This window comes from Catharus ustulatus, chromosome 10 (assembly GCF_009819885.2).
Source record: "Catharus ustulatus isolate bCatUst1 chromosome 10, bCatUst1.pri.v2, whole genome shotgun sequence".
NCBI lineage: Eukaryota > Metazoa > Chordata > Aves > Passeriformes > Turdidae > Catharus > Catharus ustulatus.
In genome coordinates this window covers 18485490-18629353 of record NC_046230.1, presented here as the reverse complement: position 1 = coordinate 18629353, position 143864 = coordinate 18485490, and the positions used below count along the sequence as shown (strand labels likewise).

At 39.7% G+C, this 143864-nt stretch overlaps 3 protein-coding genes and 1 long non-coding RNA gene across 13 annotated transcripts in view; 2 read left to right on the top strand and 2 right to left on the bottom strand.

The window, feature by feature from the left end:
- Window positions 1-29855: 29855 nt before the first annotated feature.
- Window positions 29856-32613, top strand: LOC117000715. The gene is made up of 3 exons (XR_004418849.1): window positions 29856-31511; window positions 31662-31761; window positions 32190-32613. It is a non-coding gene; the product is annotated as an uncharacterized LOC117000715 (long non-coding RNA).
- A 2315-nt stretch (window positions 32614-34928) lies between these two features.
- Window positions 34929-99425, top strand: ATP11B (ATPase phospholipid transporting 11B (putative)). Of its 9 annotated transcripts, none has more exons than XM_033068644.2 (32): window positions 34929-35010; window positions 49809-49925; window positions 50744-50833; window positions 53668-53748; window positions 57873-57980; window positions 58123-58251; window positions 58376-58479; window positions 59693-59740; window positions 61340-61404; window positions 61947-62028; window positions 62881-63031; window positions 65021-65218; window positions 65534-65692; window positions 66026-66198; window positions 66580-66648; window positions 67598-67671; window positions 67757-67860; window positions 68016-68197; window positions 68910-69113; window positions 69387-69540; window positions 72150-72252; window positions 72484-72629; window positions 73445-73504; window positions 73780-73907; window positions 74734-74872; window positions 76677-76700; window positions 78087-78152; window positions 78434-78537; window positions 79180-79345; window positions 90587-90720; window positions 96967-97040; window positions 98688-99425. In XM_033068644.2, exons 1-31 carry the CDS (start codon window positions 34984-34986, stop codon window positions 96998-97000), a joined length of 3423 nt encoding a protein of 1140 aa, XP_032924535.1. In that variant the 5' UTR covers window positions 34929-34983; the 3' UTR covers window positions 97001-97040; window positions 98688-99425. The 9 variants fall into 9 exon arrangements, 8 of the variants coding, with proteins under 8 accessions (XP_032924535.1, XP_032924532.1, XP_032924534.1 ...); XM_033068641.1 differs by lacking the exon at window positions 98688-99425 and adding an exon at window positions 83132-83217 and having other exon boundaries at window positions 96967-98067; XM_033068643.1 differs by lacking the exons at window positions 96967-97040; window positions 98688-99425 and adding exons at window positions 83132-83217; window positions 87412-87531 and having other exon boundaries at window positions 90587-90672.
- A 1107-nt stretch (window positions 99426-100532) lies between these two features.
- DCUN1D1 (defective in cullin neddylation 1 domain containing 1) lies at window positions 100533-118963 on the bottom strand. Its single transcript, XM_033068646.2, has 7 exons — window positions 118843-118963; window positions 110703-110919; window positions 109241-109409; window positions 108639-108769; window positions 104602-104684; window positions 104269-104365; window positions 100533-103283 (listed from the first exon to the last, which is right to left on the bottom strand). Exons 1-7 carry the CDS (start codon window positions 118843-118845, stop codon window positions 103204-103206), a joined length of 780 nt encoding a protein of 259 aa, XP_032924537.1. The 5' UTR covers window positions 118846-118963; the 3' UTR covers window positions 100533-103203.
- Window positions 118964-126340: 7377 nt separating this feature from the next.
- MCCC1 (methylcrotonyl-CoA carboxylase subunit 1) overlaps window positions 126341-143864 on the bottom strand; it is a 19202-nt gene continuing 1678 nt past the window's right edge. The window contains exons 3-19 of one of the 2 annotated variants that reach the window (XM_033068592.2): window positions 143300-143439; window positions 142791-142886; window positions 142517-142638; window positions 141455-141602; window positions 140550-140671; window positions 139450-139561; window positions 138915-138996; window positions 137999-138126; window positions 136895-137078; window positions 136279-136388; window positions 134849-135065; window positions 134035-134121; window positions 133433-133482; window positions 131273-131410; window positions 130492-130599; window positions 129435-129506; window positions 126341-127916 (exon numbers count right to left, since the gene is read on the bottom strand). In XM_033068592.2, coding sequence (XP_032924483.1) covers window positions 127797-127916; window positions 129435-129506; window positions 130492-130599; window positions 131273-131410; window positions 133433-133482; window positions 134035-134121; window positions 134849-135065; window positions 136279-136388; window positions 136895-137078; window positions 137999-138126; window positions 138915-138996; window positions 139450-139561; window positions 140550-140671; window positions 141455-141602; window positions 142517-142638; window positions 142791-142886; window positions 143300-143439 — 2036 coding nt within the window. In that variant the 3' untranslated portion in view covers window positions 126341-127796. Of the gene's footprint in view, window positions 127917-129434; window positions 129507-130491; window positions 130600-131272; window positions 133080-133432; window positions 133483-134034; window positions 134122-134848; window positions 135066-136278; window positions 136389-136894; window positions 137079-137998; window positions 138127-138914; window positions 138997-139449; window positions 139562-140549; window positions 140672-141454; window positions 141603-142516; window positions 142639-142790; window positions 142887-143299; window positions 143440-143864 lie in introns of those variants that run through there. The other variant, XM_033068593.2, reaches the window with a different exon arrangement.

Here is a 143864-nt window from a genome sequence, read left to right as displayed (position 1 = left end):
ATTAGCTTGGGGCATCGATGAACTGTTCAAATCTTGTAGATGACCTGACTCTGACCCTTTTAGCAGCTAGAGAATTTCTTTTAGGTTTATCTTCATTCTCTGCTGGCTTTGGAAAAATTGCTCAAAGTTAGGAGGAAAATGATGGAGACAAAATTCCTAACTAAAGCAAAGGAATTCTGAAAGTCTTGCTGGAGAAGCGTAATTTGGGGAATTGTCTGCTGGCTGCTTTTGCAAATGGAGCACATTACATCCAACAGCAATAGAGTTGGAAAGGAGTTGTGATTCCAGGCTTGAAGCTGCAAAAATTCTCTTCCAGGGCTCTGTGTTTCAGCACTGCTAGAGGAAAATCTCCCTCCCTCTGCAGTGAAATTCCATGTAGGGAAAAGCATGACCCAATGTGTTTAAGTTTAAATTTTGACATGGCTTATGTGGAAGATAACCTTTGACTGCAAGGGCCCAGGAAAGCACTCACTGCAGGGATCATCCAGCTGAAATCTCAGTGGTGAGTTTGCTTCCCTCTGAGTTTTGAAGACTGTGACTATAATTAGGAGGTGCCTCTGATGGATTCCACCAACACCTGTTCCCCAAAAGGACAGAAGTCAGACTTGTGTGGCTAGTGGGAGATCAAGTGTAAAAGCCAAGACTCCAACTCTACTGCACTGCAAAACAACTAGGAAGGGGTCAACATCATCATTAATTTCAAATTATTTAAAGTGCTGATATCAAGATACAGAGAAAGAATTGGTACTGACAAAAGATTGTTCTTCAAAGACAAGTTAGATTTTCTGCAGTTTTCGTGACAGGAATTGCCTTGCTTTGGGGAACTGCTCTTCAATTGTAGAGTACAACACTTTTGAGTGATTTAAAGAAAACAACACCAGGGAAAAAACAGTTCTCTTGGCCCTTTGCATAACTGCACATGTCCAAAGTCTGGGTGGTCAGTCTAGGGTAGAAGAGTTGACCATTGAGCAGAACTGAACAAGAGCAAACTGCTGGACACTCTGCAACCACCTGTTGTTTTATAAGGGAGAGGAGATGCCTCTGGATTCATTCCCCTGGGTGTAGTATCCAGAGTTACCTGATTTCAAGGAACGTAGAAAGGAAGAAAAAAGTTGTGCCTTATTAGATGCTCCATAAATACCTTCCTGATTCCACCCTCACCCTTCATATTGATGTTGCTCTCCCTACAGGCAGCACAGGTTTTATGCAGGTCTAGCTTTTGCCCTTGGCCTTTGCACAAAATTTCAGTGCTGAAAAACATGTTCTTACCCAACTGTTCTGGTTAAGGTGTAAACTAACTGTGATTGTCACTCCAGCCTGGACCAAGATACTTCAGTTTAAATCTGTGTATAGCAACCCTGGGTGCCACCACCAAAAATTATGTGCATGTGGTGTGTCAGAGAGAAGGAACATGTGACCAGGACCTTCCTTAGATGGCAGATTTTCACATTACCAATTTCAGCCTTAAAAACACTTCTTCTGAAAACAATTAAAAGGCACTGAGAACAATAAAATATTGATCATTACTAAGAAGGTAAAATCATTTCCCAAGGGGCATCTTGTGGTGCTACAGCTTTGCACAGTTTCCTATCTCACACTTCCTTCCTCATTAGGTTGGCATTGGGATAAAAGAGCAGAATGGGTCAGGAGGTCCTGTTCCAAGTAATTAGAGAGTTGCTTCTTTTATCTAAGTGTACCTTGTTAAAGTATATCAGTGTCAGCCAGGTTAATTGGAACTTTAATACATAATTGATGCTAATTTATGGTCGTTTTTGTTCCAGGATGCTGATGCAGACCCCAAAGTCAGGATACAGTTTTCTTGCTATTAATTATATACTGAAAACCAATATCCCATTGGAAGGAGACCTAAAACTTATTATATTCTATAGATTTTCTGTCCCAAACCCCTTGGTTCACTGTTTTATGTTTGTTTTAAAAAGCTCCTATTTAGCCTCAGGAAAAAAAAAGTAAATGTGTATTTATGTTTTCATTCATCAGCTTATTCAGTAGAAATGTTCAACTGTGCTGCTGTGAGGAGGGCAGGACTCCAACTCTGTAGCTGAACTGTCATTCCCAAAAAATGCTTTTCCTCCTCAAATTGATAAAATGTTCATGAAGAAGTAAATGCTCTTGCTGCATTCTAATTAATTTTAAAAGTGAAGTCAGAGCCATGCATTGGTGGATCTATGGGGAGGAAACATCTAGAAAAGGCAAATGAGAGCCAAGTGCCCTGAACCTTTGAAGCACATGGGATGGGGGTAGTGTGCTTGGAGAACTGAGATTTTTGTGGTGGTGTTTCATCTGAACCACCTGGGAGCCTTTTGCAGTGACCAGGAAGTACAACAGAGGGATGTGGGTCAGTCTGCAGGTCCCATGTAACAAGAAAATCACAGGAGATTTAGGATGGCCAGGCATTCATTCTCCTCATAGTTTGCACATCTCAGATTCAATATCTATGGGCTTTCAGAACTTGTACAAGCAAAAGATAAGGGATGTTTTCCTCTCTTGTCAGTTTAGCTGAGATTTTAGTCAGATTTTTTCTAAAGAGGGTTCTTGTAGCATCTAAGTACAGCAGGGATTGCACAGATAATATGCTGTTATCAGTGGTCCCTGCTTAGACATATCCAAAAATAATGCTGTTGCTGGGGTTAGCAATGGTCCTACAAGTACACTGGAAGTTCACCTGCTCTTGTGTGTTGCCAGATATTTGAACTGGTTAGATCTGATACATGTACAACTGGTTCCTCCCTTAATTTGTTCCTCAGTTGATTTTGTTCTCTGGAAACCAGATGTGGCATAACATGATAAAATACCTGTAGTGGGTTATGCTGGAACATGACACAACATGTGTCAAGTTTCTTTCGAACCTTTCTGAGATCAGGTATCAGTCAAAAGGAGGTCATTTTAATTACCAATGATTAATTAATGAGATGATTGTTGGACAGATGAATCCAAAGATTATATAGCACTCTTAATCAGTGTCTGTAACCTAGAAGAAAGATTTTTTTTTTTAAAGAATGGAAGGATTGTTGCTCAAAATTTCAGTTATTTGTGTGATGCTGGTGTAGCATTTTAAAAGTAAAGAAGTATCATCTCTCACTAAAACCTCATGAACAGTGGCAAATAATTAGGAATCACTCTGCATTTCAGAAACTACCTCTTGATTTAAATATATTCCTACCCCATTTTGGTTTTTAGATGTCCAAACTGAACTATTTTTATTCATGCTGCTATTTAGGGATTTGAGTGCTGTGCAGAGCTGGGCTGCACCAGCAGTCCTTGCCCAGTTATTCCATGTGGATCCTCCTGCTGCTGCTGGCTGGGATGGCTGGGGACCTGCAGGGTGAGGTGATCCTGATCAAATCAGTTTAACTGTTTTGAGAATCAGCACTGATCACAGAAGGTGAGGTGCAGACATTGGAATGGGGGTGCTTAAGCAGCAGAAAAATCCTTTTGGTCAGATTTGCTGTTTTCAAGGATGCCTTGTGTGTTCCACAGCTCTATAAATGCTGGTGCTCCTTGCTGAGCAGGACAGGGGCCAGTTCAGCCCACTCATGAACACAACTCAAGTGCTCCTGTGCTCAGCACTGTGCACAACCCAAAGTGTGGCCAAACTTTGGTACAAGAGCAGTGCCTTGACAGGACAGCCTTTTGCAGACCAGGGAGGAGTGAAGGGGATTTTAGCACTTTGCTTCCTTCAATATTTCACTGATGTAGCATTTGCTTGCGAAATGTCCACATTAGACAAAGGTCCACCACTGCCCCAGTCATGGTGCAAAGTGCAATGGGAGGGAGCAAGAGGAAAGTGTGGAGGCCAGTCCTTGTTTTCCATCAGCAACAGGAAAATACAGAGGCACCACTGAGCTCCAGCTGCTGAAGAGTTTGGACCTTTCAGTAACAAAACTGCATTTGTAAGTGCCCAGTCAGCAGAAATTGTGGTAAAGAGGAAAGGGAGTTTGGCAATTTGATTGAGCTCAGTGTTGCCTGGATGGCTCCATAGGTCAGAGTTTAACATGCCAATTTCCATGTGTCTGTAACCATTTAAATATCCTTGCATTCAATGCTGTTTGCGTGCCAGGCTGTACAAGGTAAATCTCTTCACAAGGTTTTGGGATCTCGAGTGGTTCTGGTAACTCACATGGTGTTGCACTGTAATTTGCTTTGTAGTACTTCAAATATGGCACAGACTGGGTGGTCTTGGCAAATTGAAAGTGCAGCTCAGTATTTGGGGTTCTTTATTTAAGCAGCAATTTGAGTATCTAGCAGCATACTTTCCAAAGATGGTGAGACTGACACAAACACCATTAAAAACTGAAGCAATCTTGAGGCTATAAGGATTGCATGAAAATCTCCCTTGGCTTTTTATCTCCTTATTCTTTCTTGTCCGAGGATTTCACAAGAGAGGACTGAGTGGAATCGATTAACCTCACAGAAACTCCAGCAAGACTTAATATTCTCAAAGGAAGGTCACCAGGTTTCAGTTTGTGCCAGCACTCACTGTCCCGAGGTATTGAAGGCTGGGGAGCTGGAAGTGAACCCTGGTCTCCAGCAAAAGAACTGGAGAAATGTGCCAAGCAATTTGAATAGAAATTGATGTGGCAGTATTTTTTTTTCTTTTTTCGTTTTTTTTTTTTCTTTTTTTTTTTTTTAATTTTGGATGTTGTTCCTGTTTTCAGGACTGTGCTCACCTCAGAAAGAAGGCTGGGAAATAAGGGAATAATGCTTCACATGGCTGATTGTCATTGCTTTGGTGGCAAAATAAACAGAATGGGGAAGGCAGCAAGTGCATTAGGGCAGGGGAAATAAAGAAGCATTTCTAACCTCTCACAGCAATAGGCAGCAGGGCACATAATGAGCTCTGCTGCACTTGTGTGAACTAAGCGAGGTTGTTCTTTCCCACCTCCCTCCTGATGGCACATCTACTCGTGCCCTGTGGAGAGCAGTCAGCCAGGGTTAGCAGCAGTAACCCTGTCTTGTTAAGTGCAGGGTCTGATTTTAGGGGTTTTTTGTTGGATCTGATTGGAGGATTTTATTGTCCCTTATGGGTGGCTAAGTAATGTTCAGACCATCAACTTGGAGTTGGCTGGGGTTTTTCCAGAGTTGGGATAGAAACTGTCCCTTATCTTCATTGTAGCTGCAGCTGCTCAGGTGAGGAGCCAGAGCTGGAGTACATAGCCCTCAAGGAAAACAACCCCCTTTTTTCCCTGTAAATGCTGGCAGTAATTACAAACAAGTGAATCATGAGTTGTCTGGAATAGCCATAGCTTTGCATCTATACAGGCACAGGCTAGGCATGGCAGACAGGCTAATGGTGGGAATATCCTTCCTCTCAGACATTTCTCAGCTCTTTCTGAGAGTGCCTGCTTGCCCCTGCTGTTTTCTGCACCATATGTATTGCTTTACATTAACTAAATAGTGATCATGAATATATTATTAACTTGTGCATCTCTTCAAGACAACATGCAGAAAGTACCTCAAGGTCACCTGTTTCTAAGCAATCCCCCAAAGAAGTCCAGGGACTTTTTTTTTTTTTTTTTTTTTGGTAGGAAAAGACTGTAGAAAACAAGGTATTTCACATCTTCATAAACACTGAACTCCAGCAGTTACTGAACAAAACTGGCTAATCAGAGCTCCCTCAGGAGGGCCAGCAAAATTAGGAAAGGAACCACTGCTCATACCAGAAGAGTAGCTTCATCACCTGCTAGAAACACTTGAAGTGAGAAATATTCTCCTGCCTGGTCCCCAGCCCTTTGAGCAGCCCATCCCAACCATACAGGTGTTGATTTTTTCCTCAGGGACACTTGAATTCGGAGGCTGTGCTTGCCATGCAGCAGATGCTGTTCCCTGAGGGGTTTTGCTGCTTGGTGTTTAAATCACACTGCCATTGCAAGACAATTAGGTCTCTTTTTTTTTTTTTTTTTTCTCTGGTGGTGTTTTCCTGGTCTCAAGAGTCCGGGGTGTTTCTGCTGAATTGCCCTGCCCTGTGTTGCAATGTTTTGGGCACTGATTGCAGTGATGATGCCACAGGGATCCAAAGCTGCTGTGTTCTGCTGTGAAAGGGTGATGTGAGGCTCAGCAAACACTGCCTTTGTGACTGAAATATTCTGGTGTTGTACAGCACCTCTTCAAAGCCAATCACATGAAATCAGTGGAGGTAATTTATTTCAGACGTGTTTCTGTTGTAAGCTGTATGTGATGCGTAGCTATGTTTCTAAAATCTCAGGCTTCAAAAACTGATGAGCAGTACTGGGGCTTTATTGGATCTCTCTTTGCAAGCTTAGGCGGTAAATACTTTTTACAGCAATTACAGAATTCGGGTCAAAAGTACAATATATCTTGAAGACATTTCCAGGAAATACCCAGTGAAATGATGCATATCTCACGTTTACTCACGGTGTGCCCAGCTCCCCAAAGCGTTTGTAGCTGCTGTGTTGCAAACCTGAAGCGCAGGAGCAGATTTACATTTCGCAAATGACCCTGTAAATGCCCCATTAATTCCGTGTACCTGGTTAGTGGAGGAGGGAAGAGAACGGGTTGGGTGACATTTGAAGGCGGAGGCAGAGCCGAGCTCTGAGCCTGGAGCTCCCTTTAGCGACCGCGGCGGGCAGTGCAGGGCTGCGGCAGCCGGCTCGGGTCCGGCACCCTGCACAGCTCCTGCACCCAGCCCTGCTCCGGCACCCTGCACAGCTCCGGCATCCTGCACAGCTCCCGCACCCAGCCCTGCTCCGGCACCCTGCACAGCTCCGGCACCTGCACAGCTCCGGCACCCTGCACAGCTCCGGCATCCTGCACAGCTCCCGCACTCAGCCTGGCTCCAGCATCCTGCACAGCTCCGGCAGCCAGCCCGGCTCCGGCACCCTGCACAGCTCCCGCATCCTGCCCGGCTCCCGCATCCTGCCCGGCTCCCGCATCCTGCCCGGCTCCCGCATCCTGCACAGCTCCAGCATCCTGCACAGCTCCAGCACCCAGCCCGGCTCCGGCACCCTGCACAGCTCCGGCATCTGCACAGCTCCCGCACCCAGCACAGCTCCAGCATCCTGTACATCTCCTGCACCCAGCCCGGCTCCGGCGCCCAGCCAGGAGCTGCTCACAGAAACCCTGGCCCTCAGCTGTGCTCACACCAATCAATCTTCAGGGCAATCTCACTTTGAGACGGGGAGATGTGCCAGGGCTCCCAATCCTCACCTGGTAACAGGAGACCAGCCAGTCCTTTATTTAAAATGCTCTGGCGAGGCAAAAGGCTGGACTCCTTCAGAGGCTACAAGTCTGGACTTGAAACCCCCAGCCAAGCTGGTTCTCCTGTTGGGTTTGGACAGCAAGTGCCTCTTTATTGCCACGCTCTCAGAGCTGGGTCTGGTGGGAGTTGAAATGACTTCTTCCTTCTTTGATCAAAAGAGTTACAAAAACAAGTGTGCTGTTGTTAACTGTGGGCTCCAGCCATGGGTAATGGAAAACCTCAGTAGCAAGAATTTATCTGTGGAGAGTAAAAGAGGACAAATGACCATCAAAAGCAAAAGATGGGTGACAGGGAAGGAATAGACTCCTCTCTCCACAGAGTGTGGCCTGTCACTACAAGGACACCCTGTAGGACTCTCACATCTCAAGTGCTGAGTGTGTCACTCCCTGGTTTCACCTTCCCTCTCCCCCTGGCTGAGGTGGCTCACCTTGGCCATTTCTACTTTCTGTATCCTATGCTCTCTTTCCCTCTTTTGACCCCAGGGCAGGCTGTGCTGGCTTCTCTGGAAAAGCAGGTTATGGTGGTTTTCTCTGGCGTGTGAGCTCTGCTCCCCAGAGCCCCTGCTTTGGGACTGGGTGCTGTCAAACCTCTCCTGTACCCCATGCCTGTCAGAGTGGTGAGATGGGGCAGATAACAGCTTTGTACTCCAGCCTCTTCCCAGCAACTTGTGTGCGTTGTCCTCAAATCCTTGACGATGTCCTTTTGTTGCAGCACTGCAATCTATGGCATCATAGATTTTCAAGGAAGTAATCTATAGCTCTGATAACAAATATTCAGAGGGCACTGACAAGTTTCTTCCCTGAAAATGCATCTTTATAAGGAGACTCTCAGACCAGACTACATATCCATTCAGTACAGATAAACAAAAACCACTGTTCTGCATTGCTGGCAGCCTATTCTGAACTTAGACTGATGGTCTGGATGTAAAAGGTTTGATTTCATATCAACTGGTAGTCTGGGCTGCAAAAGCTTTTCTTTGCCATCCTTCACAGTGATGTGATGGAAAAGTCCTGATAACATGCAGAGATATTAGAGTAAAAACGCGAATTTTAACCCCCTATATTACAGAATTTGGTGTGTTTCAGAAGAAGATAAAGAATGAATGGCTTCCTCAGGAGCAGGAGCCAGTGTCCAGCTTTGGAGCAAAATCTAAATTTCCTGAATTCCAGGAGTGGTCAGATCTCGTGTTGCTCAGCTTCCAGCACACTTCAGGGTAGACAAGTTGCATGGGGTAGCACATTCAACAAATGGGCAGGAAATCAGCAGCAGGTGTAATTGGTGACTTTTAAAGATGGGGAGCTGGAAGAAAAGAGCAAGAGATAAGATCTTGACAACATTGCAACTTTCCATAAACTTGTTTTGTTTAATTCTATGATTTTGAACGTATGTCCGTCAACTTCTCACAAGCATTTGAATTTCATTTCCTAGTGTGACTGAGGGATAGTTATTAATGCAGGATGGCAGGAGGTGTGTTCAAAAATCCGTTTATCAGATAATGGGATTAATATGAATACCTCCCGAGCCCTGCTTTAGAAACTTCCTTCTAAATCTACATATTCAGTGACTACAGCAGCCACATTACAGCACAACAAATGAAAGTGCTGGACAAGCATTTTAAGGCCTTCTCTCAGTTCTGATAATAAAGCTGGGGCCCAAGAGAGGGACAAACTCTCTTCTTACTAAGTGGGTTGGAGGATGTGAGCTCCTCTGCTACTGATAAAGTGAAACAAATGCAGAGGAGATTGCAGCTGTGCTTGAAGCAGAAAAGAGCAGCACCCAAACACTGTCCTGGCTGTACCTGTATCTCCTTTGCTTCTTATTTCAGCAGGAGACATAATGGGCACAGGCAGAGAAGAGGAAAGATGTAGATGATTTAAAGATAAGACCAGACCTAAACTGTTCTGTATGTTTGCATGCACTGGCATATTAAGACTTTTCGTGGTTTCATGTCTTCTCCCACACAAATTCTAGGCTTTGGGGGTTTTTTCCTACTTTCTCCCATATCTTTACAGTTAAGTGCTTTTTTTAAGACATAAATTGGAGTTTGAGGTGTTTCTTCTCTGCAGAAAAGTCTCATCTTTAGAAACAGTTCTTTGAGTCTCCACTGCATTTTTACTATTGCAAGCATTTTACTTTCATTTAAAATAAAAGTACAGGAAAATGCATTAGAGGTTCTCTATGTGAATAAGCAGAATTCTGTTCTACAGGGAGAACACTCACTACTTAAAGTGAACTTCTGTTTTGTATTTGACCCAAAGCTTTGAAAAATTATTTCCATGTGCATGGACAGTTTAATTCAAACATTCTCTCTCTTTAAAAAAATCCTTGAATAGAAAAATACTATGGTGGGGTTTATCTCAGGAAAGGAATAGCAAGTTTCTCTTTATCTTTGCTGGCAGAGACTTGAACAAAAGTAAAACTGACACTGTGAACCTGTAAGTGTTGTCAACACAACCTGTGGCTTTGTAGCACTGGCCTTTACAGTTCTCTCTCTGCTTGTTTCATTTTTGCAAAGCAGAGATGAAGGAGCAGTTTCAACTCACAGAGAGCATTCCCTATTTGCAGAATGAGGTGTTTTTTAAGAGATGCTGGTTTCTGCATATATATCATCCTGGTTTTGGTAAGAAAGCCCTGTTAAAAATTCCCCTTCCCTCTACAACCTGCTGCATCTCCTTATGCCCCTGCTGCAGTTCCTGCCCCAGCCCTGTGGTGCTGATGGTGCTGGTGGGGTGGGCATGGATGGAGGAGACTTGTCTTACCCTGGCTTTGCAGCTGAAAGCAGCACATCCAGCATCCCCTAAATGCAATGTTCTCCCAGTGCTTGTGTTAATGTCCACCTACTGAAGAACATGCACCAATTTAAAAGATTAGCAGTAACACAGAAAAGTATATTGTGAGATAGGAGATGGAGTTTTATGGAGGAAAAGGATTAGTAGATATTGCAAAAAGCTTCTGAAGTAAAAGAAGTGCTGAGATTTTAATAACCTAAGGTATTAAGTTTTTATCTCCGTTTTTCTAAAGCTCTGCATCAAGGTTTTTGGAGGCATAGGGAGGATTTACACACATGCATCATCTATTAATGGAACCCTGAAGTCAAGCAGAAACGCCAGGCATCTTGAGAAAAGTCAGGCTCAAACTTAGTTGTTCTTCTCATTATACAAGTCCAGGGTGCAGGGACAGGGTCACTGTTCTGTTTTGGCTCAAATGATAAGGTAGGCTGGATGTGTGTGAGTCCAGCACACACATTTCTCCCTTTGTACAAGTAGAGCATTGAAGCTGTTTACTCTTCTTACTCGTAGAACTAACGCTGTCACTGCATGCCAGAGGGGGCTTTCCTGCCCTGGTCTGATACAGGATCATGGAGCCAAATGAACAAAAGCTTTTCCATAACTCTCCCTGGTCACACTGGCGTGGTCAGCCTGTGCCAGCCAGCACATGGTCTCTACAGAGGAGGGCTGTAAACAGCAGTAACAGCAGGTGAGAAGCTCAAGGTGGATATGGCAGGAGCAAGGGAGAGTAAAATATATGTGCAGGGAGCCTAAATCCTTAAGTCCCAGTAGGTAGACAGGGTTTGGTTTTATTCCTTCCTTCCTAGCCTTAACTTATTTTCTCATATTATTTTATTATACCCTAACTCCCTTGGAAAGAGAAGAGACCATTCCCTAACAGGCAATCAAGTCCATACCCTGATTATTTTTTTCCTTAGTGCATATTACTCCCAATAACCGTGTGTCCAAATCTGACCTTACAGGGATTTATTTTCCACTAGATGGAGCTTGAGTATTTCTTCACCATGGATCCGTGCAGCTCCCTGCATCAGTGCTCTGCTCAGGAGCAGCAGCATCCAGCAGTGCAGTTCTGGCTCTTGGCCTGCACTATTGGTATCATTCTTGCCACACCATATCATTAATAATACATTTCTTTTTCTCTGCTGAAAAGTACGAATTATTTCTTAGTGGAAAGCCAGAGACCCCACAAGTTAATTCCTTGTGGGAGGATTCCTGAAGTCACACATTGTTCACAGCACAGTCCTACAGATAACCTGAGTGCTTTTCTTATGGAAGTCTTCAGTGTAGCTGTGTTTCATTATAAGCTTTGGGTTTTATGGTTTGGGAAAGAAACTTCTGGCTGGATTCTGTTCTGGTTCAGTGCAGTTTGGTTGCAGAATTGTCTGAATTCACAGGGCTGTAGTGGTGATGGTGTGGGCTGAAGCAGCCACGTGGGCTGGTCAGGCTGTGCTGTATTTTGGCTCTGAAGGTCAGTCAGAGTAGGGTTCATGTCACTACTAAATGCACTGCAAATGCTTCTGGACAGATATGAAAACTGTTCTGTGAGGGGCTCTGTGAAGACCAGATAATCACTGGTATTTTGTTGAAGCCTGATAGGAATGAGAAGTTTAATAGTGTTTCCTGAAAAAACATCAGATTTCCCAGTCCACAAAGAAAAATTAAAAAAACATCCCTTTCCTTGTATCTTCTGAAAATCAGCAATAAGCCTACTGGGTAATTTTCTGAGGTTTTAATACTGTGTATGTGCCCTTCTCAGCCCACTCATATGCTAATTTCCACTGCTTTTTTTCTTGTATTCCATGAGCTAAGTCTTTGAGCTCTCTGAATGGGAAAGGAGTTTCTGTTATCGAGGGAGGAGGGAAATACCAGCTGCAGAAAGAGCTCAGTGCTAAGGGGAGTAAAGCTTAAAGTGAAGTTGCTGATTTCCTCAGACCTGGGACTCTACATCTCTGAGGGGATGATATAAATCAGTCTTTTAAACCAGCTCACATAGGTGAAAAATGGTCCTCTCCTAAGTATTGCTTCCCTAGACGTTAGGAAGGACTTAATAATCTGTATCTGTATTAAATCTGTGACGTAAAACTGAGGGCAAGAGATGTGTCTGTAATTTTCAACAATTCTGACTGAACACCTGGAGCGGTGAATAGACTGAAATGTCTCGGAAATCACAGCAATACCAATTGGTAATACCAAATGGGAAGTGTGCATAAACATGAGGTGCACTGAGGAAGCAGGATTCCTTAGGTAAACATCAGATAGAAATATTATATTCAGGCTATTTTGTTTAAATTGAGAAATTTTAGCTGCCAGACAATTTATCAACTGAAAAATTCAAGATGCTCTTCAAAATCAAGTTTGATGGTCATCATTAAACTCTGATAAAGAGCTGTTTTCCCTTCTCCTGAACAGGAAAGTTGGAAGCTTGCTCTTGAAATAGCAGTTATTTTGCAAGTGAAGATTTTGGCCAAAATTACACCAGTCATCCTTGAAAGCTCAGGCAGGTCAGGGGTCTGACAAGCTGCTCAGCTCTGAGCCTTCCCTAGGCACTGGCACAGCTCGATTTGGGTGCCAGTTTTCTGACTCCCCTTGCTATTGTGCTCGAGCCCCAAATGATCAGTCAATTGTGCACCCCAGCACAGGGTGTCATTGTGAACGGCTCCTGCTGCACCAGCTCCCCCAAAATACTGATTACAGGGATAAACAGCGTATGCTGGGAACTACCCAAAGTGATGGGTGAGCTTTTTGGAGTCTGCCTCTGTTGCACGCTTCAGTCACAAAAGGCATTGCCTTTTTATCTCCTCTTGTTCTCTGGCTATTTTGAAAGTGTGTTTGGTTTCCAGAGCTAATGGTGGCATTGTTTGCTTGCCAGTCAGCTGATTAGCCATTGTACTTTTAAATCAGAGGGATTTAAACTAATGCTCTCTAACTGTTCTGGAAAAAATGTCACTTTACAACTAGACTCGGATAGTGGCAGAGAGCAATGCCACTCACTATTGCAGGAGGGCTGTTTTCAGAATGCTCTGTGGCTGCAGTGGGGGAAAAATGTTGACTGGCAGCTGGTAATGCAGTGATCCAGCTGATGTTCAGATGATGCTGTTATAGCTGGTTTGTAAAGGGCACCTGAAGAGTCAGCTATTGCACTGGGAAAGCAATTGAAAATTTATCCTGTGAGCGCTCAGAAATGAATGTATCACCTTTTCAGGGTCATCCTTGCAGTGGTGCTTTGCATTTCCAAGACTCATTTCTGAAGACAAAAGCACTTGGGTGGTATTGCTTGACTTTGGAGTTCCCAAAGGCATGTCAGTGGGTTGGGTGCTGTGTCAAAACTGAGGCTGGCTGTATGATTTAAGCCTCTATAAGTCCTGTCTAAAAGTTGGGGAAACAAGTGCATTTAGGGCTGAAATCAGAAGTCCAAGATGTATTTGAAGGGAGGTAAGAAGTCTGTCACATACCCAGAACACATCCTCCCCGCAGAGCACAGGAGCTGTCAGACACATCTCTGATCTGATTATTTACAGCATTCTCACACTCCAGGCTTTTTTATTTGTATTCACAGAGAGGGACAGAGAAGGGTGCTTCTGCTTCCAAATGAGGCTAGAGCAGGAGAGTAGAAGTGTTCCTAGTGCTGCTTTTCATCTGCCAACTTTCCACCTGCCTGCCTGCAGTAATGATAATGAATGCCCATGGGGATTTGCACCTCTCAGCTGGAGCAGGAGAAGTCCTTGGAGCTCAGGGAGGAGGGGGAGGCTCACTGTTTCAGAAGACACCAGAAATAAAACTGCCAGGCTCCAGGGGAGCCCAGATCACATACACAGATTCGAAGAGTTAGAAGGAGGGGAGCAATACACCTGTGGGGAATAAGGATCCAGCTACAGGCCAACAGCAGTGCTAAGGATGAATGTGGAAGTCAGACAGAGTAGCCAAAGCCACATAGCAGGTCCTTGGGCTGTTTCTTCAAAGGCCATCTCCTCCGGAGGGGAGCACTTCATCTCACAGTCGGTGCGTTCGTTTGTCAGCTGCCTTCACACCCAGCCCTCCCACGCTCTGCTCTGACTTTCTGAACCCTCTGATGCTCCTGTGCTCAAATGTATTTCCTTGTTATTTTCCCCTGAGATGAATCTCTCTTGTCACTGCACTTCAGGCTATGCTCTAAGTTGTTATTTTTTGTTCTGTTACTCTCTGTAAGTGCTGGTGTATAACTGAGCTGTCACAAGAACAAATCAGCAAAATAATTGTCTCTGATGGGGTGTTCACATCATGTAACTGTCAGTGTCTGGCACAGATATTCAAACTAGCCAGAGAAACTTCTCTGAATCACAGAAAGGCTTTCATTTTTGAATGTGTTGTAGGTCTGAGTGTTAACTGCCCATCTTTTCTCACCTTCAAGGTCCCACTCCTACCCCACCCCCCCTCCCAGTCTGGAGGCAGCCTTTGCATTGCCATATTGTCTGACCTGGAATATGAATTGAATCTATGAAAAATTGTGAGAAAAACCACAACTGCCTCAAAACAAGCCTCCCCATACTTACTACCCATAGTCCTGCTTGGTGGCTCCAATTCACACTCAGGGATGGAGTTAAGGACCTGATTTAGGCATGGGGCTGGTTGAGCCCAGGATGGCTGGTGGGGTTCCTGCTGGTGTCTGTCCATCCATTCATGCTCCTGGAAGCTGGGATGGTTGTGGCTGAGCTCCAGCCCATCTTCAGCCTCCAGATGAGCACTGCAAAGCCAGGCAGAACTGATAATACCAGGGAAGAGATGAGAAATTGCACTTCTCACATGGGCATCTTATTTAGGTGCACAAAAATAGGCTGCTTACATGCTGGATTGTAATTTATCCTGTTGTCCATTTTGATCTTAGAAGGAATAAAGACTAAATTTTATGAAGTGTGCTCAGTATTTAATGATGCAATTAGGAAATACAATTTGAAAGTCCCACTAATTGCCTGTCTACACTATTAGCCATTTGAATAGTTTTTAAAATCTATCCCCTAGTACTTGACCCTGTTTCATAAAGGAACTTCCTTCTGCTTGTGCACCCAACCCTGGTTGCAAAGGCAAGTGAGTGACACGGTTCAGGGGAATCTGCCTTTAAGAAAAGGAGTCTCTCATGCAGCCTTGAGGTTTCTTTCTCCTCCCATTTCATCTGCATTCTCACTCCTCTCGTTGCAGACAGATTGACACTAGCCATGAGCAAGGAAAGTACATGGCAGTAAAATAGGGAGGCTAGCTGCAGTGGAAGTGGTGGTGGAGAAATTTAGGAAACTGAAAGCCCTGAGGTTGCTTTGACTCCCATGTAGCCAAGATCATTTTCAAAATCACTGACCCGCAGAACACAGTCAACTACAATGTCCAAATACACTGCCTGAAACCAACACCAGATTAAAAGGAGGGCTCCCTGCATGTGTCCCTCGTTCTTAGTCTCTTTCCCTAATCTGCTGCTGACTATTTTGGAAGACTGATTCAGGCCAGCTGTTCATATGTGTGTATTTATACACAGAAATATTTTCATCTGTGATTGCTCTATGGCTATGCCTGTTAGATTCAAGAAAGCTTGAAGAAAGCTATCAACTTCAGAAGATGTTTATTAAAGGTTTTAAATTAGTGATTTGGTTTAGATTACATAAACCTTGTTTATAGTATATATTGATGAGGAGAGAATTGCACCCAAGAATCATGTATGAAGACATGTAATTTCAGAGTAGCTCAAAATTTGTTCTTAATACCATATATACAGATAAGTTAAGATTTTTTAATGTTATTAGGTAGACTTCAGTACTAGAAAACTGCAAGCTACTAGCTAATTATCACTGTTATTAAATGTCTGTCTTAGTGCAGAATACAGCTTATGAGCTTTAAAGCTTACACTAATCAAGAAGCATGATCAACCAGTGATGTAGGTCACTTACAGCTCAGCTGATACCTATGTGCTCCTCATTGATGTTACTGCTTAAACATTTGTATTGATGAAATAAAAAGTTGCAGTTCCATGATGTGAAGTAAGGGAATAACCATGTTTTGATTATTAGGAAGTCAGTCACCAGTCCCATTTGCACAAACACTTGAGCTGATAGAAGGACAGAAAACTAAACTGATTCAGTGACACAACATCTGAATTGTATCAGTTGTAAAAAGCATTGGAGCTTCCATGTAAGTCTTCATTGCTGTAATACTGTTATTTTAACCACAATTACTCTTTAACACTGCAGAGGTACTTAGAGGCATATGGTCATTGGGCTGTGGGCTACTGAGAGGGAATCTGTCTAAATCTCTCCTTTGTTTATGTAATGCAGAGATGGTCCAACACCAACCTTTTGAAAAAGGACCTGGACACACATCTCAAGTGCATGTCCTGACCCCAGTGTGATATAAACCAAGTGATGACTTGTAATTACTTTCTCCATTCCCTGCATAACTGCTTCATTTGGCAGGCTGCATTCCTTAGGACACTGTTGATAGTCAGAGCTTTCTCCTAGAAGAGAAGCAATGCAGATTTGGGTCTGCATTTCACTTGTGGCTCAGGTTGCTCTCTTCACTTGATTCCTAATGATATCTCCTGTGAAGTGCCTTAACATGCTTAGAACAAAGATCTTGTACTGATGCTTGGAAATGACTAAGAAAGAAATCAGAGTATGTCAGCAGCTCTAGACTAACTCTGCATCCTATCACCTACTGAGCTATGAATTCCTACTCACATTGATTTCCAGGGAATGCAACTTCAGTGGTTTTACGTATTCATCATATTATAAGAACTTATGCCTTAGAAGTTTAGAAACTTTTGTGCATGTTAAGCTGTCATGCTGGTACTTACAGCTTGGTTCTCCTTTCTGATTTAACTGAGGAGTGGTTTGGTGAGAGGGGATGGAGATCAGCACAGCGCTGCTGATTCATAGCCATGGTTTATAGTTCATAGTAACTGTGGCTCTTGCCCAGCAGAGTTACACCAAGGTAAGGCACTACAACTCAGTCCTTGAATGCTTAAAACTGGAGGCAAGTAGTCCATGGCTGTGAGGTCTAGGGCTGCTTAGCACAAGTATAGAAGGAGAATATTCAGGAAGAATTAAAAAGATTGAGAGTTTGTTAAAGCTTAGGAAATCATTCACACTCTTGCCTTGGATTACTTGGATATATATTTTAATACTGTCTCCTTTCTACTTTAAGTAACTTTGAGGTCAAAAACCAAAATAGCAACACCAGGACAGTTCACAGTTCATGGTGACATTGTCCTTAACCAGAACAGGAAAGCAGCCTTCATGATACAGCAGAGGACTCCAGGGGTGCAACAGCAAACTGAACTCATGTTTTGCCTCTGGCAGTGTACAGTATAAGTGTAAAATAACTAACCTGACAAACAGCATGGGTGAACAAATGCCTGATATGGGCTGCTGGGGATACAGCCAGTTTTTATCCTCAGTTCTTCACTTAATGGTGCTATTCCGGACTTGTATTTATGAAATAATTTGCCCAGGGATGAAGAATCTGGTCAAGGCTTGGTTTGCTATTCCTTGTGCTTACCAGTGGATGGTTTTCCATGGAGTGCGGTGAATACTGGATTAGACCCAAAACTAATTAATTTTCCAATAGCTTGTTCTAGAAGTTATTTTTAGTTTATCCTGACCTAGCTGCATTGTCATTTTGTTAAAAGCACGTTGGTAAGGTAATTCAATCAGATGTACTACTACACACAAGAATCCATAAAGCAACATCCTGTGTAACAAGAGAGATGTAACAGGAGTTATCAGGTAGGAGTAAACATTTCCATCTGCTCATGGTATGAGATTCTGTGCAACATTAGACAATCATGGTTTACAAGTTGAAACAATCCATCACTGTGAAACTAAACACTCACCAAGGATGGCAAACCTTAACTCTTGCTTTTAGCTGTCTCTGGTGTAAGAGTACATCTCTGTCTAGGTGAACCCTGTTCCATTTTCCAAGCCTCTGCACCATGAGGTTTGTAAAGCAGTGGCTGCCTGAACCTCTTACCATGAGGCAAACAGTCTTCTCTTTTTCCCAGCTCCATTCTTGTAATTGCAGTTGTAACTGCAGTTGTGTAGAGATGGCTCCCCCCCACCTCCCCCAGCTTGGCCTGTTGCTGATCCCAGTACCAATAGTCACAGTAAAAAATTCAGAGTGGAAAATTTGGCCTCACTTCTTCAAACAATTTGTTAAGATACAATTTTCAAATCCAACTGCCTAGACACAGCTCTCTAACATGTGTCTTTTGAAGCCACCTGCAAGGATTTAAGAAGCAATTGCCTATGTGTTGACGTGGCCTTTCTGACAGCATTCACCACACATCAAGGAGGGCATGAGCCCCTAATTCAGAGGCTCCAGTTCCTGCTATCATACCAACACAGGTAATCTAAATTGATGGTTTCTTTAGGACCAGCAGTGGGAACAACAAAGCTTGAAGTTAAGCATCTACTTGAAGTTGTGCATAATGCCAAACTGGCACCTTAAATCTGTACTCAGGCCTCTTAACGTAAAGCTGAGTGTCTTGTCAAGCTTATGTCCACATTAATAATAAATCCTGGTGACACAACCTCTTTAAGAAGAACAGTAAGAGCTGAAGCATCCTTAAGTGGAAGCAATCTGCTTTGTTGTGTTTCAGTGTAGCCAGAATACTTGGAAGATCTTTCTTATTTGTTCTCTGCTCTCTCTCATTATCAGAGTTTCCAAAACATCATGGTTCAGTCAATACGGTTTAAACTAGCTTGTTCCTTTATCTGGTTAGTCATTTTATGAGCTATCTACTTGCTTAGGGAAGTCTGTATGTTTTGATTTTATTTTTATTCTGAATGACTGCAGTCATCTGGCTGTTTATGTGAATGATTACAGTCTTTAAAAGCTCTGATGGAATTTTTTACTCTCTTGCTCCTGTTACATTCCAGATTTCTGCAAATGCAGAAATACGTATGTCATTCTGTAAAAGCAAAGGCTGTTAACAAACAGTAAATAAACTAAACTGGACTTCTATTATAATGGCAGGCTAATGAGCCGAGTAATTTGAGTGGTATAAATAAGGAATGGCCAGAAGCGAGGGAGGCTGTAAGAGAGTCCATTGTAAGAGGAGACTGGGTTTCCTAAAGCCTTTCAGCAGAGTGATTATTTAATAAAGAGCCTTATAAGCAAAGGTCCCAGGCTGGAGCCTGCTCGTAGCTCTGTATTGCTGGTAACAGGGTAATAACAGTGTTAGCAGGATCTGGTTCTCTTGAGTTCCAGTAGAACTGGGGTGGAATCTGTTCTCACTGATGATCCAGTATGATGCATTTGATATGTGTACATACAACAGATTTTGGAGCATCACAGTATAGGAAATATACAGGCATAGGCCTTGGAAATGACACTAAGGGACAATAATAAACAAGCAAAACACTTTAGGGATTATCATCAATTAGTTGAAGAAATTGAGTGGATCTCATTCCACAGTGCCAAGTCCTTTACAGACATATTGCTGGACAGAGAAGTGTTTCTATTACCTCAGCTTTCAGAGCTGAGGTTTATGGATACCTTTGAGAGAGCTTCTTCCTTGCACAAATCCTGCCAAGGTGTGGATATATCCCAGACTTCTATTTTATAGGGTGAGCTGAAGATGTGTCGGTAAAGAGAAATCCCTGCTATCCCCACGTGAGCTCTTCCTTAGCCAATATTAAATATTTTCCCAGGGTATTGGCTGCCAACAAGTGGCACAGGATACTCTAACTACTTTTCATTCCTGTCTCAGTTTTCCTATAATTTTTTGACTGTGCTTACTTATGACTACGTTGAAAGAAGATGGTGTAAATCAGAGAGTTTTAGTTGTTCCATCTTTCTGTTCTGTATTCAGGTTTTAAATGATTATAAGCTCATGCCTATAAAAATGTCCTTGTTTCCATCACCTGCATTTGGCTCGAGGCTACATACTGAAATTTATAGATATTGTGCAGCTTACACATGCTCTATGGAGATTTTTGAGGAACTCTGGCTCAAAATCTCCTTAGGCTTTGAAACTGAGATCATATTTGGGTGGAAATGACGTTCAGGGAACAGAAAAAAAGAACAGGCTGAGCAAACACAGTTTCTTATGAGCATAATGGGTGGAAATTTAAAGCAGTTCAAAAATGGCTGGGAGAGACTCCTGAGTTATTTCAGGCACTGCACAGTAAATGTTCAGCCCCATTTGTACAATCTGTGATGATAAGAACAGAGATCCATCACCTCAGTTCTGAGGTATTGGTTGATGCCAGGAAGATTCAATTAGCTTTTCAGGCTGCCAGGAACCATTCAGTGCTAGTGAGAATGGCCCTCAGAGAAGGACCACTGAATGGCAGACTGACAGCCAGTGTCTCTTTGGGTTTTGTATTCCTCCAAACCTGAATTTTGTGTCATCCTCTTCTATTTAGATGCTGAATGGCACTAAGCAATGGTCTCTGCAGCACGCAGGGAGTGGTTTGTCTTTCCATGGCATTTCTGAGTTCTCAGAAATTCCTAGAGAGCTCCTGGGACATTGCTGGGCCAAGCAGACATCAGTGCTTTTACAAAAATACATATGACTGACACTGTGCTTTAAACTGAAAAAAAAGGTCTTGTAATATCCTTCAGATATTTGTCGTGATGATCTGAAACTGTAGCTTGAGAAATGCTGATAAAGCAGTTTATAATACAGAAATATTTGTGCTTTACAAATACTCTTCTCTGGACTGGTTCAGCTTGCTTTTGATTATATTTTGAATTTGTGGCATGTTGAGTTTTTCCCTGTAGCAGGTGCAGATGAGCATGAAAACTGAAGCACAGAGCAGCAGTGTGCTGCTTGGGGAAATGGCAAGTGACTCTATAATTTACTCAGTGGTGTGTTTCTCCTTATAATTATTGCTAATTCAAAAAAAATCACTGCGAATTGCATGACAGCATTGTGTAAGATGAGTGTAGAGACAAAACATGAATACAACCCATGCCTTGTAGGCTGACAAATGAAGTGTAAGGTGCTGTTGTTTGTTTACTGGCTGCCTAAGCATGAGATGAACGATTATCTCTGCCTCGAGAGGTAGCCCAAGGTTTCCAGTCGTATCAGCCTGCCTGTCTGTGATTCATTTGTGCAAACGGTAGAAAGCTCGGCGTGTAACTGAAGGCGATTACCCTCTTCCTTCTCTGCCCCTTAAAAATTACATTGCTTGTCCATTCCCTTTGGAAACCCAGGACTGCACTGGAGCAAGGCTGGGACAGCGAGCCCCACTCCCGGACACGATAAGGCAGGTCCAGACTCACAGTCTGCCTGCAAACCTCCCACTGGGAATTGCTGCTGATGTTTCTAATGAGCTCACAGGGAGTGGCAGGAGGAGCTGGACTCACCGAGGTGCATCCAGGGCTGCTGAAATGTGGGAGCACCCTATCACCCCTCCCTGGTGAAGGCTGCACGTCTGTCAGTGTCAGGAGACTGTGGGACCGGGCTGGTTTGAGGGTGTGACATCCTTCCTGCAGTTCCTGCACAGAGGTGTGAGGAAGCTGCAGGGGGAGGCTCCCCAGCAGGATGTGAAACAGGTGGAGTCCTGTGCCTGCTCTGTGCTCTACATGGCCCAGCTAAGAGCAAACTCTATGGGGAAGCTGGCCTGGGCAGTAAAAAGCAGATTAATTAGCCAGGTGTGAGCCTGATGAGTGTTTGAGTCATCTTCCAACCCCAGTCTTGCCAGGACAGGTAACAGTGTTTTCCCACATCAAGCATTTAAGAGTTTGGCCTTCACAGGTGCTTCTTTCTTTCTGATTTTGATCTGTAATACTTCATACATTCCACTTCTCATTCCCCACAAAGCACTGCTTGTCTGCAAATCAGCTGCAGGAGCAAACTGGAAAATGAACAAAGCTCCCAGTGAAAACTGTAGAAAGCTTACTCCATTTTTAGTGGATTAACACAAAGTGAAGTGGTAACTCGACAGTGGTTTGTAAATATTTACATGACTAAGACATCTGATAGTATTGGCCTCTGAAATCCAGTGAATACCTTAAATTAGATTAGGGTTAAAGTCTTGCCTCCATTTTTAACAAGGATGGGATTGAACACTGCAACAGCTTTACAAGGCAGGGCTAGGCTGCTTCTCCTCTGAAGTCATTAAGTAAATACCGTTTGTTTGGGGTTTTTAAATTAAGGACTAAAAATACCTGGTTTCACTAAAAAGTAAAGTCTGCATATGGGACATGCCAACTCCGTGGCCTGTAGGAAGTTTAAACTAATAGGTTTGACTGGTCTGTGAAATTATTCTATCATGAACCAGAATAAATGTTTTTAAATTAATTTAGCAGTTCACCAGCAGCTCTTAAAGAGAGTACTAAAAAGTGAATTGTGAATATGTAATGAAAGCAATACCATGTCAAAACTCAGAGTCTTAATCTCCTGACTCACCAGGCCGTTGAGGACCCTGCAGAGAAACCAGAATCACCTCTTAGTGTGTGAGGAGTACCTCAGAAGGGCACTTCCATGTAGCAGATCCGCTTGCTGGAGCAAATAAAACAGCAGTGACTTAGAAATGTATTCTGCATTGTCTGTGTCAAATGTTGTTAACATTTTTCAGAACCACCTTTCCTGTAAGGCAGTGTTGGAAGGATGGGGATTAATTGTCCCTGAGGAAATGCACTGCTGGCACAGCCAGCTCACAGCCCTATGGACTAATTAGGAACACAAACTGCAAGCAAACATAAATCATTATTTGACCATACTAGTTTCTTCTACAACTCAGTTTGGGTGCTAAAATAATGTGCACTCCATTAACTTCAGTCCTGAATGCTCCCGGTTTGCCCAGTCCTTGTTTGTGTAGCTGAGTGCCTGCAGGAGCATCACTGGAACCTGATGATGATGAAAGAGGTTCATTCCCCTGGATGTGTTGGAACTGATCTCCCATATGATTGACTCTCCCTATCCACACATGATTTTCTTTCTTTCTTTGCTCCAATTCACCGCTGTTCAGCTTTTGTCAAAACTGAAAAAAAAGAGAACATTTTCTGCAGGAAACAGGGATCTCCTGAGGGAGTTTTTTTCTTTTTGGATTTCTCTTAACCTAGCAGCATCACTGCATTGCTATCAGAGTGGAAATGTATACACTACAGGCTGCAGCCTCAGCTATCTGATCTTATATAGCACAGTCTACCCATGTACCAATTTGTAACACATCCAAAGCCTTGTGAAAGCATCCCCATGTGTAGAATTACATGTGTCATATTTATTTAATGGTAGATTTGCTAATACAGCACCTGCTCAACAGAATTGCAGACTACATTGAAATCAATCACCGTATGCTTCTAGCAAATGGGGTAGGATATCTGCCCAGCTGAACTGTGCAGATCTCTGTGTGTTTGGTCATCTTTTTAAACACAACTATTGATCTGGACTGTCAGACTTTTCAGACACATATTAGATGGTTTTCTGTTTCTACTGCATTTAACTAAATGAAAGCTGGTGCTCTCTCTAGACTTGGAACCAAACTGCTGGAAGTCAGTGGGTGTCAGGAGTCAGGTCCTCTGCGTAATTAGGGAGAAAATTCCATTTCCAGCCTAGAGCTCTCTCTAAAGCTTGAGTTTCTTCTTTGTGTGCACGTCCTGGGAGATGCATTTAGAGAAGTTTGAGCCTGAAAAGGCTGTATTTGGGTTACCACTTTCTGGATATGCTTTTCTGGGATGCTTGTAGCTGCAGTGAAGTTCCCTTGGGCTCTGACCTGCTGTCACTCTGGGTCGTATTCTGCTTACCCTCCACATCAGATACGCCTAAGAGATGGAAAATCCCTTTCCACTGTGGTATGCTGACCTAAAACAACACCTGGGGAGAGAGGAATGTCTGGGAGCCCAAGGGTCTCATTCCCATCCCATTTACATCCCATTGTAATTGTAATTCCACTGGTTTATCTAGACTCCTTCCTGGAGGACTAGCACTTCTAAATGCCCCCAAAATACAAAAATAAACATTTGTCTCTTTGCATTTCAACAGAGTTTCCTTGCTTTTGTTTTATTTAATTTGTGTTTTTCATATTCACTTGGAAGCTGGAAGTACTTGAGCTATAAAAGGAGTGTTGTGCACTCAATGCAGCTGGCTTGATTTCCATAATGAAAAATACATGAATCATCAGCTACAGGAGTATGTCTTGAATGTTTCTGAAAGTGTCTCCAAGAAAGATGGTCTAAAAGTTGAGGTAAACAAAAGAAATCTAGTTAGTTTATATGTGGGTTTTTTAAGGCACTAGTACTAATTATAATGTAAATAAAGTGATATTAAAGGAATATTACATTAATGACAATTAATTAATGTTTAATTATTGGTTCAGTAAATAAGTTAATTATTCCATATTCTATCAAAGGCTGACTTGAGGTTAATTCTGGTCATCACCGGAGGGGAGAGCTGGAATCCTCCCATGATTAATTCAATGTCTTTTATTCATGGTTCTGGATGAAAAATGAAGTTTTTATAAAAACTGACAGTGTTTCTTTAGCTTGAGAGGCAACTTTCATATTGGTGTTACAGGCCCTCACTGTCATAAATCAAACAAGATGGTTCATCACTGCTTTCCATATACACTTCTCACTTCTTGGTTAAAAGACTATTTTTCAGACCTGCCACAACAGCAAGCTTTACCCACTAAAGTATTGGAGAGCTTTTCTATAGCAGGAGATAGCAACAGTAAAATTGTTGCTCAGCTGTAAGTGTGCCATTATTGTCACTCTAAAGGGCACTGGCAAATGAAAAATATCTGACAAATTGACAACTTGACAGCGACCCGAGATGGTGAATTAATCCACCTTGGCAGAAGGCTGTTGATGAATATTTAAATAGGTTAATAGTCAACATCAGAACCCTGAAACCAAATACAGGCTGGCAGCAGTAGGGAACAGGTAAATCTGATATCTAAATTATACTGTTAGTAGCGTGCTTCAATCTCAGAATGGAAATCAGATCCTTAAATCTGAAATAAAAAAGTTAATGATCTTCCCTTACAGATAGTTCTTTGAGCAACAGCCTTTTCTATCAAAAGAAGGTGCTTGTTTCTTTAATTTTTGTGTGCCTTTACACAGGCAAATCCCCAGTCCCTTAATCAGCTCAAAGATATATGCATTCAAATAAGAAGATGGATAAGTTCACAAAAGAGAAATATATTAAAAGTAAGTGAAACCCATCTGAATTGGCATTGATAAATTTTGAATATATCCATGAGTCTCTCAATTTCTCTGTTCTTTCTCCCAAAAAACAATGAGAAATACTCCCTGTTCTGACCATATATGACAGATAGACAGGAACATGTCTCTTTAGCATGGGGTTCTTACAGCCAAGATCTGCACTCCTGGGGGTGCCATCAGCCCAGCACCAGAGCTGGAGTTGCAAGAAAATGAGAAGTGAGAAAGGAACATAAGGATGTGTAGCAGTGGCGTAGATGATCCAACCTCAGCTCTTCCCTGCGGTACTTTCTGGGTCACCTGCAGTATCTTTTTGGCAAAATGCAGAAGGGCAAGCTCAGCTGGCACCACACACATTTACCTTGCAGAATAGCATTAAAAATGTACAAGTTGGACAATGCACTTTGTCCGTATCACTTTCAGGTACTTTTGGGTGGCATTCCTCCAAAGGGCTGATGCAGTTCAGTTACAGTGGTTTTTTAGCCATCTCTGGGCTCTGCAATGAATTCTTTGACTAACCCAGAATCCTGTTTGGCTCAAGAAAGGCTCCACAGCAGCCAGGCAAGTTGGGTGCACTGGAATCTATCTGCTGTCTAAGGATAACTCAATTCCATGTTAATAATAAGAGCTAGTGCTGGCCAAATCCTTTTTCATTGTGTAAATCGAAGAGTGGTTCTTGTAAGAGTCTGTTCTTGGTCCAATGCTAATCAGTATTTCCATTAAGCACTGAGATTAGGGGTTATTATATTTGCAGATGATACCAAGATGGGAGGCACTTTGCAGGAGAAAAGATAAATTAAAAAAAAATATTGGTAAAGTAAATGAATAGTCTGGGTGATGTTAAAATAAAAATGGTTATTTTTTAAAAATAGGAATTATTTAAGAATAATTAATTGCATGAACATTAGATCTAAAGTGACTGATTTGGCCTGCCAGAAAAAAAGTTTCAAATGTTACAGAGCATGCATTTGCCAATAGTCAAAAGGGTAATAGCTACAGGGGGAAAAACAACCATTTCTTGTTATGGGTTATACAAATACATGTGAGATAAGTGAAATTATTTTTCCATTGCGTGCAGCACAGATAAGCCGTCAATTAAAGTACCAGCTCTGTATGGTACTTGTAAATTTGGAAAAGAAGTGGCCAGGATAATGTCCAGATGACAGCAACAAAAAGAAAAAACTGATTTTATCAGAAAACTTAAGGAAACTGAATGATCTTCAGGTTAAAGAAGTAGGATTATTTTCATATAGTACACAGGTATTGCTCAGTATTACACTTCATATTTGGGCCAGGATAAGAAGCAAAAAAATTACCTATTGGTGAAGAAGATCTAGAGGTTAGAGGTTCAGAAAAACTTAATGCTTTGGGGGATATTGAGCTTTTATGATTGATTTTTAGGAGCAGCTGGATGAGCAGGATTGGCTGGTGCAGCAGACCTTGGGCAGGAGTGTGGGACTGGAAAACTGCTGCCCATTTTATTTTCTAGAAAAAAAATGCTTAAGTCCCAACTGATGTCAGTGGTACTGAAATATCTGAATATATTTTTGTGGAACAAGCAAAACTGAGGATAAGCAGAACAGAAGGAAATATAGTAACTTAAAAAACATGGAAGACTATTTTGCTTGCTATGGCTCATCATGTAATGGTTTCTTCCAGATATATTTTAACAAATAGATTCATGGGCAGTGAAATCTAAAATATAAATCAGAAAATATTTGGGTCTCATTCACCAATTTATAAATATGAATTTTTTTCTGGTTAAGAATGATTTTTGTTTTAGAAAGCAAGAAGAAGAAAGAATAGTATTCAGATGTGACTAACTTCAATAATGTCTACAGAGTAGGGAAAAACCTCCTGTGGCCCAGCAGCTCCCACTTAAGTCAATGAAAAGCCTGCTATTTTTTTTCAGCTGGACGATCTCAGAGTTATTTTAGCAATTAGGTTCACATAATGAATTAATTACATAAAATTATATGCAATTTGTAGACAAATACAAAGAAATTAAATTAACTGGATAAATTATATACTGTGAACCACTCATCTGCAATACTTATCTTTTGCTCTTGTGTACTCTTAGAAATATTCCAAATAAGAAATACAGTTTAATGAACATGATTTTAAAAATATAATTGTTATAAGTTTGTTTAATTACTATGTGGATAATTTAAAAAAATTTGGGGGTGAAATTATTAAATAAATTCCAAAACACCTAATGGAAATATATCACAAAATACAATCACTAGCAGAGTTTCTTGTTTATCTGAATCCAGCATTTAAATCAGCACTGAATCCTGTCCCTCCTGGCTGTTTTTCATTGAGCCAGTGAAATAATTTCAGATTATAGCAGTGGCACAAATCCTAGGGTAAAATCAGAAACAGGGTCAGGTTGCTCACAGGGAATTCAGTGTTCCAATGCTAGAACTGATTTATTACCAACTAGTTTGTTTATAGCTATCTTTGATATCTTCCGGCTACTTTGAATTATGCATTGTTGACATACCCTCAGCCAACCTCTACTGACATTAATAAAACATTGAAAACAACAGATATTCAACTAAGGACAGAGTAAAAAACGTTTGAAGACCTCTAGATTTGTTCCAACAGGGTGAGGCTTAACATCTTGTAGCAACAGCATCAGTATTGTGCATTTGCTGTGACCAAACAGTACTGTAGGAAAACTGGCAGAAGGCTAAAAACCAAACTTTTCATTCCATCAGAACCATTAGCAACTAAAATTATTCCTTTCAGAAAGGTAGGAGATTGGGAAAGAAAAATAAAAATATGTGAGGAAATTACAAAATATGGGAGATTTATAGATTTACAGCTGGAGCAGGCCTAGATGGAGAAAGTGAGACAGCAGAAAAGGGATTAGGATTAGGATTACTTATGCACTTATATAACATTTGTTCTAAATTTGATTACAGTACTCAGTAAAATGAGAACTCAGTATTCATCATGCACAGCAAAAAACTTCACGTCAGCATCTCCATTTACATTTGTAAAAATAATTAGGAATCATTTGTAAAATGGTTTAATTATGTTAATCAGCTAATGTTTTGCTACACTTTGAAGACATAAAAGATTGAAGGAAGGAGAGTCAGACAGAGCAACCATATGTTTGTTTGCCTCATATGGCTGTGGGAACATCATCTGTCATGTTCTCAGTTATTTTTTTTTTGTCTGCAGAGTCCCCTATTATCCCTGCATGGCAGATTATTGCACCCTATTTCTAGAATACTAGGCCATGAGGGGATTTTAAAAAAATAATAAATATATGCACACACCCTCTCAAATTTTGAGTATCCAGCTTCATATTTAGAAAGCTTAAGTGCTAAATACTTCCTATGGGTTTATTTATTCTGCAGCTATTTCAGAAACTTGACTGAAATGGTCGACAGGTTTTTGAAACTCTGAGCATATGAGATTTTTCTTAAAGCTTAGCTGGAAAGGAGATGTGAAGGTGTTGTGGAATCTGTGGTTCCATGACCTGTCATTAGACTTTACATACTTTTGATGTAGGATACACAACTTGCCTTGAAAGTAATCTCCAACCTAAAGGCCAGGAAAGTCTCATTTCCTAAGAGCAGTGTAAATCAACCCATTTAACTGTATTAATGCCAAAATAAAGAGGGGAGGGAAAAAACCCAACCAAAAGCCTTTTTTTGTGATTGCTGTTCCAAGCCATCAGTGTGAACCAAACAGCAATGCTGTGACTGTGTGAGGGAAGCCTGACTGAGTGCACAGCCCAGCCTATGTGGGGACAGGGAGGGAGGTCAGCAGCACTTGGGAGCCAGGCTGGCATTCCTGGTGGCCACACCTGGGAGATCTGCCCAGAGACATGCAGGGTGTTATTAGCACACACGTGAACACACTTGGTTTGGGTGGGAAGGATGGTGTTGAAAGGAAAGCTGGTGGAAAGACAGGTCCCATCATAAATACCAGCTGGAGATGTGATTAATTTACAATTTCTGAAGAGCCAAAAACTTTATTGTAAACACTGCGTTGGAAGGAAGAAGTGTTTTTGCCAGCTTATTCTGCTTGGTAGATGCTTTTGTAAAACCCTTTTGCTGTATAAAATGCATCTCTGTTAGCAAAAATTGCTTTTACAGCTGCACTAATGAACAGCCTCTCCAGTGCTGAGCAAGTGTAAGTGATTTTGTCTTCATCTGTGAGACCCTCTCCTACCCACTGATATATCTGAAACCTGTGCTCATGGCCAATGTTGGCAGAGCTCTTCTATTTTGTCCTTTGTCACCCAAGGAGGCTATCAGTTTTAGATGAGGCACTGAAATTTTCTTCAGCTCCCCAAGGTGTCTGTCTTGCCTCTCTGCCTTGTTTCCTGAGGCATTTGTGTGACCCAGACAGGCTGGAGCCCGGGGCTTTGTCATGGACACGCCTGTGCAAGGCAGTAACCACCACTCTTTGAGATACCTGTGCAAAGCAGGTACAGGGGTAAAGCCAATGGACACTAATTTAACCTCTCACTCTTGAGAAAGGAAGGGGCTCACCAATACTGGCTAATATCTTGCCACTTACCATTGAGGCACAGGCTTAAATAATGGGAATTGATGGAAAGCACTGAATTATAAGGCTCTGTTAAATTGTTTTCCCTTTTCCCCTAGATGTGTTGAGAGAAAGGAAGACCCTTGAAAAGGAGCCTCTATAATCACAGCTCGTTGCTGCTGGGACAGGTAAGATTCACAGGCATCCAATTTAGGTTTTCAGCATTCAAGCTGGCTACAATCCAGCCAACAGCACAGCAAGGAACACCTTCAGAAAGATCTGCTTCATCATTTGAGTGCAGTATAGGAACATGTTAGCGGTCATTATATGAGCTAACTCAAACACTAAAAAACTGAATCCTGGACACAAAAAATATGTTAGTCATGACAAGCTTACTTCATATCAAAATCCCACAGAAATTTATGTGACTTGTAAAGTGTGAACCAGAAGGTGCTCTCAGAAAACTTCTATCCAGTTCAGCAGTTTGCCCTCCAAGACATGGGAAACTGAAGTTCTACATGAGGGCTTGAAATCCTACTTCCCAGTACCTGGAGAACATTCCATATTGTAGGTATTACAATATTTTGAAACAAGCTATTTAACCTAAAGAGAGTGTACAACCATGAACAGAATCCCCATATTCCTTTCCCACAAAGATCTCAAACTCCTTTCCAAGGTAACATCCCTAGGTGTGTAACTGTTTGTATTACAGTTGTCACGGTAATGTCCCAGGTGACTGGTGTCAAAAGACCTGGATACCAGGCCCTGTGTTAATTCTCCAGAATTCAATCTTTCTTTATCCACTCAGTGGTCTTAACTGAGGAGCTACAAAGCAGGAAAAAAAAAAATCCCTGTAGAATATTATGAGTTTTTTATTGAGATGCATCGTTTTCTGCTGGGCAATTTTTTACAAAGGTTAACTATGAGGAGATATGAATGCCAATATACACTAGGGCTTATAAATTAGAAAAGGAAATTGTTATAAAAAGATCAGAATAAGAATGAATTAGTTGGAAAAGTGTATTTTTATAAATCATTAAATAAAGACTCTGGAGAAAAAAAATCACATGTTATATCCTTGTTTATAACACAGAATCATAAAATTATGTCACTGTCAAGGATATACTAGAAATTAACTGAGTTACCTGAATACATTTTCTAACAGAACTATTGTTTCACAAGAGTATGAGTCCTGCACTTTCCATCAGGACAGGGCCATTGGAGATGTTCCAAACTTTATGAGCCATGGGTTAAAAAAAAGTATCTCTTCCCTTAAAAACAAAACAAAAGAAAGAAAGAAAAAAAATGGTATGAACAATCAGCATTTTATACTTCATCCTGGTCATAGTCATCTTCATGAAGATAAGGGTGGATTTTCAGGATTTCCTATTTCTTCTAATCTTGGACTGCTTCCCCAGGGAAAAAGAAAACAAAACAGCTTTAGAGAAAGCCACAAGCTGAACATTATGACCTACAGGCAACATGTAATTAAAAAGTTAACAGTGAGGCAGAAAGGGAAGATGAATTTTAATGCTTTCCACAGTTTCCTGTTATCCTGGGGCCTTGCAAAGTGAGTAGCACTGATTGTAAACTTTCTCGACTTGCATTTAGCAGGCCAGGCCGTTCCACACAGCCAGGGATGAGGTAAGTGCAGAGCATCTTTTGGTGAACTGTGGTGCCGTGCAAAGTTCTCTGTGCCTGCAGGGGAATGACAGGTTTGACCTTCTGTGTGTCACACGGAGCCCCTCACCTGGCACTGGGGATCCTCCTCGCTTGAGCCTCATGTGTTGGATAGAAGTTCAACACTCTCAACAAAGCTCTCAAGTGAAAAGAAAAAAAACAATGGAAAGGTGAGGTTTTACGTCAAGATCCAGGTTTTAACAATTGAGAGAAAGGGTAAGAAGAAATAAAAAATACTGCATTATTGTGGAGATCCAGTAAGTGTCTTGGAAATGTCACCTTGTGCATCCTGTCATTTAATCTGATCTTATTTCTTTCAGGGCACAAAAAAGGAGTGACAAACTGCACGCAAGGTTTCCCTTTAAAAAGTTCAGTTCGATTTCTAACTCTTACTATTTCCCTGAAGACTAGTTGCTCTAGGTAAGAATACACATGTGTCTTTAGATGAAAAGCCTTGTGACTGAAAATCAGCCACTGATTATCTCTATATAATTGATGCTTCAGCCAGTAAGTGAATGCTTGAGGAATAAAGATGCCTTGAAGAAACCCTGTATCTCTAAGGCAGCCCTTTCTCTCTCTGGATTAGAAACAAAACAGGCATTTTTATAGTTTACATTTTTAATTAACACCATAATTAGCAAGTAAATAATGCATAGATTAAAATACTCATTTAGAGAAATTACAAAATATTTCATTAAAATCAAAGTAATGACTGAGAGGAATTTTCCACCAGGAAAATGATACTCTAAGGACTATTACTGGGTTTTGCTGCACAAATCTACATCCCTACTCTGAACCTACATCCCTACTCTGCATCTCTTTGGCTTTGCTGTTTTTCTGTCCCAAAGGACAAAGGTGTTTTCTAGATGCAACACAAGACTTGGGCTGCCAAAAAGTCAGTGCATCAAATAAGACCACCCCTTTTGCTACCACTTGCCTTGTCTGCATCACAGCAGCCCCTGGGAGCCTGGGATGGGGCTGGTGCATTCAAAACTGATGGAAATGTGTGTCTCTCACACAGGAAAAGCTCAGGGAGCAGCATCAGCAGCCCCAGCGACAATTTGATGGCTGCATGTTCAGACAATGATTCTCTGGTTACCAATGTTTAATTTTATAAACCTAAAAGTAGCACCATTGATTATATAAGAATTACTCATGCACACATAAATAAAAGCTTGCTGGACTGAGCATTTGCATGTGTGTTTTTATGTTTATGTAAATATTTCTTTATCAGACAGGATTTGTATCCTGATCTTGCTAAACAAACATCTGAAATCATTACTCTCATAGAAATATGAGAGTATATAAAGAAATATATATAGAAATATATATAGAGTATATAGAAATATAAAGCTTGGAGTCCAATCAAGAGAGCATAGGCAATGGGTTAAACCTAATCTTCAGAAGGTGACTTTTTTCTTCAGCAGTTCCTTTTTTTCCTGTATAAGCCTGCTGTGTGAATTCAGGTGAGACTCAGGGCACTGTTTTAAAGTGGGGTCTCTGATGTGGGAATCTTAATTCTTAATACAGTTGACCTCTGATTTGAAAAGCGCTGGAGTGTTACTGGCTAATCGATATCTGGCTTGGCTGCTCCGCTTCAATTTTCTTTTCTGAGAACTATTTATCTCTCAAGGGTGAGATGGAACTTCATAAGTGTCTAGTGTGAGCTTTTGAGCAATTTAAAAAATACAAAGTTTTACTAGGCAGGATGCTAGGAAAGGATGTCTTTTAGTGAAATTTTTCTGTATATTTGAAAAGGTGCAGTCGGAGCCTTTGCTGCACACAGCAAAAAGAATTCCTGTCCATCCTGTCAATATACTTTCATCCACTAAAATATTAGACATCTTAGAGTGAAAAATACAAACTGCAGGTTCAAATAACTTGCAAATTGCTTCCAAGTTTTGTCTGGTGAAACAGTATCATTACAGCAAATGTGGAACAGACAGCGCCAAGCAGCTTTATGTAACACAACTGCAAGCCATGGAAACAGAGGCTTGCAGAAAGTGCAACTCATAGTGGAATTTGGCAGTGACAGAGTGACAAATATTCTTGCACTGCAGAGTAACAGCATATGAATTTTAGTGTGCAGTGGTCACATCTGATGATAAAAGAGGAGCACGAATATTAAGTGTATCAGTTCAGCTTCTGGCTTAAGGCCACTCTCCAGGCAAAGTGCCACAGCTATGAAATCACTGTTATTTTCGACTTCACATTAGATGAATAGGGTAGAGCAAGCTGTTTGAAACTCAGCTTTGATGTATTTAAATGTTTTGAAATAATGCCTAGCATTTAATACCGAGTTTTGCTAACATTAGCTTTCCTAAGTGCCTGATAAAAATAGTCTTATTCCCCGCTGTTAAACATTATTTTTCTAATTAAATGCAGATGCTTAAACCATCAGCATTCACCACAAGATTCCCTTCCTCAGACATTAGATCATCCATTTTAAATCTTGAATAACATTCTAAATTTCTATACGAACACTAAAAACTATAGCAGATATGATTATGGTTTGTTGCTAAAAATCCTAATGCCCTAGGAACAAATGGAAGCAGCAGGAACAATGCTCTTCACTCACAGAAACACTTAATTTGAATTCAGAGTCAAAATGGTCACTGACTTCAGTGACAACTGTATTTGGTAGCAAATGCCCAGGTCTTTACTACTTAAAATAATCTCCTTTAGTTCTTAGGCGCAGAAGCTGCAGACTTGTATAGGTGTGTCCAATGTTTGGCGCTGAGCACTGTTTTGTTTCCGTAAGCAGCAGCTGTTTTCAGAACAAATCACAGATTTGTCAAGGTGGGGAGGGACCCCTGGAGATCAGGCAGCCAGCCCTCTGCCAAGGCAGGGTCACCCACAGCAGGTGACCAGGAACGCGCCCACATGGGAAGATTTCTTCCCGTGGAAGATTTCAGAGAGACATCAGCACGTTTCTACACCCGATTTTAACAATCAGCAGCTCATGACAGTGCTGCCAGCAGCAGGGCAGATCCCCCAGCACCTGTTCTTTGGGAGACCCACACACCGTGCACTTGGGCTTTAAATCAGTGATTAGCCGCTCTCCTTTCAAAGTCTTTATTCCAACATGGGTACGCTTTGCGCTTTCTGCAAAGAAAACAAAGATAAAACAATCACGTCGAGAAGTAGCTTCCCTGGGGTGGAAGAGGGGGCCCTCCCAGGCTGAAGCCCCGGCTGAGGGCGCTGAGCCCGGCTGAGCCCGTGCGGGGAGCTGGAGTTTGCCCGAGGGTCACTCGGGCGCACGCACGGCTCTTGTGCCCGAGAAGCCGCCGCTCAGGAGCGCCGGAACAGCCGGACCACCGCAGCCCAGGCCCGGGGCAGGTCACAGCAGCTCCCCCCTCACGGCTCCATCGCTCACACATCGCTCGGGCCCTCTCCCCACCCCGCCACGTCACTTCCCGGGGCGGCCGCAGCCGCCGAGTGTCAGCGGCTGTGCTGTGATGGCGGCGGCAGCCGCGGCTCGGGGCGCCGGCGGGGCTGTGCCGCTCCTGACTCGGCGTGGGCCCCGCGCCATGGGGAGCAGCCGCGGCGGGCGGCTCGCCTGAGGCGGCGGCGACAGCGGAGGGAGGGCGCGGCACTGCCGAGGGAGCCCCGCCGCGGGGGCCGCGACCCGCGCCGCCGGGGATGCTGCGCTGGGTCCGGCAGCAGCTGGTAGGTGCCTCCCTGCAGTCCCGGGCCGGGCGGGCTCTCGGCCCGGCCCCGTCCCGACGGCGCTGCCCGGGCCGCGGGGCCGCGGGGGAGCGGGGCCGGGGTGCGGGAGGGAGGAGAGTCCTTTCCCCCGCAGGGACTGGGGAGACACGCAGGCTGTACTTGGATCGTTATGGATGGGGTTTAAAATTTTATTTTAAACCCGTATCCGAGGGTTTGGGGCGTTTCGGTTTTTTGGCTTTGGTTGGGTTTTTTTGTGGGTTTTTTTTTCCTCGAAACCCCCTTGGCACAGAGGACAGCGCGTTCCCTTTCCTGTGGTCCCCGTTGGGAAGGGCTCCCCAAACTTCCCGGAGAAATGACGGTGCCTTTTTCCCTGGACCGACACTTCAGAGATTCGCAGCTTCCTCCTTCCCGTTGCGAAATGTTTTAAGGCTTTTTCACCCGATCTGCGTCTCTCTCCGATATTTCCCCGTACCTGAGCGCTTTGCAGCCGCTGCGTGCTGAGGATTTGAAAGTGGAAGAAATGGAATGAAAACATCCATGAAATGCTTTTGGCGGGGGAACCACTTGGGAAAGGCAGCAGGGAGGGTGCCCGTGCCCGCACACAGGCGCTGCTTGCTGAGCTGGGTTGGAGCAGGGGAAACCAGGCGGCCGTGGCTGTCACGGCTGTGCTGCTGTCAGGGAAGCACATCGAGCTTCGCTGTTTTGATTTGAAGTATTGGCCGGCTTCCTGCCCCCACCAGCATTATCCTACTTGCATTTTCTCCCTAAGGGAGAGATTCTTTCTAAATGATGTATTTGTAAAATAATTTCCATTCATTGGAGTTACTTTGTATCACGGATGTTGTCCAGGTTAGTGCAAGACCTTACGTTAGTTAGGTTTTCAGATTTTACTTGTTAAAGCTTCTGTCTCACTAACGATTTGTTTAATTTGTTGCATCACTTCTTACCAAAAAAAGAAAAAAATTTTGTGTTTTCTTTTTTCCTCCTGTTCTTCCCTGACCTCGTTTCCCATGGCCCATGGATTTTCCCAGTTCTGTGTCTGAGGCAGTGAGCTTGTGGTGATGGTCTCAGTGCCAGCTTGACAGTGCTCAGTAGTTTGGTCTGACACCAAGAGTTACTGACCTGGAAATTAATTGCTCTGTTTGAGCTCTGACTGCACTCTTCTGTTCTGTTCCAGTCGTACGCATGTTTTTTAGGAAAAAAAAACCAACTTGTTTGCTGTAACATAACTGTCATTTTTTCCACTTAAAGGCGGCTTGAGGTTTGTGTGTGTGATTTTTAAAGGAGTGTTATGCTGTCCTCTGTAGAGTTTAGATTAGGACTGTATCAGTGCTAGCAATTCGTGTATCAAACGTGGTTGCTTTTTTCACTGCAAGTAGTACACTGACCAGCTTTCCAGAAATCTGTTTGTCCTTAATAGAAAGCAAAAGATTAGTGTAACAGGATGAGCAATAAACTTGGCACTGGGAGGTTTTAGTGCTTCTTAAAGGAAACTGGTGGAAAATGAGTGTTTAAAACTTGCACTAGTTTTGACAGGGAAGAACTAGTGTAGTAAAAAAGCGGGATAATAAAAAGTCAAGACTCTTGGCAGACATCTAAATATGGTACTGATGAGAAAAAAAATCATTGCAATGATACGTGTTTTGTGGGTTTGTCCTATAGATGTCACAGATGTTAATGGCTTTGTTGTTTCACAGCTCATAAAGATGAAAAATGGCCTAAGATAGGTACCACACTGCATGTTTCTTCCTAAAGACACTCAGACAACTCATCCCTCTGTGTAATTGCTGGTTTAACATAGATCCCCACCATATGTTTTCTTCTTCACATGGCTGTGATGTTTAGGTTCTGAAAGAATGTCAAAGGGCCAAAAACACAGGGAAGGATGCTGACAAAATAACCAGAATGAGTGGGAAGAGTGAGGTGACAGAAATATTTGGATCAAAAGGTACCAAAATCTGTGTCTGAGAGGAGAGGAGTACGTGGGTTTGGATGCCTTTGGAGTGTGCATTTGTACCTGTACTTGATGTGGCAGTGGATTTTAAAAAAGGGTCCTCATCCATACAGGAGGGTTGGGATCAGACAAACGTGTGGGAGTGATGCAAGTGGGATGTTGTAGTAATACAAAAGAAAAACGTTGGTGTGCAGAAATGCTGAAAAAGTAGTAAGGGATTGGGAAGGGGGAGGCACTGGTACTTTGCTGAAGGTACTTTTAGGTAGTTGCTAAGTACTCTCTGTATGAAACCAATGAATTGTTTTGCAACTTCTTGTTTGCTTAAGAGAACAGTATTTCATATACTGAGTGCTCATGAGTGTATATGGTTTTGAGAACTTGCATTGCTAAGTGGGGGGAGGAGAATGAAACAGGTGAACTTAAAGTAGTGAGAGGACCTGGTATGGAATCCAGACTATTTTAACTAAGTTTTGAAAGTGGTGACTTTGCTGTGCTTTCTCTGTGAAGACCCATGCATGCTTGTAGAGCTGCAGAAGGGATAGAAAGGCATGAGCAGTCCTCTGAGGAGACATGCTGAGAATGTAAGATTTCCTCCATCCTTACTATCATCTTACGAGTCTGTAAAATTTTTTTTAACTGAGGTGTTACATGTTTTTAGTGATTTTTTTATATCTAAGAAATTGGTGACAGTAGTACAACCTTCAGTGCCTATGTGGCACAAATCATCAGGTTGTTTGGTATCTTGGCCTTCAGTCTGGTTTTCCTGCTCTGAAACAGTTCACACCACCCTACAGAGACAGTGTGTCAGTTTTTCTCCATCCAGTGCTGCCTCATGCTAAGTAAGCTGCATAGTAAGTCATTAACTTTCTAGTTAATGTGATGTTACAGTATCTAGCTAATAGTTGGAAGTACTTAGGTTTTATTACATAGCCAAATGGAGTCACAATTCATGGCTTTGAGTAAAATGCCTTGACAAAGACAAGCTTTGGGCAGGAGAGATGTTTGGGTTCCAGTTCTGTTACCTTGAGCTCTCAGACAGCAGTAGGCATGTGGATTTGGAGGGTTGCATAACACCACAGGCACAGCCAACTCTGCTTGAAAAAAACAACTGGATAAACAACAGTTGATAGGAAACATCATTAATATTCAGGAATAGCATAATATGTTTTGTTTGCATTTCCTGATATGATGGGTTAGACCTCATAGCAAATCTGTGTACAAAGTGCTATTGTGGCTCCCGTGGTCTGGTTTGTGCAGAACCAACACAAAACGAGAGTGCACTGACATTTGTAACACCCAGGGACTTTTTGTTCCACTTCTCCTGTGGTGGGTTTAGGACAGTGTTTGGGCTGTGCTGCTCTCTGATGGTGCACATGGAGTGCAGGAGCTGTTGCAGTGCCATTAACAGAACGTACTGACACCTTCAGTTGTCTGGCAGGGAGGCTTCTGAAAATTGTGGTAGAATACCCTTGTATGTATGATTTTAGCTGCATAACTTTAAATTACTAATCTTGTCAATTGGAGAAAGGTCTCAGGATTTCCTGTTGCTGTTATGAGGAGTTTGAGCCTTTTGATCTGTTGTCTAGCAGCTCAGTGAAGTACAAAGGATACTGCATGCAGAAAACCTTAGAGCTGCCTGCCTGGCCCCTCTTTTATAAATGACAGTTCAAGACAAGCGTTGTGCTGGATTTGGCAGAGTATCTTTGCAGTTTAAGGACCTGAATGCTGTAGTGCACAACAGCTTTAATGCTATGGAGAGCTGGATGTTTGGGCAAATGCAGCTTTCTTATTTAACTGTAAATCAAAGATAAAATCTATAGATTAACTGTAAAAGCTAGTTACCAGACTATTTTATTTATTTCATGGCTATAGGAAGGTTCAGACTGGGAGGGATGTCAGGAGTTTATGAAGTCCAGAAGTTCTCCATAGGCTGCATTGAGGGGTGATCACAGGGAATGTTTTTGACTGTTCTGTGTAGGTAGTGCCTGTCACACCTCACACCCTCCACAGCCAGCACAGTATCTGTAGGAGTGTTCTTCATCTTCTACATGTGTTCTAATGAAAAATTTCTACTAATAAGGGAATGTCCTCAAATAGATTAGCACTGGAGGATTGTATGTCTGGGATGGTTTTTTTTTTCCTTTCAGATGCTGGTTACTGTTAAGATGTTCTGAGAGGACAGATGGTATTTTGTAATACCTTGCAGTTACTGGCATTCTGAACAAGGTGGACAGCATTTGTCTCATTGGTTGCACTGACAAGTGTGTATTATTTTCACTTAATCATTTCACTGAATGCAGTTACTCCCTTCCCCCTCCCAATTCTTTTTATTTTCTGAATGCCAAAAATACTTTAAACTAATCCAATGATTGAGAATTTAGTTTCTGAAATCACCTTGCTATTCTGGAGTACAATTGCCCCCCCTCTTATTTGTCAATGAAGCCTCTTCCCCTTTCTGGCTAAAACTAACTGCTTGTTATTTTATGCTAGAAAAATAAATGCATATTTGCTCACAAGTATTCCTGTGGTTCAGACTGTCCCTGAAATACCTTCTGAATTATCACTGAGGGATCAGCAAGGTGTGTGTTGGAACAGCCCAAAGGTTGCATTGCTTTGCTAGAGTAGTTTGAGTGCTGGAGGTCAAGGACTCCGCTCCTGTAACTTAGCACAGGAGAAAATGTGGCCCTCTTTTTTTGCTAGAGATATTCTTTGATTTGCTGGGCTAGTGCTCCCATGTGTTTGGGTCTTTTAACCTTATTTTCTCTTTGTATTCTGTGGCTGCTGAGGACTGATACATTTGCAGCACAGTGTGTTCCAAAGCGTCCAGAACCTGGCCCTGTCCTCAGCCAGCTGTCTGCTCCAAATGGAGACATCCGTTGTGTCCTGTGTGTAATTCATAAGTCTTACCTCATGAAAATTAAACTCTAAGAATTGCATACCAAAACATAATCAAACCAGTCCTGACACTGATTCTTTCAAAGTCTCTTTTCAAAGTGGGAGGATTGGTGTTATCTGATGTGCTGGCTTGCTGTGAGACTTGGATATTTCACCTCTGTCTTGTCCCATCCTCTTTTCTTTTTTTAATCCATGAGCTTTTTAAGCAGCAAATTTTTGTTGTGTCAAAGTTCCACTTACCACTTCATAATAGGACTATTTAATTGATGGTATGACCCCTGCACTAATGGGGTCCCTTAATAATTTCTGTCTGTTTATGGTTTTTATGTGACTAAGAGAAAAGAGGGAGAAAAACAGAGTTTTGTTGACAATGAGCAAAAACTGTTTGTGTTCTGGTCAATAGGGAGTACCTGGTAGGATGGATGGAAGGCTCTGTTTACTGCTAAGAGATTGTTTCTGTACTCTCAGTGGAAGGTAAAGTTTGTAATCTAAGGCAAATAAATACGTGCTGGATTTAGTAACATTCAACATGTGCTTTGAATATCATTGATATTTGTTTTTTAGTTTTAAATGGGTTCCCTCGCTTCATTAAAACTGACATTTGCTTTCTGGGGTGGAGAGACAGAATTTATAGAAGAAAAATATAACAATGTGTTTAAATTTTATTAAGAACATCATGACTAGTGACTTTCATTGACAATCTGCTTTTGCTTTTTCTTGACTGTAATGTGATGTGCTCAGTGGTTATGACTGTTTTTGTAATTATGTCACCAGGAAAAAGTTTACCTCTCAAAAGAATCCTTCCATTTCTAGCACAAAATCTGTTTGTTAAACAAGCAGGTAAGAACTGCAGCAAAGTAGATGTGACAAAGTGTCTCTGTAAATGCAAGGTCATATCTTCTAGCAAAACACAGGTGACATAGTTGCTGCTAGACTTTTTTTTAATACAAACCTCTTTTCATCTACTGTGGAGAAAACCACTTAGCATTAACACAGACCATGATAGAAAAGACAGAAAGTAGGACCGAGAACTACACTGTGATTTAAAAAACAAACCCCTGCAATTCCTTGGCCTCCCACATGCAGTGACTTAAGAGGATTTTTTTCCTTGTTTACTTTGGGTAAAAATAAGTCTGAGAAAAGGGAACTTTCCTGTAAATGGGAAGGAGAGATAATGATGTAGACAAAAGGCAAACTGTTTGTTTTTGTCCTGAAATGTTTTACTGGAGGAAGATGTTTTATATGGTTTATCCCCCAAAATACATGCTGTCATCTGTTGTTGCATTTTGTTACTCCTTTGCAGGTTTTTTTGCTACTTTGTGTGGCTGTGCGAATTTTTGTAGATATTTACATTTCTGGAAAGAGAGTTGCAACAAAATGGAAAGGAAGCTTAAGATTTAGCAAGCTTTAAGGATAGACTAGTCTGTACACATGTCTGAAAGCAGGGCATTAAACTGACACTTAAATCATAAATCATGTTTGAAATGGAATTATAACTGAAAATGCTCTTGGGTGGATGCAGCAGACTCAAAACTGAAATGTTTTAAAGAGCAGGTTTTCTCAAAGCATGTTAGAAGGGCTAGACACTTTCAACTCTGAACAAAATTCTCTTCCTGGGAAGTTTGTTGAGCAGTCACTGTCAGCAATTGTCAGTATAATTTTGGCACACATTTTGAAAAAGCCTTAAGGTTTATTATTTAATGATGATTTTGGGGGAAGAGGCTTTTGGAAAGGATTTGTTGGTATTTTTTCCGTGCTGAAAAAAAATATGAGTTAGACTCACAGTGCAGGAGCTGATTGGCATAAATGGCTATTGCCTACTAGAACAAATCCAAATATTGAGAACAAGGGTTTTCAATAATGACTGTGTGAATAGTCCAGAACAGGAGCCCTTCATGCTTGTGTAAAATAGTTTTATAAATGATTCTTCAAAGAAGAGGATAAACAGCATTTCATTTTAAGATAATAGTGTGTATAGTATGCCAGTATGTGAAGGAATGTATGATTGCTCTGTATTTTTCCTGTCATGGACTTGACAAATGTATTTTTTTATGGTGAAATTGCTATCTACAAAATTTGAGCTGCTTTCTAGTCTTAAGGGAAAGTTCATAGCCTGTCACAGATTTGAATGCTTGAATACTGAAAATCTGCTATAAACCTGCTTAACAAATGCAGGGAATGTACAGAAAGGATGCACTTGGGGGGGCTCTTTTTCTGAGATGCTGTGGTCATTCGAGGTGTGTGAAGGATTTGTGTGTTAAATGTTTCATTTCTTGCATTGGTTCTGTATTTCTTAGTGTGACCTGTTTAGTAGGTGCTGTTTCTGTGATTGATTATTGCAGAATTGTAGCACTTTCCATGCTCAGTAGTTTAAGAAGTCTTTTGAAAAAGTGGCTTGTGATTTTTGATTTCTCAATTCTTATTTTATAAAATGTGATGCCCCATAGTTTTCTCCTGATGGGTGTCTGAAGTCACCCTTTAGCTTTAAAAATCTTGCCTATTCTCCTTTTGTACGTGCCTGACAGGAAGATGATACTGCAGATGAGGAAAACTAAATGCTGGAGCCCACAGAGGAGAACTTCTGCTTCTGAAATTAGAACTGTATAGTTGGAATTTCAAAGGCATCTTAATTTCCATGTTGGAGCAATGGGCTGCTTTGGGAGCATGTGGCAAAAGACCATGCATTTTGGACTACAGACACTGTCAAGCCTCAATGTCTCTTCAACTGCTTGGACTTTACATAAAGCTTTTTTTTTTTAAGAAAAAAAATTTAAAGTGCACTGACTGGCCTTGAAAGGTAACTTGGGAGAAACTAACCCTGCCTTTGGGATTGAGGCTTGCTTCTTAGAACCTGAATATTAACTAAGTTTCTTCCTTCGTTGGAGCTGAAGTCACATTTATTGTAGAGTCTCTTTTCTTCCAAAAAGCATGTGAGCAAAAGTTATTGATTATCTGTGTGTGTGACAGGGAGCATCCTAAAATAAAGTGGACAAGGAATGTATTACAGGCTTTTCCTTGGTTAAGCATATTGAGGGAAGCAGACAAGCCCTGTCCAACCTGGCCTTGAACACTTCAGGAATGGAGCAGCCACAGCTTCTCTGGGCTGCCTGTGCCAGGGCCTCTGCACCCTCATAAGGAAGAATTTCTTTCTTATATCTAATCCACATCTCCCATCTCTCAGTTTAAAGTCATTCCCCTTTGTCATATCACTATATGAACTTGTAAACAGTCCCTCCCTGGCTTTCTTGTAGGCCCTCTTTGGATACTGGAGTAATAACCCTGTAGGAAAAAAGTGAATCTTGGCATTCTATTGAAGACAGTAATGAAAGTGCAGCTGTAACAAGGTCTTAGGTTTGTATTACCATATGAAGTCCAAAATGGATTATGCTTTATAAATACTGTGACTTGGATTGTAGGGGAGGATAAGAAAACCATTTCCTTCATTGATCCAAGTTGGACTATTTTTGAATTAAACAATTTACCTGCATCTCTGTTCAAATCCTTTGCTGCTAACAGGAGCTGGATATGCCATAGCTGCCTTTGAGAATGCTGTGGCAGAAAGTTTAACTTGCCTGCTCAGCTCATTTTTCCTTTCTGATTTTATTGATGTTACAAGACCAGTATGTTTGGCATGGTGACCTGAGCAGGGAAGCTGGCACGGGGCAATATGTTAGCAGTGATAGAGGCCAGCTTACCTTGCTTGTTGTGCTTGCTGATAAATAGAGAAGATAAGTGCTTTTATAAAATTTTAAGTAGGGATTTTTCCAAGCTATTTTTGGTGGGCATCTTGACAAAATAGTATGTAGAGTAAGAACAACTTGAGCTCTGTATGAGCAGGACTTTTAACTTTGTGAAAGGAAGGGTTATTGCCTCATGATTTCCCAGGCCTTATCGCCTAGAGGGTGTGTTTTCACAAAATAATATGATCCTGTTATAGGTCTTTTAGGAGGTTACAACATGATTTATTATCAGATATTTTGCACAGCTGTAGATACAGTAAGAGGGAAGAGGAAGTTGCACGAATAGTGCATGACTTTCAGTAGTTTTATTTCTTTACTGCAGTGATATTTAAAAGGGGAGGTACAAATTGCATGGCACTGTGTACACATCAGGGTGCTTCAGCTGATTCACTATTTTAGTTCTTAGAGCAGTGTTTAAAATTGCTGTGAGAGGCTGTTCCTTCATGCTAACCTTTGATAAGGCAAATTCAGTTTGACTATTGCCCAGTTACATGACTGAAAGAATTATTGGCTGACTGTATGGAGTACTAAGTCACACAGACTTCTGAAAATGAGCGTGGAGTGTGAATAGATCATCTTATCTGACAGAGCGAAAAGTATTCTATGTATATTCAGAAGAAAAGCCAAAGCAAGAAAATGTATTTCCTCAAAACACCTTTAATCAAAATATATCTTGACAGCAGTGTAATAGCAGACTTTTGGGCTGTCTGCCAGCAAATGTGGTGTTCTGCTTCTGCAGCCACAATCAGTCCAGTCACTTCCCTTGGAGAAAGGGTTTCTGAGACCAAGTTTTCTTCTGTTGATTAGCTTTATTAAGTAGTATGTGATATTCAGAAGAGTTTTGGGGGAGCTGCTGCTTTTGTCTGTTGTGTTTAGGGTGGGTTTTGGAAGGAGGAAGAGGCTCTGAATGAGGCTTCCTTCTTTCAAACCCCTTTCACTTTTCAGTGGTCACATAGCAGAAGTTCTTTCAGCAAATAGAAAGTTAGTTTTTCTTCCTCTTCTGTAAAAGCTGTGAGCAATGAATAAGAAACCCTGGGAGATTATGTTGAAGTATATTAAGTTTATGCAAGTTGTAAGCAAAATTTGCCTGTCAGATCATTTGTGGTTATCAATGCACACATTGCAAAGCTTGATAATGAAATGGATGTGTTGTTTGCAGGTCTCATGTCAGTAATCCTTGCTGAAATTTCTGCTGAGTCACCTAACAGTGCTTGTAGAGTGTGTGGGGAGGGCATTGCTGCACACTGCCATGTGTTCATAGTGGCATTGAAGTGTTCAGTCTTGCAGTAGATGTGTATGTTCAGCAACAGGTTGAGTACAAAAGCTTTTTTTTTTCCTTCCTTTGCACTTGCAGGTGTTGGGAGGGTCTTTTTTGTAATGCTGATCCTCATTTGCATCCTGTGTGGTTACCTAGTTTGTTATATGTGTTATTAAGGCTTCCTCAGCAGCAGGGTAAAACTCTTCTTTCATGGGGAAACTTTTTATTATGTCACCAGACAACCGGCATGAAGGTGGGAAAAAAAACCCCAGGACAAAACCAAAAACACAAAAGTGGGAAAATGGATGGATGAATTTTCCTTACCTGATGACCAATGGGCAGGTCTCCAAGTACAGTGGTTGAGATGCAGAAAAAATGTAGGAAAGAGTTGTTTGGGGTAGCTGTTGAATCCCATGGCTTTCATGAAATAAATTGCATAAAATTGCAGTCAAATATTTCTCCTCAGTTCCCCGGGATACTTTTTTTGTGCTGTTTTAAAGGGGCCTAATTTACCGCACAGAGAATATCTTTGTCTAACTTTTAGAGCAGTAATGAAATCACTGCTGAAGAGGTTTAGTAAAAATTACTTAGAGGAGTCATTGAAATTAATAAGAAATGAAAACTATGAATCACTTCTTTATTTTTCTTTTTTTAAAGATTATTTTCATTTGTGCTTTATAAATCAGCTTGACTAGAGTATCTGTATACTGTATATAAATGGTATGCTTTTAGGCTGTTTTCAAAACCAAAGTATTAAGTTCATCTGGGTGCAGAACTTCTGCTGGGGAAGTGTGTATTGAAGATTAAATGAAAGCTGTATTGCAAGGGTAGATAATGCCTGGTTTGTGTTGAAAAATCATCTGAAGGACTGAATTTTAGCTAATAAATCTAGATATAATTTGCAAAATGAAGGCAAGAAAATCAGGTCACTTCATCATATGGTCAAAATTTATTTAAAGGTGATTCATGTAATATATGTGCCTGTAATGTACCTGGTCAAGAAACCTTAAATACTGGGTCTTGTAATATATTCAGCATTATTTATTATGAAGTCAGTGATCTGTGCATTTGGGTAGAAATCACTAGATAACTGCAGGAAAACTAATTTTTTTTTAAAAGCGATTGGTGACAACTTAATCATTTTGCAAGACTCTAATTTAGGGTTTCTCTGCTCATGCTGTTTAGCTGCAGAAATCCTTTGACAAGGGCATGTTACCCTACTTTTGCAGCTGAGTTGGAGAATGACGTTAGAAAAAGAGAGAACTGTCTATTAAGTGAAATTAGGAAACAGTGTGCTTTCTGCACTGCTTTGCTGGCTGCACAGAGTTACTGTGCAAAATCCCTTGCTGGGCACAAATTTGGGCTATGAATCAGTTTAGTGTCAGGAGCCAGCTCTGTGACCAGCCCCATAGTTAGAGAAGAGTTAAAGACATTCCAGCTCTGGAACAATAAAGTTCAACGCCTGTGCAGAGTTTTGCTTGGTGGGATGTGTAATTAAAATTTCTCTGGAAGATCTACTTGGTTGTGGTCTCATCAGCTAATTATGAGATGGCAGAGAGTTGTTGGCTAATTTCAAGTGATTTTTAGTTGTTACAGTGGCAAAACTTAGGAAATCTGGGTTTTGTTCCCAGCTCTGCCACTCACTTCCTGCTGTGGCTGCAGTCAAGTCACTGAGGTTGTCAGGGATGTGTCCTTTTCCAACCACAGCTCTGACAACTGAGAGGTTTTTGTCCCCGTCCTGCCTTGCATGTGCATTGTGATCTGCTGACTGCACAGCTTCTGTGCCATCTCTGTGGCAAATGTCAACAAAACAGAATTAAATCTCCACAGACTGCAAATTTAAACTGTTTTGGCTCCACAACTGTAAACCTGTAAACTTGTATGGCCTGAGTGAGATTCTGATTTATTTGGAAAATAAAGTTCTTGATTTTAATCATCTGAGCCTGTTTCAGCGGAGGTATTCATTCGGATTGAAGTGCTTATGCAGTGAGACTGGAGTTGTACAGAGGTCTTTACTCTTCATCATAAAATGTCATCAAACTTATCAACCTTCAGGTGCTCAGATAGTGGCCTAAAAAGGGCATATAAAAAGTTCAGTGGTATCCTAGTCATTCAGTAATCTTTGATTTATCATTTAATAGCGTTCAGCAAGTGGCATGCAGGTTAACATTTATCACTGTCAGAAAGAAGACTGCAACTTGTTTTCTTTGCTCTTTGTGGTTTTTTTTCCTTGCTTTACATCTGTTTGATTTAGAGTGGAATTTTTTCAGGCTGTAGAGTCTGACTTTCCAAAGTGAGGATGTCTGGCATTTTGTGAGTGCCAGACATTTTCTGAGATGTAGAAGAGAGCTGTGTACGAAGTCTTACTAATTAGGTGCTTTTTTACTTGCTTGCAAAACACTTTTATTTGTGGCATCTTCTGGATTGATTTAGAACTACTGTGTCACTAATGTCAGATATCCAAAATGCTTCAGCTACTAACACTCTTCTCTTTAAATTTTGTGCCAGCAGTTAACAGGTACATTTTTTTTTCATCTTCCTTTCATGCTTGTATTTCTTTTCTTACAGCTGTGAACAGTTCCTTGCATTTTGCTTTTGGTATCCTGTGTATTTTTTGCCATCCTTTCCTCTATCTACTTTTTGCCTCCCTGCTCCACTCTTATCTTTAAACAAGTTTTCACACTGAAGCATGTGACTAGCCCAGCCTTCCACTGCTTGTCATCAAAGTTTATTCTCCTTCAAATCTCTTTGAAAAATCCCTCTTCCTTTCTTTCTCCCTTCATCATTCTGGACCTCTTTTTGTCTCAAGCAGACTGTTTCTGTAGTAATGATGTTAAGCACAAACATTTGTATGTTTGAGAGGATTTTTTAATTATTCCTTTACCTTAAAATGACACCATCCTGAGTGTGAGCATACCTAATGACCTGCATTAGAGATGTTAATGGGTTAAAAAAATTAGTGTTTGGTTATACCAACCTTTTTTTGTCAGTCATTGTGCTCTCTGTTCATCTTCTGTAGTTAACTGGTATGGAGGTATCTTCTTGAGTTCTGTGAAGTGTCACTTTTTATTTGGCATGGATAAAGCTCTGAGCCTCATTCACAAGTGGAGCAACACAACTGCAAATGCAGTTTCCTCACCTGCAGTAGTGGAATTGATAATGCCCTTTCTAGCAAAGGACACCATCAGTTGTCCTTGCACTTGGCATCAGAGAACAAGGAGGTTGTGTAAACTCTGCAAGTTGGTTCTAAGATTAGGAATGTGTGTCATGCTGATGCTGGAATACACCACTTTGCAAACAGTCATTGATTCCCAATCAAACAGCAGTTTCACATTTAATTTCACCAGTTTATTTCATGTCTAAAAGCTTTTAGCCTTTTTCTTTAGTAGTTTTCTTGGCCTGTTATCTGAATTATTAGTGTTTGGTTGTCTCCTGCCATCACCTGCTTCCCCGGGTCAGAACATTATTGCTAGGAAGGGTACTGGTGAGTCATGTAGCCCCAGGAAAGGCTCAATTAAAGATAGACTTGAATGACCCAGATATAAGCCCTTGTGTTACAGACAGTGAAACCTTTCCTCATGACTTATTTTGGTGTTTAATTATTCCTTTCCACAACAAAGGAATTTGTTTGCTTTCCAGTACCCAGACATAAGTTTTCTTACCTGCAACTTAAGCCTGCTCACTTTTGTTCTTTGGCCTTCAAAGCACCCTTCTCAATGGAACAGTCTTCTATGTATCAGGAGATTTACTAGGATATCCCAAGTTTCCTCTCCTCCAGGCTAGATGACTCTAATTTGTTTGCTCTTTGCTTTTTAGATTGTTCAGCCTTGCGTTATATGTCATGTTTTCAGGATCTCTCGGGGCTCATGTTGCACTCCTCTGGGTGCTGTCCAGTTGGTTCACAGTGCTTCAGCTGTGGCTCCCACTCCTCCTCCAGCCTCCTCTGCACTGAAGGCCTTTTTCTCAGTGGGATGATGTGGATGACTCATGTCTAGCCTGTGATCTGTTATAGCCTTTGACATTTTTCTTCAAAATTCCTTTACGGGCTTTTATTCTCTTTTTCTAGATGCAGTTTCTTTGTGCTGGATCTTTGTGTTCTGTGCATCTGGTTGGTCAAGAATTTTCTCTTATTTGGTGTTCTTGCAATCCCAGGCTGCTGTCATCTGCAGGTTTAACACTTGTGTTCCACTTCCTCTTGAAGAGGCAGAGGTTGGAAACATTGACCATTAGACCTGAAACATGGCTTTGATTCCCAGGGACCTCACTTAGATCATCTGTTTTAGCAGGAAATTATTGATAAGTATTTCTGAGTATGCTTTTTTTTTCCCCATGATTTTGCTTTCACTGTTGCACCATTCATGTTTTAATTGGTGATAATGGCAGGAAATCACATTTGAAATGGGACAAAATCTTAGTTCTTGGAGATGGAACTTGTTTGGAAAAAATGCTGCTGTCTGGTCAGATGCATCTGCTTTTGGCTTTTCTCTGGTGAGAATCTTTTCAAAATCCAGTTACCACAGCATACTGGTATAGCTTGTATGTTTTGACCTTTTATTTTTCTCAGTAGTCTGTTTTATTAAGGTTATTGTGAGCATGGCTGTGAGGTTTTGTAAATTATTTATGTTTTCATCTCCATTTCTGTTCCTTTCTTTTGAAGTTTTGCAGGGCTTCAAGTTTGCATGGTAGCAAGTGTTCTCTATCCTTGATACAGATTTGTTTTCTTTTGTTCTTTCAGAATGAGTACACAACCTCAAAATTGAGATTTTGGGGGCTTTTCCCATAGTTTTTGAAAATGGTCTGGACACAGCAGACTTCACTTTTATACAGTAATTTTCTTTACTCTTTGAAAACTGCTGCTTGATACCTGAATGTGCTTTTCCACAGAATTTTACAAAACAGCAGTTAATATAATCTACTTTCTTGATTACTTCTTTTTTATTTTATGTTCTAGGGTTTTGACCCACCGCATCAAAGCGACACAAGAACTATTTATATAGCAAATCGTTTTCCCCAGCATGGCCATTATGTTCCTCAGAAGTTTGCGGACAACAGAATCATATCATCCAAGGTAAGGAACCAATTTGTCATGGCAAAATCACTTGATGTGTTACTTGGGAAGGTGTGTGGCAGATGTGCATAATACAGATGTGTTTATATTATGTCTAGTGGTGCTTGTGCAGTTCAGAATGAAACCAACTCTGAACTGTTTGGAGGAAAAAGCTGGGTTGCTTCATGTGTAGTTTGTCTCACTCTCTCACCCTTCTTTCCAACAACCTCAAGTACAGAGCAATTAAACAAGTTGGTCAGGCTTTCTGATGAAAAGTAGTTTTTCAACCAGTGTTGCCCAAACTACTTAAAAGGCAGGATGAAGCTGGTTATGAGGATTTTTAAAATAGCCAAATTGAAAGCCAGTACTCTGCATAAAATAAATCAGCAGTGGACTGCAGTTGCGGATTCCCTCCCGGTGTGTCCTTGGATTGAAATCAATAGAGCTGATGGTGGGGATGTGCCTCGTGGCTGTAGTGTTGGAGGGAATGTTACAGCTGCAGGAATTAATTTCCTTCCTCCTACCCAGGACACAAGCGGCCAAATGACTCCAGCTGCTCCTGTCCTGGTTGGAGGAAAACATTTTCAACTTGGCCTGTAGAGGAAATGCAGTTGCTACCCCTGCTTCCCTGCTAGCTGTACTTAAAACACAAGGAATTTTTTTAAATGAACAAAAATTGGATACAGCAGTTCTGTATGGGGGAAGAACAAGGTCTGGGAGAGGGGACCTGGGGAATGAGAAACTTTAGGGAGACTTCAATGGGAGTGGAACTGAATTTCACTGGAAAATTGGGCATTGTGTTGTAATTATTCATCTCTCTCTCCTTTTTTTCCCTTCAGTATACAGTGTGGAATTTTGTTCCAAAAAACTTATTTGAACAGTTCAGAAGAGTAGCCAACTTTTATTTTCTCATTATATTTTTGGTTCAGGTAAGTTGAATAATACTCAGGAAATTGCATTTTTTGTTGCAAATTTTGCCACTGATTTTTGTTCTATGAATTTAACTTCTCTACTTATATATTCTGTCTATTAAAAAAATTTTCTAGTTTCTCTAGGTCCAAATTTAAGTATTATCCTTAGGTTAAATCTTCATGAATGCTAATGTATTTAAATGTGCAGTTTCAAAGTCCATTGCACAGTCAGCAAAGGGATTCAATTATCTGCCTCAAATACAACTTTAAATCTCTTAAGGGAGTAATGAAATTCCAGATATGCTTCTTGGTTTTGTGGACGTTGGTGGTGTTTGAATATTTGTATATTTTCACTGTAGGTGGTTGCAAATCAACAGACTATTGTGATATAGTTCTAAGATCCTCAAATTCAATTTGTTGAGATAAAATGAACAGGCATGTTCCAGTTCAGATCAATAGTTTGCCAGTTTTGAAGACCTCAGTGCTATTACAGTTTGTCAGAAATATTGCCGTGGCTTTTGTAGCAGACCGTATTTCTTTTAATTAAGAAACCCACAAGTAGATTAGGACAGTCTGTACATTTTCTATGATCTTTGCCTCTCCAACTCTGTAATGTACCTGAATTCTGTGGAGCTATTGCAGGCTTAGTAGCTGAAGGATAAGTGAGAAAAAGATTCAGAGGAGAGATAGAAGCCTTTGAAAGACTAATTAATATCTGAGGCAGAGATTTTGGGGTACACAAACTTTTCTTTCATTATAATATAGAATTATTTGAACATGTACAGCCCTCCACAGTGATTAACCAACATTTAGAGTGTGCATCTGAAAAAGATGGCGCCTCATTTGACAAAGAATGGGGATAGTGAAGGGTTCATAAAATTGTCTGTGGTTGTGTAAGGTGTCAGTATCAGGGCCAGGTCTGCAGCTTTTAATCCATTGCCTCCTGTGTCCCTTGATCTTGTTCTTTCACATTTGGAAAGAAGGACATTTCTGGACTGAATTCCTGTGCTGGACTAAAGTCATTCAGATCTAACTTGGCCTAACAAAATGTGTTGTCCCTCACATCTTCCTAGTTAAGGATATTGACTGTGTCATTCCTGTTGCAATGTTTCATGCTGTTTAACATATTGTAGCATGAGGAAGATGAGAACGTGCTGAAGATGGCATGTAAATGTTATTAAAGTAATCATGGACAGTGTGGCTTTTATTTCTTTTTAATGCAGATTTATCTTTTCAGTTCAATATTGTGTCACAGTTCTTTCAAATTGTTGCCTTTCAGTAGTATCTAAATGTGACATCCATGAACAAATAAGGATCTAAGGGCAGAAATTCTGTTCTGAGTGTAATCCTGTTCTCTCAGTTTGTGTCAAGTGGATGACCTCGTGTATGGGAAGTGTCTTTGTCTGTGTGTCTGCATTCTTGGAAACAGAACAGCAGAGAAGTTGAAGTCATTTTTGTTCATTTGTTTGAATGGAGTTCTGTTTTTATTCAAATCCCTTTTGGAAATTCATTAATATCTAATATTTTTTCTTTTTATGAGGCAAAGCTGCCTTTTAAAGCTAACCACCATGGTACCTTCCCTGTCCTATGACTCTTGTGTGGCCAAGATGCAGTGTCTGTCATCACCACCTTTTCCACTGGGGATGGTAGAGCTGGGGCAGGGTCTCATTGTGTGATTTCAACCTGCAGCACAGTCCAGTCCACGTTGTTCACCACACTTGTGCATGCCCAAAACAAGGTGACAGACTGCATTTTGGTGGCACAAGGTGTGTCATGGATATGTGTCCAGCTGCATGGCAGGCAGAAGGCCACAGTGTCCTGGTGAAACTTGACAATTCCACCAGCACAAAACCTGCTTCATTTTCATATATGAGCCTCCCTTGAGAAAGAATGAGAAAGTATAGATGGCAGAAATGCCATGATTAACCCTATCCAGCTGAAAATCAGATGCTTTTGGTAAGGTTTTTCTTGGTCAAAATGCTGCCAAACTGGAACTGTAGTGCTACATTTAAAGAACAGGCAGTATTGCAGGCTATGTCTCATTTTTGTTCTGTTCTATAAATTGTCTGTTCCAGTGGAAAAAACTAACCAAAAACCTCATGTGTGCATTGTAAAGTGGCATGATCTGTTTTCTCTGTGAGGTTCTTCCCCTGCAATAGAGTAAACTTCATGTATGACTTTTTTTTCTTCTTTAATGATTCCCAAAGCAATGCCATAAGTCTCAGGTAAAGTGGATCAAATCAGTGTCTGTGGTTTTGAGTAGTTCTTGTGTATATTTCCTTTACAGCACTTGACCATGTTGATTTTTTCCTGCAGCAGAGGAGAACCGCTAACATCCCCCCACATACAGAACCTTAGTGTGTCCACTGCACTTTTGGCATGCCAGCAATAATAGCACAAATTATAAAAACTGCATGTTAACTTGGAGCAACCAGAAAGGTTCAGTCTAAAAAAAGCATTCTGTAATATCTAAATCACTGGAAATTACTGTTCCTAACTTTATTTTCCTTTCTAAAGTGGATGATGTTATAGTCTACGGTGCTAGTAAGCAGTAAATCATATAGAGTGTTGAAACAGTTTCATGAAATGTAGATTTCCTTCCTTTGTAATATGCTTTTGACTTAATTTTTGTAGGATGAAATTATGCCTTCCTTTTAATGAGGACCCTTAAAATTGTCACATGCTTTTCAAATGTGACTAAGGCTGCCCTATGCCCTAAACCATTTTTTTGCATCATTATAAATGTATTATTTAGTTGTCAGAAACCATGTTTTGCTTGAAAAATTCTTCAGGAAATGCAGTAAAAATACTCACAGGTTATAATTTGGACTAATTTTTCTATTTTCTTTTAGCTCATGATAGATACCCCCACCAGTCCTATTACGAGTGGATTGCCATTATTCTTTGTCATAACTGTGACAGCCATAAAACAGGTAAAGGGGAAAAATCTTGCAGCATGAAATCCTACTGAAGTAAAGTTACTTAACAGAGTCTGACCAGGATAGTGCTTAGATACTAAAAATACATACAAATGATGTGATTTTTAGAAACTGTTTTTGATTTAATGTTTCTAGTTAGATGCTTGAGCTTCAGCATTTGGTTGGTTGTCAAGCACTCAGTGACTCACTGCAGTACCCTAAAATGGACAGTGGATGACTGTCAGGCAGCATTTTTGTCTAAACATTACATGTCACTTGTTATCAGACCTTTTCTGAAAGCTCCTCACTTATTCCTTTGGCACACCTCACAGCCTGTTAGAACAAGTTCTCCCACATCACACCCTGAGAAAGGAGCTTGGGCAGATGAAGCAGTGGTACAGGCTGTGTTTGTCAGTAGTCCCAAGAGGCATGTTTTATGGTGTAAAATGTGTATTAACTGTGATCCTGTACCAGGTAAAAGCTCTGATTTAGGAAGCTCCTGATCTTCAGTTGCATAAAACAGTTTGGAGTGTTTCATAGCACTTGAGATAAGAACAATCTTCTGAGCTTTTCAGAAATCTTGTTCAAGCACCATATTACATCCTACTGAGACCTAGAGCCTCTGGAATCAGAATGTAAAAAGAAAATAAAAAGAATAAAAAATCATCTGTTTTCTTTATGCCTTTAAAGCAAGGGGAGAAAGAAGCAAGCTCATAAATAAAGAAGTGATGTGAATAAAAATTATAATCTCTTCTGCAGGGAGGTAATTTTCAGGAACTGTCCTCTTCAAGGAGTTTGACAGCGCTGTCGGGAATAGATGCAGCCTCACAACTGGAAAATAAGCAGGAGACTGTTTCAGAGCTGTAACCAGAATTTCAATTTGCCTTCTGTGCCAGAAAGACCCAAAGCCACCCAGAAATAGGGCGAAAGTAAAAATAGTTCTAGCTTTCAAGCAGATAGAAAGGTGTTTGGGACAAAGTAATATTTGGACTAATATTTCATCTTGTTGCTGTGCAATTTGTATATGTAGAATGGCCTAATCCTATTTAATTGCAGTTGTTACCATCACCCTCCAAAAAAATCACGTGTTCAAAAACCATAATCGTAAGTAGGCAATGGATAATAAAACTGTGTGAACTAAGAGATTATGAAACAGAGTTATAAATATTACATCACTTTGTCCAGAAAGAAACTGGACTTGTATAAGTCTAAAATAGTCCAAAATAACCTTAACACCACCTTGCTTACAGATGTCCAATCTTACACTGGAAAGTTTAACTCTCTTATCATCAATTTCAAAGAGCAGAGATTCTGTCATTCCTTCTGGAAGCTTCAAATCATTCATGTCTTGCCAGGCAGCAAGGGATTTTCTGGCTGTCTCAATATCTCTGCAAGGACTATTGGAGCCACCTAAACTGATCTAATGGACTTTCATGTTTCTACCACCTGCTGCAAAGGAGGCAAGAAATATTCACAGGCTGTTACCTTGAAGGGACAATGAATTTTGCTATTTCCAACAGACTGCCCTCAGACAAGGGAGAAAGATAAATCTGTTGGAGTGCAGAGGGGAAAATCCCCAGTATTGCCTCAAAATAATTTTCTCTAAACCACAAGTGTAATAGGAAGCAGATTTTAAGGAAAGAATCCCTTTTTGAAAGCTGTGGGGCACTGGTTCTATATAAAGTTACATCAGGATAAATGTTAAACTATAATTTAGTATTGTGTCAAAATGTGAAAGAGTAAAATAGAAGCATGAATCATTTGAAGGTTTGAGAAGCTTAGCAGTGGATGGAACAAGTCCCTTGCTTTCCAGAAGACCAGTGGCTGTGGCACCTCTTGCAAACCTCAGAACTCAGCCTTGTTTCAATCTCAGCCAAGGAGACAGAACTTTTTCTACTTGGAAGTGTAATTTCACCTAGGTCAGAAGAAGGGCATACAAAACTGCAAAGTGATGCAGCTCATGCTGTGTCATTTTGTCTGTCTTGTTGGCCAGAACACTTTCCTCCTTATGCCTCTGAAGATCTGTATCCCATCCTCCAAGGAGTTCAAAGTTAGCAAATAAATAAAAAAACAAAACAAAAAGTTAAACAAAAAAACCCCAAAATACAACAAAATAAAGGTATTTCCTAAGGAACTTTAGGAAACAGTGCATTTTAATAAGTTCATAGATATTTAGCTGATGGAACACAGATGTTTCCTTGACTGCCAGGTAAATTATAAACAACTGCTTTGCAGGTTTTGATTAACTATAGACTTAAACTTGTAGGAAAAAAATGCAGATATTTTCTCAAGCACATTGATGCAGTTATTTAAGCAGGACTTAAGAATATAATTTACTTGAGGGATTTTAATCTTTAGTTTATTTTCTTGTAAGTAGGCAACATTCCCTTTATTCCTCTTGAATCTTTCTTTTCACTGTGTTTTTCCAATGTTTTCAAGTGAGGATAAGGACCTCTCAAAAATGCCACAGTAGGTAAATTTGGGGGGAATGTGAACTGACCACACTAAGCTGGCTCTTAAGAATTCCCTGGTGTGAGGTGTCACCCTCGTGTTGGAGGCAGGAGGAGGTGTCAGATGGAGAAAGCGCTGAAATCTGTACTTTCTAAAGAAGGTAAATTTCAGTTCTTTGCCAAGTGCCCACATTGCTCAGCTGTTCAGGTTTGTGAGACAAATGCCCCAAGGTTACTGAATGTTAGTTAAATCCTTGTTTTCTTCTGTCAGTCACCTTTAACAAGGAGCTGTAGGTACTGACTCTTGCTTTTTCATATTGCTTAGGAAGGATTCTTAAAAGAGTCGTACTTAGGGACTTCAGGATTCTCATCTCCCAGTATCTCTCTGTATGGCTGCTACTACTGCACACTTCTTAATTATTGTTTTTGAAACAGATGACTTATTAAGCTCTTTTCTTTTTCCCATTCTCCCTCTCATTTTTCTTTTCAAACACATGTAGTGTAGTTGTGCTGTCCTTATTCATTTGTGCTAGTAACAGTGAAGTGTGAAGGTAGAACTACAAAACTACTTTTAACATGCAAATTTCATCATAGAACTTTTCCTACAATCTCCAGTCAACCACAGTACTCTATAAACCTCATCTGCATTGTACTTGTACTATGACATTGATACAATGTTTGTAGGATGAGTTGGGATTATGCCTGCTGTTTCACACAGCTGACTTTTTCTGTCTGCAGACTTCCAGGGAAACGTTTTTATCTCTTTCACAGTTCTTATACCTACAGAAAAGCATTTTTTAGGAAGTCTCTATTATTGCAGATTAGTTGCAGGAGTCTTGTCTCTTGTTGTAAGAGACAGTTGAACTTCCTGCATGATTGATCCATTTCCTGTGCTTGCTAGTGGGGCTTTCCAAACAGTACCCAGCCTTGGGGATCAGAGATTATCCTACTGTGATCTAATGCTGTTAGATTAAACAAGCAGTGGATTCATACTTTAAGAAAATAGGAGGGGAATAGTATACTTGGATTCACAATCTTGAGTTTTTGCACATGTGTGTGCCTAAACAGGTGTGAAGTGTCAGGTAAAGGAAAGCTGCTTAGTCTATCAGTTTAAAGCTCAGTTGCTGCAGACTGTTCCATTAGGACTCAAAAAGAGTGAAAATCTTCTCAGTCATCTTCTCTTGCTGGACAGAGCTGATATGTCAACAGCATGTCATACAGAATTAAATCCTGAGATTTCATGCATGGGCTCTGTCAGTAACTATGAGAAATGCTATATGGTATGACTTGAGAAAGTAATTTTAAAAAAAAGGAATCCACAAAGGAGCCTGAGGAATGCCTTTTTCAAGTTTTGTGGTGTGTTAATCCATATAAATCAAAGATTTATTGAGTGCTTGGTCATCTGATCTGCAGAAAATGTCATTGCCTGTTTGTTTTAAGAGAACATGGGGCTGTTAAGTTTCTTCACCACTTCTGCTACTTTATTTGCCTTTACGTGTTTATATAAAATGACAAAATTAAGAGGTTCTCAGGTTCTTGAGTAACAGCTGCAGCAGAAACTCAAGAGAAGTTAGTAACTGTATTCAGACAATGCAAGAAGTAGTTTGAACACATTTGTTTAGTAGATTAAATTTACTCTATTTTTTAGTTTTCTTGCTTAAAAATTAAATTTTTTTGTGTTTTCCACAGGGATATGAGGACTGGTTACGACACAAAGCAGACAATGAAGTCAACGGTGCTCCCGTTTATGTTGTTCGAAGTGGTGGCCTTGTGAAAACCAGATCTAAAAACATTCGGGTAAAGGACAAACTGAAAATTGTTTCTATTACACAGCTAAAAGCCTTGTTTTATTGCTAATTGTTAGGTTTGGTAACAATGCTAAAAAGAATTCTGCTCTTTAAACCTCTTGTATCTTTCTGGTCTGTGTTCTCTTTGTTAGGTGGGGGACATTGTCAGAGTAGCCAAAGATGAGACTTTCCCTGTTGATCTGGTGCTCCTGTCATCTGACCGAGCGGACGGTTCATGCCACGTTACCACTGCAAGTTTGGATGGAGAGACCAATCTCAAGGTCTGGGTTACATCTGTGGAATAGAATGTAGTTAATTTGTGGTGCCATTTTTTGTTCAGCCTGTTGAAATACCTGCCCTGCTGCCTGCTAGTGCTGCAGTAACCCAATGGACGCTGTTTTACAGACACACGTTGCAGTCCCAGAAACAGCAGTGCTGCAGTCTGTTGCCAACCTGGACAAACTGGTAGCTGTTATAGAATGTCAGCAGCCAGAAGCAGATCTGTACAGGTATCACTTTATTATTAAATATTTTGAAACAAAATCAAAATGAGATGTTTAATACTCAGAATGTTACAGGTCTTGCAAGGATTAAAATAGCTTCAGCCATCTGCTTGAATTTTAGGTTTTAATAATCAGGTTGTGTTTATACATATGTACTTACTGAAAGTTGCAAGTGAAATTTGAGTACTTGAGTAGTAACCCAGACATTATAATATTTATGTTTGTTATTTTAATTATGTACATTTCAGTTCTAATCAGTTAACTTGTTTCTAGATTTTAAATAATTAAATGACCTACAGTCTGCTCAGGTTGAAGAAAGTTCTATAAGGTTCTGCCAGGAGATTTCAGTATTGTATAGGATATGTTGAAGTGGAATTGATTCAAGTCTAGTTCTAAGGATATGTGTTGCTCATATTTATTTTGCATATGCTCCAGAGAAGATTTGGACTCCATTCTTCAGCAGCAAAACCTTAGATTAAAACCAGAGATATCCAAGTGTGCTTTAACATCAGCAGGCAAGGTCATAGATTTTGTAAAGCAACATCATGGGTAGCAAAAGTTATGTTCCCATCCAAGTTTCTTTTGGATTGTATGATGGAAAATGGTAGCTATGAAGTAGTAGTTTTTAAAATCCAAGTATATTGTCACAGCTGTTCTTAAGTAAGCTTGGAGATCTTTGAGAAGTATAAAGTTTTTTCAAACTAAGATACTCAGTTGGAACAGATGTTCAAATATATGATATTTAGCAAATTAAGGTACAGTCACTATAGAAGTTTGTGTCCCTTTTTGTGACTGGAGTCATGCTAAATATGTGCATGTCAGATTTTTAAACAAAATTGATTGGCTTTATTAAATGAAAAGTTACTATTTCTGATGGATAGTGTGCAAACTTACATTTGTTGAGGAATTATTTCTTACTGAATCATCAAGAAGTCACAATCTGTTTTAAATGAATAGAAATTTAATCTTTTGTGGTAATTAATCAGAGTTAATAAGCTTTCTCAAATGCCTATTCCTTTGAGGGATAAATGCTTCTGTTGCTAAATGTCTCTTGTAAAATTATTGCAAGTTTTGCCATATTGGTTTAGTTTGATTGTTAATAAAAGTTGATTTATTTTTTGCTTATGAACCAATAATGACTTTTTTGTAGCTAGAGAAAAGGGTTTTACATTTTTGAGTCTTTATGTAGATACTTCTAAGACATATCCTTCTTTCATAGATTTGTTGGAAGAATAACTGTAAGCCAGCAAGCTGAAGAAATAGTACGGTGAGTAAAGTTGTATAAGATGATTATTTAGAACATGTGGAGGTTGTTGAATATGTGAAAAGGGGAGGTATACTTTCCTAAAAGTATCAACTACAGCTGCATACCTTGGATGGAGATGATTAAAAATGAGTGAAAGAAGTTCATTATTACCCAGTTTTGCAGATTTAATACAAGAGTGCTGGAAAGCTTGGTTGTTGCAAAGCAGGTGATTTTTTTGCACTGGTAATCAGCTGATAACTTTGTTGTTATTAATTAAAGCTTTTATTGATCTGAAACAATTTCCACTGATGTATTCGCTATACTACAACAGATCTCCTTTCATCAGAGGCACTGAGAAGGAGTTTCTGCAGTTGAAATCCCTAGAAATTCCTGGTTTAATAAAGCCTCTGCTACAAATTTGTAGTTTTTAGTATGTATTTCAAACTACAGCTGGACTGGGCAGATAAGTGCTTACACCTGCCACAGGCAGCACAACTGTGTGCACATAATCCTGTGCTCACCACCTTTCCTTGTGCAGTCACAGCAAGTAACAAACACATATGCAAATATAAAAATAAAGATGTGAAACCATTTACAGTCTTCCATCTTGACTTCCTGGAAAGATTTCTAATTGCTGTGGGTTGGGTAATTTAAGTTAATTTTTGTCTATGGGTTTGGCTTTGGTTGTTTTGAGTAACTTCATGTTATATTTTCAACGGGACTTCAAGTTTGAGAGCTTTGTTTATGTAATAGTGATCCCAGCCTGGATGTGACACAGCTAAAGGAAAAGCAGGGTAAACCCAAGGACTTACATGTCAAAGCACTTAGCATCTGAACTTTTAATTCTTTTGTTTCTACCCAGTATGTCAATCTGGCCACCGCAGTTGCTAAATTTCTGCTTTCATTTGAAATAGTGGGAAAAATACCTTTTTTTAAATTTCAAACCAACCCTGCTGGCACTTTCTAAAGATGATACAGCTGCTGCAGTAGAACATACAGTTCTAACCTTATATTAACCTTGTTTCTAACTAGACCCTTATTTTCACAGCCCTACTTGCAGTGAACTTAGCCAAAGAAATGAGTGTGTTATTGTATTGTTATATTGATAGATGTGAGGAAAAAATATCTATTTTACCTCCTGTATTAGGAAACAAAAGTGGCACTGCTGTGTCCATCTAATTGTTTCTATCTTTGGTATGAATAGCTTTTGAACTTTCTAGATCATTTCAGTCTGACAGAAGGGTAGAGGATTGGTAAATTAGCCAAACCTAAACCAGCAGCAATCTGGGTGGACTGTGAGCTCGACTGCTTTCTTGCCTGCTTCCTTCCCAAGGACCTTGTGGGTCTCTCTGAAGCAGCCATTTAGCTCAGTCAGTAGTTATGGGACATGGAACAGTGGTGGGGGAGTATGGCAGTGACCAAAGGAGACATGAAAGGAAACAGAGCTCTGTGGAGATGTGTGGGAGGTGTGGTGGGAGGGGTAAGATCACTGATTGAGTTGCTGCATTGGGAATTTAGAGGGGATATAGGACAGCTTTGCATAGGAAACTGGATTTCAGTACTTCTCCAGAATACAGAACAGCTGATGTTTTACATGCTGATATGTCTATTTCTTTTTAGACCTCTTGGGCCTGAAAGTCTCTTACTTCGTGGAGCAAGATTAAAAAACACTAAAGAAATATTTGGTTTGTAGACATCTAAATATTTAAAGAGTATTTTCTTCTTAAAGCATGTTGATGAACTGGGTTTTAATTCTACTTGCACTGAAGAAATTGTAATAATCTTGCTGACTGTTACCTGAGGGGATATGGTTATAGATGAAAGTAATGATATTATGCTGAAGAACCTCTAAGGATATAAAGTTCCAGCTCTGCTCTGTGAAAATATTTGAAGTGGTTTGATAAAGAAGTAACTTAACTTCAATGGATAAATGACTGTTCTTACTGTTACCTATTGTTCAAGGCACTCTCCTGAGATTTACCATGCTGATTTCCATAAAATACATATTGAAGAGCAGTACAGTCATAATAATGAACAGTGTTAAAGTAGGTGTTAAAATTACTCTTTTACTATAGAAGAGTCTTGCAAATAGTACAAAATACTGTCTCATAGTAAACACAAAAGTACTACCACCTTTTGTTTTTATCTATATCTCTCAAAATGAAAAATTCTGCAAATTGTATTTATGCAGAAAAGGAAGTCTGACTCTTCCCCCCTTCCTTCCCAGGTGTTGCTGTGTATACAGGTATGGAGACAAAGATGGCATTAAATTACAAGAGTAAATCTCAGAAACGGTCAGCAGTAGAAAAGTATGTTTATTTTCTAATATCTCTCTTATTTGTAGAGCTTTAATTTAGTTTTTCCTGTGTAACCTTAAAACCCTGGTGGTCTCATCGTTGAGTTATAGGCAAAGGGAAGAGAGTGTTAATTGTCTTGCCTTCAGTAGGAAGCTATAAAGATAAAATCCATTTCTTGATATTTCATTCTTTAGTAGTGTACAAAGTAGAAATATCCAAGCTTGCTCTGGTTGCAGGGTTGGTGTTATTATCATAGATATTTATATTGAATCTCATTATTTATTTTAAAAGGAGAAGGAGCTCTGATATGTTGCCTTTATTGCAGTTACTAAAAGCCTGAGAGAGCCCCCTGGCATTCTTGTGCACACGTATAGCTATATACAAACAACTGTATGTAGCACAAGAGAAGTTCAGTCTGGCTGGTTCCAGAAGTAGATGTGACTGTTCTCCTGTGACCTGGCCTGGGTTAAATGCTCAGCTGCACATGGCAGAGGTCTTCTAACTGAGGAAAAGGTGCAGCCCTGGGTTTCTGCTGTGCTTGTTTGTACTACCTGCACAGCCTTGCAAACTCCTTGGGGAGAAAGACGCCCAGTGTGGGACTGCAGGTGTGACACAAGTCAGCTCTTGGGGTGTTCCTGCACCTTAATCTAGTCTTCATATTGCTAGAGAGACAGTTATAGATAGGGAATCTCTTTCCATTCTGTTGCCTGCTTGTCACATGAAAACTTTATATCTGTATCAAGCACAGGATACACTTTTTAAAAATGGTCCAACGAGTTTTTGATCAATTCATGTAACCACATTGTCAGCAGATGAAGTAAAATAAACTGAAGTTTCTTGCTTTATTTTTTTGCTTCTGTATAGGTCCATGAATTCCTTTTTGATTATTTATCTAATAATCCTCCTCTTTGAAGCCATTCTGAGCACTATTTTAAAGTATGCATGGCAAGCTGAAGAGAAATGGGATGAGCCTTGGTATAATGAAAAAACAGAGCATGAAAGAAACAGCAGTAAGGTAACGTGGTTCTGCCCAGTTGCATGTCTGAGGAACTCTCATACAATACACACTCAGTGTCATATATATTATATCTCTATTCTAAGTGTAACTACCACATGGTCCACTTGCAAGTCTGTGCTGTTGTCTCAGTGATTTTTGAGCTAGTCCCGTGTAGCCTCACTACTGTACAGAAATATTTCTACCTCTGTTACTGGTTGGACTTTTTCTTCCTTTATGAACAGACCAGACTTTTTGAAAACTTTTGAAAAGTCTTTGTTAGGACGTATTTCTGATGGTTTATGTTCTAATTATTGTTCTTTAGGATGTCTTTTGTCATTCCATAAAGGAAAAGAGGATGAGGATGGCTGTTCTTCTGTATATTCTATTGCAGAGATTTCACAGCTCAGGAATTTAGTATGTTCTGTGATGTTGAGATGGTTTGGGCAATTTCATAAGGCTACAATTTTGCTCAAGCTCCTGCTTGCCTGCTCAGTTCTCTTTAGAGATTGAAGGGATACTTTAAAGTGTCCCTGAAAAGTGTTTCTTTTTTCAATTAGTCTGTATTTTTCTGTGTTCTCTTTAATTTTTGATTTCTGTATGAGTCTGCCTTTGTTCAAAGCAGTTCAGGAGCTTAATCTGGAATAATTCTATGCAAGTTAGTCTAGCCTATGGAGCCTTTCAGTTCTGAATAGAGCAGGGATAAGTATTTCCTCAATCTTTGCATTCCTTTGCCATGGAATGTAGAGAGCCATGTGTTTTTCTGCAGTGTCATTCTCCTTCTGTCATGTCTTTGTTTTTATGTGTCCCATGTTGACTTCCACAATCTGCTTTGCATTTCTCATCATGCTGATATCCTTACTCAGAGTGTTTTCCCTGTCCATCTCCTCCTGTGTGTGCAGATTGTTATTTCATTGCCGTTGCTTGAAGAAACTCTCTAACATAAGTAATTGTCACTACTTCTCTTAGAAAGTGAGAGCAGTAATTAATCTATCTGTCTTTTCTGGTTTAGTTTGGAAGATGTCTTTAGGCACAGAACTTGCTGAGTTTTTGTCAGCTACTTTAATTATTTATTAAATAGTTAAAACAATACTCCCTAGAGAGAAAGACGTTATTTAGCTTTGCAAATTATTGACTGGTTTTATGCTTCTTTATTTAAAATGTTCTCCTGAACCAATATCTGGTGGAGTTAAAAGAGGTGGCCTGGTTTTTGTCATCTCTAATCTCCTTTGCTCAATACTCAAGTGTTGGTAAGAGTTTTTCCAAAGTACAGTTTAGATACTGAGTTTGTTGTGCAGATGAAAAAGAGATCATGGTGTTGTGTTTCAGGGTTTGTTAAAATTATCATACCTAGTAAAAAGAAGTGTCTCCTGTGACATAGGTGTTTGCCTGGAATATGTGTGTGGAACACAATGATTTGAAGAGGCATAAAAGAAATCCACGTGGTCCCTTTCTTTTCATGCAGTCTGGATCCCCCAAATCACTGGGGAGTGCTAGCAGACAGGAGCCCTCTTGACACTGTGCTGTTCTGAAACAACAGTGCTTGCAGATTCCTCTGACAGCACAGAAAATCACTTGTTTGCCTGCACAATTCAGGGTTCCTTAGAAAAGCTTACATGAGTGATGCTGTTTGATGGAATGGGGAACACATTCGTTTCCTCTGACCAAACTCTGAAAGAGCTGGAAAACAGAATCATAATGACAGTTAATATTAATTGGCAGCCCTCCTAAGAGATTCAGTAGAGAGACAAAAAATTAATGAACTTGAGGATTGAAACCTCCAGTCACATCTTAAGGCAGACTTTTTGCCTCAGTGTGAAGGTGTGTTACTGGGGCAACCTGCAAATGCCTGTGTTGTCACTGGAGTGTTGTCCCTCATGTGAACATGGGACTTGGGCTTCTCTGGCTCTCCCAGTTCCTCATTTTTTATGCATATTGAAGTATAATTAAGTCACCATGTTTCACCTGATCACTGTGGTAATCTTCACATTTTCTTTTTTTCCCTTGTAGATCCTGAGATTTATTTCAGATTTTCTTGCTTTTCTGGTACTTTACAATTTTATCATCCCCATTTCACTCTATGTAACTGTTGAGATGCAGAAATTTCTTGGGTCTTTTTTTATTGGCTGGGATCTTGACCTCTATCATGAAGAAACAAACCAGAGAGCACAAGTAAATACTTCAGACCTCAATGAGGAATTGGGACAGGTAAAAAAATATGTTGTCTGTGGGCTTTTTTTAACCTATTTTCTACTTAGTTTTTAATATTAAAATTATATAATATATTATATTTTATAATATATGTAATAATATTTAAAAGTTACTGCAGGCTTTTTACTACTTGTGATATGATTTCTGATTAATTTTAAAATAAAGTATAAAGATGTGATGGCAGAAGTTAAAGTTCTTATATGATTTTAAAAAAGTGTGTAATAGAAAGCGTGAGTGGAGATTATTGTAACTTTTTTCTTCTAATGAGTACATGTAATTCCAAGTTTGTTTTTTTGTTCTATTTTACAAAAGGTAGAATATGTGTTTACAGACAAAACTGGTACATTAACTGAAAATGAGATGCAGTTTCGGGAGTGCTCCATTAATGGCATAAAGTACCAAGAGGTCAATGGTAAACTAACTCCAGAGGGATTTTCTGAAGATTCTCCAGATGGAAATAGGCGTGGTTTGGTAAGGCTCTTTGGTTTTCCCACCATTAGTCATCCTAGATGGAAAGTGTTGTGTTTCAGAGAAATATTCTTGTACCATTAGCATAAAAAAAAATAAGCAAACAAAAAAACGCCAACAACCAAAAAAACCCCCAACACGAACATAAATCAGAATTTCAGAATAGTTTGAAGCTTTCAAGTGTCACTGAACAAATAATATTTATTAAACATGTTGGAATGTGATTATTTAACATGAAATGCTTGGCAGATTTGTAAGTAAAAACACTTTCCTTAAGTGTGTTCAAAACTGGGTTGATGTGTAAATGTTACAAATCAAGTTTTTTCTTTGTTCTAGGTGAAAGAGGAGGAGCTCTTCTTGAAAGCAGTTTGTCTGTGTCACACAGTGCAGATCAATGCAGATCAGACAGATGGTGCTGATGGTCCCTGGCATGCCAATGGAATCACATCCCCTCTGGAATATTATGCTTCCTCACCAGATGAGAAGGCTTTAGTGGAAGCTGCGAGCCGGTGAGCAGCACTGCCAGGGCTGTCTGACACAGGAATTGCCTGCAAGGGCAGCCTTAGAAATGGCTCAGACATTGGTGAAGCCCAGGGCCTGGCACTGTCACCTTACTGGGAAACCATTCAGATGTAAAATACACAACCCTCTAGGTGTAGTATAAAGTGTTGATTTAAAATATTTATGAAAATACTTGAGAAATGACAGTGGTCAGAGTATGATGTGAATAAAATACTGCAGAAATAGGCATTTCTTAATTTTCCCTAGAAGCAGAGTACAGTTATGGGGTGTAAGAGTTTCTCCTTTTCTTCCCTTACATCTTCCCCTCCCTCCTGTAACAGGCATTTTGTCTAAAGTGATAATTAAATGTATATTTTCTTTACTTTTAGCGTTGGAGTAGTATTTACTGGAATTAGTGGAGACAGTATGGAAGTAAAAAGTCTTGGAAAACCAGAGAGGTATTTGGTTTTTTTCCTTGATTATTTTGAAGAACACAACAGTAGTGAAGATTAATGTAATGTTCTCCTCTTAATCCTCTGTGTTCATGAGCAAACCTTGCCTTTCCACAGCGTGCTCTGTTTAATGCTTTTCCCTTGATGTCTTCAAGACAGCTTGCATCTTATCCCTTACCAATTGTAGCTGAGATGCAAGAATTTTGTGTGAGTTACTCCGTGTAGGTGTGTGTTGTAACAGTTTGTATCTTTGCCCATTCCTCAAAGGCTGAGACTGTAGCAGAGTTAGAAAACTGAATTGCTTATTCAAGTCTTGTTAGTCTTGTTTCAGTTCTAGAAATGCCCAGAATCAGTCTCATCTGTGCATAATCTAATTAGATATTTTAAACTTTCCCAAAGTGAGTACAAATTATTAATAACTGTATATCTGCAATATGCCATAACTCCTTTTACTCATTTGATTTGTGTCAGCTAGTTGGCAGTACTTAGAATTTAAATGTCTAAAATCAATTTTTTAAGCTAGTGGTAACATAACAAATACTAATCTGCTCAGCAGGGCACGCACACTTTTTTGGCAGTCTAGATTTTTTACAAGTTTGTCAGAAACAAAATGTAGTTTTCAAGGTTATACTTGAAGTCATGACAGAAGGATGAGGAAGTAGATGGGAGCTGCTTGTAATCTCCAAATGTCAAGTTAATATTCAGAAAGCTATTCCTGTTGTTAGAAGAACCTTTTATTCTTACAGAATGGAATTAAGCATATATACAGTGATAAAAAGCAATGAACAGGGATTGTTGTTCAGCATTGGTAGCATTGCTTTTGGAGTTTCTATACAAGAACAACACTTTGAGGAAAGGTCTGTGGTGTAAGAGTCTATTTATAAGTAATTGCCTTTGGAAATTTATTTCTAAAAATGTTTCCTTCCCATTCCCTCTTTTAAAACACAAAATACAGGTATAAATTGCTTCATGTTCTGGAGTTTGATCCAAATCGCAGGCGAATGAGTGTCATTGTGGAGAGTCCCTCAGGTAGGGGATCAGAAATTGCACAAGCAGCACTGGAGAACTTCTTAAAGGGCATTTTTTTTAATTTCAGTTTTATCTGACTTTCTAGGGGAGAAGCTTTTATTCACAAAGGGAGCAGAATCTTCCATTCTGCCTCGTAGTAAGAGTGGAGAAATAGATAAAACAAGGATACATGTGGATGAATTTGCTTTGGTAAGTGCATATGCTTGCCCAGCTCCCAGCCTCAGCTGATCAGAGAAAATTCGTGCAGTATAAATTGTGACTTGAAGTGAAAAAATTGCTGGTGACACCTTCTTGTTAGATCAGAATCTTGTCTACTCTGAATGTGGTGTTTTCTTTTCTCACAGAAAGGCCTAAGAACTTTGTGTGTGGCCTACAGAAGATTCACACCCGAGGAGTATCAAGAGATTGGCAAACGCCTTCATGAGGCCAGGACTGCCTTACAGCAGCGGGAGGAGAGATTAGCAGATGTGTTCAACTTCATAGAAAGGGATCTGGAGTTACTGGGGGCTACAGGAGTAGAAGACAAGTATGCCATGGAGTTACTGCTATCTGTGCTCAAACCCAGCGAGTTTAGGATTTGTATTTGAAATATGAAGTGTGAAAATCTCTCCCACTATGACCAAAAGTTCTGTGCTATTCTTGTATAGTACATTTACCTTTGGATTGAGGCACGTTCAAAACAAAACTTGTACCAGCTGGTTCTGTCTTAATAATGATGATGTATGTGTTTCATCAGGAGAGATTTCATGTATGTGAGATGGAATAGTTGCAGCAAGTATTTAGTGTAACAGCAAATTCATTGGGAAAGCTTCTACACACAACTCCTTTGCAAGGCATTGTGCTTCTGCTTGTGCTCTGTAGGTCACAGGGTGTTGTGAGCACAGGGGGCATGAGAAGCTTTTCATGCACCACAGTAGCCAGGAATTACTGTGGATGGTTTTAAAGCTTCTCAAATGCACTGATGGTGCTTAGTTTAAATCAAGATATACTTATAAAAATTTTTTGATCCCTTGGCAGGATTGAAGTTTAGTTTTTGTTTCATCTAGGCCTTTGTTTTGTTGCTGGTAACAGCCTATCATCTGCCAGACTTATGATTCTCTGAAAATACATGTAACATTGGAAAGGCAGACTTAACTCAGCGTGGCAGTGGGGTTACAGTGGTAACATGGAGTTACAGTATGAGCTCTTTTGTTTGTAAAGTGTTCACTTGGTTATTTAAAATTTTTCTGTTTTCCCAGACTGCAGGAGAAAGTCCAAGAAACTATAGAAGCCCTCAGACTGGCTGGTATCAAAGTGTGGGTGCTCACTGGAGACAAGCACGAAACAGCTGTTAGTGTCAGTTTATCCTGTGGACACTTTCACAGAACCATGAACATCCTTGAGCTTGTGCAGCACAAGTCAGACAGTACCTGTGCAGAACAGCTGAGGCAGCTAGCCAAGAGGTAAAATACCTGAGATGTCACTGTCTCAGTGATGATCTTAACTTGGGTTGCTTTCATTTTTAAATTTTATGGGAGTCTGTTTGATGCATCTGCCAAACAAAGAAATTGTCTTTTAAGAAACTTGATTTATTAATACCATAACAGATTGGAAGAAGTAGTCTGTCTGACAGGCTAACTCCTTTGCTTATTGTCTGACCAACAACATAGTTTATAGCAAAGTTGGAATTTTGCTGTTAACACTGGTACAAAGTCAACATTTTTGTCCCCAAATAGAATAAAGGAAGACCATGTTATCCAACATGGACTGGTTGTGGATGGGACCAGCCTCTCTCTTGCACTCAGGGAACATGAAAAACTGTTCATGGAAGTTTGCAAAAACTGTTCTGCAGTGTTGTGCTGTCGCATGGCACCCCTTCAGAAAGCAAAGGTAAGTGAGAGTATAGACAGGATTGCCTTTGAAGTATTTTTATCATGCTTTGAGGTGGCAAGGATTTCTGAAACTGCTTTATTAGGTTATCTGACCTGTTTTGTGACCTCTGAATCCTTGTTAAATTCAGATCTAGAGTAGTTTGCTCAGAAGTTTCTATATGTGTGTTTTTAAATTTGGAAGTGGATGGTGAAATCAAAATACTGCCACCAAGCCCATCTTTATTCTGGTTCCAGAGTGTGCAGTAAGGCAGCTCTCCCAATCTCCTGCATGCTTTTGCCTTAGCTGCTCCATCACTACTCCAAACCAAAAAAGCTAAATGAAAATTCATGAACCTTTTCTAAATACTTGAAAAATACCGAAGTTTGACGAATAAGTAAAAGGGAAGGGAAGCCAAGGCCTAGTCTCCAAGAAATGCCTTAATACTCTCTTCTAATATCATTTTTCCTTCATTTGCACTGAATTTTACTGAAATACATGTTGGATAAGAGTCAAATTCCATTTTTGTGATTTTTTTTTTCTGGAGACTCCAGAAAGCTCTGAAGGACTATAATACTCTTTCCTTTTGAAATTTTCTCTTCATGAAAAGACATTTCTTTACCTTAAGGCACTAGGAAACCCTTCTGTGAGGTATTAGATTCTAGTGTAACACGAGTGTCCTGTTTGGAGGTCACTTTTCCTTCCAGAGTTCTCATGCAGTCTTTAGAATCACTTCAGTATAGAATTGTTCACCTGCTATATTTTGGTTTCAATATAATGTTGAAAGGAAGTTGTAGCTTCACTGTGTAAACCAATCTGTTGGATGTGTCCACTCTGTACATTCTTTTAGCTGAGATTTTTGCCATCCTCTCTCTTTAAGGTGCAGTTAGTTGTCAGTGTCGTATCCTTGCTCTTACTTTGTCATTTAACTTGATCTATTATGTTTTGTACTGCTTTCCTTAATTCCTCTCCTCACCAGCAGGTAATGGAGATTATTTCCTGTCTTGAGTCATGAAGTACAGTAAAATTTTGATTGCAGTGTATTTTTAATTTCAAACTGTGAAGTATATAAATCACCAAGGCAAATGCCATATAACATGAGGGATAGGGAAGGAAGTGCAGGGCAGTTTAGTCTCGTCTTCCACATTATTTTTTGCTGTAGGCAACCTTTTGTGAGGTTTATTCCAAGATTAAGCTGGAACTCAGCTTAATATTTCCTGCACATTTAATTATAATGTGTGTTAATATATGGTTAGCAGTTTCACTACTAATTTTGGTATATTTTATGACTCAAAACCTTTCTTAAACATCATCATGTCAGTCATTTGGAGCTGCTGCTGATTGCTGCTGTTAAAATTTGCCACAGGATTTTTCTTGACCTTTTCACATAGATGTTTGTCTGTTCAAATTACCCAGGCCTTGGGGATCTCCAGAGGACTGATCTGGTTGATGTCCTGTAGCCTTGTTAACTCTCTAAGGCTCCTCCTCCTAGGATCTAATGCTAAATATATTTGAAATAATTACCCCTTAGGAATGGGGAACCTTTAAACTTGAATCTTACTATCTGTAGTTAGGGAATGTATTCCCACAATCAGGTGGATTTCTGTGAGCTGTGGACTGTGGTTTTTAATCACTGTTGCATTCCTCGTGTGAAGTGAATTCTCACTCATGTGAATCAATGTCCTTACACTGGCAGCTACAACTCAATTATTCCAGTGCAGTTTTTTATGTCTACTTAAACTCTTGCAGTTGCTCTGTTGAGATTTCCACTTTGGGGTTTCTGAAACTTGAGGGGGGAGATGATTTTTCATATATACTTATTTTCTTGGTTTTGGAAAACCTCTTGAGGTCTGTGTTCCTACCTTTACCTGCAGCCCATTTACAACTGAATTAGTGAAGCTTTTATCTTAATCTAGAGCTCTGTGGGAGGTTAATGAGTCACTGATTCTCCTTAACCAAAAGCCTCATCTAACTCCTCTGTATTCAGAGTATTATTGACACTTACATTGAAGATCTAATATCACTGCTCCTCTTCTGAGCATTTTAGGACCTTGCATGTCAACAATTTTTTCCTTCATTCTGTCATATTTTCTTCTGTTTCTTTGTCAGTTGAGAATACCCCTTGATGATAATGAAATTGCTTTAGAAAGAAGCTGTTTTCCTTAATAACAGCATATTGATTTTTTAGCTAATGCATTTGGTTTTTCAAATTATTCTTTCACCTGGATTAGTTCCATTAATTATAAATATGAAGAATCTGGGTTTATTAAAGGGCATTAAATCTGTATTACTTTGTAAGTAAATTTTCAGTTCCAAATTTTACTTGACTTTGTTTTGTATGATAAAGCACCAAACTAAGAGTTGAAAAAGAACATTGAAATAAGAACAGGAAAATAGGCTCAAGGCAGATATAATATTTAAATCAAGCTTGTGCTCCAAAACAGGCAGCTTTTCTAAAGAAGGAATTAATGTATGCGATATGCCAAAACTGGTTTTTACCCAAACATGCATGTTCATAAAACATACTAATTATATCTACAGATAGGCAACTAACTGAGATACTTGGGAGTTGGTGACATGGTTTGTAGGTAGACTGTCTGATCTGGAAATGTTTCATTTTCTTTCTGCAGGTGGTTCGACTGTTAAAAACCTCTCCAGAGAAGCCCATAACATTAGCGATCGGAGATGGTGCTAATGATGTCAGCATGATCCAGGAGGCACACGTTGGCATAGGTAACTTCCTTCTGTCTCCAGCAACTGGGGCTTCCTTCTTTGAGTCAGCATCAAATGAGCAGCTTCCTTTAGTTGTGAGGAATATCTTCCTTTGCAAAGCTGCTGAAGTCCTTACGGTGTTGAAGTGCAGGAAAACAGAACTGTAGCTTCAGATGTATGTTGTTGGGTTTTTTAAACTTCAGTTTTTGTTAGACTTAACCTGTTTTGTGCTTTGTTTCCCAAACATTACAGGAATCATGGGCAAGGAAGGAAGGCAAGCTGTAAGAAACAGTGACTATGCAATAGCACGGTTTAAATTCCTCTCCAAGTTGCTTTTTGTTCATGGGCACTTTTACTATATTAGAATAGCAACCCTTGTACAGTACTTTTTTTATAAGGTGAGTTTATTTCTCAGCAAGAAATTTATTTCAGATCTGAGATTTTTGTTAGGATCAGGTTAAATATCTCTTTTTTATTTTATATTTTACAATCAAATGCAGTAGTTTAACTGTGAAACTGTTTAGTCTTTCCACTTAGAAATAGACCTTAAATACCACAGTGAGTTTGTCTAGGCTGAGAGGCTGATGTGTTTGTTTTCTCAAGGCAGGGTGGTTGGTTGGTTGGTTGGTTGGTTGGTTGGTTGGTTGGTTGGTTGGTTGGTTGGTTGGGGTACTTTTGGGTGTTTTTTCACTTTTCATCAGTTTTCGTAGCAAGTCAAAACTGCTATCTTTATTGAATTTTATCTGGGATTTCAGCTTTGGCTCCCAAGTCCCTTTTGAAGTTGTGTTCTTTTGTTTAAAGGCAATAGTATGGTGTTATATTTTGGTTTCTGCTTTGTTTGCTTCCATGCAACAAACTCACATGAGCAGGGCACAGCTTTATTGAATAAAATGTGGAATCTATTCTGCAAAGAAATTCTTAAAAAGAAACTGAAGGGGAAAATGAATGGATTTCTTCTGCTTATACTCCTATAGTGAGATGTGCTCATCAAGCACATACAGTTAAGTTCATACTTTTCAGGTTCATTGTCCCAAAGGACAAACAAAATATCCTCTCAAGCAAAACATCTTGCTTGACTTTGCCAAGTAAAATGCTGAAAGGCTTCGTGCTATCCCTGTGTATTTTTACCAGCTTGTAAGAGTTAGCAATTTCTCTTAGGGCTATGAGACATGTACTGAGGATTAACTATTTCCTTCACTTCTCTTTATTTCAGAATGTGTGCTTTATTACACCACAATTTTTATATCAGTTCTTCTGTTTGTTTTCACAACAAGTAAGTATTGCATGCCTGACATCTTGTCTGTGAAACACTTGATCTCTTAATTAGGAAAATAGGAAAGAATGACACAAGAAGTAGAGGTGTTAAACTTAGCAAATACCCAGCTTCATTTTGTGAATTTGATAGCTGATGTTATTCAGTGGTTATGTGAGTGCAGCTGTTCTCCTAACTAGCAAACTCACATAACTCATCAATCATTGCTGCTATAAGTGTGCTAATAAATCTTCATAAATTCCAAGGCATAAAATGCTTTTTGCTTTCTTTTGCAGACGCTCTATGACAGTGTATACCTGACTTTGTACAATATTTGTTTCACTTCCCTGCCTGTCCTCATCTACAGTCTTTTTGAGCAGCATGTGCACCCGCATGTATTGCAGAGTAAACCTGTGCTCTACAGGTACGTATGTCCTGCATCAATTTCCACAGGGGCACATCTTGTACAGCAGCAGTGGCATCTGCACAGCTCTGAACTTGTTATTAGGCATTTGTACAATGATTAGCTGTAGGTCAGGCATTTTTAGTGACTACCTTGATGAGGAAGAGCTGAAGCTACGTAGTTCTCACCCCAAAAGTTAATGAAAAGGAGTATTTTAAGAAAAGTGTCTTTTTATGTCAACCATGTTACAAGTGAAGAACATTTAGCACTTGGTCAGCTTACATGATTGGCAGCCTTCTCCTCCATTACATGTAGGAGGTGAAAATCACTCAGACAGGAGAATGGAAAACTAGGACACCATGGTTAGGGGAATCACCACAAAAAAATCCCTTACTAAGAGGAGTGAGTTCCTGTAGAATTAGATGTCCTCCCAGTGGTAGCATGTTGCACTGCATACTGCTTTTTGGAGGAAGAAAGTAGGTATTTTTGTAAAAAAGAGATCTCTCAGATGTTTCTCTTTTCAAAAAGGTCTTTTAAGCAGAGCAAGGAGTAAGTATCAGGAGATCTTCCTCTTGCAGTTCCACTTCCAGGGACAAGAATTCTAGTTTGTGCTATTCTGAATTTGACTCATTAGAGACCCTGGTCATTGGTGACTGCTCCTTAAAGCAGAGAGCTCAGAGTTCTTTTTTTGCCCATGATTTATGTATTTTTTTCATATGTCAGCATTTGTTAAATGTGTCTTGGTGCAGTTGAAAATTACATTTATTCAAAGCAGTAGCAGTCATGTCGTGTGGATAGCTGATGGTTATAGACTGTATGAAATCCAAAATCTGTTTTATTCCTGCAGAGACATCAGTAAAAATGCCCATCTGGGGTTTAAACCATTTCTTTACTGGACCATCTTGGGCTTCTTTCATGCATTTGTTTTCTTTTATGGCTCATATCTTCTAATGGGAGAAGACACTTCTCTGCTGGGAAATGGCCAGGTACAATATCATAAGTGTTATTCTACCACTGTATTTTTGGCAGTATTTCTTAATGCTTTTTTTTAAAAATCCTTTTGTGTCAGAAAATTTTTGTGTTTATGAACTACACTTATCAAAGATTCTTTGTCAGAGTTTGTGTGTTCTCTCAAGAGTAACATTTCTTAGCATGGAAATTGTAAGGTGTTGTCAGAAAGCATATGTCCCTGAAGAACATATCTTTCAAGATAATTGCTGTATCATGGTTGTCTTAAACTTTGTTGTATTTTGTGACTTGTTTTTGTCAAAATCCTGTTTCATAATGTCAGCAAATGAGAATTTATATTCATTCATTTAAAACTAATTTTGAATTGGACTTAATTGCAATGTCAAGCAATGGCTTCTCTTCAGTAACTGTTGTAAAGTTAGACTGAAAGTTGACTGAAGTCTTGAAGCTTCCCCTGAAAACATATTATTTTAATTGCTCTTTTTTTTATTTAGTGGTGCAAGCTGCTTTTAAACTATGCTTTTTATCAATAAGCGTTTTTAAGACCATAACTTAATGAAATCATCAAATACTAGTTTGACACTTTCTGTTTTAAAGATATTGAAGTTCAGCAAGAATCATTTTAAAAAACCTCTAAAGCTTGAATGAAACCATTGCAAGTCTGTTTTCTTATTTCCCCTGGTTCTGAGTTAGTTAACTCAATTTAGAACAATTAAATACTGATTTTTTCCCTCGTTAAATGTGGGCAGTAATGGAAAAATACATTTGCTCCTCATTATGCCATTCTGAATACTGGCATGAAGGACTTGCCAGTTCTCATAATGCTTGGCAGAGTTGCAAGTTATGGCACCAGGGACAAAAGCAGCATCCTTCTGAATTCCCAGCGTCACCTGGTGAGTGGGCGTGAGCTCAGGAAGTTTAGTCAGAAATGCAGTGATGTGCAGACAGTGACTGAGGGGTCCTGAGGGGCTGCAGGCAGAGCTGGTGCTGGCAGTGTCCCTGCAGAGGGAGGAGCAGTGCAGGGTGCAGCTGCCTGGAGCTTCACCCTTTCCATCATCAGATGTTTGATAAGAATGTTAAAATAGTTGGGCTTTAGTCTAAAATGTCTCTTTCCAGCTGAGGCATGAGTGTGTCCTCTTGTCATTTCTTACAAGCTGTGGGATTTGAAATTCTTGTGAGCTGGTAAAGGTCCTTCAGGACTCTTGTAATGAGGTAATTTTAGACTATGAATCAGTGTGTGTGGTGCATCCATCTTCAGTTGTCAAAGCACCTCACTTCAAAATTGCTTAGTAAATGTCCGTGGGGCAGGAAGAGACTTCTTCCATTGCATTTAGTAACAGCTGTTTGCTTTGGGGAGTTGGCAGCTGCCCTTTAGCTTCTTATGTGATATGACTTCAAATAAATTCTAAGACTTTTCTGGGTTTTACTTACTCTACCTCTCTGTGTTTGCTAAAAGAGGGTGATTAGGACTGGTGGAAATGTGTTGCAGTGAAATATCTGCATTGCATAGTTTCTTGCAAATTTAATGTGTTCCTGGAAAAGCCAAAATTAAGGGTAATAGAATTTTGTGCACTGCTGGAGTGTTTTCTTACAAGTCCTCAAGAAGTGATCACCTGTACAGATCTGTGGTATAGGGCAGTGCTAGTGCAAGACCTCATGTTTCCATTCCAAGTTCTCAGTTCAGAGCACAGCAGAATAGAAGAGGTTGTAAAGAATTTGTTAATGCTGGTGCTTTGTTAGGCTTACCTCAACACATTGTGCAACTACTTGATCTTTTAGTTCTTTTTTCTCCCCCCTTTTTCATGCTGTGCATGTCGTCAGATATTGAAACCTAACAGACAAATGGTAAGAGTTTAGAAGAGCAGGAGATACAAAATATTGTATCTGTTACTTCATAGGATTAAAGGATGCAGCATCCGCAGTGTAAATGTGTTCAAAAATAAAATGGTGGCAAGAACTTGTTTGTGTTTTGCATTCTAACCCTGTGACCATGGAGAGCAGTGTTAGCAAAGACACTTTCTTTCACAGGTCACTCAGGAGAAGGTTAATTTTTCTTTTAATATTATTGCAGCAGTTAACAAGCATGGTACTTGTTAACCATTACTGTTGGTGGGACAAGTAAATCCAAGGCTTTAAGGCACATTTTCACAAAGATCTTTAAAATTATTGGTAAATAGACTCATGGCTGCCTCAGTTTTGTACCTTGTGTATCGATAAGACCAGCAGCTATGTGATCTGTCCTCAGGGTGTTGGGATGCTTTTGTCAGAGCTCTGCAACAAGAACTACAACTGTGTGAATCCCCTGTTCTGTACTGACTCATCAGCTCTAGGATGACCCTGGTTGCCTGTCTGCATGTGGTACCTTCCTCCTTGCTTGCTTAGTCTGCTGCCAGTGAACAGAGTTGAGGATTTGGTCATTGTTCAGTTTGTCAATGGCAAAACCAGCTGTGAAACAGCAACATCTTCCCTGTGATTCCCCAGCCAGTTCCAGGCTGGACTTGGTGTAGAATGGCAGCCCTGAGTAGCATGTGTGTAGATAGATACAACCTCAGCATCCCTGCCTGGTTGTCAGAGCTGAGATTTTATTGTTGTAGACCTTGTTCAGAGTTTTGATAGTTTAATTTATGTGCACAAGAGAATACAAAAGTGACAGATTTCAGTGTTTCAGAATTAGAAATTCCATTTTTTGTTTATTAGCCTTGAAACAAAGTGTCTTTTCCTTAGAATTTTCTTTGTAAAATACAATGGCACCATTATTTTTGAATTGTAGAATTGTGCTTGGGGGTTAAAAGTGAACCTTCATTTGATGCTGCATGATTAAAATTACCTGGAAGTGTTTAAACTCAAAGGAGTTTTACACTTAAAGTGAATACCTTCCACCCAATATTTCCTTTCTATTGGACGCTTATAATTAATTGATCAAATTGGTATCTTCATTTTCCTATCATTTCATATTACTGTTTTGGCCTTTTTTTCATATTTCATGTAGACTTTGAGATGATTTGTTTTGAACCAAGAAGAAAGATGATTTGGGGGTTGTTAATTATCATAACCTGTATTTTTTCTAGTAGTTTGTGTTGTATCTTTATTGCTTTTTTCATGATTATTACTTGTCACAAGCTTATATCTTATTTCTTTAATGTAGCTGACTTGAGCAGGATTTAACTTACTGTGAATACTCTTAACTGATGTTTTTTTTCTTCCATGATTTATGCCTTGCCATTTTCTTAGATGTTTGGGAACTGGACATTTGGTACTTTGGTCTTCACCGTTATGGTTATAACTGTTACGATGAAGGTATGGCATCACACTGGCTGCTCTCTGGGTTTGGATGGATAGGCAAATATTTAATAAAGCAGTAATTCCAAAGTTTCCTCTTCTTGAGTGTTCCAGATAAGCGACTTTTATGTTTAGTTTCAACTTTAGTTTCAATAGTTGAAATTTTTGTTTAGTTTTTGTGTGTTACAACAATATTTAGTGTTTGGGCTGGAAGTTCACAAGTGTGTTCTGACTGGTATTTATCATTTTCTGTGAAGTGAGTGGAAAACATAAGTTCACTGAAATTATCTCTGTTGTAGATGGCACTAGAAACTCACTTCTGGACATGGATAAACCATTTTGTTACGTGGGGATCCATTGTGTTTTATTTCATATTCTCCTTGTTTTATGGGGGAATTATCTGGTAAGTGATTTTTTTTCTCCCTCTTTTTATCACATGTAATATTGACAAAGCTTTAAAAAAAACCCTGAAATATTATGTTCTACCATCTTGCTCTGAATTTTGTGACAGATTCGTGGAAAAAAAAATTTAAATCCAGACTGGCCACTTGCTTTTGGTGATTTCTTTGAAAAATTTAAGAAATGCTGCTGTGCTGTCCTGTGCTCAAGGACCCACAGTACCTGTCTCTGACAGCCTGTAACTATAAAGGCATTTTAAAGAAGTAAATAGGTTCCCAGAGGTGCTCTGTAATAGGTAAATAATTGCAACAGAAGTAAAGATGCTGGGGTTTGAATCAGTAAAGTGAAGTTCTTTTTCTTGTAGTTTGGAGTCTGGAGAGATAGGATGATGATTGATTCTCTGCAACACAATTTAAAACTAAAGCAGAACTTTTTTCCCTCAAAGTTGAGTACCCTCTGTCCCTGGAGCTCATTTGCAGGTCAGGTCCAACAGGTTGCTGCACTTCACATGGACAGGGTGCAGTTGTGACTCTGCATCCTGGGTCTCAGTGCTTGATGTAAAACAAGATACACTTGAGACAGCCTGTGCTGTACTTTTGTTCCTAGAAGTTCTTTTTACTAATTGCCACTTCTTTTAACTTTTCAGGCCATTTTTACATACCCAGGACATGTACTTTGTATTTGTTCAACTGTTGTCAAGTGGTTCTGCTTGGTTTGCCATAATCCTCATAGTAGTTGCTTGTTTGTTTATTGATGTTGTGAAGAAAGTGCTGTACAGACATCTGCAACCAACAAGTACTGAAAAAGCTCAGGTAATTTTTTGGTATGCTTTTGTATCCATCTTGACCAATAGTAACCCTCTTACATTGCTGTCATGTTTAATGCAGAGAAGTGTTCTCATTTTGAAATGCACTTGTTGATTTAAAATCACGAAAGCGAGGACACCATTCATTTAACAAGGCAGTAATGTTTATGTTTAGTAATTGGTAATAAAAAGAATAGAATTATTTTTGAAGATGTCACTCAGTCTTTTGCATCTCAGCTTGCAGCTGTATGAAAGGATCATACTGTGCATTTTTATACTGCTTTATAGATGGTAACTTACTTTTTGTCTAAGGATTAGAAGTATTAGAATATATTGCTCTAATTGGCACTGAATAGTTCTTAAAGTGTGATGGAAACAATAATTTTAAAAATTACTTTAGTAAAACTTGGTTTAATTAGTATTTCTTAAATCAATCATTTCATATGCTGTGCCTTTGATTGTTGATTCTGTAATTAAAGCTAATTACCCATGTGGCAGGTTCACAGATTCATAGACAAGGTCTAAAGTTATGCTGTGGTAATGGAATCTCCCTTCTGTCTGACACAGGCTACAGAAAATCCTTTAAAACATTTTGGTGAGATTAGTCTGTATTTTAGGTAAATATCTCATCTCTGAGTGTTTTCTTTTTAGAGATGGTTATGGAGAAGTCATCCTGTCCCATTGTTCTAATAGTGACTGTCTCTCTGGTTTCAGTTTTCAATGTTTTATCTTTTTATACTTCTTCTGCTAGACTGAGAAGGTTTCTATTGCAGTTTTTGTTTTATTCACAGTTAGCGTTGTGATCAAGTTAATTTTAGCACTGAGAGGTAGGTTGGACCTGCATCTTCAGTCAAAAAGGTTGTTTTAGAATCTTCTCATCACTCTTGTGTTTCTCCTGTAATTTTCACCCTTCTTCAACCTCATCTTGAATTTTGAATTTCACCAGTGGACTTAATATTCCAGCACAGCAGACCCCAGTACCAAGTATGGGAATAATTGGGAATAATGAGTCCCCAGCTACATTCAGATTACAGAATAACATACATCAATAACCTGTTGTCTTCTGCATCTTCTACACATCTGCAGGTGCTGATGTTGGTTTCTTTCAGGTCATTGATGAGAGGTCAGTTAGCATAGGGCCAGCAATAATGAAAGTGAATGAAGAGCCCAAATGACAGAGATATCCCATGCACAGTTATGGTCTGAAACCTCTTAGCAGCTTTCTGTCCACCTGTGTGCCAGATTGATTTTGTGGTGTCCTAATTGCTTAATGCAAGTGGCAGTGAGCTCTGTGCCAGAACTCCTGACTGCACTGCATCAGTGCTGGTATCTTTAGCATCTAACCTTGTAATTACTTTGATGTGAGTGCATGGTGATTTACTCAAATTGTATTACCCTTCTAATTTGTGTGTTAAAAAAACCATCCATGTGAGACGTTCTCTTAATTTGCCTGGGGTCAGCATCATGCTGAGAAGCCTACTGCTAACCAAAATATCCCACTAGTCCCTTTCCAAAACTGGAATATTGGCTACCTTTTCCTGTGGTAGAATTTACTAGCTAAAAGCCAAGGTAAATAACCACTGGCTTTCACAAGACTGCTCAGATAGATCTGGTAAAACTCTGGATTGCACATCACTTCTTGGATTAGATTGTCTGTAGGTAATGATACTTATCTTTTTTCCTTCCTTCAAAAACTAGTGGCAATATTTATGAAACACTCTCCTTCCTTCCTTGCTGTACATCATCTGTTGCTGTCTGGCACGGTTTGATGGTTCTTGAGGCTTCTCATGTTCTTGAAGTGCTTGAATTAAAACCCAAAAAGCCACATGGGTTTTCCTGCCTTTATCCATATACTTCCTGCTTGCTACATTCTCTTGCTTTAGGAGTCCTTTCTAAAGAATTGTTGGGTTCAGGTTAATGCCATTATGGCTGTGCAGTCAAGGACACAGTAGGACTTTTTATTTTTAAGAAGGAACCTTGATGAATATCTAAAACCTTTCCCATGGCTAGAGTTTGATTCCTGGCCATGGGGATTTTGCTTTGTGCATCTCTATTAGTTGTCTTTTTTCTTTTAACTTACTTGCTGTCTACTTTGCATTTGAGAGTCAGCACTGGGGTCTCTGTTTACCAAAATACTGTCTTTTCTCTGAAAATTCTTAATTCTTGATGCTGCAAAGTGAGGTATCTGAAATGGGATTTGACCAGAGATTCTTTAGCAGCCATCCAGTGGTTTCTCTTTGTGTGTCTGACAGTGAAATTATAGCTATAAATGTATTTGCAAAAAGAAGGCACATCTTTGTTCCTTTCTTGAGGTTTAATCTGTTGAGATTTTCCTACTCTTGCTTTAATGGGACAATCAGCTCCACTGGATTTCATTCACTGTTCTTGCAGTGAGGAAGTGGATATAACTGAGGAGGAGCACATTTGTTGCCAGGAAGTGACAGAATGCTTCTTTTGTGGTCATACTTCATAATTTGTGTTTAAAATTCCTAGTAAATATTTTTCTTTCTGCTTCCAAGCAGAGGAAGAGACTGACTTTAAGATAGAAAGTATTTGGAGAGTATCTTTGTCCTTTGGAAGTCATTGAAGGAGCAAATATGGAACTTTGTATATTGTCCTTTCATATTATTTTTCTTAGTGTAGGTGCATCCTCTGTATAATTGAACATGTTTAATTATTCATTTTTAATTGCAGGACTACATTAGTATATTTTTTATACTGGAGAAAAGAAAAAGCTTGGTTTATAGTTACTGTGTTTTTATCATGGCAAGATACATTGTTACATGACCTAGTTCCCTGTTTATAAATTGCAGCTATTTAGGTTATTTGTTTCTGTCTGCCATCATTTAAATTCTAAACTAATCCCAGGAGCAGTGAGCAAAACATACATTTCTCAGCTGAAAATGCTTGCCCTATTGTTCTAATTTTTCAAAAATATTGTATATGGCTTTCTTGACTTAGTGCTCTGAGTTCACTGTGTCTGTGGGAATCTGCTTTACCTTGGTTTTATATCTTTTTTTAGTGTAAGGTGATGGCATCTAGTGAGAGTTTGCCTCTGATTTGTTAGATGTTATATGTAGCTAAGTTATTCATAAGAAAACAGAGAAATTTAACTGATATGAGAGAGAAATTTTATAGGCTTTTAAGTGTAAATATTGTTCTGTCACAGCAACTTAAATCTCATTCATTTTGGAAAACTAAAAATTGAAAATTTGACAGACAAGCATAAGTTGACATTTACAGAGGATGAACTTGGTTAAGTTTATGTTCCTTAATGCACTTAAGGTGAATGTGTGTTACTATATTTTATTTTAGTTTTGCTGTGTTTCAAGGGCTTTTTGCTGGCCTAAAGAAAAGCCATCTTATGTTTGACTGAGGTCAGGTGCCCTGAAGTAGCTTGTAGGCAATTTCTCTATATAGGTCTGTTACAGAATCATACAGGAGGAATTGGACAGTAAGGTAAATGTGAATCAAAATCTTTGGGTAAAGATAAATCACAGCACTACTGAGGGGAGAAAGCAATACAGAATGAAGGTGTCTGGTAAAGCACAGATGTAAAAGTGTTTAGGCCTTTTCTCTCAGTATGAAAGCAAAGTTACTTCAAGAATGGTCCTGCTAAACAGTGACTGGCTGTGATGGTCCCAGGAGCTGTCTTGAAGGTACCAGGCTTGTGTTCTGTATATGATGTGTATTCCTCTTAAATAACAATGTGTTGTCCTGTGTCTTTCTCTTAGAAAATTACTGCTGCTACTTACTGACATGTGTGTTCCATCCCTTCTCTGTCCAATTGTAGATGTACTCCAACAGAGTTGCTTTAAGTGACGAGTTCATCGCACTGCAGCCATTGTCCAGGGCAAGGAATCAGCTGAGCAAAATTAGGTAGAGTAGGAGGGACAGTTCCTCATCAACTCTTATGCATGCTCAAGGTGAACTAACCAGTGCTGAGAGAGATGGGAAGAGGCATGAATATCTATTAGTGGGGTGAGAGGGCAATACCTGTAGTGCAGAAACATTCAGTTTGGTGATTTCTTGGCTTTGCTCTGTGTTTCTGAGCCAAATGCTTCTCCTAAGTAGCATGTGTTGGACGTGCTTTTTTGTTTTGTTTTTTTTAAGGAAAAAACATCCCTAGCATGATGCTCAACTTCTAGAATAAAGATCAGCTGTTCTTGCATCCTTTTTAAAATAATCATAGTTTCTAGCATGGTTATAATGCTTTTAGTTTCTTTATGATAAAAAATTAACAGTGCATTTTGCATGCTGGATAATTTCAGCTTTATAAGGCTGTGACAGGAAGATCCATGTACTTCGGGCAGCAATTTCTTGCAAGTTATTTGCCCATTTTAATTTGCTTTCAATTGTGTTGAAAGAGCAGAAAATGGTTGAAGCTTGGGTGCATCCATACCCTTGTGCAGCTGAGGCTTTTTGTGTCTGTTTTGTGCAGATATAAAGTGAGTGTTGTTTGTTTTCAATGTGTATAGATACATATTCCTAAAGGCATTTGGCTACAAAGTCCTAGAAAATTACTCAAAACAAGATCAAAGCATACATACGTGTCTGTGTAGGTAAAACATGGTTCTGCAACTCTTCAAATGCACTGAGTTCAGCACATGAAATGCTGTCAAATGCTGATTCTCTTTTGTAAGGCTTAAGCATTCATATGCATCAGTAATGTCTCAATCTGTTCAGTTCTACCAATATCTACTTCTACATCCTACAGCAAGAATTAATGCAAAGATCAGATTCTTTTTTTAATATTTTTCAAGGTGACTTTGTTGTTAAAAATGTGCAAAATAGGTGCCTAGAAGAACCAACTAACCTACATTTAGGGGCTTGATTGCTGTTTGTTTAACCAAAAGGGAAAAGTTTTGAATTTCCCTCAGGGTGCACTACAACTTTACAAGGCAAAACATGAAATAGCCATTGTGTTGTGGTCTTAGTGACCCCAGTGTGAAACACAACACCTTGGATTTCCAAACACCCAGGGGATAGTGGTGGGCTGGTTTCGTTTTGTTTTGTTTTGAATCCAGCACTTAATAGCTTTAAAATAGGCAAAGTATGGTACAGCTTTTGAAAGCTGTTAAACTTAGCAACATATTAGAGAGGTTCCTCTGCAAAAGCCTTTACAAGTTAGCTTTTCAAATTCTTAGTTTATCAGGTAATTTGGTTTAACAAGTTACCTTTTAGAAACGTTGTGTAAGTGTATATAAGTGCTCTCAATGAATTATTAAAGTGAATTACATCACACAACATATCTACACCAAAGATATTAGAACAGAAGATTCTGTTAAAATTTCAAAAACTAAACACATCTTAATCATTAGATAGCTGGATAGTCAAAGGAAAATGAACCTGTCTAGGAATGCATCACTGTAGCCAAATGCTAAAACCAGGAGAATCCTTGCTAATGTGAGGCAGTTTTCTTCATATTAAACTTAGGGAAGAGTTGAAAAAAATGGGGAAATCTGTTTTGTCCATTAGTAATAAATGATTTTGCAAATTCAGTTCTCTTGTAAGTCAGAATTTTCGCACTTGAGTATCTGATAGTACCTGAAGTACAAGCACTGGCTGCTTTCTGATATGCAGTGGAGCTTGTAAAGTGCAACAAGAAGCAAACAAGGATTCAGGTTTCTCTAGTTCTTTATTCTTTGTCTTTGGACAAAGTTGAGAAGTTATCCTCTGGATCCTTGCCTAAAACAGTGAAAAGGAAAATCAATTGATAGACAGAAACTACTCACTTCACTATATTAAATAAAACCTAATTTGGAGTGAAGAGCTTGAGTAGGTTTCTGTGGTTTTCCCAAAGCAATAGGGCAAAGAAGGCAAAGAAAACTGTAGGAGCATGAAACAAAACAGCTGCCTGGTGAATATGTAGCTGTAAAGCAGCTAATCTGTCACACCTCATTTGTACATGCCACCCAGGGATTGCATCCTTTGTGACTGCAGAATGCATGGAGGTTGATGAACAGACTTTGGCAGGTTTTTGTTGTTTGTAAATATATATTAAAAGTCTCAAAAGGAGCATAACTCCAGGTTAAACTGCGTTATTCCTTGTTCTGCCAAGATGCTTACTCTTCTCTTGAGATCAAAAGAAGACTTCCTTTATGAATGCAAATTAAAAGAGAAGTATGATGTTACAATAATTTTTTATTTCTGTAGGCTTCACAGTGTGCAAAAAATGAGTTCAAGTTTATATTGAGTACATTGGTGATGTACAGTTAAGATCTTTGAGAGGGATCTTCTAAGTGTCCAGGTGATTCCTGTAAGTCAGAATTTCAGTCTTGTGTATGCCTCTTAAAGTCTTGGCTCTGAACTTTACTGTCCCTTTTGGAACGTGGGATGAAGAGGAAATGAGAGCACGGGCAGGTGCAGGTGTTGTGCTTAGCTGGAGTCTGGCTGAGCACTGCTTTCCTCCATAGCTGCTTCTCCTGTTCCTGGAATGTGTGAAATATGTATCTTAGGGTACTAACTGGCTCCCACTGTATCTCATTCCATGTTTTATCTGTAAGAAAGTGTTCTGTGTGCATGTATGTCTACGTGTCTTGTGCTTTGTAAGAACTGTCAGAAATCTTAAGCCACATTTGGTTGGGAAGTGTTGCTTGGACAGATGTTTTAATTCTACTTACTGATGGAATTAACTGTGTTTACAGAGTTTCTGCCTTTGGACAGTGTGTTATGAACTGTACCCAGAACTGGGGAAATGTAAGACACCAGGAAGGCTTTTATTTACAGAGGGCTGTTAGTGCACAGTGTTATATCCAGGGCTCTGGAGCATTTACCTTGTCACAGCCCAACCCTGTTCTCTCCCCATCTCCAGCCCCATGGGTCTGTATTTGCCTGGTTTTCCCTTCATCTCAGTCCATATCTGCTCCTTGGCTAGCTCCAGAACTTCAGACTCCAGGCCCTGGCTTTATGGCCTTCATTCCTTGTCTCCCATTCCATAGGATTTCTCCCCTAAAGCTTTCAGGTCTGACCCAGCCCAGCTGTGTCGAGTTGGGAGCAGAGAGGTCTCTGTTCCTTTTACAGCCTATGTTTTCTCTAAGGAATGTGTAATTTCTGAGAAAACTGCCCAAGTGGAAGCATGAATTCCCACTGTGAGGTGTGCTAGAACACCCTGATGTGCTGCACTTTGATCAAGGGTAATCTCTTCCTTTTGCAGACCTGTTCATTGTGTTAGCATAGCTTGGTGTTGATCTGTTGGCTAATCCACAGAATCTCTCACAGGAAGATGATGAAATGAGGGAAGAATGCACAATTTTGGATTTGGCTTCAGTCACAAAAGGGCACATACTACCTACCTGAAGAAACTTTTGTCTAATGACTTGGAAATAATTAAATAATTGGGCACTTTTAGGTTCATTTAATACAAAAAGTAGAAAACAAAGGGATGAAAACATCATGGCAGTGAAGTTGTTAGAGGTCAACATTCCTATATATTTTCTTTAAAAAATTTAAATCTAATTGTTTGGTATTTTGGTATATAATATATTAAGGGTTAAAGATAGTGGGATTTCCAGTAAAAGGAAGCTTTACTTAATTATGGAATAGTAATAACCAGCTCATATCAATTTTCTAAAACATCCATATGGCATCACAATGTTGGCAGCTGGGACCTGGGCTCAGGAAAATGCCCTGCAGTGCTCTTAACTTGGTGCACAGGATTAAACATATTCCCTGTTCCTCAAAGTCCCAACTTTTCAGTGTGACTGAATCTTGGGTTGCAATGTCTGTCTTGTGGCATATGGAATAACCTGCAATAAGACAAACAAACTGAAATGGTCCTTTCTGTTAGAAGGGGAAAAGAAAACTCCAAAATCTAAGAATTTTATATAGATTCCAAATTTGCTGGGTTTCCTTGTTGTAGTCTGTACAGCACAAAAAGGCCAAACATATTTAACACTTGGGCACTGAGAAACTGCATTTGATCCACCAAAAATAAAAATTACCTCTTGATCTTGTAAATATGCCTTGCTCTCTCAAGACCAGACATGTGAAAGTTCTTGTAACAATGGTAACTGTTTTAAAGCAATGCAAGCATGATGCTTTATAAGATCTGTTGCTTTTCTGTCCTTCCAGATGGAAGAAAAGGGTTCAGTCAGCTCAGCATGTGACTTTGCTGAAAGCAGGCACAGAGGGGAGGACAATAGGCAGCTGCTAGACCCATCTTGCCTGCCCGACAGTTCTTACCTCCACTAGGTAGTACTCCCACTGTACCCTAATGTGTGTGTAATTATTTCCATTTGTCATACTGAGACAGTCATTGAGCCATCTCCAAAATACCCATATTTTTGCTATCTGCAAGAAAAATTACATCATAGAATGTTGATTTTTTTTTTTTATCAAGCTGAATCATTCCTTAACCCTGCACCTCAGTTGCTTTTTGATTTATTGCATCCAATGGGCCATGCTCATATGAAGTATTATGTTTATTGAGATTCCAGATCTTACCTTATGAACATACTTTATTTGCCACCCAAATATTAATAGTATCTGGTATTTCTCTATACTCATTCATTGTCTCTCCTACCTTGTGTTTCCTGAGGGTTTGCTTCAGGTCTCCAGGGAACATTATGTCTTCCTGCCTTGCCATGCCAGGTTTTACTTTGGTACAAAACTATGACCATAACTGTCCCCCACAGAGAGAAAGTGAGAAAAGGGACTCTCTATCATATGTATCTTCCTTCCAGGTAGTGGATGTAAATACAAAAATCCATGTTCACCAGGCAATGATAAACATCATATCTACATATAAAATATAGTTGGGGTTTTTTTGTCCTTAATGTTCTCACAGTATTTCTTTATACTTAACTGTGAGTTTGACAGAACAGAATTGTTGTTTCCAGATTCTGTAAGGTCTCATTTGCCATTTTTTTTAAAAAAGTGATATTAACTTTTCCATGAGTTGTGGTTCAAGCATGATCCTAGCTTTTTGTATCTAACTTTTGAAGAATAGAGGAGATTCTTCTGAAAAAGAGACATTGGATCTCCAACATCCAGAGTTGAGTTTGGTCTTTGAAAGCTCATTTGGATTACTCTTGTTTCCTCTTTCTGACAGTCTTTGGATAATATCCAGGACTGCTTGCTCTCAGGGTAACAGATTCTAAGGAATTCTGGTTCATCTGATCCTGCATACAGCCACTTTCTGCAGTAACTTTAAAGGTCTGCTTGAGGATAATGGGTAATATCTGTGAAATCCTGAGTGTAGGAATGTTACAGTTCTGTATTGCTGTAACCACAGCCTTGAAGGTCACTCCATCTGCAGCAGGGGGGGTTTGCCTGCTGACCTCCAACTGGGAATTCCTTCTGCTCTGTGTAATCTTTGTGTCAGAGCTCTGGGAGCACAGTCTGAGGTGACTCAATGTCATTTTGCTGGTACTGCAGTGCTGCAGAGTGTGCAGTTCCTGATTCTGGTATCTTCTGTGGCCCTGCAGTTGGGATTAGTTGTGGTGGTCATCACATGAGGATGTTCAGGGGTCAGGCTCTGTTGAGGTGTGTTTTGTTTTGTTTTGTTTGTCTTTTAACCAGAACCCCTTTCAGACCTGTCTCTTGAAAATCATCTGCTTCTGCCTCTTAGGTACAGAAGTTCATTGTCACAGTAAATGTTCCTTTTGTGTCCCAAAGACTCCCCAGATGAGTGTGTGAGTTAAAGTGTGTTCTGCCTGTACTCAGCCACAGCCTCTGAGCTGATCCACAGGATCAGGGGGCTCAGTTTGTAGAGAATCCTGTACATTCCAACAGCTGCTGAGTGACAGTTGTGTGAACAGCACAATAGTGCTGTGATGGGAAGGTCTGGAGGGGCTGTGGGGAGCATGGCACAGGGCTGAGGAAGGAGCAGGCACAGGGAAAGGTGCATGAAAACAAACACCAGCTCTGTATGTGTTCCTCCTTGTGCTGCCAGTGGAGATTTTTCTCTTGTATTTCCAAAAACCTCTTGTTTCTGTTAGCTGCCTCTTCTTTGTTGTGTAGGCTGTTCTGTTGTGAAGCTGTACATGTGTCCAGCTGCCTGCCTGGGGGGGGTTAGAAAAGACAGTGTCCACTCAGAGTAAACCATTCCCATAGGAAACTCTTGAGGTTCTTTACTTTTCTTGCAGTGTTTGGCAACTGTGGGTGGCATGGAAGAAATTTGGGCTCAAAAACAATCTTAGACAACAGTCAGTGATCTTTGGTGTCACAGTAAAAAATTGTGGGAAGGTCTTAAGTGAGCTGTGTCCTGTTATGGACAAAGGTGCCTCCTTCCAGAATTCTTTCACTGATGTGAGGAGAGAGTAATGGATGCTTAAGTTCAGCCTCTGTGTTCAGTATTTGTTTGACAGGATGTTCTCATGGAGAGTTTGAAATTAAATTAAATTAAAAATTTTATTTAAAAAGCATCCCCACACTTCACGTTTTTATTTCTCTTTGGAATGGTTACTGAAGTCAGGTTAGGATTTTCTCTCTGCAGAAGTAGGAGATTCCAGTTATGCTGCAGTTGGTGCAGCAGTGCTGTAGAGGAGCACACTGGTAGGTGGCACTTACACCCATACTGCTTTCTTCTCATTTTATTTCTTTTATTCCTTTTTTTTTCCGCACCTACAAAACATGAGCTGTTGAAAGAGTTTATTATGCTAATGTTGAATTATTTTTCATGCTGGCATGAACATGAATGAACCTTTCTGACATCAGCTTTGTTTGCTTTTGGATAAACCATGTTCACACAATCAGGAATGTGCTTTTGTTCTATACCAAGCCAAGGGTATCTATGGTAGTGATATAATGTCAATTATTGTAGGAAATTGCATTGTGCATTTGAGGAAGAATTACTTGGATCAGGTTGCTGTTGTATTCTGCAGCCTGAAGCTTTGTCTTGATACATTTCCCTTAAAATAGGGCTGAGCTGGTATAAACTGTAGCAGAGGTAAATCAAGGCATCCCAGCTGGAAGTGCATGTGCTCTGCTGTGGGGCTTGTTGGAGGGAATTCCTGACCAGTTCATTTCCAGTGTTAGGCAGATGTGGTGCCAGACCATTTCCGTGCTCAGCATGGCTGCACTCAAACCTTGGGAAGAACAAATCTTACTGTATGTAGACCTTAGGAAGTGGTAATATTATTACTGTAGTACTCCTATAAAATTGAAAAATATTCAGCACTCTAGCTTTAAGAAAACCTGCTTTTCCTAAGTGTTTTCTGGTAGCATCTTTATTGCTAAATTTGTGAGTACTCATTTTTCTTTTTTTCTTTTTTCTTTTTTTTTTTCTTTTTATTTTACTTTCCAGCTTACTGAGGCAGGTTCAGGTATCAACTGCTTGGACTCCATGTGCTGCTTCTCAGATGGGGAAACAGCATGCACATCTGTTAGAAGAATGCTGGAACGACTAATGGGAAGGTGTAGCCCAAGCCGGGTCAACAGGTGTGGCTTTTCTCTCAATAGCCTTTGCTGCAGACGATTCTCCTATAAACTGGAACCCGATGAGCCTGCAGCAATAGATGTCTAGAAACTAGCTGCAGGTTTTGCTTATCTAAGTAGAAAATGCAACTCTTTATTGTACTTTTTTCATCCTAAAAGATTAGCTTCTTGTTTCTTTTTGAGTGGTTTCTTTTGGGATGGGGAGGGGAAAAACGGTTTTCGAAAGATTTCTGTTAAAGTGTTTAGTTTGGCTTTACAAGCTCTTGTGTTGTATCTATCGTAATTTCTCTTGATTTGTACATTTTTCTCTTTAGAAAATCAAACCTTGCTGCTGTTTTTGTTCTCCTTTTTATGATTACTTTTTTGCCTTCACAAATCAGGAGTTGTTTGTAAAGTCGAAAGACTTTTCCCTTTGGTTCTTGATGTACAACCTCCAAATATTTACCTTGGAGCTTGCATTACTCCTGAAGGTACACAAAAGGCTCACATTCCCCCCCTTTAATCTAATTTCATTGTTAGGAGGAGAGCCTTTAAATCTTTCAGCCATTGATTGATATGAAGATGAAATATTTTTGTAGTATAACTTTTATAATCTATTTCTAAAATCAGAGTGATTGACAGAACAGAGTCTTCAGGTTCTAAGAATTTTCAATGTTTTTTGGGTTCCAGAAGGTATATTGTCAAAATCATGTGTGCCATTCCAAAGTATGTGCTAAATAAATCTTTCCTTCACAAGCCACGTGTGAAACAAACGTCAGTGGATTAAGAGCATTTTGAGTAATTGAATATGTCTGAGGAGCAGCACTGCTCTTGCAGTCAGCCCAGCTGGGAGAGGAGCTCTCACTGAATCCTTCATGTGCCATCTCCCCATTTCCAAACAAAGAGGGATAGCAAACAAATACGGAAATATTTGGGGGTAGAAATAAAAATAGTCTTTTGTACATCGTAATCTCTGTCCCTGAATGATATCATGGTCCTTCATTGGTCAAAAGGCAAACCTAAAAACACTTCACAAAACGTGAACTTCGCACATTTTCAAGGAAACTAATTTTGTATTTGAAGAACTTTGTCTCTTTCAGTTAAAGGTTGTGATATCATTCATTGGGTATCAAATCTCGTGTGGGTAATTTTCCCTGACAGCTTTGTCAGCTCTGATTCTGCCTTTAGGTATTGCCTGGTCTGTAGCTCATCTCTGTTGGAACTCTTGTGTTGAACATGGTGTCTGTGCTTTCAGTCTCTCTCTCTCTTCTGGCTTGCTTGTGAAATTTATTCAATGTTTCTACAAATCTAGGGTATGAGTATGCAAGAAGTTTCATTCCATATGAAAAATGAACTGTTACAATTAAGTACATTTTTAATTCAAACTTGCTGTGTAGAAAGCGGGCATGATGTGTAAAATAAACAGTTTAATAGAATTTTTAATCTACAAGGTGAGCATTTAATTGGTCTAAAATCAACATTTTGCTCTAACTTTTCTGGGGTTTTTTTTCACTTCTCTGTAAAACTGTGCTTTCCAATTGAGGAATTTCTCATGCTACTTCTTTTCACTTATTGTTATCTAATTAGGGCAGATTGTTAGTTAACAATTGCCTTAGTAACCTGTACTTTTATAAGGTAGGTATTCTGTGTTTTGCTTTCTGCAATCTATTTGCAGTTTTACAATTTTGTTTGTTCCACTCAAATTTTCTTTCCTTAAGAACTTAAATACTTATTGAACCTAACTCGTATTTGACAGAATATTAAACACTTTTTTCAAGACTGATTTTTCTCAGGTTTCTTTTCTGCTTACCTCCTGTAGTTTTCAGATGAAGTTCCATCTAGCCAAATAATTTTAAAGTTCTTAGAACACAGACTTTAGGATTAAGTTCAATGAATATGCAAAAGTATCTTGGTGCTACACTAAGGACTTGAAGTTCTGTGGGTTTTGCTTCTGCCTCTGGTTGAAATTGCTCTGAACAATCTTCTTGTTTCACTTAAATTTATGTACAGTAAAAACAGAAAAGAGATTTTTTTATAAGTCAGTCATATTTGTTTTCTCCAATGATCTCAGTTCCTTCCACTCAGTATTGACACTTAAAACCTGATCTAAAAGTCAAGGGTCCATTTTCTCCCTTACACTTTTTTGGTAATTTGAGAAAGTCTTTATTAATATTTTTAATTACTAATTGCTTCAATCACATGAAGCAGTTACAAGTTGTGAAATGCTGAAGGTGCAAGTAAGAAAACTTGGGTGATTTTAAAATTGTTTAGGCTTTGTTCATGAGTTTGAGCTGCTTTGTTTTTTATCTAAATCTCCAGAAGATTGTGCAGTCCCCAACAGGATGGTCTTTTGAGTACTTGTACTCTATAAAATAGTGAAGTATTCAACCAGGAGGTAGCTGCAAATTATTTTTGTTGATTGAAGTGATGCTGATGAATATGTTGTTTGTGAAGTGCTGTGGAATGAAGAGCACTCTTTTAAATAATGTTACTGTAGCCAGCTTGTGTTGTATTCTCTGCTCCTGATATTCTGTCAAATACGATATTCTGTTAAATATGATCACATGAAATCAAACATCGTATCAAATTTTGATAAAAACTTTGATGAATCGAAGTTGTACAAATGCTTGGAGTAGTGGGCCACAGGAATATAGTCTCTTGTGCTTAATTTACTGCTTGTAAAATGTATTTGAGGAGTATTTTCTATAGCTTCATTCACTAGTTAGAATATAAAATGTGTGGTGTGGTATGTTAAAATGCATTTTTGTCTGTCTGTTCCATTAAATTGTCTGTCGATTTGTCAGTCACTAAATTATTAAGAATGCTGGATCACATACATTACTTGTACAGTAGGAATCATTGCTGAATTGTTGGGTCTCCCATTAGTGGTTCTTGTGTCAAAGCACTGGATGGAACAGTTCTAAAGAAACAGCAGATTTCTGACAGAGCCTAATTTGGAGGATAAACTCATTGTGTTTTGATTTCCTGCCTTCCAACCTTCTTCAGCTTTTCCCATACAGTCCTGTAATGCTGTCCAGCCAAGAACAGTATTTCTTCCCAAGCTGTAATAAAGTGAGACCCCTGTGAGTCAGCAGCTGTGACGTCTGGGGCAGTTCCCTGATGTTTTGAAGTGTAGCAGGAAGGGATGAAGCAGGTTCCTGGCTGTAGATAAGTTTTGCCTCCCGCAGGCTCGGGCAGTGTGGATGTTTCCTGCTGGGACATGGCTGTGCCAGGTTTCCAGGTCTGGCTCTGTGCTGCACAGGGCTCACAGTGCCTCTGGACACAGGCAGCATTCACAGCACTAAAACTTCAGCTGCAAAATAGGCATAAACCCCTCTGCTTGGTTTGATTCACAGTGATGGAAACAGCTGTAGCTGTGGTAATTGCACAGCAGGCACAAATTGGCCTCTGTTTCCAAAGGTCTGCATGAACTGCAGGTACCTACATGAAGTGAGTAGAGTAGTCCCTTATAGAGGTACATTAGCCTGCTCTCCTAACACTTTTACCTTTTGCTCTCATAGACTTTTCTCCTCACCTCCCAGTAAAGTACAAGTTCCCAGTCAGCCAAACTTTTCTTTTATTGTTACTTTAGATCATGGAGTTCATCGGACCCCTTCTATGCCAACGACAGGAGCATCCTGACTCTCTCCACAATGGACTCAAGCACTTGCTGACAGGGACATTTTTGATGCCTTGTGGAAGCCGTGTGGTCTCACACACCTGTAGCAGGTGCTGAGGCGTGCTCAGTGTCCGGCGCTGCCCTAGGAAAGCCCAGAGGACTCCTGAGTCCAGGCAGGGCTTGTCTGGCCTGGCATAATCTGCACAGCAATTGCTTCCAGGATTTTTTCTAATTATATCTACAAATTGCTAAATAAGTTGGGTTTGGTTTTTTTTTTTAAGGAATGCTCTGCCCATTTGATCCATTTTGTTGCTGTATGAGCAGATTGGAATCCTACATTTAATACTTAAGATGTCAATGACAGAAATCTTTCTCCTCCCAAATTTGAGTGATCCAATTTGAATCAATTTGATTCTCCACAATGAAACTTCTAAAACTTGCATTTTTCACTATGACCCTTCCCTTTAAACACATTCATTTTGAGCTGTCTTGCAGATGCTGTCTTAGCAGTTTGCAAATCAATTTTGTTACTTCTGTGGACAGTTACTGTATTCTATAAGCAATCAATTTAGTAATTTTTGAGAGTTAAATGCAATTCAAATATTTATGCTGGTGTATGAGTGGCAATATATTAGCCATTGCTTTGAAAAACACTTAACTGTGACAAGTCAGTAATTTGGAATAATAAGGGATATTACAGTTCACTGTTCTCCTAAAGTACAATTCAGAAACCAGTCATCTTTTATTATGCCCTGTGTGTTTTGTTAACATGGAAAAATTTGTTAAGAATTGGTGGATTGAGCAGAAGTCTCACTAGCATAAATTTTTTGAATTATTAATCCTTTTAAAGTTGGGGAATTTTTGCATGTTTTGTTCTTTTTCATGTATTTATATTTGGTCATGTTGTACTTTGAAGATATAATTGATGCTTAATTATCTTCGTCTGTCGGAAGGATCCGAGACCTTGATGGCAATGTTTTGATACCTAAGTATGCCAATAAAAACAAATTGCACAGTTGGAGCTCTGGGTGGTGCATCCTGCAGGTGCCTCCCCTGCCCCAGTGCAGTGTCTGCACCGTGGGGGCTGGGGAGCAGCAACACTGCCCTGTTCCCTCAGCCTGGGTGGCTGAACCCACTGCGTGTCCTGGGCTGGGGCAGATGAAGTGCAGGTGCTACAAGGGTGCCTTAGAACAGGGCTGTTCATGGCTAGGGCCTGGGAGAAGGGCTGCTGCTCTGGGACACCCCCTTTTGCCATCTCAGTTACTGACATCCCATCGGTAACTGCAATGCTCGTCCTGTCCTGTTTAAAGATCCATCTTAAAATTAGCTTTGGCTAAAAACTCTAAATCTGGGCTGCTGCAAACCTGGCTGACTGTAACTGGGCTGCTGCCTGGGGAGTGTATCCCTCTTGACATCCCAAATTATCCCAAGTTCAGTGAGCAAAGGAACAGGTTCCACTTTGCTGGGATCAGATCCTTCAGTTGCTCCTTACCTATAATCAGCTCTGCTGTTCACTTTCCTGCCCATGACTTTAACTGGGATTATTTCAGCTCTCCTCTTGGCTTTGTTTTTGCATTAGTGCCTGGCAGCTCCACTCAGACCTGAAGGCTGCAGGTATGGTGGAGTTTACAAGAGCTCAGTGCTCAAGGCAACATCTGTGTAGGAAAGAAATTGTCATTGGAACTTTATTGTTAAATGTGTAAGGATTTGAACATGCAGCACACAAGGAATTTTTCCCAATGTTATAGGTGAAGATCAGTTCAGAAATAAGGAAGCTTTAAAAATAAATTACAAGACAAGAAGAAGAAATTAAATGCAGCAAACTTTCCTTTTAAATATGTGTTTAATTCAGCACTCATAGAGGATTTCTGTATCATGTCTTCAGATGCCTGAGTGCAGTGAAGCTTGGGGTTGAAAATGTCTGTGTGCTCTAGATCCCCCCAGTGAGTGCCCAGGGGATGAAGAAACACTAAAACTGAGCCTTGTCTTTTTATGCAGCAGGTATGAACATGTGATTAATCCCAGTGCATAGGGCTGAAAACCTGGATCCAGCTGGAGAGGCAATAGCCTGATTGTCATCCATCCAGTCCTCTAGAGCTGCACTGGGAGCAAAATACACTTAAATTTCACCGATTTCTATAATTTCCTTTATATTTCATGTCTATATTAAACCTGGGTTTAAAATGGTAATTTTCTTGCTAGTATTTTCTCCTCCTAGGACTCTTCATGCTGCCATGGATACCTAGAAAATACAGAATTCTTTTACTCTAATCAGATATCTGCTGTTTAGCTGTATTTTACACTTTAACCAGAGTGTTTCACTTTTCAACAGTGCTTGTTTGTCCTGTCAGTGTGTGTGACCATGTGCCCTCATCCATCCATGTGTCTGTGTGTCCTGCCCTGAGACCCAGACAGGTTCATTGTGTGAGGGGAGGCAGAGGCTTTGCCACAAACCCCACTCCAAGCATTTCCACTGGCCCAGCTCTGTAGGTGATGTATTTTGGCTTTTAGCACACCAGAGTGTTGAGTAGATTTGCACAGAAGCAGCACAGTTGTGTATTTGAAGAATAATTTGCGCTCATTATGTGTTTCTTTAAAACCTTCCATCTCCTCTCCTCTCCCCCCTTTCCCCCTGCTTTCCCTTTTCTCAGTGTTTGTAAGGTTACCGAAGAAACTTGCATTTAAACAATTCAGGAAGGACTTAAGAATCCATCCCTCGGCCAAGGTATCTTTTTCTATTTGCAGTAAATCTAAGTCAGTAATGTCTCACTGAGTAAGAGCACAGATGTGGGTTTCTTAAGGGCAGATTTTTTGGTGTGACAGATACTTTGTGTGGAAGTCATTGGGATTTTGTGGTGTTATCACAAATCTTAAAAATGTTCCTATTCAAGGAAGAAAGACTTTGTGCATTTCTTTGATAGCTGAAGTGTAGGAGCCAGTTCACTGTGCCCTGGGCATGGTGCAGAGTCCTTCATGAGGGAAACTGAAAAATCCAGCTGAAAAAATTCAGTGTAATGCTGGCATTCACCTGCCAGTGTGAGTGTGAACGGGTGGGGGAGGCTTTGGCATGGGGAGGAAAAGTTTTATTGTTTACCTTTTAGCCTTGAAATCCATCACAGCCTGTAGTAGGTGTTTGTAGTTCAAAGCAAGAGTGGTGTACACTCATTTCACTGTGCAGTGTCCCTGAGGAAGCACCACCACAGCTGCTCCCGAATGGGATTATGTTCTCTGCAGGTCACTTCTGCCTCTGGGAGAAACAAGGTTTGGTTTTGCTACTTAGGAAGACAATTTTAGTTGCCAAACTCTTGCTTTTAAGAGGATGCAGTGGAAAAAACCCTGAGATGTTCTGAATTGCTTCAAAAACTAAACTGTACATATTCTGCTTAGAAGTACTTTGCATTTTTTAAGAATACAGCAGGGAAGGGGGACAGAAGCTTCAAAGGAAGGAATGCTGAGAACTTTGGTTTTTCATTTTCAGAATGATTTAAGAAAAGCTTATGCAACTTAGAATGCATATTAAGCACCTATAATTTCTTATTGAAAATATTTGGTAATGCTTTCAAATAAGTTTTTCTATGGTAGTGTAACTCCTATATTGGAATAAAATACCATTTTCTAGTGCTAGAAGTGTCAAAGTTGCAGCCTAAATTATTTTTCATAGTTTTATCTGCTATTGCTGTACATCTAAATACTTGTGATTTTGGTGAAATTCTGTGTTCCAAAGTGCTCAAGCAAAATGTGCTTTTGAGCCACTTATTTCGAGGTTGTCTTTTTTTTTTTTTTTTTTTTTTTTTTTGTGTGTGTGTGTGTGTGTGTAGAATTCCTAGTATCTCACTGTTGTCACTGCCCTGGCCCACTGCTTCTTTACACAGATGGTTTCACAGATGTCACTGCTTAAAGGAGCCATTCCTAGAGCTGGGCAAACCTTTCACCAGGGACTCATTTTAGCCTTTATCCTGTTCCTGAATTATTTCCCAGCCAGACTCTCTCCTTTGCAGCTCTGGGCTGGGATTTTTTTCTGCAGACGGTTTTTTTTCTGTCGGTTGTTTTGCACGTTCCTTGCTTCTGTCGTTTGTTCCCAGTGGCACGGGTTGGGTTGTGCTCTGGGAATGGTTTGGGTTGTGCTCTGGGAATGGTTTGGGTTGTGCTCTGGGAATGGTTTGGGTTCTGCTCTGGGAATGGTTTGGGTTCTGCTCTGGGAATGGTTTGGGTTCTGCTCTGGGAATGGTTTGGGTTCTGCTCTGGGAATGCCTCGGCTGGGAGCAGCAGCAGGGCCGGGTGCTGGGGATGCTCGTGGCTCTGTCAGCTCCTGTTGCTGCAGGAGTGGGATGTGCCAGGCTTCTGCTTTCTCTGGATTTCTCTCTCCCTTCAGCTCAGTGCTGCTCCAAAGGCGTCAGGACTCGCTCAGAGCTGTGTGGTGCTCCTTGGGGACCTTGCTGTCACCGCCCGGCTCCGCTGTCCCGAGCTGGGGCTGCCGAGGGGCCAAGAGCGCTGCGGGACGCGGGGACAGAAACGACAGCTCGGCTCCAGGAGACCCCGGGTTCATTCACCTTCTGCTGCACTGCTCGAGGAAATTACTTCCAACAGCAGCAGGTCCTCACCCTTTTTACATTTTGACACCAGGATACAAGATGATCTGTGGAGCAAGCCGTTGGGAATGGTTAAAAATGAGGCGCACCTTGCTGCAGGAGGATCGTATTTGTATCTCAAAGAATATATTTTTACAATTCCCATTTGCAGTGCCCTTGACAGATTTCAGGTTTTATGCATACAAAAATAACAAATCATCATCATCTAGACTCCTGTTGTATCACTGAATTGGGATTGAGCTTGCTTCTTTGAAGGAAAAAGCTGGAATGGTCTCATCTCTGCAAGAATTACCTTTTAAAAGTTGTGGGTTCTTAATTTGAGGCAGATTAGGGGCGTTGCCCACAGGAAATGAGCAATAAGTAATACAAAGAATTTTGGACCTCTGACACTGTGGCTGCCTCGTTATTTTTTTCTCCTCTGACAGCGAGGCTGTGTGCTTGCTCCTTGTACAGCTTGGTCAGTAGCTGTTTTGAAAATGGTTTATGAAAATTATATTTATTAAATAAAACTTTCACTTCTAGCTGAGTCATTGTTTTAATTATGTACATGGTAGAGGAAAAGCTGGCAGAGCAAAGCCAGGCTTGCTGCACCCTGGCCCAGAAGCAAGGCTGGAGAGAAGTCACCAGCAAGAAAAAAACAAAAAAAAAACCTCTCCCCACTCAATTTTTACAGCCCCCTCATCTCTCACCCTAATCTGATTTATCCCTCTGACTCCCGTCAGTTGTTCTGTGAAGGCTGAAAAAGGTTTGAAATGTTATATTCCAAAACCACAGGCTTGAGCTAGAAAAGAAATAGTTGCAGTTTCATGCAAAACATTCAAATTGCATTTAGCAGCTTTAGCTGACTGAGAACTCCAGAAGTTGGGTGTTGAGTTTTCTGCCAGTTTAAATGGTCAGACTTGGGCCTGAGGTACAGGGGCCTATTTAAGAGCAAAACTCTTGGTGTTTATTTCTGCAGATACTTCTACACATTGGCACTAAAGCTGCTCCATGTTGACAAAGCTAAGGCCTATTTTTGATAGATGAAATTATAATTACATCAAGCATTTAATGGTGTGGTCAACTGCTGGAGAGCTCAGAGCCTGAAGGGCCTCACTGGATTTTGTTTAAAAGCCAACCCAGTCAATTTATCATCCTCAAATAAAATCTAGAGAGACTTCTGGCAACGTTATTTAAATACAAGTGTGAATGACAAGTTTATTAAATGCATTCTTTAAAAAATTATTCCTTTCTTAAATAAGGATGTCTCAGTATGGATTTCATTGTAAAACACTTTTGAGGCAAGTCCTAAGTTACGTATTAACAGGTTGATCAATAAAAAAGTGGCTTTCCTGCAGTACTGGAGATGCATCTGAACCCCTGCAGTGTGTGTGGTGTGTTCCTGCAAAGCTGGGGCCAAGGGCTGGGAGAATCAGCTCCAGGTGGGACTTGTAAACATTGGGAACAAGCAACAGGCAAGGTGGAGGAGCAGTTTTTAGATTTTTTTTTCCCCCAAAAGAAAGACTTGTCCTGAACTGTATTTTATGCAGAACACATATTCCATGCTTTTTGCCCCCCACCCCCTAAAAGCACATTCCAGAAACAAGTTTTACAAAGAATACACTGAAACAATGCAGTACAAACCTCAGTCATGGCAATTTCACTGGAGCTTTATTGCCTCTGTTGGTAATGAGAGGGATTGTAAGAAGTTACATTTTGAACTTACAGAGATATGTAAATGATGGGTTTTTACTAAATATAATCTCAAGATTAAGTGTTTTATATCAGGGCACTTCTAATTTTTACATATTTTAACGTATAAAAACAGTTTACAAACTTGATGTTTGCCTTTTTTTTTTTCCATGACATTTGGCAAAATTAAATTGATCCATTTGCAGGGAGATCATCAAATTGAAGACATAAGCACTTACGAATTAAAGCAATCCAAGTAAGCAACTGGCTGCATTCTTAAAAAAAAAATAACAAACCAAAAAACAAAAAACCCCACACATACATAAAGGAAAAAGCCACATGGCCACATCCAAGCACGTTTCAGTACAAAATATTCCCTGTAACCAGGCATTTTGTCCTTAGAACAACACCCTGTTAAATCAATGTTTCTTTCAACTTCAGTCATTTTGAAAAACTTTTAAGATGCCATGATAGCACAAATAACCCTTTTCTGCAACATAATTAGTCAAAGTTTTTATGTATTTCTTTATAATTACACAGTAATTATAAGCATGTAGTACCAAACTGATGACAACACTATTTTGTTGGAAAGATCTTGCATTCAAAAGGAAGAGTCTCTAAAACACCACGGCATTTTGCCACTGCCCAATCCCAGACTTTTTGGAGGGACAAGTCTGCATTGGGATGAAAAGCAAGTCAGTTCTCCTCTCCAAACACAGCATACTTGAACTAATCAATCTGAAACAGTACCAAAACCCTCAAGACAGAAAACAGCACGCAGAGATAACCTTGTTGAGTTTTTTTTTTTCCTCCCCACCCACCCCCCCTAATTTCAAGTCCCCATTTTTATTTACACAAAACTGAGAAAGGAAATACTGAAAGCAGCAAAACACACAGTTTTTGGCGTAGCCAATTCCAGTAGCTGGAGAAAGTCTGCAATGTTTTTGAGGAACTGTATTTTTTGAATAAACACACAACTGGATTTGCCAAAAGGGCACTGCTGTAAGGGGAGCCAGCCTTAAGGTCAACTGCACAGAGCACAAATGAAAATTTTAGCTGTTTCATAGTCAATTTTTCCCTAAAATACTTTTAGCATCTGCATAAAATCGTGTTGCAGTCTAGTGCAAGTACCAATGACTGATCTCAAAAGTAATTCTGGCCTTATCAGGGCACTATTTAGAGCATGGACTTAAATCCCCTCTTCTCACTTGTAAGTATGGTCTGCCTCCTCTCCTGGAGCTCGTTCTTTCCAGCTTGTTTTCCAGAGCAGGATTTATCACATCTCTTCACAAGTAACTCAGTGAGGAGTAGAAGACCATAAAAGCAGCTGAAGAGCTCTTGCATTATTAAAGAATTGCATCTGATAAAACCTGCTTTGATCCAAATGAAGCAATTTAGTCAAACGCAGCAAGTAGTGATGATCCACAAAATAATTTAAACAAAGCCAGTGTAGTAGTTTGTATCTGATCTGTGCTTGTTTGGGAAAGCTTTACTCTTAATTTCTGTATTTGGCAAACCACAGTGATATGTCAATTTAAGGAAAACTCAGCAAAATAATTTAAAAAAGGGTGTCATCCATAATGGCAGTACCTCTATGTTATGAAGATTTAACTCACCAGGAAAATGGTTTCAAAACCCAGATTCACATCAACCTCGCCAGCTTCTTGTACAACAGGGCCATTTGCTTTGTCACACCTCAGCCATAAAAGTCACATCTCAATTTAAAATACTGTATTGTGTAGCAAACAGTTAAGACACAAATTCAGTATATTCAAGTGTTTGATTTCCACAGAAATGAAAAACCTTTCTTTGACAGACAGATAAGCATTTCAAACCTGTAATGAAATCTGATTTCTCAGAGAGTAACCTAGAGAACGCTGGTTCTGTGGGGACACAGCTCGGCCCAGGGCGGGCTCTGCCCTCGCCCACGGGCTCCAAGTGCTCGAGTTGTGTCGTCCCCCAGCTGTCCCCAGAGCAGCTGAGCCACCAGAAACCTCAGCCAGGCACCAGGACCCCCAGTCAACAGCCCTGGGGCTCCCTGGTCATTCCTGGCACTGCTGTGACCAGAGACTCAAACTCAGACGACACCTGCACTTTTCCAGAAAAGAAAAAACTCGGACCCAGTACACTTAAATATATCACTCTTGCAGGAAGTGCTATCAGTACAGTCTTTGCAACTAGCCCCAAGTGTATATTTAAGGATTCTTTTAAAAATTGTTTTGATGTTGATCTGTATAATTCTGATGCCATACAACAGTTGTCTGATGACGACCAACCAGCGTTGTGCTTTATGTGAAATCAGAAACCTCAAAATAATTATAAAGCTTCTAGGACTTATGGGAGATGAAACTAAGGTGATCCACCAACAAAAAATAAATCCATGATGAAATCCACAGTGTTGGAATTTTAACGGGCAAGAGTGGTCCAGACTAGAAGAAAAGCCCAAACCACCAGTAGAAGAATGAAATATGATATGGTCCAAGATGTATCCTTAAAGGTTTGTCTCAACCCTCAGCCATACTGTGAGGATTGATCTTCAGTTCAGTCCAGCCAGCAGAAATTGACTGTGCAATTTTCCATTTCAGGTATTTGTACAGACTATGTACACTCTAGAAGGGTCCTTTAGTGCTACACTGTCGTACTTTTTGTCCCAGCAATTTGAGGGCGTGCAAATTCCACAAAGTCATCAATAAGAACTGGCCATGCCCCTAAAAGAGGAAAACACCAGAATATAAGAACTTGGTTTAACAAGGCATTTTTTCACAAGCTTCATATCCAGACAAGTCATTTGCTTTCCAGTATTAAACCAAGCAGAGCTTGAAGCAAAAAAATATAATTTTATTTCCCTGCTTGAAATTTAAGAGCGGATGAAGATTTCTGCTTCCTTAAAGCCAGTTAATACACAACATTTCCAAGTGTCATCTTCCAGACAGAAACAAAAAACTGACCAAAATCCTCACTCAAAAGTGACAAAGGATTGAGGACAGGCCATAATTACTAAATAAAGGTGAAGTGTGCTGCCCTCTGCTCCGGAGGCATCCCAAGTTTAGTTTCCCCCCTGACTGAACTGATGTGCTGCCAAGGGCTGAGGGTAATCAGCTGTTCTTGGCTGCACATGGAATGAAGAGGAAAGATCAATACAAAAGTTTACAAGAAACACATTTGGTAGGAAGTGAGCTCTGTTCAGCAACCCCTGTGTGCTGCCAGCTTCACTTCTATGTCAAAACACATCCAAGCCTCACATAAACTGAAGCAACCAGACTTAAAAACATTCTCAGTTACAAAATGCAATAACCAGAGGACCCTACACAGAGCTGCACAAACCATAGCTCAGTTTCTTGGATGAAGATGCCAAGAACTGCACCAAGAGAGAATCTGTGGGTTTTACATGGACATACAACAGGGTTTGTCTCAATAAGAAAGAATTTGGGGTTGTCTCAGTAAGAAAGAATTTGTGTCTGAGCTTAGACAGAACAAAAAAAGAAAATCGATTCCATGAAAGCTTCAGCATTTCTTTTAAAAAACATCAGTAACAGAGATGATTACAACATGCATTAAAGCAGCTCTAACTGGACTTCAAATCATGAGTAATACTCTAATGGAGCTGGTTTTGAGATTACAAAACAGATACACAGTAATAAATGTAATATAAAACACAGTCAGAAGTTAATGAGAGAAAAGGGCAATGTTTACCTTCCTCATCATAGTTAGACATATCATCTGCTATCATTGTACTAAAATCTAGAAGAAGATTCCAGGTATCCTTAGGAATTGATCTTTTATGATGTTCCTGTTTGGAGAGGTGGAAAATTTATATTAAAAATAAATAAATTAAAACCCTATTATAAATTCATTTTTACTGTCTCAGACACATCCATATCCCCAAAACATATTTCTCTTGTACACACTATGAATACCTGGGATTTAGGTCAAGACAGTCTATTTCTACTCAATATCTTAAACATGTTTATCTTCCAAGTTCTGAAAATACTGCAGAGTCCAGATTATGTAAAGGTTTAAACTTACCAACAAAAATTTGTTCCACAAGTCTAGAAATTTAAATCTTCCATTAAGTACTAAATTCCAGTAGGCAATGGCCATTTCTAAATCTGTAATATTAAAATATATTACTTTTAGAGATATACATATCAAATATATAATCTCCACAAGTATCTAACACCAGGATGAACCATGTATCCATAAATGTGACAAGATTAAACTAATGCAAATATACTCATGGATTCTTTACAAAATGGCAGCCATAAATAAAGTGTTACACACCTATTTCATATTTTACAGAACTGAAAATTGCCCATATTAATATCTAACACATCCAAAACCCCCCAGGACATTTCATATATAGCCTTTTGCTATCTAACAATACTTTAGTTAAAAGTCAGAAAAAATATTTTCAGTTAAAGATGCTACTGGCTTGAAAAGAAAATTTGTAGTATTTTGTACTTTCTTCTTTTTGATGCATAAAATACAATTTAGATAAAACCAACTTTTAATGGTTTCATTTTTAGGGCAACCTTATTACAGGTGCTGCCTTTGTAATGAGGCTTTTTTGAGAAATGCTCAGTTCTGGGGTCAAGATTTCCTTTTGAAAAATAATCTTTAGATAGTGTCCTTAAGCAGACAGAAGATAGTTGGTTTATTTGCTGGTGGTGGTGTTTTGGTTGGGTTGAGGTTTTTCTTTTGTTTGAGGTTTTTTTGTTGGTGATTTGGAGTAGTTTTTGGCCATTTTGGTTTGGGATGTTTTTTGTTTTGTTTGTCAGGTGGTTTTTTTTTTAGGTTAGCTGGGTTTTTTTTCCCTTCTTTAAAGCCTCCTGTTAAATTCCTGCTTGCCTGGAATGAGTGAAGCCTGACCTGACACATTTGAGAGCAGTCCCCTGCCTGTCAGAGCTGCTGGAGTGCAGCAGCTCCCAAAAAACCCCAGCTGCTCTGGTTGGAGGGGAAGGACAGAGCCAGCTCCCTCTCCCTGGGGAGTGCCAAAGGGGCAGACAGGAACTTGTGAGCACATCAAAGACATTTGGAACCCACAGCTCTGCCCAGGGCCTCCTGCTCATTGGGAATTACCAAATTCAGTATCCTCAGCCACAGGATGTCACAGAGTGACCCCAAAAGGCTGCCTAGGTAAGTGGCCTCTTTTTAACAAAAGCTCTTATATATTTGGTAGCCTAGCAAATTTCTTCCATAAACAATCCTTTCGTGGAAGCAGGGGGAGAAGGCACAGGATCAACTGCAGACCTCAGGAAAAAAAAGAAAAAACCCCACACCAATAACCCAAAAACTCCACTCCCTTCCTTCCCCCAGGATGCCAAAATATTTAAAAGAACCCAGGGAGGTAGATCTTGGAGGTGAAACCAACAGCAAACAAAACAAACTATGAAATCTGCATTGCTGGAGGGAAAATAGAAGCTGATGGGGCGTTTCTGAATTGTTTAGCATCTGATATTAAAATTTCTCAAAGAGCAGAGTCAAATTATAATATCTCCTGACCAAAGAACAGAATAAAATTTGTGAAGGATTTTCCAGCAGCTGCAAAGAGGTTTGATTTCAGACAAAAGTGTAAGTTTGAATCTCAAGAAGCAGACAAATTAGACAGTACTCCTCAGTAAATAAAGCTGTATCTGAAAATGGCAACTCATTGAAGACTGCAGAGGCTCAAAATCTCTCTTTAACAGGAGATTCAGGTATAAAAACATGCATTTTAAATTTCAGCTAAAACTACTGCCCTTCTAACTTCAGAGGAAGGTGATCAGTTCCTCAAGGAAACACATTAAAAACTAAGTTTTATTTACTTGTGCTGCATTAATGGTGTGCATACAAAAAGGCAATGTCAGTGTAAACAATCACTATAAACAAACTGTGCATTCTGACATTTTTATACAATTTTGAGATCATTCTTGTGGGTAAGCAAAGGTTGTTAAAAGCTAAACTCAGGATGCTGCAACTTCAAACTCACTGTATGAGTCCAAACATGTAAAGCATGATGACACAATGCCTTGGGACAAACTACATTTTTAAAAAGAAATTATATGGAAGGTAAAGATAAATATAAAGGTAAAGATATAATTGGAAGGTAAAGATATAATTTTAGGTTTCTGTAAGTGTGAGAATGCTCAGTGAAATCCTGGATGAAATATCAGAGTCTCAGAATACATCCTCCATTTTTAATTTTATCCAGAGATACAAGAGAAGCAAACAGTGTTTCAGATGAAGACAGCTACAGGGTATTCTCCAATGAGATGCAAATATCACAAGAACTTTTCAGACACCCAGAGTACTTACACAGTAGTAAGGAATTATGCAGAGGAAATACATTTCCAGAACTGTGCCTGAACTATTGCACAATGTTTGCAAGATTAGAGGCCAATATACATTAAAATCAATTTGCAAGTTCCTACAAGCAGTTATTTAGACACACCAAAATTAATTGCCTAACTAGCAGTACTTACTTTGCAGCTCTGTACTTCTCCCAGTATTCTTTTGCTCCAGGGTTTCCAGCATTATTCTGCCCTGTTCTAAATTCATGCCTAGAACTGTGTATTTATGAGCACCAAAAGGGCTGGTAAGCACCCAGACTTTAAGCTCAGTTCTACATCAGTTCCAGACCCAGGCTTAAAAACAAAAACAATTTTAAAACCTATCTTACACTATGTATATGCCATATGGATCTCAGAAAACTGTACTTGTCTGTCACTGCTAGAGCTTAACCTGCATGAAGCTTCATGATGAATGAGAAATAAAGCAAGTCAATCTGTTTCCCTGGGAAATTAATCCCACAATTCAGTTGCTGTCCACATTTTCCTTGTTGTGTAGCAGCCTAAAAAAATATTATGACTTTCTACAAGAAGTATAAATCAGTCTATTCATTTATTTGCATGATTCAGAAATGACTACAAGCATGCACAAGTATTTTCAGATGGTTTAGCAGCTCTTTTAGCTCCTTTGGACACAATGAAATTCACAATCCACTGAAAACAATAAACAAGATAGAGCAGGATGGCAAAGAAGAACATGGAGCTTTTGCTTATTTACTTATTTTCCAATGCTCATTATAAGCCAAGACTTGGTCTGTACATAAAAGTCAATAAAATTAAAGTAGAAAGTTCATCTTTACACAGCCTGGGAATGCAAAGCTGTCCAATGGCAGTCAGTTTAGAGCATTTTCATTTGTGAGAAAAACAAATTCACAAGGTGCCAAGGAAGAACCTACCAGCCTTTCCATATTTTATTACTTCTCAAAATCAGAACAATTAACTTAAGAAGTTATAGGATCATGAAATGCTAATTGTGGGTAATAGCCAAATCACACTGTAGAGAAAGGAATGTACAATCTGGGTGTTTAACATCACTGCTCAAAATAAATTTTTATTCCCTCATTTTTGTATTTTTGAATAGACAGAGCTACAGTTTGTTCCTTTCATTCCATCCAAACTGTGGTGTTCTGAAATTATTTTTAATAAGTTATTCTTTCCCTCCACCTGTTACACCAACCAAAGCCACAGTCAGCATGTGAACTCTGAAATAATGACAAAAAAGCCTTCAGTGAGGTAAGGGGGAAAAAACTCTGTAGGTAGAGACCAGCAGGCATCAGGCCCAGAACACAGGAATCCATTTGTACATTCCAATTCTATCCTGCTAAGACATTTGCAAGTATTTTTGGTGTTACAAGGGACAGTACAAATGTGCTTACATAGAAAATGGTTTTACAGTTTAAATTTATCATAAAAGTAAAAATTCAATTAATCTGTTCAGTGCTGCAAATTCTAAGTGGTCTAATTATGTCTTTAATGTAAGACCATAATCCATTGTGCTTACTGAGAACTGCACTCAGAGTGAAAGAATAAACCCTCTCCCATAACATTCAGTAGCCTTTATTAATAACCAATTTGAATACCTTAAATTGATATCTATCTTTCAAAACACAGAGATGCATTTTATCCCAAGGGTGATTATCTTTCAGATTCATTGGATTACAATAATACATTCATTTACTGCTTTAATTAGTAATTTCCCATATTTATGAACAAATGCTTATGAATTAGAATACATACCTAAACCTTTCTGTCCTGGGTTCTTTGCAAAGTTGAAAGTAAATTGATAAAAATCTTTAAATCTTGCTGGTTCTTTTAATTCTTGTTCCATTTTAGGAATCTGGGCCTTCAGTTTTTCTATGCTGTCACATCTGCATTTTAAAAAGCATGTTTATTTGTTTGTTTATTTATTATTCATTTTGCCATAAAACATGAGTTAAAAATCTATAAACTGTTTGTAGAATATGATACAATCATCAAAACAGAATTCAGGAAGCCTTTAATGAGTCTGCACCTCTACAAGAATTTCATTTATTTGTTATTGCATCACATTGCATTTGCACATATCCTGATAGATCACGTTCTACAATCCACAAAATTTTTAGGAAATTGTGATAAAGACTCCTGCACTTGCACAAGGCAGAGAAACCCCAGGTCTGCCCAACATCCCAGCTCCACCTGCCAGAGCAGCTCTGTGGAACCACCAACAACGCTCACACAACCAAGGCAGGGCTGAGATTTTCCAGAGGCAGACAAGCAATGCTGGGCTCTGAAACGTCTCAATTCCCCAAAACAGGACACTGGATCACACTGTCCCCATCTAACCCTCAGTGAGCACTTACCCCAGCTCAGTCATTCCATCCATGAACTCCACCTTTGAAAATTCACACTGTGTTGCAGCCCGGAATTTCCACGCGATGATGAGTACAGTGATGCTGGCTGGGTCGAGAGCTAGGTCATCACAGAACTGCTGTATTCCATCTATACCAATCTTATTTTCATCTTGAGGATCTTTGGACATAAAAGTAAGGATCAAGAAAAACAGATATTTAAAAAAGCTGATTTGTTCAGCAAATATATTTAAGATAAAGAAACATTTTCAAGAAGTCATTTTTGGCTTATAAGAGAGTATTTTAAAAACAAAATTAAATGAGTGTTCACAATGGTTAAGCTTTAACAATTGAGGCAGTTACTGCAATAAAGCCTCCCATACAATGAAGCTCGTGTTATTTTCATTGAGAGACAAAAGCACCACAAACATTTGTTTTCTGCCTAATAATATGCAGGATCTTCTGACTCATTCCTACAGAGCACAGTGGTTCTCCCCCCCAGCACACTCAATTATTGCCTCTTTGGCCAGACCAATGAGCTGTGTTCCATCAGAAGCCATTCTGCAGTGTTCATTTCCAAGCTGTACCAACACCCAGATCAGCCCATCCACAGCTGCCCCAAGAGCAGGTTTGGGCATTTCCTGGCACCCATGAGGCTTCCAGCACGCAGGAGGCTGGACACAGTAACCTCCAGGGAGAAGTCACACTGCTCCATTAGCGATTCCAAGTCAGCCAGGCCCACTCCTCTTTCCACAAAGGAATCAACATCTGCTCTAGAAGTGAGATGCTCACATTTCTACTGCCCTAACAAAAATCTATTAAAGCAAGCCAACTCAGACTTCACCAAAACGGTATTTGGATTATACATATAATACATAGGAAAACTGACAGAAAACAGAGCACTCATTTTTAGATTAAGTGCTAAAACACAGGATTTGTTCTGCTCTATTGACTCCACTTTATGTGGCAGGGTATCAGTTGAACACTGCCTGTATAACAGATACAGGGACTTTGTTTTCTTCTACACTCTGTTTGTAACTACCTGATAAAGAGAACAAGCTGAATAAAAAGTGAGGTAGAACCCATCCCTAGTATGCTACCTTTTCCTTTGTCAGGATCATGTCCTGTGTGATGATAAATCCTCTCCAGGAGATTCACCCAAAATCCTCATTAACCATTACAATTACTCACTGTACACACAATTCCAGCTCAGACCCTAATGTCCTATAAATGTAAATACATTCAGAGCACATAAAGTAACTGCATGTAATCCCTGTGAAGTAGAAACCTACCTATATTTCCTTTCTAATTTGTATTATTAGCAGAGAAAAACAAAGCTGAGTCAGTTAGGATTTCCCAGCATGAGAGCACAGCATCACCAATACATTAGAATAAGAATTAATAATAATTCTAATCATAACTCAAATAAGAATTTTACAAGTAGGAAATAAGCCTTAAAGTTCAGGGTACTCACCTTTGTATCTGTTATATAGTTGTTCTAACTTCTTTCTGTCCAGAGATCCTTTAACACTCTCTCGTATATAAAGTTCAGGATTTTGGAAAAAGTTGTCTGTTGCAACATCTAACTTCCAGTCATTTTGAGACAGACAACTCACTGCTGTCTTTTCACTAGATTGTGTGAAGACCATAAACTGACGCACTTTATCCTTCTGTGATGATTTCAACTTGTTCTAGTGAAAACAGACAATACTGTAACTAGAAATGTCTACTGAACAAAACAACCACAAGTAAATAAAAACCAGTCTCTTAATGTTTTTTAAATCAGTATCTTTATAATTTTCCCAAGCATCGGGATATCAAAATATCTGATGAAGTTCCTCCAGAGGTGGGGCAGAGCAGGCCACTGAACAGTTTAGCACCAATGAGCACAGGCTGGTGTCCTCTCGGTCCCAGCTGCTGCAGGAGCAGGGCCACACCCGGAACGGGATCTCCTGAGGTGCCTCTTGATGGCAGCAGGGGACTAGGCTGGCTCATCCATTTCAGGGAGCTACACACTGAAATACCTTAAACACCTCTTTTTCTTTAAAGAGATTTTTCACTTTGAAGGTTCTCAGCTCCACCTACATAATTTGCAAAACATTCCTGCAAGGAGGCATTGTTTCCATTTCACAGGTGCAGCAACCGAAGCTAAGAAAAAAAAAGGTAATTGTGCCTGAGGCAGGCGGGGGAGTGAGTAGCCAAGGTGAGAGCTCTGGAATTCCAGGCCTCCTGCCCAGACCCAGCCATCCCGCCCTGGTCTAGCCCAGAACTGAATGCAAACTTGCTGCTTATCAGCAGAGAGGGATTCCCAAGGATATTTCCGATGAGGAGAAGCACACTCACTCAGGATTTCAAGGGTCTGAGTTACACAAAACTAACTGCTCATCAGGAGAAAGCAACCACAGCTCTTGCACTACACCCAAATTCAGTTCAACAGTTCACTCAATACAGTCAAAGGAAAGACTCTCAATGTTACAACTTGGTAAATTTTAAATCGGGAATGGATTTCTTATATGGCACAGATATTTCATTTTTCGTTCACTTTGTATTCTAACCAAAACTTGTATATTCTGTTCATTATTGTAACTGTAATTTCAACAGCTCCTTCTCAGGGAATATGGAGGAAAAGGGAAAAAAGAACCCAAGACGTGATAAAATGCAGCCAAAGAATGAATGATTTAGGAGCAGTATGTGCTCAAGCTCTTAATTTCAAAAGATAATTAATGTTCAATCACATTATCATTACAAAAAAACTAACGCTTCAGAACACAAATTCATCTGTCATAAAAGTCAGGATCAGTTTTCTGTGGCTTGATGATGACTATGAACACTTTTATTTGTAAGAATAGTTATCAGCTTCAGAGTTACACCATTGAAAAAAAATACAAGAGCATCATATTTAAACTGATACCCACAAAGCATACTAAATAGAATTATACCCTTAGCTTAAGTATCCTCTAATAAAAATAATCCCCCCCAAACCAACGTGACCCTATACCTACAACACTTAACTGAAGCCAAACTTTTAGCTCAGACTGCAGACTTCAAACAGAGTAATATTAGTTTGGCTATACTGTTTTTAAAGTTCTTATGTGTCACTGCTTTATTTCACTCTCTTGACCAAGTTTGTCACATTGCACCTCTGGGTACAAACACATTTCTGAAAATGAGATTCTCAGACGTGATTCCAGGTAAAAGCCAAGCCACCAGAGCAGCTCCTGTGCACCCCCAGCTGTCCATGCTTGGCTCCAGCAGACATTCAGCACCTTGCACTACTGAGCTCACACTTCCACAAAAATCACTTTGTTTCAACTGACAAAGCCATGTGGAACGACTTCCAGAAATGACTAATGGATTTTCAGTTGCAGCTAGTTAAAATGTACTGTAAACTCAGATATATGAAAACGAGCCACTGAATGAAATCCCAAATGAAGATGAAACAATAATCCCAAATTTAATTTTCACTATCAATTACCAGCTTGCTCTAATCAGTTCCACACAGCCAGACTGCTGCATCACCAGACTCAGCTGCACTATAAGGCAGCCATACTTAATTACCTTAGCTTTTCCTTTCTTTTTTCTTTTGTTTACAAAACTGCTGATTTTAATCTTCAGTATTTTGATGTTTTTTAAACATGTACACAAATGTATATCCCATATAATAGTGAGTACTCTGTAAAACCTCAGGAGGCTTTGTTCTGTCCTGCTCCAAAAGCAGTGACATCCCACAAAAAGGAACAGGTTTAAATAGGCTTTACCATGGATGTCCAGGACCACAAAAGGTGGTGTGTTATGCATCTTGTCACACAACAGAGTGCAATTTGTTGCATCAAAAACTTGCAGCTTAAATGCTTTTAATGATAAAATTTAAATTCTACATAGGTACATGAGATTTTCCCATGCTTGAGCTCCCTAAGTGATAGTAACAACATAAAACCTTTTTAAAAGAAGATTGAAATTGCAAAGAATCAAGCAGCTAATTACAGTACAATCAGTACTGTAATAATCAGTACAACATTCTGTAAGGTATAAGAGGCAGTAAATCACACTGTGCAGCCATAATCTTTTTCCTGAATAATCATATTTTTCCTAACCAAATATGAGTTTATATTTACTGAAGAAGTGTCAAAGCCCTTTCTTTTTATGTGATGAATGCTTCTGCAGAACCTTGCCAATGTGAACAAGACACTCCACATCCTAAGTGACTGGACACTCTTTGCAGGCCTGCTACAGGACAGCAAGAGATGGAATTACTGCTGAGTTTTTATTATCCTATTATAGCTCTTCTTCCAGCACATTAAAAACCCACACTTCAAGCAGGAACAGGTTCCAAACCTTCTGCACTTTTAAGGGCTATTTCTAGACACTGAGCACTAATACTCTATTACTGTTTTAAGTGCAATACAGAGCAGCACATAACCTTTAATCCTACAGTCATCGGGCAACAAATACCTGACACTGAAATTGTGCTCACTGTAATGCAACACAATCCACTTCAAACATCTCAACTTTAACACAGGTTAAAAAGGAAGATAGAATTTTATTTAAAAGATACGCGGCTTGCCTACACATACAAATGAAAACCAATGGAAAGCAAATGAAACAAATTTGTACTCTTATTTCTTGGTTTTTCGTGGGCTAAGAGGAAAAGGAAAAATTTAGTTCTGCAAGCCTTTGATCAAGTTTGTGCGGTATCCAAGCTACCTTTCATAATAAGGATGTCACAAGACAGATAACCTTACTTTTAAAACACAGAATAACTTCTCCAAATGAAAAGCTACATTGTGTAGATTCATAACACTGCACTCATTCTAATTAACATCTGGTTTTATAACTTTGATTTTAAAGTGAAGATTTGCCTCTTACCATGAAGTACCAAATTTGAATATTCTAATTCAATATCCTTTCCTTGATAAATACCTCAGTGAAAAACTACAGATAAAAAATAAAAAACTTGTACTTTTATTTCTCCAAGTATTTTTTTTCTCCTAGTCTTGGGAACAAAAAATGCTAGAACTCCTCTACCAACTCTGACTACAACATTGTTTCTGCTTATCTTCTGCACTGTTTTTAGTCATCCCAGATTCAAAGACAAGTTCTGCACACTGGCCATCACCATTTTGTGGACAGCAAGTAGCCAAATGAGGGCTCCACTCTCCTGGATAATGTTCTTGGGAGACAGCACCAACCTTTGTCCCACAGTGCCTGGACTAGAGAGCTGAGGATCCATCTCTACTGGAGTCCTGCTTTGGACTTGGCTCAAATGTTCCATGTGGCCACCAGCATGCTGTCAAGCAGGGCATGATGAGTTCTGCTGCCCAAACTTCCTTTGGCCCCCAAGGAAGGCACTCACCCAGTCACTCCCCAGCTATCAACTGCTGTGCACCCTTCCCTTCCCAGCCACTGACACAGATGATCCTGCTAGTTTCACTGCTAAGTAAAGGAATTCAAACAATGTGACATCTGTGCTTTTGTTTCAGGCAGGACTCGAAGAAAAGCCTGTTAAGTTCTCATGCATGTGACAGGTAAAAGCCTTTTCTAAAATAGCACCAACCTCCACAAAGTCTAGGCCTTTACACTGACTGCATTGAGACTCCAGCAAGAGCTGTGGGAAGCATCCCTGCTCTTCCCAAGGACCCTGGAGACAGCAGCTCAATCCCAGAGGCTCGGGCATGCAGCCCTCACCCGACTGCCACTTCTGTCCCTTGATGCGACACGAGGGGAGCTCTGCTCCTGAATCATCCCACCTTGCACTGTATCCATGAAAGGAACCACAACACACCTAAAAATGTCTGCTTTACTGCTTGAATTCCACAAACACACAGCTAAAACTTAAAAGGCAGAAGCATGAGTATTTTTCTTTGGTAAGAAAAATGTTAATTACAACAAAAATCTACCAATACACAGAACTGCATCTTAACCCACAGTCATGACACACAGGTATACTACCAAAAAAATCTAAGGTAAAGACAAAAACAATGAAAGTAAATAGCCACAGTTTCTGCATAATGTAAACAAACATGTCCTTCAACTACATTTTATTTTAGACAGCAGTTTCTTTAAGGGAACGCACACAAAGTAAGAATGTCAGGACATTTGTAAGCTTCTGTTTCAAACTGATGTGAAATCCATTTGACTGCAGCAGAACAGAACAAAAAACACCTGCAAAGTCTGCTGAGATATAAAATCCAAGGGAAAAATCTCAACATATAAAGTTACTTTCCAGGCTCTACAATGTTCTTTTAGTGGATAAAATAATTTCAGTATTTGCATTCAGGCAGAAGGGCAATATACAGCTACCCAAAAGACTGCTGTAGATAAAATGGTAATTCATGCTAACCTGAGAGGTGAAGGAAACACAAAAAGTCAGGGCTTTTCCAAATAAAAAGGGGCAGCATAAAGCAACCAGTTGTTTAGCATTCTTAACTCTGGTCTGGGGCAGAAGCTCTATTCATACTGTATATTTGCATTGGCACCATAAAACATGAGTAAAATATCAAGAGCTACATAATAAATTTCACACCTTGTTCTCAGAGTAGTTCATATTCTTGAATACTTTTTCTGTGGCTCTAGTTAAAAGTGATTTAAAGTACTAGTTCAAAGGGATTTCTGGTAAGCTAGGAGAGGAAACAAAATCATGCACCATCTTGTCTAGCACTCTGACTACTCCATCCGAAGTGTAATGCCAAGAATCTAAAGTTTTACTATGGGACAACCAAACCTCAAATATTTAATATCAACTGCTACAGACATGCATATGCACCACAGATTACACATATAAACAGCTGGCCTTGCAGAATAGCTTGTTGAGTTAAACATCACATAACAATGTCATGAAGTACACTAACATTACAGGAGACAGCGTCAGACATGAAATTCTTCTAATATTAAATTTTACAACTTCCTGTCAGCTGAGGTTTGCAGTAAGAAATTATGTATTTATCAGCACAGAAATATTTTTCAAGAACACAAACTGGACAATATAATAGATAATGTAAATAGAGACAAGGCTAGCACTTGGCTGTGGATAAAGATGTAGATAATCACACACTTGCCTCGATTACCACACACAGCTCTAAATTCATTACATCATTCAGAATTGTACAGGCAGTGAAGATGGCTCAGAGTAAAATGGACCAGCTTACTGCTCTGCCTTGTTCCATGGGGACACCATGGTCCTCAGGGTGAGATGAAGCAGTGACACTCCAACAGGGCAGGTGAAGAACACCATTTCCACAGGTGCTGCTCAGCTGCTCAAATGAAGAGCGGGTAAGAGAGGCTGCCTGCTCCCAGCACTGCAAGGAATACTGGCAGGGTGGTGTCCCTTCCACATCTAGGACAAAGATGGTTCAAGGGCAGGAAAGCTCTGTCCTGAAGGCACAAGGCTCTGGCCATATGGGCACTGCTAAGACTTGCCAGCACTGCTCTACCTGGCAGTGCAGCATGGACAGGTAGGAGCCAGGCCCCAGCTGCAGGAACCTGTGCCATGGCATTGGCTGTGCCGGACAAACTACCCGGCCACAGCCACCGGGAGGATGAGCCAGAGCAGTTGTGTACATGGGTAGAAAAATGGGACATCGAATCTCATGTTTCTGCATGGGCATCCTCAGATCTCTGTGAAGTCTCCCTGCCTTTCCCCTAATCAAACAAAGGATTTTGATATAGCACAGGAACAGGTACAGAATCCTACACCCAGGCACTGGAAACCATCCATATCTTATTTACTACTTTTAAAAGCTGCAGCCCATCATTTAGTCCCACTTGAGGGTCTATGTCATCCTTTCACCTGGGTGCTGGAGTTAACAAGCATAACCTGCAACACAGTTGTTAGCACAGAGCCTAAGAGCTCTGCTCAGGGCCATGACTGGAGCATTCACAAGTCCCTCCAATCTGATAAATACCAATCTAGCAGTACAGAGCTGCTACACAGAATATGTCAGCTAGTTCTTCAGTTAAGTGTTTCCAAGAAGACCAAGCAGACAGAATTCTGCTGTTTCTCACAAGAAGTTATTCTCTGAATAATGGGCCTCACTATTTCTGTTATAATGCTACTTTCTACAGTATTGTTCAATTTAAATTTCTAATCTCACAGCCAGCCAATAATATATGTACATGCACAACATCAAGTGTCTATTTAATCAACTGTGTATTTACTTTGCCTGCCTATACTGGATATTTTGTGGGACAGCTCTAGGTGATTTTTATGGAAAAAAGTCTTCATAAAAAGTTGTGTAACATTACTGTGCAAGCACTGAGACAGTCTCAGACCTGCAGAATTACAATAAGACACCTTTACAGTCTGAACTTTACTCAGACTTAAACTCTCATAAAAAAAACACATACACAGATCTACATCAAACTATTCAATTAAAAATTATACTAGTTACATAGTGACAAGTTTATTAGAGGTCTGCACACCACTAATTTAAATGCTGGCTAACCAAATTTTTATGCCAACATAACTCCACCAATTAAAGGTGACATTGTAATTTTTTTAATACGTCTTTAACACTGCTTGTCAGAATAGTATTAACAGCAAGTACAAAATATCTTTATATCAATAAGCATACACCAGTAGATCTTAAGATTCCCCCCTACACTGTTCCTAACACTAGATCCCTGCTACAGAAAAGTACTGCTTTAAATTGTACAGGTGTAGTAGCTAAAGCTGTTACAACATTTGAATACGGAGAAAGCCTGGAGTACTACTGTAAACTGTTCCCTCTGGTGCATTAGACACTGTGCAAGAAACCAATGAGGGCCCCCTTAATTAAATTGAAGGAATAAATTTTTCTTTTGTTTAGGGAAACAAAACAAGCACATGTTCTAAATACTGCAGTCTCCCCCCACAAGAAGCAAGGGAGAAAGTCAGTCGATGTGGGAGTCCACAGCAAATCCTCAGCTATAAGAACAGTATTACAGAGAAAATGCAGGATAAACCTTTACAAGACCTTTACTAGGAGGACCTTTGTAAGGCAACACTCCTATGAATATAACCAACCAAGACCCTAGAACAATTATCCAGAAATTCTCCAACATAATCCCAGCTCAAGAAGCACCAACACCCCCAAGTTTCCCTGTGAACTGACAGCACTTAATGGGCCCTGAGATGCCTGAAATCCTGAGGAAGAACTCCGAGCACCCCTGGCTCCTGGCAGCCCCTTGCACTCCCTCTCTCAGCGCTGCTGCAGGCACAGGGCAGGCGCAGGGCACAGCCCGCACAGAACTGCCCACAGCACCGCCGCTGTCTCGCAGAGGTGCCTGAACCCTCACACCAGGTGCCAGCGAGCCCCTCCCGGCCGTGCGGGGCCTGTCGGGGCCCCGCGGGTCGGAGGCCTGGGCGGGATCCCGGCGCCCCCCGCTTAGGCCCCTGCCCGGAGCAGCCCCCGCCGCCCGCCCCGCGGCCCCGGCCCGGGCCCCACACGCCGGCCCTGCCGTGCCCGGCAGGAGGACGAGCAGCCCCCGGGCCAGCACATCGTGCCCGGCTGCGGAGCCCCCGACACCGTCCCTTCGGCCGCTCCCGGACACCCAGCGCGCCACGACCAGGCCGCGCTGCCCCTGCCCGGCCCCGGGGCCCCGCGCCGGGCCCAGAGGGGCCCCAGGCGGCCGCTCACCATGGTGGGGGCTGTGCGGGCCTCTCCCCTCCCGGCTCGGGCGGACACTGAGGGCGGCGGCGGCGGCGGCGCTTCCTTCGGCGGCGGCTCCCGGCTCCTCACGGGCCCTTCCGCCGCCTTCCCCCGCTCATGCGCAGTGCGGGGAGCCGGGAGCCACCGCGGGGGGCGGCCCCGGGCCGCGTTCCCCGGAGCGGCGGCAGCGGGCGGCGGGCGGCCCTCGCTCGGCGTGAGGTCGCGGCGAGCACCGGGGAGACCCGGCCCGAGCAGGGAAGGGGAGGGAGGGGAAAGTCCCCCCCAGCCTCCTGGAGCCTGTTAAGGGGTGGGCTCGGAGGAGATGCGGCGGGGGTGCGGGGTCCCAGCGCTCCTCACCCCGGGACCCGCAGCTCTGTCAGGAAATCTCCCTGTGTGTTCCTGTTTCGTCAGTACCAAAAGGTCAAACACTTCTCGAGCGCCCGGTGTGAGCCCAGGGTCGTGCGGCCGCCGTTCCCGGGGAGCTGAACATGGAAAGGGCGAGATGGGAAAATCCCCCGGGCTTTCCTGGATGGATTCGCAGAAGAGGCAAAATCGTTTGCTGAGCAGCCGCGGGGACCTGGGCAAGGTGAAGTCTCGGGGCAGCCGCTTTACAGAGGAGCATCTCCACGCCTGTAAGATGTCCCCGATTTCCCTGCTCCAGGCTGCGATCCCTTTGGGGAGCTGTGGACAGACGTAGCTCTTCCTGCAGTAGCACAGCTGCACTAGCAAAAGGGGCTGCAGTGGTTAAATCACGGTTCGTACCACTATCCCAGACAGTTGTTTTTTCCCAGGAAAGCTTACTCTACCTACTGCAGGCTTTTGGCAGCCGAGGGAGTTTTTGGGAAGCAGAATATTTGCTGATAAAACTCACAGTGGTGGCAAACTGCTGTTGTGAAGGACAAAGGTTTGAGATCTGATCTTGTTCTCTCATCTCCTGCTGAGCTTGCAGCTATTAAAGTAAGCTTCTGTATTTATATTATATGATTGCACACACCACTGGGAAATTAAGACTTCAAAATGCTGTTCCTCATCATGGATGTCCACAGTTAATGTATGTGTTTTTATAGAAAAACGGTCTGAATTGTTTCTTGCTTACTTTGCTGAAAATCAGAGCAAGGCATAGATGGGAGTGTGAGGAGTTAAGTTGTATTTGGTAAGGAAAATCAGGCCTGTTCTGTTAAATGTCCAATTTTGCCAGGGTATGAAACAGTAAAATTAAGAGCTTGATATCAAGTATATTGGAGTATAGCTGAATTCAGCTGTCCTTGGAGACAGTAGTTGCTTGGATACCTTGAATCCTACCAAAAAGCATAATTTTGAAATTGGGGATGGATGCAAATTGGCCAGTGAACAGCCATGAACACTGCACGCCAGCTCAGTCCACGTAACCACGGCAGGTAAAGCCAAACCTGGAAATCTCTTTGATTGAGTTAGCTAATTGCCATCACTGTAACGTGCTGTGACAGCCCTCCTGCCAGCTGAAGACACAGTTTAGACCTGGAGAATTATTGTGACATGTAACAATAATCTGAGAGATGAGCTGTGCATGCAGGAGATTCCTCAGGAGAGAAAGAGGATTTTTAAAGTGGTTTGTTTTTCTCTAATATCTGCAGATCTTGCAGGTTTCTTGTCATGCAAAGTCTTAGTGGGTTTTCTGAATGTATGGGGCATGCTGTATTTGTGTTTAGTTTTTTGACTGGCTTGTGATTTGATCTCCCTAACTTACCAAATTGCTCTACATTATGAATTCCTCTTGTATAAGGTTTGGAAAATCATACTTCACTGCTTCTGAGCAAGGCAGATAACAAGGTAAACCAGTGATATGATAATGAAATATATTTTAAAATGTGAAATGCATATTGCTGCTATTCACAGCATGCATGCTACTTCTTGTGGGGTTTTTTCCAATTCAGGATCACTCCTAAGGTGAAACTGTACCTGAAAGAAGGAGTGGCTTCCTGCTGCCTTTTAAGCTGTAAGTCTAGTGTTACTCATTTTAGTGGGAGTGCAGTGTTCTGTGGATATTGCTGAATTTCTGAATCTGAGGTCATTTTACCCAGAGCTCTTGGCCACCATGGTCTGACTAGACTGAGTTCTCTAAACACGGCTCACTGCAATAGGCAGGCACACACCTCAGGACACAGGCAGACTGCCCCAACTCCACCCATATCCACGTGCTTGAGCCTGCCTACAGCTGGAGATGGGCACTTGCACGGTGTGTGTGCTGTCTGAATCTCACCCTCACCATTTCTGAGCAAAACCAGATGTTTTATAAAGCAAGAGGCAGCATGAGGCCCCCAAAAATTGTAAGTTACCTGAATTTCCTTTTGTACAATTCCCTGCAGGATGGAGCCCCAGGTTAGAGCAGGGATACCCAGCTCTGCTGCTTGTGAAGGTGACATGTGCACCCAGTGACACAGAGGAGAAAGAAATTTCATTGTGCAACGTGCACACAGCATAATCACCGTGACCAGGGTAACATGATGACTTGTTTAATTTATTTTAAGGCTGACACACGTGCCTTGTTTTGTTGTGCGAGCCAATGATGTTTTATCTTCTCATGTGAACCCCAGGAAAATGAGGCTGTAATGTTATTTTTTTAAAACCAACTGTGTCAAGTGCATAACTGAATATAACACTGAGCTGGTTTACACTGACCTGAGCTTTCTCCTTGAGCAAATAAGTCTCATGTTTGGTCAAAGCAGAATCCATTTAGTGTAATCCCCTGGCTGAGAACTTCCACTTAGAGCACTTTTTGAGGAAGAGGCCCAAAGTTTTATGAAAGATAACAATGAGGCAGCTTGGCCTGGACATGTCTTTCTAACCACATCTTTTTGGCAGCTCCTTTGTGCTGTAGAAAATGAAAGCACCAAATCATCATATATTGATGGAACAGCCATAGGGTGTTTACAGTGCTGGCCCTTTGCCTGCAAACTGACACCATGGTTAAGAGAGAACAAAGTCCATCAACTATCCTGCACAAGAAGATTTAATGCCACTCTGTAGGCATCCAGAGGTGCAAACCCAATTTTCTGCTCCTGTTGTGCTGTTCAGCTGATACAGTTGGAATGTCTCTGTCAGCCCATTATGGGTTTTTTCTGCACTGAAAGAAGCACAGAGGAAGTAAACAGTGAGTCCTGTAGGTGCCTGAGCAATTTAACCTGAAGTGACACAGCACCAATATCAGATTGTTGTTGATAGGTTGCAGGAAAGGGTGTTCACCTTCTATTAAGTTTTTCATCCTTCCTGCATTACACAAGAGGTTAACAAGTTATTACACCCAGTCCAAGGCACTGTAGGGAGCAGTTTTCCATGTGACAGCATCTCTGGGAGGGAGCAGGACAGCTTTATGTGACAAAGCAAAATCAGGTCAGAGAGCCTAAGAAAATCTGGAAATTTCTCATGGGCTCCACCATACCCTGGCAGGCCTGAATAAACTTGAGACTTTCCAGGACACCTGAAAGGCAACAGAGTGCTAGGCTTCTGTATTTAAAAAAAAAAACTAATAAGTACTGAGATACATATATTAAAAGCAAGGCATTTTAAGTGATATGAGTTATAAAATGGGAGGGCAATAAAAATTGACACAGCTAGTTGATTTTTATTTGGACATTTTTTAGTTGAGAACTTCTGTAATACAAAGTATGATGTTTGTAACCAAAATTATTTGAAACTTTCCCAAGCTGTAATCCACACAGTGCCATCACAGCTTCATGATTAAAACCTACACCTGTGAACTGTAAGCAGCTTTCCATTCTCACTACTAAGAATTACAGGTGATTTCAAAAATCTAGAAGACTGAGACACAATTATTTCCCTACCCTAGTGATTTTCTGTATGTCCATCTGTAATTTTCAATGTAGTAAAAATCAGCCATCCCAATGCAAAGCACATGTTTTGGTATTAGTATACAAAACAATAACTTCAGTTACTTATATTGGAGGTAGAGCCTTTTGCCTTGAAGGCAGGCACACTGCAGCTGTACAAAGCAAGAGTAGTAAGATGGCTCTTACCTCCTGTCACATGTTACACACATTCAGCCTTTTCCACTCCTCCTTGTTCTAACAGCAAACTGATTCTTGGGCTCATGGCTACACCACCTGGCCAGTAATATTCTCCTGACTGTAACCTCCATGCATGTGACTGGCTGCCTGCATCACTACAGTGGGGCAGGCCTCAAGGAAAACGTGCATTAACATGAACCACAGCTGTATGTAACACTGCTGGGTTTAAATGTGTTTATTCTCATATTTTACCTCATTTTACAACTCTGCAGAGCAGCAGCTGTGTCTGATGTTTCTGGGATGCTTAGCCCAGGACACTGAGCAGGCATGGGGTCTCTGGTAGCAAATCCCACCCAGTACTGGTCACTGAGCGTTACTGTGTGTGAGTGAGCAGAGTGGGACAGCCCAGATGTCACCTCCCTCTTCAGAGAGGCTAAAGAGGGATGCAGCTCTCAGCAGCAGCCTTTTTCACCACTTTGGAGCTTTGCTGTGGCACCAGAACTGTTTGAAGGAAAACAGGCTGTCATGGTTTAAACCAGCTGGCAGCTGCTCACATCCAGTGGGATGAGGAACAAAGGAAAATGGGATCTGCCCCTTTCTGCCTTGATGGCATTAGGATGCAGTGTGCACAGGTATCTGCTAGAGCCTAACAGTCCTGTGGGTCTGTTGTGCCAGGCCATCTGATCCCACCCCTGCCTGTCCCTCTCCTCCACCTGGCTGGAGGCAGAGTCTCTCCAGTACTGGTCTTAGGATTCCCTGCTTCTTATAAAAATGGATTTGAATTTCTTTTTCATAGGATCAGGAGTAAGATCAGCTCTTCCTCTCTGTGTGGGGAACTGCCCACTGGAGACTGGAGCAGCAGTTTTCCTGGAAGAACCCCCATTTGTGATTGTTTTTCCTTTGTTTTACAACCAGCCATTCTATCATACCATAAATCAGCATAATAAAGTACAACAGAATCAAGCTTAGCCCTGCCCCCAGAGGTGATAAACAGCACAAAGGCAACTTGGACACCAAGGACATCATCACATGACACAAACCTGAGAACAAGCACAACAGCTCTGAGAACAAACAACACAGTGACCACTGACTATTAAATTAATATAATGAATGCCTGTAACAAAGCTGTTTTTCACACTGTGGTCAGATCTGTTGTTATCTCCACCCTTTGTGCCCCACATTGGACACCAAAAAGGTCTGTCACAGTTTAACTCCATCCAGCAATTAGGTACCATGCAACTGCTCACTCACCACCCTCACTTCCTGCTGAGATGGGGAGAAGGATGGGAAAAAAAGGGCAAAACCCATGGGTTGAAGTAAGAACAATTTAATAATTGAAATAAAATATATTAATAATACTACAACTGTCATGAAAAGACAACAAAGGGAGTAAGAAATAAAACGCAGTAGAGACAGGTGATGCACACTACAGTTGCTCAGTGCACCCTGACTGATGCCCAGAATGTCCCCAAGCAGCCATCAGTGGCTCCTGGCCAGCTTCCCCCACGTCTGTGCTTGGCACAGTGTATGGAATGTCCCTGGGGCCGGTTCAGGCCAGCTGTCCCAGCTCTGCTCCCTCCAAGCTCCTTGTACACCTGCCCACTGGCAGAGCATGGAAACTGGGAAACCTTTAACTTAGAGGAAGCAGGACTCAGCAACAACCAAAACACCAGTTTGTTACCAACATTATTCTCTCACTAACTCCAAAACACAGCCCTGGACCAGCTACTAGGAACAAAGTTAACTCCCAGCTGAAACCAGGACACAGATTAAAGCTACAATCCAGCAACCATTATGATTTTAAAAGCCAGCAGGGCTCCAGATGTGTTTTATTAATTACTGCTGTAATAAAAAACATGGTGTATTCAACCAGAATATCCATGTTTGTTTTAATGTGAATTCATTGTATAATCAACAGGTTTTAAGCTAACATCAAATGTCTCAACATTGCTTTTAGAATCCAGGCTCTCTTCCAAGAAATTCAGTTGGATCACATAAAAATAAATATCAAGGTTTCAATTATGAATTTCTGCAATATTGATTTTTTAGCACAGCATTCAGTAGTGTATATTATTTTCCAAATGGAATTCTTATGCAGAAGGATATGCCTCAGTATTATAGAGGCACTAAGTGATATTTGCCTGCGAGGCATTTGTGTGTAAAAATCTCTGTTTGGAACATAACTGTACAAGAAGTTGAAGTACCTGTTGAGAATATACTTTGTGTAAAAGCTGGTAGTCCAGAACTTAATCAATTGCTATTGATTGTTCAGTAAACACATTCTACTCAGCACAGCTGAGCTTGTTACAAACAACACAGACAATTCCTGATCTGCTCAAGGATTATCAACAGCAGTGAATATACCTGTGATAGTGCACTGGTTGGTATCTCAGTATCAACAAGTTACTTTAATGAAAGAGTTGTGTGTCCAGATGAACTTTTTTTTCCCCTACCATTGACTAAATTTTAAAGGTCCTGCCAAAAACCACTTGAGTATTCATTTTTTAATCAGCATGAAGACTTGAAACTAGGATTTCCTGGTAACTAGCTGGTGCAAACATTACAACAAGGGATACAATACACTCTGAAAACTTTGTGACTCTATGGTATTGATATTTGATGTATAAAAGGTTAAAAAAACCCCTTATTCTTAAGTACAATTAGTGTACTAATGTTTTTCTTAGTCTGCCATTAAGTGTTTTAGAGACAACAACAGCAACAGCTATGTTACTGTGCTAGGGCTCTGACCAATTCACATTCATAACACAAAAAATTACTTGTAATAAACTGAAGATTAATGAATATTTTGTTAACTAAGAAACTGGTATGGGAACAACCTACCTTTAATAATTCTTTGAGCATCTCCAAGTTCAATGAAATCACACTGCAGTAAAACATTTCAAGTGTGCAAACTCTGACAGTGCTTTCTGCAAGAGATTTTTCTTAAATAAACAAAACCATCACTATCTGAAAAATCTATTTCAGTAGAAACCGAAAGAGATAAAAACCTAACAGCTAATTGTTGAGAAGTGAGGGAAAATGAGCACTGGTGAGATTATTTGTCTCCCCTGGCTCTGAAGGGAAGACATTTTGTCAGCTCCCAGGGAATGTTTTGCTGCACTGGCTGTGTGCAGCCAAGCTGTGCAGACTGAGCGGGCACAGAACCTCCTGCTGGGAGTTTTAATGTTTTGGTACAGATTCAGTGCAGCCATGTCACAGAGAGAGAATAAAATAAATGCCAAGCTGCTGGGTTTCTTCTGGGCTGAGCTCATGTTTCTATATAGAGATTCAATTCTGGATAAAACAAGTGCCTAACCTTACCTGCAGTGAAACCATCACGGTATCTGGATTACTAAATGTGATCTGCAGATTGTGCTCATCATCATCAGATGATACAAAACCAGCTGCTTAAACCCTCTAACCCAATTCATGAACAGAAACAACCAAGGAAAGAACAAAATGGAGAAAAATCAAAACAAACATTCCAAGTTGTGCTTAATTTTTATTTGGCAATAATGAAAAATCACTGTGGCAATATTCTACAAGATGATCACTGGAGTTGAATTATTTGCTAGGTGACCATATGATAGGAAGGAAAATTGAAAAGTATTAAAATATGCTTTTAATATACTGATCATCCACAGACTTTGCTTTTTTTACCACTTTTTTCTGCACTGCAGACAAGGCTGCACAATTATAAAAGCAGATCAGAGAATTCCCCATGATACTGTATATTGATTCAGAAAGGAGATTTCAGGTAAGGGTCCATTTGCACAGATTGAACTACAGATTTGGGAGCACTGCAGCATCTGATTTTTCCTTTCTGCAGTATAAAACAGATTATTGAATTAAATTAGCATACCAAAACTTTACATGATAATAGAACTTCACATTAACTGAAAGATGAGAAGACTTTCAAAGTTTGCAACAATTAAAACAAGTTTTCTTTCCCTTGTTTCTCTAAGGTACTGGTTAAATAAGTTAAAATAAATTTATGGCAAATGATGAGTATGCTTAGTCTGAGAATTCTTTTTCTTTCCATATCCAAAAACCTAGCAATTTTCCTTTCTGAAACCCTGCAGATACAAAAAAAAATCTATTACTAACATTCATGTTGTTATAGACTGTGGTGTACTTCATTCCAGCCAGTAAGAAATACACTAGAACATGAACAATATAGTAACAGTAATCAAGATTTTTAAGTCAGTATTGTATTTTGGCACACAAAGTATTAAATAAGTATATCTTTCTGTGTTACTATTTCATGTTTAAAGTTCAAATGGTATTTTTGGAAAGCAGTTACATTTTAACTTTGATTAGTGTAGCTAATGTATTTGAAAAATGCTTGGTACCAGATATTTTGAGGTATATTAAAATAATTTTTGAAATGCAAATTTTCACAACTTATTGAGGTAAACAGGAAAAAGAGATGCACCAGAAATGACTGAGAGGGATTCTGGGCTAAGGAACAATCCTAAATTCCCTATTAAGGCAAAAACATAAGCCACAAACAGGAATTTTTCCAGAAAGTAGAACCAACTGTCTTTCAGATTTCCTTCAAATCAAACCTCACATATTAAAAGGGAAAAAAGGCAGCTGTGAATAAGTAGGCAGAAGAACCCAACCTGTCTGTACCTTATAGTCCTTATTAACCTCTCTGTTCCTTTCAGAGTTTCACACCTTCTTCCAGTCTAACGCCTTTCCACAGGCAAACAACCACTGGACAACAATCAGATAGGTCCACAAGTTATAAATACAATTACAGTATAGTGATACCCAAATTTCAGTGAAGTCAGCATAATTTACAGTCAAACTATGCAGCAAGTGCAGAGGAAACCAATCCCCCATTCATACAAAACAGTTTGCTGAAAATATGAAGAAATCTTCTGGGAGAAAATCAGCAAAGTAGAAAAAATTAAAATGCACCTTCCTTGAATTTTATTTTGACTCTGCCTCTTCATCCATGAATTCAACGAGTGGAGCATGTCTGTTGGCCTGGGCACCTTCTTGGAAGTTGACCTTTTTAATCACTCCTGCCTTGGGAGCCCTTATGGTGTGCTGCACAGAAACACAGCCAGAGTGAACAGCAGACAACTCAGGGCTTTCCCTCCCCTCTCCCTCTCTCCAGTAAATGCCAGTATTACTCCTTGAACACACTACATTCCTTCCTCTGACATGCTTTATTTTAAATCTTCTCCTAAACATTATTCTAGTCTATTTTCAAGTTTTAATTTCTCATGAATATTTGATAAGTATACTGGGGAGCAAAATGCTATATAGTGTATTTATATGAATTATTATCATCATATGAATTGTCAGTATTAACAGCTGAGTGTTATTTTACCTCACTAATACTTTCTGTTGTTGTAATAAATACCAGACAGAAATAATCCAGTTTTAATCCAAGATGGTAATCAGAGAGCAGATTTGTTCCCGTAAGAGAAATTTCCAGATTTACTAAAGATATTTCTGTTTTCTGGACAGGAGGTCTCTTCAGGGGGCAGATATTTGGCAAAAATGCAGATAAAACACAAATACAGCTACTAATGACAGTAAAGGAACAGCAAGCTTACACCCAAATGGTCTGTCTGTCATTGTACCAGGCAAGTTTGATATTGTAGTTTGCTTCTTGGTAGTTTTCTACATAGGGTTAGTGTAGCATCAAAACATTTAAGGTCAGATATTAAATCCTCACATCTAAGAAATCTTCAAATAATAATTTGCTTTTTGAATTTTACATTTTATATTTCAGTGTTTTTATATTATTCAGATAATGTCAGTCTGGATATCAGCTGGAGAGACACAAACACATCTAGCATCCAACTGCAAAGAATTTTATGTGTTGGGTTTTTTTAGTGCACACAGTTTTACTTAATATAGTTTTAGTGTAATTTAAAAAAGAACACAATAAGAGAAAGGCAGATTTTCCCAACAGTGTTAGTTCTGCTGCCACAAATTGAGGTTTATTTTAAACTAATAGTCAAACCAAACCAGTTCAGGCTACACAAATTGTAATTCAAGCAGTCTGAGCCACAATCAAGCTCTATGACAAGGTAAAATGACCAAAATGCCAGTCCTCTACATGCTGTGTGGATAATTACATGGAATCTTTAGTGTGCACTTCATAAAACTTTATGATGATGATGTTAATAATAATAATATTAATAATAATAGGGTTATACACAAGAAGAATCCTGTGCATATTTACAAAGTCTCCATTACTAAATTTCTGCCTGAAGTACCTGCATCCATCAGGGAGCAAAATTCACACCAAGACAGTTTTGTGCTAGAAAAGTCAAAGGAGAGGAGGGGACAGAAGGCCTGGCACCACCACCCAAATGCATGTTAAAACAGCTGCAGAATACCATGGATTATATAATCATTTGTTAGTAAAGTAACAGCAAATATAATCCTCTGAAATCTAGTCTGACACAACACTGATGTTACAGCAGATGAAGTGATACTGATATCTGCAAGCTGCACTCTACACTGAACTTCAATAATGCAGAAAAAAATTATTAAGTTTTGAGCAGATTTTTATTTTCTCAGTAATTAAAACCTTTACATGTTACTTACCTCCATTTTCATAGCAATCATAACCATTAGAGGGTCTCCAGTCTGAACCTTATCCCCTGCTTTCACAAACACCTGCAATTCAGGGGAAAATTGGGGGAAAAAATCATTTATGTCTGTACCACTCAAAATCAGCTGGATCTTGACTAACACACTGCACAGAGGGAGTGAGGTTTTGCAAAACAGCCTCATATTAATCTTTATTTTTTGTTGGTCTGGGTATCTGAGCTCTCAAGATAGGGAATAGTTCTAGACAGATCTCTTCAAGGGAAGGCAGATCCTACAGAAAGGGGGTCAGTACCAGATGACAGGATGACCAGGAAGCCATTTACCCATCAAAGAAGAAACTAGAAGAGATGATGTATGTTCTACCCTTTCTAGGCTTCAGCAATTCTGTTTTGAGAAAAGTGCAGAACCTCTTCCTGCAGCCAGTCCCTAAAGTCTTTAAAATAGCATCCAGAATGAAGATGGCAGAAGCCACCTCATTTTTCAACAATTAATCTGATTTGGAGTGTTCATTCAGGATGTCAGAGATCCATGTTCCATGTACTCCACCCTTCATGCCTTTTTATTAGTGACTGAATCCTTCAACCACTAAACTCTATGGAAAATCTTTTTGTTGAAACTTTGTCACTGTATAGAGAATCACAAGACTTGGTGAGCTAAAGAAAATGAAATAAATTCACAGCTTAACAAAAGAGGCATTTCTGAGTATTTTTTTTCCAAGTGCATCTCACTCTTTCATTAGATGAAATGAACCAAACAGCCTGTAACACTTCAGGGAGCTTTGACTTGGGAAGTAATTAAGATGAAAAAAAAATTACTTAAGCAGTAGCATTAGCTCAGATCTTCCAGAGCTCTAAAGAAAGAATGGAAACCTTAAAAAGCCCTGGGTGGCTGCTGAAAACTCAGAGTAAACAAAGCATTTTCCAATCAGAAGTCACACAGCACTGACAATTCTGGCCCCAGCTCTTTCCTGGCAGTACAGAAGCACTGTTTCTGGCAAAGTAAATTTGAATATATTGGGGAATTCAGGTCCCATCCATGTTGTTATAATTACCTTTTCTACTGTGCCTGTCATGGGTGCCACAGCTCCGCTTTGCTCTGCCCCTGAACTCACTGCAGACAAGTACTTGGGCACAGGGAGGCCAATCTGAGCACTGCCTTCCTACAAAAAGGAAATCCAGGACAGGTGAGTTAACAACATGAAATAACAGCACCAGTAGATGGGCTGTAAATTTATTTATTTTGATTACATTATTATTGAGTAACTCTAAGGCCTTACAATGTTTTAACTGTAAATAAAAAATTACCAACCTAATAATGCAATTTAGGATACCTCTTCTTTCTGCATATATGCAATGCATATAATGCCATGGTAACTAATAATTGCATATTTTAATGTTAGCTGAAGTTATCCTTCCTCTGACCAATATTAATTTATTTTTTGTCATATAATTTAAAAAACGTAACTGAAACTAAAACACCAGTTACAAGACCTTTCAAATAATTGTGAGTCTGAAGTACTTGCTACTGTTCTGTGAGAAACTTAAATACCTGACAAATTCAGTATTTTGTGTTCCCCCCTCCTAAACCATCATTTCCAAACCTGACTCACCAAATGTATTTTAACTTTCAAAAACTTAATTCATTTTCTCACTCACCATAAGCAATGAATTTCTAATTAGAACAACAATCCAACAAGTATCTAAACTTCATAAATCAAAGTAAGAAACTGAAATTGTGGTTCTCTTTCACATTCTATTGCAATTTCTATTGTTCATTTACATGGATTAAATTCCAAAATTTTAAATTTGTGATAATAAAGAAAGGAACTTTACCGGGAAGAACAGATAAATGGTGTTGTCCAAAATGACCAACTTGGACTTAGACACTGTCCCATTTACTGAAGACCTCAAGTAAAGTGAATCACCTTCTTTCAAGATCTCTCCAGAAATCTGGAACGTTTTATCTTGAATCTGAAAGTTAAATGCTTTCATAAGGACAAAGGTTAACCTCCCACAAGCAATAAATCAAAAGATTGTATTTGTACCCTCATAACCTGTGATTCTGCACAGACAACTCTGGAATTTAAAAAAAAAAATTGTCCACTCAGGACAATTTTTATCTTAAACAAAGATATACTATTTCTCAAGAAAAACAAACAAAAACCCCCAGAATATTCAGTTTAATGATGCTATTAAAATCCAATATTTTTAATTTGTCCTAGCATCCTGACTTTTTTCAAACTGAAGAATCCATAGTATTCAGCTGACACATTCCACAATGTTTTCCAAAAGAGAGGTGACTTCCTCTGTCATGGAAGCTTGCAGGACAAGAACTACAACATATTCAGTAAACCTACAAAGGAACAGAGCAGTAATGGAAACAGTGCCAATGAGACACCAAAACTGCTAAAGAAAGATCAAACAGAAAGGTCATTTACTTATGAGTACCCTTCATCCCTTCCCACCCTTTCCTTCAGTGGAAGCTGCACTGTACCACAACTGCAGCACACAGACTGTAGGAACACAAGGGTGAATACATTACATTTCACTCTCATGTTTACTTCCAAGTCTGACATCACTGAGCAAAGGATCAGAGACTTGCTGGTCTTTCAGGATGGTACAAGCAGAAACGAAACTCAAGTCTTCATTTACACAGTTGCAAATTATTCTTCCACTGAAAACATGCACTGAAAGGATCCTGTTGATCTAACACTGAGCCCTGAGCAGTGAGTGCCTGCCAGTTCTAGGCCCAGCCACCTGCCCTGGTTGATGTGCCTCAGGACAGGTTCTGTAACACTCCAGAGGCACTGTCCACCTCACAATAAGCCCCCATTTATGTCTTTACATCTCTTACCTCCAGCTGCTCTCCATTTCCATGTCAATCCCCTTCCTTCTTCCCTAGGAGTCTACACTCTCCCCAGTTACACTTCCCTCCACAAATGGTCCCTACATCCCTTCTAGCCTCTTTTAATTGTTGCTGATGTGACTTCTGAGATAAGGCTCAAGTGTAAAAGCTGTCAGGCATTGCACAGATAATCAATACACTCAAAATAACCCAGGTATTACAGGAGGGATGTGGGTTCTCAGTTTTCATATCAGTAGAAGTAAAGGTTTGAGTTACCATGATGTGGTTATACCCTTGAAAGCACAATAATTTTATCCCCATTTTTCTACTACACCCATCTGTAAGCAGTTCATAAATACTTTTTCTCTTAATTGCCCTTTTTCTGACTATTAAAACAAGAAGTAGAACTACAGAGACTTCATTCTTGAATATGGATCCATTCTGGGTGCCAAATCTGAAAGAGTAAGACATTCAACTACAGGGGATGCAAGAAGGATATTCAACATCCAGCCAAACACAACCCCCTTAAGCCACAACTGGAGCCTCTCACATGTGCACACACAAAATTATCTACAACTAAGGCACCTTGAGCTGTTTACTACAAGAGCTCTACAGCATGGACAAAGAAGCCAATTCTATCGGGTATCATTCAATTATCTAACCAGATTCCTCAGCTGCTAATCACACTCCAGTTTCCATCTTCAAAATAAAATGTTATCTTGCAGATAATGCTCTAGAAAGCTTTTATTTATCCCACAGGAGATCCATTCTCATGCAGAGAATAAAGCAGGAGTCCTGTGGAAAAAAAGTCTTTTTAAATGCAGATTTCAATCTAACTTCCCATGTTTTAGAAAGACAAATTTAACATGGAAAATAAAGAATAAGACCTTTAAACACTGAAAACACAAACGCTGTTCTTAGCCTTATTTTCAGAAGCATTTTAATCGCTCTTCCATGCCAATCCAGCATCTAGCACAGATAATTTCAGGTCAAAGTAACAATATACAGCAATGGATACAAGCAAACTCCTAAAAAAAGAATCCTGCATCTGCAATCACCAAGCAACTTAAGTAACAAAATGCTAAGAGAACTCTACAAGGAATTGATTTTTTAATCTAATGAAGTATGTGAAAAAATTGTACTTGTACCTGCATTTTGTATGACCCATCTTGATTGTAACTTACTGCTACATCCACAGCTGTTAATAAAACAAAATATGCATGTGTGAGTAGATTTAATTAGAGTATCTAGAGAATTATGACATCTAATCAGTATCAAGGCTTTCTTGATAAAAATGAGGCCTACCAACACTAAGATAAAGACAAGTATTTTCAGATCAGCTTACTACACATGGTAGATTTCATAATAAATTCCAGACAAGTCTTCTTTCAAAGATCAACACCTGAAATCATGCTCTGAAATCTGTATTATCTGGACAGAAAACAACTTTGTGAGGGCAGAAAGTACTGAGCTCTTTCATACCAAAATGAAGTTAAAAAAAAAAAATGAATGACACTGCGATTTTTAAAATCTCAACCTCATTAATTTAAATGATGAGCATTAATTAGTAGTCATGTGAATTTGGTTTACATGTCCTCAGGATCTAACAGTGTGGATTAAATATGCAATTCTGTGAATTCCCAGTTTACACTGCATAAAATTCATACTGCTTCTATGCTGTTTCTTAGCCTGAATTTTCAAGCATAGTTAAAATAACTTTATCCATCCACACACTTTTTTATTAACTTACTATTTTCCCCGTCCAGCAGAGACAGTTTTCTAGTGTAACATATATTTATTCTTCTACCAGTGCTGGATGCAAAGGGTGAGAATTTATCTAAAACACAAAACACATAGAGACATTATTTTCATTCTACTTCAGCAAAAAACAACACTTAGAACTTAAGCCTTAAAATCCTTCTCCTACTGTTACTAGCCTAGCTTCACATTTATGTATTTATATTGCACAGAAAAGACTGGGGAACTACTGTAGTCACAGAGGGGAACAATTCCTTGATCTTCAACACTGAATAAACTGATGCTCTGTGACCTAGAGAAAACATGACACTAAGAAGGGCACTGGTTGTTTTCCATGAACACATCCTTGAACAGGACCAGAGAGAATGGGATAATCAACTACACCATAGCTGGTCCTGATTAACCTTTAGGTGAGGGTTCCTTTAAACCCCACTGCCTCTCCCATTCTGAGCAGAGCCAGTTTTGTTTGCAGACTTTGGGCCAGCTGTAGGACTAACAGAGGCAGAAGGTCACTGCTTGTGCTTATCAAGAGCAAAGAGCTCACAGTGTCAGTGGCAATGAATCTCAAGGTCTTTTGGATACTCCCTGTCTGAAGGGCTCTGGGAAGCACTCTGGACTTCACAGTGGTGACACATTCCATATCTGACCCTTAACAAAAGTTACAGTCTGCTCTGTATGTAAATATCTGGGAGATGCCAGAATGCAGAACCCTGAGCAGGCACAAAGTAGGGCAAAGAAAGAGCATCCAAATTAAATAGCTGCACATGAACTCATAAAATAAAACAGTACAAAACATTGATCCTTACCATCTGACTGATCTCTAAAAGCATCTGTTAGCATCTTCTCTTTCAGGATGAGCCCTAGAGCTGCCTGACACATAACTTCATGTGGAGTTGCTTTTTTGGTTGGAAATAGTTCATCATGGTGTTGAGGAATGAAATTAGTGTGCACATTTCCAGCCTCAAACTGTGGGTGTCCTGACAGGCTCAGTAAGAAATCAATATTAGTGCTTAATCCTACAATCTGTAAAGAAACAGAAGCATAACTGAGTTATGAATACACAGCTTTCTGCTCACAAAGTTTATCAATAAAATGTAATTCATTCAACTGGTCTGTTTTATTACCAATTAAACCACTGACTGTAAAAAGACCAAAAAAAAATTCCAAAAACCCAAAAGCTACTTTCTCAAAACACTCTTTCCTAAATGCTGCCTTTGTCCACTGTGAAGCTGAGCAAGTTTTCCAGAAACAGTAACAGGAGGTAATTTCAGAAAAAACCCTACTTTTGGAAAATGGTGCTCTGAGTACTTAAAAGATCATTCTTAACTTGACAAGTGCTTCTTATTAAAAATGAGTTACAATAGTTTCAGTATCCCATATTTGATATTTTAATAGTAAAAAGTAGGAACAGGGACTTCCATAAGTTTACTAGATACTATCTATTTCCTGTAGTGAAAAATACACCTAATAAAACAGTATTATTTTAGAGAAATCAGTGAAACTGCTAACTGTTATGCTGTCAACATGTACTGACAGAACTACTAAGAAAATTCTGGAAAAAGCAAGAGAATTCTTTTATCTCTTTCCCTTGCAGTAAATTTCATTTTTAGCTAAAACAATAACGGGCACAACATTATCACTACCTCAGTTATGTCCATGTTGTTGATTTAAAAGTGTAAATTAGTTCTGCACAAGTAATATTCAGTCTCACCTCAAACCAAACCTTCTGAATTCCGCTTTTGAAAACAGTTATAATGCCTCTAGTTTTCACAGGGGAAGAATGGAATGCTTCTTAAAATGAACTGACAGCATATTTCTTTACCACGTGTATAGTCTAAAAAATTAGTTCTTTTTATAAATTAAAAACTACAACTAAAAATTGTCTGACAAAAATTCCACCTAACAAACCCTTTAAGTCTGAGAAAGCCTGCACTACAATTGGAAATGTTGTTTAGCCTTACCCTTCCACAAAGTCCCAGGAGCATCTTCAAACTGAAGATACCATACATTTACAAATCTAGGTGTAAATCTGGGCTTCACACTTATTTTTACTCACCCCACCAATAAAACCAGTTTGCAAATTGGGAAATATACAACTTCTGCAAACAATAAATGAATTTGAAATGGCAACAGCAATGCAGGCTTCCTTTTGGAAACCACTTTTGTTTTTCTGCTGTGTTTTCTGCATACTTTGCTGGCTGAAGCTGTGCTATCACACTGGGCTCCTCCCACTTACATTATACTGGTGCAAACTGTAGCGCAGCCTTCTGAGAGCCGCCTGCCGGTCCTCAGCCCAGACCACCAGCTTTGCAATCATGGGGTCATAGTGCACAGAAACCTCATCACCTACAATGTGGCAATAAAAACAAATGCTTTAACATGCAGCCCAGTATTTATGAAAGTTGCTAATGCAGAGTACTGGACACCACATGGCACCCAGTTGGGGCACAACTCATGGCCACATTTCTCTCAAGATTACAGTTGTTCCAAGACATGATAATGTGACCTTGCATTTCAATTTCAAGGGTAACTTCAGCACAGACTTTGTATAAATTTTTGTAACATTACTCAAATTCTATTTTTATAATTGCAATCAGAATGCAGGATTGCTAAATAGTGAGGAGAATATCACCACCCCGAACCAGTGGACATTAATTTGGGTAGAGATAAAGAAGAGGTAAATAAAATATTCAGTGATTGACCAACAGAACAAGGAAGAATAATTCTGTAGGGATTTGTCTTTATAACAACACTCTTTTAGACAAACTTATTTAGGCCAAAGAGGTAAATGCTTACAAAGAAAAGTTCTTGATGTTAATTATTTCTTCTTCCATCACTGCCTTCAGTTTTACCTTGCCTGACTCCAGTCTCTATCCTGGTGAAACGATCTGCAGGGGGTGTGGATAAGTGCAACAGTGGCCCAGCCCCTGGCATAAAGTTATTATTAGGGTCTTCAGCATATATCCTAGCTTCAAATGCATGGCCCTGGAGCAGGATCTCTTCCTGTGTTAGAGGAATCTTCTCTCCTGCTGCAACCTGAAAACAACAGGTTTTTTCTTTAATACAGGATCAATATTCTGGAGTGCTGATATATGAAATATTAACTATCTTTTTTCTAAACATGAACAACTAAGAAGCACATTTTAAAAAGCACAAGGACAAAAACAGTGCCAAGACCACTGAACCTGTCCACCTTCTCTCTCTCTTTCTTCCAGTGTTGTTTGATCCCTGTTCTAAGTCAGGATTCAATTCCCAATTTCCATGCCTAGATAAGGAAGAAAATGTTCCTTCTTTTTCCATCAGCATTTGCCATTTTAATTTTCTTTTTGATTACAGTAAATACTTCCCCACCCTTAATCTCACTACTTAAGCTGCTGTCCTCACTTTTGGATTTATCCAAACAGAACTGGGTTTTATTTCAAGCTCCCTAATACCCAAAACCTCCTGTGATCATTCGAATGTGTGAATAATCTCTGCAAATTGGGTGTGTGAGGAAATCCCCTGCTCCAGTCCAGTCCTCTGTACATTTATTTCAGATTGTGGCTATACTGGTATAACATCAGACATAAGTTTTTGTGAAGATTTTTTCCTCCTACAGCCTCCTACAGATGCAAGAATGATTTTTGGGCCACAGATACATTTCAATTGGAGTTTTAGAAACCTTTCAGCACAGCAAGAGAAAGATCAGGACCCTACTCCCTCCCATTTCCCACACTGCCTGTAATGCACTTTAAAAATGTTTTCTCTCTACACAGCTGGGAGAGGACTGGTTGAAATTCAGAGCACCTACACAATGCTCTACATCCAATACAGCAATGTGAGATGCTCTTGTGGAGCTAGGAAACTCTACCCTGTCAGCTGAGCAGGAGATGAGATCAGGAAACACATCTGGCCTCTCACAGGCAGTGTCACAGAGCACTCAGGAAACCCAACATATAAAATCAGCTAACACTCACCCTGAGCTGCCACTCTACCAAGTCTGTCCCAGTGATCATCTCTGTAACTGGGTGCTCCACTTGCAGCCTGGTATTCATCTCCATGAAGTAAAAATTATGCTGGGAGTCCATAATAAATTCGACTGTTCCTGAAGTATTTAACAAAAGGACACTTCACCAAAGAGATCTTAGGTTTCCATTTGTGGAAAAGACACCCAAGACACTTAATTCAACTACACCAAGACTATTATTTCTAAATCAGACACACTGAATTTAATTGAATTCTATACAAATAATCTAAAGGGGTCACAAAACTGATGTCTGAAAAGCAGAAGGGTTGTTTCCTTGTACATTTACATAACCTGTGTTGTTTAGTTGCCATTCTCTACAGTAAGAGCTGCATTTCATTAGCACTTTAAAAAGTGCACCATGACTGTTTGGAAGTATTCTGAATATTCACAGGGTGTGTAATTATTTTTAATAAACAGCCAAAGAAAGCAGTGAGAAAACAAAGTTACAAATAATTTTAAGAGGTTATTTTTCATCTGGGAAATGGTGTGGAATTTACAGTGACTTGTGTTTTTCTTTTAAAGATTTCACTGTTTGCATATAAAGTATTACCTTTGTATACTAGAAGAGGAATTATTTTCCCCTTGCTCAGCTCAAACTTACTAATTGATAATGTTCACTTTCCAACAACAGTTGTGTTGATCAAATTATCTGCTCTGAATTTTTTTCTTTCTGTCCTTCAGCTGCCACTGGTCTTGAGCTCAGGTATGCTAATTTAAATCTGTAATTACATCAGAATTAACTACATGATTACTTGCTTAAACCTCAAAAATTTGAGGGATGTGTGTCATACTCAAAAACAATCAGATGCCATTTGCTTGAGACTTAAAGTCTCATTAAGTTAAAAGCTGCACCTCCCCAGACTGACCTGCTCCCACGTAATTCACTGCTTTAGCTGCTTTGACAGCAGCTTCTCCAAGTCTCCTTCGAACCTCTGGACTAATTCCTGGCTGGAAATAATAACAATAATAATAATAATAATAATAATAATAATAATAATAATAATAATAATAATAATAATAATAATAATAATAATAATAATAATAATAATAATAATAATAATAATAATAATAATAATAATAATAATAACAATAACAATAACAATAACAATAATCCGTTAAGTTTGGTGATATTAAACCTGGTATACATTAATATTTAACAGTATTTAACAAATTTAGTGAAACCCTGATCTATATTATATTGAAATCTACAAAATATTTCTCTGAGAATCATTTTCCTAAAGAATGGAGGTTTTTTTCCAATTAGAACATCTTCTGCAGAACAACTAAAACAGGTCTGAGAATTACAAATAAATTATTACCCACCACATACATTCAACAGGGGATACCAATTACTATAAAAACATGTCAATTCCTAAAAACTGTTATCAATTTTCTGCTCACCCCTGGTGCCTCTTCAATGATTTTCTGATGCCTCCTTTGCACACTGCAGTCTCTTTCAAACAAATACACTGCATTGCCATGCTGGTCACCAAATACCTGCACTTCAACATGCCTGTTCCATAAAAATAAATGGTTTATTGTATTTTAAATGCCCCAAACAGACGTCAAACTTGTACATTTCAGTAGGATTTCTTATAAGGTTAACTGTCTGCCCTCAAATAAATGCCAAAAATGTAGAAGTGAGGCTGCTATTACACAGGATTTTAAGTGTTTTAGACTCAATCTTCTAAATGAAAGAGGATTCCTAATACCAACTACTGTAGTGAAATCTCACAGATTGTAGGATAAGCAAGACACTTACCTGAAGGCTGCTACCTCTTACTTAGTAATTATAATAAAAGTAAAACCACTATTAATTTGATAATGATTATTTCTCTCATAATTTACTGTGCAGCAATTCACAAGAGGCAGCAGCAGCCCTGGTTCAGGAATAACATTGTTCACTTCAAACACCATTTCAAAGGACAACTAATAGGTGTCATAATTTTATTTTATGCACAAAACTAATAAAAATACATCGCCATCCTGATGCTGGCAAAAGAAATACCTCAGCAATGAGATTTTTCTCATGCCTACCTGACAGCATAAGCAGACCCTCAATTTCTTTGCAATAAATGCTTTCCCTATAGTGATGCTTCAGTTTCATTGGCCAGGCATGAGCTAAAGACTCTCACTTCTATTTGAAATATCAAAATAGAGGAAGATTAAATAACTGGTTTAGGACACCTGAGGCCAGCACAAACAACATCACAGCTTAACTAAGGTCTATAGTGTAAATATCAGAGAGTGATTTTTTTTTCCCTAGATGTAAATCAATTTTAAAAAGCTCAATCACTGCCCTGTCTCTCAAGCAGTAGCATTCTAATACCTCTCATTCAAAACAAGGCCACTACAAGAAATTCAATAAATTATAAACAATTTTGACCAAATTAGCAACTTCCATAGTGCAAATAAGACAAAACCGATTTTAATCCTACAACTAAGCTATTTAACAGTAGAATAAACATTACAGTGTTTATATTGAAACATCTATTTCTTACCTTGGATTATCTACAAATTTCTCAATCAGCATTGCATCATCATTAAAAGACTTCTTTGCTTCTCTCCTTGCTGATTCTAATTGGTCCAGAAACTCCTTTTCTGAATGAGCAATCCTCATGCCCTAAAATACAGGAAAAAAACTTATCTAAAAATACAGTACACAATGAAAAACCTTGTGACACACACAGAGTGAGAAATAAGCTTAAAACTAACACTTTTTCTTTCTTTCATAAACCTTAACAGAATTGTGCATCAGCTTCCAGTAAGGTAATCCTACCTAGTCCCACTGAAAGTGCCATAAGAATTGTAAAAAGCAGATATTATCATTCCACTGATACAAGTGAGCAAAAAAATTCAATTTTGTACTCAAACAGAATAGAAATTTTCAAAGACTGGCAGAAAAACCCCTTATTTTTTACAAAATATATCTAGCTATTTTGGAAATAACTAAAATTTTCTATTTGTAATTTGTTTATACATTTATTTCACAGAAAAATCTGATTTAGACTGGGAGTTCACCACTCATTAAAAATATTGAGACACAAAAAAGTATTGCTAATAATTTCTTATGCAACATATAAAACTTTTAGGAAAAGAAGTCACAGAAGCTATCACAGAGTAACAATTTAAAGTCATCTCATTTTGCATCAGTGCATAGCACAACTTTTCTGCTTATGTGAATTACTGGAGATCCATTGAAATAAACAAAACTCCTCCAGTTTATTCCAGCCACTTATCTTCTGCATATCAAAGGGAAATGAGATTTCATAGTACTAGATTGGCCATTCATAATAAATTTTAACAAAAATTACTTTTCCAGGTTTTGTTCTCTTTTAGAATACTGAGTTATAGATCCTGAGACACGGCAGCTTTACAGCACATGATGAACAGAGGAGTTCCTTACCTTTCCTCCACCCCCACGGACAGCTTTTATCATTACAGGGTATCCAATTCTCCTGGCATGTTCCTTTAGACACTCATCAGACTGATCTTCTCCATGATAACCTTCAACAACAGGAACGCCAGCAGCAGACATTATAGCTTTGGAAGTGCTTTGACAGAACAGTTTTATATTTAGAATGATAATATTTTTTTTTCTTACTTTAAGCTCCAACCTAATGTTCCCAATGGTAATTCTCTCCATGAAAATAGATCCTGGGTAGACCTCAACAGGACTACTTGCATAGATGGGTTACACAGGATTGGACTGTAATTCAGCACATGCTTCCAAGATTTTTGTCTCTCTTAGCAGGATTACACTTTAATTTGACTGGCTTTTCCACATCATAGATGCCAAAAGTTAACATTTTCAAATTACAACACTGTATCCTACAATATTTAAAGTTATACTAAGGCAAAACTTTTCACTACAGAGCCTACATTCACACCACACATAAAACACTCACACATAACAACTCTAATTTCCAAAATGCATGCAAAGCTTGTTAAATTACTGAGGCAATTTACTCTCACATTATGAGGTGATAAAAAAGTTAATTCTCTCTAACTACTATGATATAGTTCCTGTGTCAGTAATAACTTCATTTCCATATTCTTGATTTATACTTCATACCTTAAAAATCTTTCTTTGATCTAAGTAACTAAGAATAAGATCCTCTGTGATGAACTAAACAGAGCCACAATAACCCTGATGATTTGGTGCTTATTTTGACCCATCCAATCTGACTGCTGAACCTTTACTTATATCACACTGAAATGCTTCAATTCTGGAAAAGCAGAATTATTACTTATTTAATTACTAAAATCCCAATAACTGAACAATCTTGACCGTTTATATCTCTATACAAATCTATAAACTTGGAGTTTATTCCTTTGAAGAAAACCGTAAAAATACAATGCAAATTGACAGAATAAAACAATTACAGAGTAAGTGATCATCTGTTAACAAAATCAGCTTTGCCAAGCTGTAAACTGCATAACCAAGTAACAAATCAGGAATAGATACCTTTTAATACCCATATCTCTGATAGCAGATGAAGGAGGACCTATGAAGATGATTCCCTGTTGCTTACACAGCTCTGCAAACTCTGTGTTTTCCGAGAGAAAACCATAACCTGGATGAATAGCCTAAAACAGAATAATGTTACCAGCCTATTTTTTGTATCAGTTTAGCTTAGAAAGTTCAAACTTCATAGATCATTATGGAAAAGCAAGATGAACAAAAAGAGAGAACTGAAGACATGGAAGTAACAGAACATATAAGGTCCTGATCTCCTTACCTGTGCTGCTGAGACCTTGGCAACCTGCAGTATTTTCTCCATGGCCAAGTAACTCTGCTGTGAGGGTGGTGGACCAATGCAATATGCTTCATCTGCCTGTTTTACAAAAAACACATACAAGAGAGACTGTTGACTGGCAAATTTAAATGAGTTTCTGAACTAAATGTATCACCTATCAGGCTGCAGTTTAAATCACTGCCTTTCCTGATGGAGAGGTTCAACTGGGTGAAACAAATTCTGACTTTTTCCCCAAAATCACAGCCTATTCTCTAACCCCTGGCTGTCCAGATTCAGAGAGCCAAACGTGAATGCACTTCCTGTAAAGATGTCAGATGTTGAGACACAGACCAGGCAAACTTTCCATCCATTCAAGGAAAACTTGGCAGTAGGTCTACAGAAGCAAAAAGCAACTTTGCATCAGCACCCAAATCTGCTTTACACATGCAACTTATCCATGAAAACACTGTTATGAATGAACATCAGCCACAAATTTAATGAATATACTTCACCATTGCTACGTGCATGGAGTTCCTGTCTGCTTCACTATAAACTGCCACAGACTTCACGCCCATTTTCTTGGCTGTGCGCATCACCCTGCAGGCGATTTCTCCTCGGTTTGCGATGAGGATCTTCCCTATGCTGTGACCTCCTGTTTGAAAGGATGAGCACAGTAAGAAACCAAGCCACAAAAGCATTCCTGGAAACAAAGCAATTTTAAAATTCTGGTCTCTTTTACATTATTTATAAAGCTTATGCATTTCTTCAATAATGAAAAAAGCATGCTTCACTCAAAAGCATTTCCAAGCTTTTCTTAGAATTTTTAACTCAGAGTCCTTATGCAGAAGCATGCTTAAGCCATTTTTTTTCTCTTTTTTAGAATTTAATAAATATATCCTAACCCTAAAAAAACCCACTTCTGCATTACAGGTGATGCTTATATTTGTGCTGTGTACCTTTTGGATTAGCTAGGAAATAATCAAAGCTGTGTTGTGTCCCTCACCACAGAACTGATTTACATATGAAGAGCACTTGACACACAGTGACAAAGAAACAGAAAAGGTCTCAATTTCCGTT

Excerpts from the sequence above, each read along its gene's own strand:
- ATP11B (XM_033068636.2), top strand. The coding sequence starts at position 34,984 with ATGCTGCGCTGGGTCCGGCAGCAGCTG. Across the intron at positions 61,405-61,946 it reads AAACACTAAAGAAATATTTG|GTGTTGCTGTGTATACAGGT; the intron begins GTTTGTAGACAT and ends CTTCCTTCCCAG. Across the intron at positions 66,649-67,597 it reads AGTCTTGGAAAACCAGAGAG|GTATAAATTGCTTCATGTTC; the intron begins GTATTTGGTTTT and ends CACAAAATACAG.
- DCUN1D1 (XM_033068646.2), bottom strand. Across the intron at positions 104,685-108,638 it reads CCCAGGACAGAAAGGTTTAG|ATTTAGAAATGGCCATTGCC; the intron begins GTATGTATTCTA and ends TTAATATTACAG. Across the intron at positions 103,284-104,268 it reads GTCTAACTATGATGAGGAAG|GGGCATGGCCAGTTCTTATT; the intron begins GTAAACATTGCC and ends TTCCTCTTTTAG.